Here is a 144,100-nt window from a genome sequence, read left to right on the forward strand (position 1 = left end):
GGATTTTGAAGGTATAGTTTGAAGGAGATGTAATTTACCTCTTCCTTCATGAATATATGAAGCATAGTTTGTCATTAGTGCTAAAGTGCTGCTCAGGGAAGATAATGTAAGAAATAAAGCTCAGCCTTTGATAGCCTAATTACTTCTCAACTGTGGTGGTTACAGATGAGATTTTTCAGAAGGTAAACTAACACACAAGAAAATAATTTTTTTAATGATTTGTCAATCATATATATATATATATATATATATATATATTTGGACTAAGTGTATTGCCAGCCATTTATTTAGGAATATATTTGACTATATTTTTAATGGCTTTCTGCAACACATTTCCACTCTAAATATATTAAACTGTGAATGTGGGAACACTTTTTAGAAAGATCAAGAGGTTATAGTTAATATGGAAAAATATTGGTAGAAAAATCACAAACTTTTATCATTTTAACTGGAGATTTTTTCCCCTCCTAGAAGACTTTGAAATTGCTTCCTTTTAAAAAAAATTTTGAAAGCAGGGATTTGAGAACTTTAAAATAGCTCAAACAAGAAAGCAATGGTGAACAATTTCTCCCAAGCTGAGGCTGTGGAGCTGTGTTACAAGAACGTGAACAGATCCTGCATTAAAACTCCTTACTCGCCAGGTCCTCGAGCTATCCTCTATGCTGTCCTTGGTTTTGGGGCTGTGCTGTCAGTGTTTGGAAACTTACTGGTCATGATTGCTATCCTTCACTTCAAACAACTGCACACACCTACAAACTTTCTGATCATGTCGCTGGCCTGTGCTGACTTCTTGGTGGGAGTCACTGTGATGCCCTTCAGCACAGTGAGGTCTGTGTAGAACTGTTGGTACTTTGGGGACAGTTACTGTAAATTCCATACATGTTTTGACACATCCTTCTGTTTTGCTTCTTTATTTCATTTATGCCGTATCTCTGTTGATAGATACATTGCTGTTACTGATCCTCTGACCTATCCAACCAAGTTTACTGTGTCAATTTCAGGAATATGCATTGTTCTTTCCTGGTTCTTTTCTGTCACATACAGCTTTTCGATCTTTTACACGGGAGCCAACGAAGAAGGAATTGAGGAATTAGTAGTTGCTCTAACCTGTGTAGGAGGCTGCCAGGCTCCACTGAATCAAAACTGGGTCCTACTTTGTTTTCTTCTATTCTTTATACCCACTGTCGCCATGGTGTTTATATACAGTAAGATATTTTTGGTGGCCAAGCATCAGGCTAGGAAGATAGAAAGTACAGCCAGCCAAGCTCAGTCCTCCTCAGAGAGTTACAAGGAAAGAGTAGCAAAAAGAGAGAGAAAGGCTGCCAAAACCTTGGGAATTGCTATGGCAGCATTTCTTGTCTCTTGGTTACCATACATCGTTGATGCAGTGATTGATGCTTACATGAATTTTATAACTCCTCCTTATGTTTATGAGATTTTAGTTTGGTGTGTTTATTATAATTCAGCTATGAACCCCTTGATTTATGCTTTCTTTTACCCATGGTTTCGGAAGGCAATAAAACTTATTTGTAAGCAGCAAGGTCTTAAGGAGTGATTCATCAACAACTAATTTATTTTCTGAAGAAGTAGAGAAAGATTAAAAACATTACTGTAGAGACCTCAAAACTAACTTGAAATTAAGGTCAAGTGCAAAAATAAACACTTGGACATAGAGAGGCAAGCATGATCGTATGCCAAGTTGGAGGACAATACATTCAACAGTTGTTCTAAAGCATTTGTTGTCTTCATGTATTTTGACATATTTTAGATTTAGTGATAAGTGAATAAGATTTGCTGATTCTTTTCCATTTAGCATTCTTTTATGGTTTTCTGGTTCCCTACTTTCTTCTCTGAGATTCCTACTCATATCTTCAAATATTTTCAAGTTTTGTAGTTTCTCCCACACTCATGATCAGTGTTCAGCTGTCCAAAATACACAAAGGGGAAAGTAAAGCTCCTGCTTTACTTATAAGTTAGATTCTCTGAGGACAAAAATCTTTGATGTATATCTTGCTTGAGAAGTAGACACAGGATTATAAATTCTTGAAACTTTATTTTAATGTAAAAAGACTTTATAGAGAGCTGGAATGCAGAAATTTCTAGTGCTCAGAGATCATCTGAAAAACGCTTGAGCACTTTTATTTTCTGAACCCTGGCAGTTCTTCCTGCTTATTTTACAAAGACTGTGTTAGCAAAGAAAATGTTTAATGATTATGTGAATACACACTACATCTTACTTTTGGAGAATATAATTTATTATTGTGGAATAAGCATGTGAACAAAACGATGGTTTCTGTAGTTATTTTTTTAGTAATTTTAAATAAAATAAGAATTTTTAAAAGCCAATTCAAATGAGCAGTTTTTCACTTTTGAGGTCTTACTTTGAACCAGATATTGTATTTGGCATTGAAATTGTATAAAGCTGAGTAATCCAAATATAACAAAGGATTGTTTCAAAATAGCAAATATCCAAATTGGTATTATACACTGTAGGAACAGCTTCAGTTTTCCCATCTGATTATACATTTCTCAATCAATATAAATTTTAATTCTTTTTAATTACAAGTATACATTAAGTGTTTCCAGCTACAGTCAAAATTTGAAAAGACAAATAATAAAATGGTTTCCCTTCTCAAATCCCTGAATCACTGCCTGAAATCTTTGTTTAGGTAGCTGATTTTCCCAGACAATTCTGTAATAGGTTTGTTTTATAAAATGAAAAGAAAAAGTAACTGAGTAAATGGAGCTACACAAACATTACATGTCATACATTTTATAGATGAACCAGTTTGGAAATACTTTACACAAGATTAAGCTGTTTCCTATTTGTGTGTTAATACCTTTCAAAAAGATCAGAGACTATTTAGGAGGAAAATAATTTAAGGTAAAAGAGGACAAAAGGAAGATGCAAGTCTTCATAGCAGGGTACCTATTTGTGGTTCAGATAATACTGCCAAGGAACAGCTTTATTGATCAACTTTCAAATGCTCACAGTTAAGGTCCGTATTCTCCCTCTTTAAAAAGGAGCTCAAGAACTTGGGAGTCAGGTAATGTCTTTATAGAAATGTGAGTTCCTTCCTTCAATTCCAAGTGTGAACTTACATATTAACACATAAAAAAAAGGAAAACAATTTGGGGGGACTTTAAAAATATATACCATTCCATTTACTTGTACTATGTAGAGTGTAATCTTTAGATGAACTGATTGCAGAAATAAATACTGTATAGTGATATTTCCAAGATCTATTCACATCATAGTGGAGAATACACTTCCAATCTACTCTTTCTTGTTTATTTTCTTTTCCTCTTCTCATAGTGCTTAAAAAGGAAGTCTTTTGATCAAAAATTTATTTTCCCCAAAACTAACTACACTGTTAATGCAACACCACTCCTCTCTTCTCTACACATCATTTATTTATACAAATAAGCTATAAACTTCTTCACCAGCTGCATACCAAGTTGCTGCAGGGCTGTGGATATATTTGGAACAAGACACACTGAGGGTGGTAGTAGGCTTCACTCTGCAAGACTATCTGCAAGTAAAATCTGACTTTGGAACATACTGCTGAGCTTGGTCTCAATCCTGGAGCACTGTGGTTCCAAATTGTCTGCTTCAGCCAGTGTGAGGTTGCAGAACTATTGCAAAAAGGTAATTAATCCACTTATGTCCCAAGTGGAGGCTGTATAAATACTATGTCTTTTATGTGTATATACTATTATAAATAATACATGTTTATTTAACAGCATTGCTCAATTTATAGTAACTTTTGTTCACATGTATTTTTCTCAATTATCTGATACTAAAAGGACAGCTACTACGTTATGTGAAGCTCTTTGTGCTTTTTAAAAATATTAAAACAGAGAGTTCAGACATAGAAAGTTATAGAATAATTGCTGTAGTTTGCTCCTGTTAGAGAAACTTTATCAATTATTTAGTGGCAGGGCTGTGAATAGTCCATCAATAATTCATTATAATAGACCATCACGATCACCTAGCTCTTCTCAGAGAGCTGTCAGTATAACTGGCTATTACTGCAAGAGTTTCTTCATTTATTACTGATGTAATTGATGATTAGCTGGATTTCCTGAACTTCTCATGTGTTTGCAACCTTTTAAGATGTTATATTTATTTTTCTTCAGCTATCATGCCCTCGACTTATGTTTTCACTATTCATTTTTGATACATTGCAACCTAATTAAAGGTCAGTCTTAAAGAATGACATTTCAGAATTGCATTTGAAGAAAGCAGAAATACACTAGTGATATTAATTTGAAAATCAAATTATTTTGAAGTGAGCCTTAAAAGCAACAGATATTCCCTTTGACACACAAAATGTATTCTGTTTACTATACCTAAATACTAAGTCTGTTACAGTACATCAGCAATAGTTTTTAGATTATTTTCTGTCTGTAGACAGATATATTCCTATACTTTATGAATCAAGTAATTTGATGTTTACTGACTATATTAATTTGTTATGTACTTTTCATTGGCTGGTAAGTCTTTGTTCACATTATTTCAATACCTAGCACAGTGCCTTGCACTTATTAAGTTCCTAAAGATATTTTTTAAGCAAGAACACTCAATTCTTTTATATTTCTACCCATCAAATAATGATCGATTAATCTTTTATATTTAAAATCTTGGCCATTCTCTCCTTTATTTGGTTTGCTAAAATAGAAAATGCTTAATAATCAATGTTTAGGAAAAGTCCAACTTTAGTCTATTGAAAAGGTTTGTTTATCCCAATCACTAAAAGGTAATTTTTTATTTAATAAGAAAAAGTGCTAAAGCATGTAAACTTGCAATACAGAGTTTCCTTACCTTACCTAACCTAAAGTGGAGATTCATGAAGTATATGATATCTCAGAGATTTACTGTGAGGATTGTAAATGTTAAGCTTTTTGAAAACATACGCCTTCTTTTTCCTGCAAAGACTGCATACCATGCAGTATAAAGGTTCAGATTGAGGTTGTAAAGCCACATTACCTGGGTTTAAATCTCATCTCCATCATCTGCAATCTTGGATAAGTCATTTACCCTTTGTAGATCATAGTTGCTTACCTATAAAATGGATATGATTATAGAACTTTCTTATTGAGGTTTTATGTATTAATGACCATTATGTAAAACACATCTGCAGATTTTGGAGACCAAAGAGCCAATAAGGAAACCACTATCACATAAAAATTTTGTTTTATGTTTTGTAAATGTTTTAACAGAAAGAAATTTATAAGGATTTTTTGAAATAGTTTCAAAACATATATTTTTAAGATTGATTTTCTGAAATCATATAATCAAGACTGTTAACCAAAAGAGCAATGTTGGAAAAGCATTTTTTATTAGAAATTAGAGCTCAGGAAGAGCTCCAGAGTTCTGTTGAAAGAGCCACTTAACCAATTTGAACTCACAACATGAGCTCAAAAGTAAATTTTTCATAGAGAAGAAATTACTGTAAACTTTCCTAAGAGTTAGAGATAGTGAAAATCCAAATAAACAGTTTAAAGATTACATACACCTACACAAATAAAAGGATATTTTTATAAACAGCTTGCATTGCCTTCGTATTTTGTGTGTTTTTAGAATTAGCATTTTGATTTTCTTTTGTTATTATTAATATTAATTATAGGAACTATTAATGAAGAAAAAAAGCTCCAGAGAGATTATATGCTGTAAATGCTGGAGCTGGGATATTTAGATCCATGTCTGTCTATCATCAAAGCCAATGCTTTGCAAATACTATCATTGTGAATCAGTTGGAAAAAGCAACGACATTTCTTGGAAATGAAAAATTATAGACTATCTTCCCAGGTGTAACATAAGAGCTGACATTTATATTTTATTCTGATTTTATTCTGTTCAAACACACACACACACACACACACACGTCTAATGCCAAAGGGCAAGTTTCATTATTTCCTAAGGGCAATACTAAGCTAAGCATCACAGATCACTTCAAAGATGAGAATATATAAGGTCCCTGTACTAATTCATCCTTGTTAAATTTATAAAACAGGCAAAATTCCCTGGGGAGTCCCCCAGCTACCCTGTCTCTACTTTCTCCCCTTACCTAGGAACACTCTGACATTTCAGGCTGTGTTCAAGCTGTTTGTGTTGAGTCCTTTCCCATCAGTAATATGAGCTGTTAAACAATAACTACTTGCCAAATGAATTAAATTCTTCATATGGGAGCATTAACAATAAAACATATTGAATAAAACATTCTCAGAGGGGTTCCCTTTTGGGTTGGTAGTGGATAAAAGTACAAGAGAAATTTTAAGAGATGTTCAAAGAGTAACAGTTTGTAAAAAGAAGAAAGTAACAAGGGTGAAGTTTTAGGAAGGGAGGAGTTATTTGAATGGGACAACTTTCTGGTGTTGCTCAATTAAGACCAATTAGGCAAAACTAAAGCTTCGTCTATTAGGAAGTTTGTTTTCCTCTCTTCTGTCATCTAAGGCTAAGGGAGTTTATAATGCATCTGCTGTCCGTTTTTGGCTTCCACCCACATACTGAGACAGCCCATCTGTAAACCAAGCTTGTGTTTTTCTCCTCTTTAGTTTCCTGAAGTGTGAAATGGAGGGGGTACTGCTGCAAAGGTGGTAGGTAATGGGCTCTGGGCTCATGTTGCTCACATGTTCCCTCTGGCCTTGCTTGTGTTTGGTCCTACATGTATCATTTCCATTGGAGGATCCAACAAGACCTAACTCATAATAGGCAGTTACAGACACATGATAGCTTGATGTCACATGGTCAAGCATTCCATCACTTCCTGGGCTCAGTAGCTCACCAAGAGCTATCTTTCAAAAGGTGTTTATCTTCCTTACTCTAGACTCCCAGAGGACTGCACTGTATTTCTCTCAGTGGAGCCTCCGATAAAAAATACACTGCCTCTTTTTCCACTACTAATACCTTCAGCACTGCAAGGTAATCAAATTGTGACAGTTATTCTATAGCTTAGACCCACTGTAGAGCCATCTTCTGCTCCAGGCCCCACCAAGAGCTGGAAGAATTTAGTATTATCCAGTGTATGCACCAGAGTGGTATTCCTAAGCATGGAATATATTTTCTCAAGATCCTAAAGTGGTAAACCAAGCATTGTGCTTCCTTTTTCAGCTGTAGAGAGTACTGGATGTAATCATTTGTCTTTAACTTTGGATGGGACATCTCTGACCACTATAATGAAGTAGAGAGCCCCTCAATCTGCATAGAGGCTATCTCCAAACTTCTAAGAAGCATGTATCTTTCCAAGGCCTCTAGTGTGCTATTTATGAATTGCTTATCCTGCATGATCAGCATAATGTTATCAATGTAATAAATCAATGGTATCTAAAATAGGATGCCCAAGTGGTCCAGACTCCTTGCTTGAAGAGGGATCTAAACAGTGTCACTCTCTGGGTCTGCCATAAAGACACACTACGTTATGAGAACATCATTTGAGATATCATATCAAGATAGACAACAGGTTTTGGTTAATAACACATGAAACTTACTGAAAATGTTGGTCCAAATCTGATGGACATCATGCTATTACCTAAATCAGAGTTTCTGAACCAATGCCATAATGATGTGTTGCAAATGGATTACATGAAGTCCTGGAGAAACTAATCCACTCAGTACTCAGGACAATCAGACTGGGCCCAGGATGGTCAGTGCTCTTGGGCTAGTACACTCTGGCTACCGAGTCTCTTCTGATGGTTGCCCACATTGAGCAAGGTCTGACAGTGTGATGCTTTTTCCGTAGGTGCCAGATGGAATGAGAAACCTCCATCATTTGCTGTTTTTCCACATCATGCTAAGAAAGGGATATTTCTTAACACTTTTTGTAGTTGAGTTAATTTTTGAATTATTCATTTCTCCCTGTAATCACACCCTTTGTTATATTACTTTGCAGTTCTGCCCATGTGAGGCAGAGTGAGAGCAGAAGAGACAGTGTGCAAATTCTGAGCCTAGGCCTTATGATATCCTATTTCCGTTTGCTCTCTTGAACCTCTGCCATTGCTATGAGAACATGCTCAGGTAACCAGCAGATTCAAGGAGGATGAGAGATACATAAGCCTTGCTACAGCATTAACCAGAGCCAAGTCCTCCCTGTCCCCAGTTGCCATAGCCTGAAGTAGAGTCAACTCAGCTCAAACGCAGATGTGTGAGAAATAAATGTTTAATGTCATATATGAGTGAGAATTTGTGGTTGTTTGTTATATGCAATAGTCAACCGATAAACGCTATACTATATTTTTACTATTTCAAAGCAAAAAATTGCACCAGACAAAGTTAAAGACAAGGAAGACTTTACTGCAGACAATTGCAACAGGGGAGAAAGGCCAGAACTCAACTCATTTGAGCTCAACTTCACTGAAACAAAGGGCTGAAAAGTTTTTGAAAGTTAAGGGAGAGGAGGTTGTAGGCCACTTGTGTTTGCTAATGGGCCCCACCAAAAGGGAAAGTGAACTTTCTTATATCTTCATGACAGGAGGTAGTTTTCCAGCTTGGAGCAAGGCATCCCTTGAAGTTAAGACTTCTACCTTCCTACAGGAACTGGGAAATAAGGATGTTATCATCTTTCTTGATAATTACATTTCAAAGGGATGGCTCCCAGGACCTTGGGAAAGACATTCCTGGGTTATAAAACTAGCAAGAAGCTTTTAAAAAGACTTACCTCTCAAAAGCACAGAGAAATAATTCATAAATACTAATTTTCTAAAGTAAATGCTCTAAGAAAGGGTGGTCAGGAGCCTCAAGTCAGGAAGAAGCCTGTCTTAAATTTAGTTAAGCTGAGGGGAACATTAAGGTTGACTGTCTTAGTCAGTTACATTAACTATATTATATAAAGCAAATGTATGACTTTCATAAGATGTCTTATGTTGATACCCCAAATTCCCTCTGGTTTACCCTATTGTAAGGTACATATAATAAAGTGAAAAAGATTGGGGAGCATAGACTCAAACCTACCTGTGAATAAATTATTTTCCAGAAGGAGGCAGGCTCTGGGTATGGAGACGTCCACACATTCCATGGTGACTTGAAGGTCTACCTGTCCATTATCAGCAAGGCTGGGAGTAAAGTTTATGTTGCTCCCGCAATCAATAGCTGCCATTTTCTCACTGAGCTTCTCATTAGAGCAAACCTCTTCTTCCTTTACGTGTTGACTCTTTTCTGACCATCATTTATATCAGGAAATAGAGGAAAAAATGAGAAGTGGTGCTAGAAGGTATACTTCCTTAGAAGGAAGATAGTATGCCATATTGAAAAGGCAAATAAAGTGAAAGATCATGTACTAGATTCTCACTCAATAAATGTTTATTTATGGACTACTATGGATTTTGCATTGAATTGAATATTCTAATAGCAAATACAAAAGAAATAAAATAATACTTCCCATAATCTCATCTGTGGTTGGTGAATCACCTGCAGGTGCTTCTTAAAAACATAGCTCTCAGGCTTCCATCGAAGGCCTCCTAAACACTATCTCCTAAGGAATCTACATTTGAGCCAAATGTTAGAATAGAAATATCACCAAATAAGTTGTACTTGTCTTTGTCAAACTACTCTATAAAATACATTTCTTCTGGAATGTTTCATGTTTTGGTTGTTGATTTTCTTTCTTATTTTCATTCAAATGAGCGGGTTTGTTTAGTTTTAGTTTTTATTTTTCATCTATTCTCCCCTCACCCAAAGCACACATTTAGTGCCTGGTAGTTTAGTTTAGTTTTGTTTTGTTTTGATACAGAGTCTTGCTCTGTTGCCTAGGCTGGAGTGCAGTGGTGCATTCTCAACTCACTGCAACTTCTGCCTCCTGGGTTGAAACAATTCTCCTGCCTCAGCCTCCCAAGTACCTGGGAGTATAGGCATCTGCCACCACGCCTGCTAATTTTTTTAGTTTTTAGTAGAGACAGGGTTTCATCATGTTTACCAGGCTGGTCTCGAACTCCTGACCTCAGGTGATCCACCTGCCTCGGCCTCCCAAAGTGCTGGGATTACAGGTGTGAGCCACCGCGCCCGGTGCTGGTAGTTTTGAAGTTGTCTTGATCTAGCCCTGAAGTTTCCCCAAATACGACCCTGCTCTACAATGGTACTTTCAGTTCCCGTTCTGCTGTCACACAGGATAAGTCCCTGATCCAGGGAGTCAGCCAGTGCGTAGCTCAGCCCAGTGCCTAGTTGTGAATCTGTGTCTGTGTCCTTATATCTCCCTAGACTAAGATCTTTCTAAAAGCCGAAGTCCTGGGTGGAATTGGGGCAAAATCACCTGGCTTCAGCATCCTTTCACGTGTGCTGCAAGGTTATAAGCCTCGCTCCAGCCCCTGACTTTAAGCAATGAGCATGTACTATTTCCTTTCTGCACAGAGAACTTTTATTAGACCTCTTTAAAGGAGCCAAGATCCTGGGTTCCTTTACTGGTTCCGAAACTGCAAAACTCATAGGTCCTCATTTTCAGCTCTGCTCACATGTTGTGTTTGTATCTTTTCTTGCACACAGAGAAGATGGTCTGATTTATGAACTTTGCTGTACTTTCTTCTTTTTTATATGCCTGCTCTTTCCATATTTTCATCTGGAGCACAGGGGTAGATGAATGAAATAACTGACCATCTTGACTGAAAGTCCTAAAGAAATCTTCATCTTGTCTGGGAAGAAAATGTGGAAAAGGAAAAACCTGTTTTATCTGAGCGTGTATATTTTCTAATCTTAACTTTTTTACTTCAACTAGTTCTTTGGTCTCAAAAGGCAAGAACTTGATAGTTTTGTTTTCTAGCTTCTCTCCTGACAAATAATGCTCATCCTTCTTACTTTTCTGACTTCTGACTTCTATGCCTGAGGGGATCAAAAAACCTGGAGACAGGCATCTCACAGAGGTGACAGGAGTAGCGGGACACCGTCGTCCATGGACCACATTTCTTGCCAGCAACAGAAGCAGGTGATGCCTGTGGTAGGCAGAAAAATGCATACCCCATCCCATCCCCACCGTGATGTTCATATTCGAATCCCTAGAACCTGTGAATGTGTTATCTTACATGACTTTGAAGATGTGATTAAATTAAGGATCTTGAGATGAGGAGATTATACAGGATTAGCCAAGTGGGCCTAATGTAATCACAAGTCATTAGAAATGTAACAGGGAGGAAGGGGAGTCAGTGTCAGGGTCAGAGAAAAACTTCAAGATGCTATGCTGCTGGTTTTATGAATGGAGGAAGGGACAACAACCTGAGGAATGCTAAGAAGCTTAAAAAGACAGGACCCCTAGATCCTCTGAAAGGAATGTGCACCTCTGGCAACTTGATTTTAGTTCACTGAGACCCATTTCAAATTTCTAAAATCTAGAACTCCAGTCATGTAAGACAACATGACAAAAAATTTGTGCTGTGATTAACCACTAAATTTGGGTTAATTTATTACAGCAGCAATGGGAAGCGAATACAATGCCATAATCCCAAGGCGGATGCCCCATATATGGCTACAGATACCTCCAGTGGTTCTGGTGCTTACCTAACCAATGAGCCCAGATATCAGCAGCCAATCAGAAACATTCAGAGACTTCACTTTTCTAATACAGGACAGAGACAGTTCATGGCCCTCTGGCTTTAAGTAACTGCGCTATTTCTACTCCCCTGAATCCAGTCTCCCAGAGCTTAGATCTGTGCTTGGTTCCCTGCTTGGCAGTAAAACTCCCAGTTGGAACTCAGTCTCTGGTCTCATATTTTCCACTAGTTTTTCTTTAACACCCCAGAATAAAATAACAAATAATAAAACCAAATCCAAACACAAATAACAACATGAATGTTCTCTGAACCCATGTCTCTTGCTATCTATTATATAGGTCTCTTCCTTTTCACAGCTGAGCAGTATCAGTCATTGTTTATTATTTCACTTGCCTTCCCTCTCCATTCTCATTCATTCTCAATCCACTGCCATCTAGATTCTGTCTAACATTCCATCAGAAGTCCAGTCATGCTCATCATTAATCTGGTTGTTAATGACAACAAACAATTCTCAGTCTTCATTTAACTTGACACACCTACAGCATTGGACACTCCTGGCTATGCCTCCCTTACCTGAACCTCTTTCATTCCACGACATCTATGGGACCACTTTTTCCTGTTTTTCTATCTGTATTTCTGGCTACTCTTTCTTTTTGCAGGCATAACTTTGAACTTGGTGCTCCTCTGTTCCTTCTATTTTCACTGTGCACACTCTAATCCAGTCAACAAATACTGAGTAGCATCCTACAACTCTATAAAACACATTTCTTCTGGAATGTTTCATGTTTTGGTTGTTGATTTTATTTATTTATTATTTTCGTTCAAATGAGTGGGTGTGTTTAGTTTTAGTTTTTACTTTTCTTCTATTCTCCCCTCACCCAAAACACACATTTAGTGCCTGGTAGGTTTTTTATTTTTATTTATTTTTATTTTTTTCATTTAACTGGACACATTTACAGCATTGGACATCCTGGCTATGGGCACCAGGCAATCACATTTCTTTCTATGGTTTCAAAACAGCAGAATGTGAGCAACCCCAAATGACTGTTTCTGGCACAGTTTATTTCCTGAGCTGAAAACTCATAGGCTAAATTCCCTACTGAAGGACTCCAGTGTTATGTCCCTCTGACCAGTCCAAACCTAACCCATCATCTTTCTTTTCTAGACTCACTCTTTCTCCTGCTTACTGTGTCCTGCCTATTGGCAAGTTGAAAACCTGGGAATCATCCTTGACTCTTACCTGCATCGTGCAGCTCTGAACCCTGCATCCTTTTGGTCTTTAAATTGCATATATCACATTTCAGAATATAGAGAAGCAAGGTTACTGAGTAAGAGTAGGGTGAGATCAAGTTAGGTTTGAGAATTAAAGGGAAGGTAAAATAGCATTGCCAAAAACAATTTGGTAGATGATCAACTGAATGATTGTTTTTATGTCACACCTTTAATACATGTATTAATTTATTCCTATATATTTTAGTACCTTTATCCTAACTGGCATATCATATTTGTATTTTCAAGTCCTATATATACTGTTGTGGAGGAAAAAGGTCTTTATCATTTCCTACTTAAAAAATAGGTGCCATATAGGATCAAAATTAGCTATTTATTTTCCCCCAGGCCTGAAATTCTTTTTATGGAGCTTCATTCCTTAGTCTCCCTTCTTAATCCCCTAAATTACTGTTAGTATTATGGGAACAAGCCTGTATGTCAAGAAAGGCTGTTATTTTCAGAACTGCCTGGACCTCAGCTTCTACACCCTCTTGTCTGGAAATTTCACAGTTACCTCCACCTGGGGTATTCTTTGCCTCATGATTGAGCTGCCATTACAAAGAGATAATTTAATATCTGAAATGAAATAGGCAGTTATTCCATGGGCATATGACTGGGGCAGCAGTGCAGAGACCAACTATTAGGGTTTCATGCTCATACTTGCTGTCTTGAATTTCTGTCTTTGAAGTGTGTGTGTTGTTAAGTGAAGGGACAATGGAGCATGTGCTGAGTGCTTGGAACTTCAGACCACTAGTAGTCTTGCATTACACCTTCTTCCTTCTTCCCTGGGAGGGGTATTCAGCCTCATGTTCCCCTGCCCCCTGGCACCTTGGGCTCCATCCAGTCTCCTCCTACCCACTCTGACCAGGGACCACTGCCACCCTCTTTTCACCCCTGCAGAGGACTGGATGCATCACAGGGAGAGTTGCAGCCAGGCACATCCTCCACAGTCTCAGGGCTAGGCATAGACTGTTGCCTCCATCTCTCGCTGGCAGGACCACAGCACGTTTGATGAGCTGCTCAGCAGGGCCAAGCCCCTCATCAACCCCAATCCAGGTATCAAGTGCTTTCTGCTGTGCAGGTTGTAATCCCTTGGGGGTCATCGGTCTGCCTTTTGTTGAGGTAGCAGGCCTGTGAGAAGGGCAGATGCCTGGCTCAGGTTCTCACCCCCATCCTGACTATGGCATATTAGTTCAGCAGCTGGTAGGAGGGGGAATCTGGCAGTGGGTGGACCATGTGCAAGCTGAGTTGCAAGGCAGGGAATGCAGACACCTGTAAGAGTCCTCACTTTCCCTGCAAATACCTCTTTGTCCAAGGGCATTCCATAGCAAATATCGAACACTATGACAGGCCAAGAAAGACCATAAAAGAAAGGTAAAAGCTTTCTATTTCAGTACCTTTAATGACACTTTTTGTCCATACTTTTGAACAAGGGTCTCTGCATTTTATTTTGTGCTGGATGCTGCAAATTATATAGATAGTCTTGTAAATAAGGAATAGATAATATTATTGTCAAATCTTGGGTTAGGCTATTTCAGGACAGTTGAACTTAAAGAAATCTCATGGTTATGAAAATCATAAGTGTTTCTACCAAGTTGCAGAGCACAGAGAAACAGTTCTCCTATTGTAGGCGAACTTATTAATTATAATTATCAAAAGTGGGATTCATTTCATGATTCACACCTTACACTATGGGGATTCCTTGTGAAGAATTTATAATGGGTACAATGGATTGGCTGGCTTCCTAAAATGTCCTAGGAGATGGAAGCTTATTAAAAGGTGACTTCTCAAATATGTAATTATATTATACATGATCGTCCTTTGAAAAGAAGGATTCACATGTATATAAAACCAGGTATTTAAATTACATTTCTTCAATTACTTGGTTAATGTGATTACTCAGCTGATGAAAATTCATAGTAGATTTGCTTGGGGTTAACGACGAGGTTTAGACATAGTGACAGAAATAATTATGAGATTAAAGACAGAATTATCTTTTATGTTTTTGAATTTAATTTCTCTTTACAATTAAAATTGAAAAAGAATATAATATGAAACAATATTTGTAAGTACTCACATATGCAGTTTGTCTGTTTTTGTTTTAATTTTCAGAATTCAAAATTATAATTCCCTATCACAAGGAAGGACAGAAATAGCAAACAACAAACAGCAGAACCATGACCAGCAATTTTTCCCAACCTGTTGTGCAGCTTTGCTATGAGGATGTGAATGGATCTTGTATTGAAACTCCCTATTCTCCTGGGTCCCGGGTGATTCTGTACACGGCGTTTAGCTTTGGGTCTTTGCTGGCTGTATTTGGAAATCTCTTAGTAATGACTTCTGTTCTTCATTTTAAGCAGCTGCACTCTCCAACCAATTTTCTCATTGCCTCTCTGGCCTGTGCTGACTTCTTGGTAGGTGTGACTGTGATGCCCTTCAGCATAGTCAGGACGGTGGAGAGCTGCTGGTATTTTGGAGCCAAATTTTGTACTCTTCACAGTTGCTGTGATGTGGCATTTTGTTACTCTTCTGCCCTCCACTTGTGCTTCATCTGCTTCGACAGGTACATTGCGGTTACTGACCCCCTGGTCTATCCTACCAAGTTCACCGTGTCCGTGTCGAGAATTTGCATCAGCGTGTCCTGGATTCTGCCTCTCACGTGCAGCAGTGCTGTGTTCTACACAGGTGTCAATGATGATGAGCTGGAGGAATTAGTAAGTGCTCTCAACTGTGTAGGTGGCTGTCAAATTGTTGTAAGTCAAGGCTGGGTGTTGATAGATTTTCTGTTATTCTTCATACCTACCCTTGTTATGATAATTCTTTACAGTAAGATTTTTCTTATAGCTAAACAACAAGCTATAAAAATTGAAACTACTAGTAGCAAAGTAGAATCATCCTCAGAGAGTTATAAAATCAGAGTGGCCAAGAGAGAGAGGAAAGCAGCTAAAACCCTGGGGGTCACGGTACTAGCATTTGTTATTTCATGGTTACCGTATACAGTTGATATATTAATTGATGCCTTTATGGGCTTCCTGACCCCTGCCTATATCTATGAAATTTGCTGTTGGAGTGCTTATTATAACTCAGCCATGAATCCTTTGATTTGTGCTCTATTTTATCCTTGGTTTAGGAAAGCCATAAAACTTATTTTAAGTGGAGATGTTTTAAAGGCTAGTTCATCAACCATTAGTTTATTTTTAGAATAAGTTTAAGCACTAAGTTGAGAAAATTAAGAATATTTTTAAAATTATGAATTTATAAGGAAATTAAATATAAGAAACAAATAAAACTTTTCAAAATTGGAGAAATATATCACTTTTCAAATTAACCAGGAAAAAGGTCACAGGAAGATTAAACTATTAAACTATTGTAAAGATATTGACTACATTAAATAATAAATGATAAAGTGGTTCACACATGTCACTTGTCTCTATGTTTTGTACACATCCTTGCCACATGCACTTGTTTTTTCCGATTTACTGAATTCTGAATCGCATTTTTGGATGTGAAATTTTGAATCATCTTTTTTTTTAATGCTCAACTTTCATTTATTTTCAAGTGGACTTTTTTTCTTTTCTTTTCTTTTCTTTTTTTTTTTTTGAGATGGAGTTTTGCTCTTGTTGCCCAGGCTGGAGTGCAGTGGCGTGATCTCGGCTCACTGCAACCTCCGCCTCCCAGGTTCAAGCGATTCTCCTGCCTCAGCCTCCTGAGTAGCTGGGATTACAGGCACATGCCACCATGTCTGGCTACTTTTTGTATTTTTTAGTACAGATGGAGTTTCACCATGTTGGCCAGGCTGGTCTCGAACTCCTGACCTCAGGTGATCTGCCCACCTCAGCCTCCCAAAGTGTTGGAATTACAAGTGGCCATTCTTTAAGTGTCTTTTGCAACACTGTATTAGGTGGCTAGAGCTGCATTCTTTAAGTGGTTTTTGTATTATTTGGCTAGGGGTGCAATAAGGAAGTATCACAGACTGGATGACTTAAACAACAAAAGTGTATTTTCCCATGATTCTACTGTCTGGAAGTCCAAGGTCTAGGTGTCAGCAGGGTGAATTTCTTTTGAGGGCTTCTTTCCTTGACTTGCAGATGGCTGTCTTCTTTTAGTGTCCTCACCTGGTCTTTCTCTGTGTGCGTGTGTCCTAAACTCCTCTTCTCATAAAGATAAGCAGTCATATTGGATTATGGCCCACCCTAATCACTTCATTTTGACTTAATTATCTAGACTTGAGTACTAGGGGTTAGAGCTTCAACATATGAATTTGGGGTAACAATTCAGTTCATAACAGACACAGTCCATGTGGGATGATACTACCAAAGGGTCTGTTTATTTGCTGCTCTTCTGTGACTATTCCTCCCTGTTTCTTTAATGATTGTGCCTTCCAGGAGTTTGGGAGGCAGCAGGTAAGCCTCTCCTGCTTAATGGCTGGGCAGAATCTTAGCATGCTCACCCATAATATGGTGGAACCCATAATTCAGCCTTGGGATCAGGAAGTAACTATAGACATTGCCCAGAAATGTTTCATGTGAAAAAATCTACCACAAAAAGGTTGGCACAAAGATTATTAGCAAATGGAAATTGTGCAAGAATAACCAATGATCACCAGTAGTTGTCATTTCTATGTCAACTTTTATCTCCTGAAAATAATGTATAACTTGCTTCCACAACTTTTCTTAATAGTTTTTCTCACACTAAAAATAATGTGCATTTCACTATCTGAGTGTTGCAGAGTCAAAATTCTATGCTAATACTGTAAAAAAAAAGTGTATTAAAATAGTATAAACAATGTGTGCTATAACTTTACATTTTACTCTCTGGAAAAGTTTATACTTGGTTCAATAGAAGTCATTTTGGAATTCATATCTAGAGTATTCTGTATAATGCTTTTGTTGGTACAATGTGATAACCTTTTTGGGCATAGATGGCTGAATTAGAGTTGGACAGGTGATTTTAGGAAAACTCTTCAATAGGCTTGGTTAAGTCCATCACATCATCACTCAAAAGAGTAAGAACTGAAACACCAAATCCGTTAATACTGAACTTTAGAATGAAGGCTGCTGTATCTTGCCTAAGTTTTATTTCTCTGAGTTTTAAGTGGTCATTGTTTCTTTTATTACTGTGACAAAAACCATACTTATCACCAAAACATATTTAGCACATACTTAGAGATGAAACATTTGAAGTGTATCTTTTAGGCTCCAGCTAAAGACAAGGTGGTCCAATATTTTCACATTGCTAGTTAACACACCTAGATGAGAGAAAAATCAATATAGAAATTCAAAAATAGGAATTTAAACTATTATTTGCAGGTAATATGACTGAAAATAAATTTTCCTAAGTCTGCCTTATTACCATTGAGAACTAGTCCCAGACATCAACAACTCTTACCCTGATGTAGAAATAGATTACAAGAAATACATTTTTCTGTAATTATTTAGTTTACTTAAGATGCAAATGTACTCAGTGACCTTGAATTATAAAATATATATCACCAAAGAAAATTTTCTTACTACATTTATTTTAAAAAATTCCTATGTGGGACATCTTCTTCCGGTAATGGTAGACTAGGTTACTTATTCCATTCTCCTAGTGAGAAGATTCAGGAAATCTGGAAAAAGTGTTTTAAAAATCTTTAAAATATCAGAAAGATATAAAGGCAGTCAATAATTATTTAAGATCCAGGGAAAAAGGAAATTCAGAGAGGTGAATGTAAACTATAGGGCCAATACCAAAAGGGGCATCTGAGAAGATGAAGAGTGAAGCAGAGCTTTTAAAAATTATTATTATTTCAATAGTTCTGTGGGTACTGGTGGTTTTGTTTACATGGATAAGTTCTTTAGTGGTGATTTCTGAGATTTTAATGCACTCATCACCTGAGCAGTGTACATTGTACCCAGTATATATTCACCCCCCCAACCTTCTCCCCTGAGTCCCCAAAGTCCATTATATCACTCTTAAGCCTTTGCATTCTCATAGCTTAGCTCCCATTTAAGTGAGAACATACAATATTTGGTGTTCCATTCCTGAGTCACTTCAGTTAGAATAATGGCCTCCAGCTCCATCCAAGTTGCTGGAAAAGACATTATTTTATTCCTTTTTATGGCTGAGTTGTATTTCATGGTGTATATGTACCACATTTTCTTTAACCACTTGTTAGTCAGTGGGCACTTAGATTGGTTCCATATCTTTGCAATTGCAAATTGTGATGCTATAAACATGAGTGTGCATGTGTCTTTTTCATAAACTGACTTCTTTTCTTTTGGGTAGATACCCAGTAACGGGATTGCTGGATCGAATGGTAGTTCTATGTTTAGTTCTTTAAGAAATCTTCATACTGTTTTCCATAGTGATTGTACTAATTTACATTTCCACCAGCAGTGTAAAAGTGTTCCCTTTCACCACATCCATGCCAACATCTATTGTTTTTGACTTTTTAGTTGTGGCCATTCTTGCAGAAGTAAGGTGGTATCTCATTGTGGTTTTAATTTCCCCGATGATTAGTGATGTTAAACAATTTTTCATATGTTTGTTAGCTGTTTGTACATCTTCTTTTGATAAATGTCTATTCATGTCCTTGAAGCAGAGCTTTTGACAACCTGATAGGGTTAGTGGGAAATGATTAGATTTTAGAGTCTAACAAGAAAAATGAGCCCAGGCAGCACCGACCACTAATGGTTTTTGTTACAGTCTGGAAGACTACTATTCTCTAAACATCAGGGTAAGACTTCACTTCAAATAGTCTCAATGTCTATAATAGAGAAAAGGATTATCCCAGATTGTTGTTTTTTCTAGCCACACACCACAAGTAAAGGCACATTTTCTCTGGAGAAGCATAATATCTCAGTTCTCAAGTTATTACATCAACTTTTCATATAGAATGTCTCAACTCAATTTAAACAGGAAAAAGGAGAAAAGATAATATCATGAAAATCAACAGAAATGGTGGAAAAAAGTTTAAAAACCAATGGGAAATTCATATTATGCTTTACAGTAACTAACTTGATTACCTTTAACAGTTTTTAATATAACAAAGCTTACCACATTCAAGGAAATAATCATGTTTGGAAACTGTAAACCATTTTTAAAAATCAAAGTTCTAGATCTGAAAATTACTGCTCTCTGCTTCTCAAGCCACAAAGAATCCAGACATTGGTTATGTAGAGGTCTACAAATGGGTTATACAAAAATAGTATCTATGTGCTGTCTGTCTCCTGCCTCCTATCTCTCACAGGTCAAAATTCATGCCACAGAAAGTTTGTCCCCTGAAACTGTAGGGTATCTTCATTTGGCCACTTCAATAACCTTTGCAAAAGTGAATTCCCACACCACTTGAGTCTTGAAGTGATGGGAGAAACTAGTCTCTGGGCATTGGCCACAAACCATGGACCCTCATGCCACTAATGGGTTTGGTGTCCTTAGGGGTGTCTTAGAGTAAGCAGTAAAGTGTTAATCAGAGAATACGAAGATGCACAAATACGATGGTCTGATACAAATGCCCATGGGACAAGGAAGAAATCAAACTGAAAATTAGAAAATATTATTAATTGGATGATAAAATAAGACAAATAAAATAAAATAAAATAGCAAATAACAAAAATTGTAGAATGCAAGGGAGAAATTTCTGATTTGGACTGTGATGACACAGCTTGATCAAACCATCTCTCCCACTTAGGACAATTATAAAAGCTCATCTGAACACATAGAACAACTGTTTAAAGTATTGGATAGCAACTATGACAGCCTAGAATTGTTGGACAAAATTCTAGAGAGGAAGGAAGCACATTGAAGTGAGCTGGGCCTTCTGCAAAAATTCTTATATTCACAACAGCATCTATTCTTGCTGTGACACGTACAGGCTAAGCAGAAAATGGTGTCCTAAACCAGTCAATAGTCTCCAATTGCTGTATGGAAAAAATTTGTAGTTTAGGGACCAAAGAAGCCAGTGTTTAAGAAACCAACACTCAGGAGAAGGGAGAACAGCAGAGAAGTGAGGGCAGCATCCTGTGTTGCTTTTGCCCTTGGACATTTTTCTGAATTCTGAAATTCTCTGCGGCTAAGAACCCAAGAAACAAAGAAAAATGCAATTGCTAAGAAGCTAAGCACGACTTTGGCAGTCTCTTGTAACTGGAGAGGCAAAAATTGGAGTTCAGGGGCTGCTGCAGAGAAAAGACAAAGGCAAACACCCCAGGATTTCAATTGAGACATCTTGCGGGAAGGTATCAAAGTGGTAGCACTTTTTTTTTTTTTTTTTTTTTAACGGAGTCTCGCTCTGTCGCTCAGGCTGGAGTGCAGTGGCATGACCTTGGCTTACTGCAACCTCCGCCTCCTGGGTTCAAGTGATTCTCCTGCCTCAGTAGTGCGCCACCACGCCTGGATAATTTTTGTATTTTTAGTAGAGATGGGTTTCACCATGTTGGTCAGGCTGGTCTCGAACTCCTGACCTCATGATCCACCCGCCTTGGCCTCCCAAGTGCTGGGATTACAGGCGTGAACCACCGTGCCCGGCTTAAAGTGGTAGCATTTTAAACCTCATGGTTACTGTATATGATGATTGATTCATTCGTTGGTTCTCTTTGGGGTTTTATCATACCTTCCTATGTTTATGAGATATTTTCCTAGTTTGGTTACTCTAACTGTGTTCCAAATACTTTGATTTATGCTTTATTTTACCCTTGGCTTAGGGGTGCAATAAAACTTATTATAACTGGACAATATTAAAAGACAGTTTATCAACCATAAACTTATTCTCTAAATCAGCCTAAATTTGAAATTAAGGAATTTGTGATATAACGAGAATTTTCCAGCAATAATGATATGAAAAACAGTGTGTGAATATAATACATTATTTGGAAAGAGGAATGGTACTTCAATTTTAATTGCATAAGCTTTATACTTTTATTGTTTTGTTGAAGTGAACATTTTCAAGCATTTGATAGAAACATATTTACTAAATGATGGTTAATACAAGGTTCGTATTTCCAGTTTCTGCAAATCTGCCAATTCCCTACTTTGTCAGTTGTTAGTTATTTTCCTCCTCCAGACCTTCATTTCATACTTAACTTCTGCCACTTTCAAACGTTTCCTGGTTCCTTAGTCCCTGCATAAGTCTTGCCCTCTATGTCTTTCTCTAGATTGGATTTGCTTTGCTTTCATTTTCAGAAGCTTATTTCTTGGGGTCCAGTTTTTCTGCAGCTTCTAACAGGCCTCTGAGCTTTATACACCAGCCATTACAGGCCCAGGACAGAACTCATATTTTATATTTTGGACATGTTTCACAAATGTGGAAATAACCTTGGTTCAATTTCTGCAATGGTGATTTTTATGGGATAGTTTTTCTCATCGCATACGGGTTGTTATTTTATGTTTCAGTCATAATATAAGGCATTTTGCTGTCTTTTTTTTCTATAAACACTATCCAAAGTTTGCACATTGTTGATGATAAAAATAATAATGTATTTTAAATTATAGGAAAAGAATAGTTTATTCAGGAAATGATGATTGGACATATGGTTTTTTGGAAAAATATTGCTAAGCATCTTGTCTCATGTCATTCACAAAATCAAAGCTGATTTCTTCCAGAGGTTACAAAATTAGAAGAAAATATTGCTTTCACAATTTTCTATTGTCAGAATCATAACAGAAAACCCTAATTGTCATGCGCTCAATTTAAATATCTTAAACTTCGAGACAAAAATTAGGGAAAAAAAGAGAACTTTTGAAAAGCTATGGATAGCATGCTTAATGGAACAAGAATACACCATGGAATACTATGCAGCCATAAAAAAGAACAAGATCATGTCCTCTGCAGGAACATGGATGGAGCTGGAAGCCATTATCCTTAGCAAACTAATGTGGGAACAGAAAACCGAATACAGCATGTTCTCACTTATAAGTGGGAGCTAAATGATAAGAACACACAGACACAAAGAGGGGAACAACAGACACTGGGGCCTATTTGAGGGCGGAGGGTGGAAGGAGGAGGAGGATCAGGAAAAATATCTATCCAGTACTATGCTTAGTACCTGGGTGACAAAATAGTCTGCATATTAAACCCCCGTGACACAAGTTTACCTCTATCACAAACCTGCACACGTGCCCCTGAACCTAAAATAAAAGTTAAAAAAATAAAAAGAAAGAAAAGGCCGGTGTGATAGCTGACGCCTGTAATCCCAGCTCTTTGGGAGGCTGAGGCAGATGAACCACACTTGAGCCCAGGAGTTCAAGACCAGCCTGGGCAACTTGGTGAAACCCTGTCTCTGTAAAAAATTTTAAAAAAATAGGCCGGGCACGGTGGCTCATGCCTGTAATCCTAGCGCTTTGGGAGGCCGAGGCAGGCAGATTGCCTGAGCTCAGGAGTTCGAGACCAGCCTTGGCAACACAGTGAAACCCCATCTCTACTAAAATATAAAAAATTAGCCCGGCGTGGCAGCATGCACCTGTAGTTGCAGCTACTTGGGAGGCTGAGGCAGGAGAATTGCTTGAACCTGGGAGGCAGAGGTTGCAGTGGGCCGAGATTGTGCCACTGCACTCTAGCCTGGGCAACAGAGTGAGACTTCATCTCAAAAAACAAAAACAAAAACAAAAACAAAAGCAAATAAAAACAAAAAACAAAACTTGAAACACACAATTTGCTTGATTCTGCAGTTCTATTTCTAGCAATTAATCCTAGGAAAAGAGCCTGGCAAGTAAGCACACATTACAAGCATATTTGTTGCATAACTCTTAACTATTAATTGGGAAAAACCTACATCAATATGGAATAAATTAAATAAATTGTACTTTATGTATGTAACGGAATGTTACGAAGTCCTTAAAAAGTGCTAAGAGTTCCTGTACAAACTTACATGTGAAGACAATCACAATACTTTTTTTTACTAAAGACAAAACAAAAAAACTCTAATATAGCTTACAAAACAGTATATATAATACAGCCCCTATATATGTAATGTATGTTCTTATATGCATTCTTACAAAGTCTCATCTTATGTATTACAGGCAGTGTGTATGTGGGTGGAGGAGGGAATAATTACTTTGTAAATTATCTCGTTTGTGATAAAATAATATGTTAAAATTGATAAAGCCATTTCACATATCTCAGTTCTGATCTGAGCATTGAAATTAGGGTTATCTGTTTGTTTTCATTCAAGGAGAATATCTTTTGAGTATGTATCTGTGGCATATAGCTTTTTAACATATGAAATGAAATAATAGCTGCATTGGTATATTTCAGAAACTACATTTTAAAGGCATTAATGTATCTTAGGAATTACATCTTAATTTATTAATGTATTATAAGTGTTATTTTGCAGCAGGTCTATCAGATCTTCCAACTCTTTCTTCTAAAAGTTAATTATGTGCTATATTCAGGAGTTACAGAAGCTACCAGGAGTCATTCCCAAATCCATTTCCTCCATGAACATGTGGCTAGTTACACAGTAAGAATTAATTCAAGAATTTTGTTAATATGGTAAAATAAAGGCCAAATAGCTCTAGGAACAGAATAGTGAATAGGTAAGGTTTTCTGTAGAAGGTAGAATATCTTATAGTGTCCCAATTCCCATTAGCACAGCGACTTGAGTTGTATCCTGAGAGTCATCCTGACTAGATGTGGGATCCCATTTGGAGTTTTCTCAGATGTCTCATACTGTGAATGTCTGATTGAAAACCCAGGGCATAGAGTTAGGACTGTGACCCTGTAACAATACTGATTGAAGTGTTAAAATGGCACCTCAGTAGTCATACCTGATTTCAGAAATATCAGAGTACTATGAAAGAGTGTGTTTAGAAGAGTTTTACACAAGGTTTGTAATTACATGGATAGATACAGGGTGATTGGCATAGGAAATGAAAACCAACCAAACAAAAGCAAAGTTGGGCTTTTAAAGTCACTGACTGTCAGGAAAGGACTTAGAGCAAAAGCATGGAGGGCAATATTTTTTAATAGCCCCCATCTTAGACTTGACATTTCTTTAAAAACTTAATGACTTCCTAGCAATAAAAAGAAGGCTAAGCCAGCCCATCAGCACTAGCCACAGGATTCAGAGACCTGTGGCTGAGACATATGCATTGGAAGAGGAAGACTTCACAACGAGGCTGGAAGGAAAACTTGCCTTCTCGGACGTAAAATGCTGCTAAGTGTGCTCCTTAAAGTTAGGGAAAAGCATTCCTCAAGACAGACCACAAAGAGTACCCACCGATAATAATGTGGAGGTCAAGTCCACTGGAACTTGGATGCCATCCTGGGGAAAAGGAGTAAACCCTAAATGTACTGAGATTTATTTATTGTACCCAAAGGAATGCAAGCATATAAGCAAATTTAAGTGAATTGCAGAAAAGTAAATTACATTCATAGCATACCTGAGTGTGTGATACCAAAGATTTGTACCTATCATCAAGTATATTTTTGTCCTCTCTCCTCCCACACACTGACCTTTGCATAAATCCAAACTGCTTGGAAATTGAACGCAGGTGTGATCAGTTTTAATCTTGTGCACGTTTCTCCTTTATTCCATGCTGCTGCCTAAACAATGCCTGTGTTACAACAACACAAGCCTTCTTGTCAATCCTGACAATGCATGACACCTCTTCTCCAAGACTTGACACACACACTCTTCTCTCTTTCTTGGTTAAGTTTTCCGTGTTTTTACCTTCAATTTGTCTCCTCAGCCAACTAGACCCAACTTTAAGTTCACCTCATTGTTATATTTTCTCCATACATTCTTGGAGAAAGTGTGTATTGCTCCATTATTTTGTTATTCCACTGTAGAACATGTCTAGGATGCTGGACTCCCCTCATAAGTTTATTTCATACAGTTGTGGTGAAGGTCATATTTTCTGGTCCCTCCTGCACTGGATGAGCATATCTTAGATGATAAATTCTCTCAAGCATTCAAGTTTTCCTAAGTATTTGGATGCCTTTCTTGACAGCAAAGAAAATTTCTGACCTTTCATCTTCTGTTGGTATTACATTTGGATCCATATTTCAATCATCTGACCAAGCAATCTGTTGGAGCTCTTCCTAGCTCCTTGAACTAAAATATTTAATATAGACTGTCTGCGTAGTGGGTTCATATCAATATATTCAGCTCAATCCAACTTTACATTCTTTCCATATTGGTATTATACGGTTTAGATTCAGTCCCATAGATAGTTTTCAGGTTTCTGCTAGTATATATTGTCAAAATCATCCAACTTTTTTGGTTTGCGTTGTACCTCCTGATGGGTCACACTATGTACCTCTCCTATTTGGGCCGGAGACTGATTGTAAGTCAGTCTAAAAGCAAGAAAAGGTATTAAGAGTAGGTTCTGAAGAAGATCAGCAGTACATTGTAAGGCAACTACCTCAGAAGAGGACATTATAGATTCTTTACCTGAGAGGAGACTGACCTCCTCAGACAGGGCTGAAAAGGCTGCCTCGACTGGCAGAAGAGGCTCGACCCAATTTAGGAGTTCGAGGTTCCCAGTTTTATAAACATCTGTCTATATGTCACCATTCTAATTTTCAGAACCCCTTTCCTTCTAAATCCATTCCAGGATTTTAATAAAAGAGACCCTGGGAGTCTGGAAACTGAGTTTACTTTGTAATTCAACCACCTACAAAATTAGACTTTGGGTTTAATATTCAGAAACATATCCCTGTGGCAATAAGAGATAGGAGATTCTTTCAGTGCATTCATAGAAGCTTTCATGTCCTCCTAGCCTATAAAACTTACCCTTTTCTTTCCCCAAGTTCTCCAGAGCAGTTAAAAGTAACTAACCAACCCATTATACTCCTCATTTTTGTTAATATGTTGTATGACAGCAAACCCATGGTCCCCCAGAGCCTTTTCTGTAAGCATTTGACTATAAGTGTCTACAGACGATAATTTGAGTAAATGTTTTGCCGCTGTATGCCACAGAATACCAGTTCCCTATCTATCACTGGAAACAGAGTCAGTAATACCTTTAAATATGCTTATACCAGATAATCGATTCCAGAAAACCAGAACCTATTCAGAGATTTCCTCTTAACATTCAGTTCCTGTGGAACATTGTTCTTTTATCATTATATAATGTCCCTCTTTATTTATTAAAGTACTATTTGTGTAAATTTTACGTTGTCTGCTATTTATATAACCACACCTGCTTTTTAAATGCTTATTATTATAGTATATCTCTCTCAATTCTTTTTTTTAAACTTTCTGTATTTAAAATGTATCTCCTGTAGGTAGTATATAGTTAGGTATTGCTTTTTTAATGCACTCTGAAAATCTCAGCTTATTAATATATATACTTATTTATATATTTATACTTAGTATATTTATATATAAATATATATTAATAAGTATATATTTATACTTATTAAAATAACATATATTTATATATACATATATAAATATACTTATTAATCTATATTATATTTTATATATAAAATACTACAATTAAATATATATAACATGTATTTCTGATGTAAGTAATGTCATATATTTGGGTTGAATTCTATTTTCTTGCTATCTGTTTTTCATTTGTGCCTTTCGTATTTTAATTCTGTTTCTCCTTTCTTGTCTAATTTGGGCTACTTTTAGTTTCCATTGCTTTTCTTCTATTGGCTTCTTAACTATGGAGAGATACAACGTGGTTATAGATTAGTAGACTCAATACTTAAGATGCCCAATTCTTCAGTGTTATCAGGAAAACGTAGCAATCCTGAATATGCATGCACCTAATTGCAGAGCATCTAACTTTATAAATCATAAATGACAGAACTAAAAGGATAAATGAACAAATTTACCTTAATCAGATATTTTAGCACCTCTCACTCCATAATTCATTTATAGACTCAATTTTATACCAACAAAAATTCCACAGGTTTTTTTGAGCAGAAATTGGCATGGTGATTTTAAAATTTATATGAAATCTCAAAAGAAATGGAATGGACTAAATAATTTTGATAAAGGATAGCAAAGTGGAAGCCTTATATTAATACAACCTGACTTTAAGACTTACTAGAGGCCGGGAGCAGTGGCTGACGCCTGTAATCCCAGCACTTTGGGAGGCTGAGGCGGGTGGATCACGAGGTCAGGAGATCGAGACCAGCCTGGCAAACATGGTGAAACCCCGTCTCTACTAACAATAAAAAAATTAGCTGGGTGTGGTGACACATGCCTATAGTCCCAGCTACTCGGAAAGAATAGCCTTTTAAAGAAATGCTGCTGGAATTGCTGAATATTCGTATACTACTACTATGGCTACTACTAAACCCCAAACCCTTCCTCACAACACATTCAAAATTAATATGAAATTAGATCTAAACATAAGAACTAAAACTGTAAAAATTCTAGAGGGAGCATAGAAGAAAAAGTTGGGATAATCGGGATAGGCAAAGATTTCTTAGAAAATAAACAAAGTCAATAACCATACAAATTAGTTAAATTTTTTGAAAATTAAAACCTTCTACTTTTCAAAAACACTGACAAGGGACTGAAAAGTAGACATTTACAGCATATATTTGGAAATAAGATATATCCAGTCAACTCAATAATAAAAAATAAAATTCAGTGAAAAATGAGCAAACGTTTTTACAGATGGTTCACTAAAATGAATACATTAGCAGCTAATAATAACATGAAAGGATGCTCAACATCATTATTCACCAGTTTAAAAATGTGAGATACTGCTACACCGTGTAGAATGGATACAACAAAAAGAAATGGCAGTACCAAGTGTTGAAGAGGGCTTAGAGCGATTGGAACATTCAGGTTGCTGGTGGGAGCATGAAATGGTGCAATTATTTTAGAAGATAGTTTTTAGCTTCTTACACAGTTAAGCATAAGTTTCCCATAAAATCCATCAATTCTGCATCTAGATATTTACCCAAAAATATAAAAGCATGTGTTTATGCAAATAATTGTATATGAATATGTACAGCACTGCTATAGCAGCCCCAACAGAAACACTGTCCAAACGTCTATCAACAGGATATATTAATAAATCAGGTGTGGTATATTCATGCCATGCAATCCTACTTAGTAATAATAAGAAATGAACAACGAATATACCCAATAACATGAATGAATCTCCCAGATAGAACTGAGTGAAAGAGCTGGTCACAGAGGAGTACATGCTGTGTGGTTCTCTTCATATGTGATTTTGAGAACGGGCAAAAATAATCTATAGTGATAGAAAGGAGATCAGTGCTTGCCCATGGCAGGAGAAAGGAAGTGGGGGTAAGATTGGCTGCAAAGGGCAATTAATGTGTTTAATCGCATCGTCTTACACAGATAAAATTTGACATTGTAGTTTCTACAAAATCCTAATTAGCCTGCTTACCATAATTATAACATAATTGACATAGTTGTCAATTTGAGTTTGATAAATGAATAAAACTGATTCTTATACTTTGATCCACAGCACTCGACAATTACTTTTGTATACAAAGTTTCAGAGACTGTATTGTGTAATTTGTAAACCAGGAAATATTTAACTAAAGACATATGCATAAAATTTATTTTAATATTTCAAAATACAAAGTAATATGGCTTTTAGGATTGTAGTTAGTGATAATTCATATTCGTAAAAAAGATAAGTTTTGTTAGAATTATAATGGATAATAAGATATTCACGAATTTAAAATTATATAGATAAAATGTCCTAGAGATTTATGGTTGTTTTAGTATAATATTACATCAATGTATCACAATAAACTGGGTTTTGAAAATAAATAAATTAATTCAAAAACAAAAACAGTAGAATCCTTGGAATCAAGGATTCCAGTGCATGATTCATTTTCCAGTGGATCTAAGTGTCAGTGTGTTTTACAAATTTGTTTTGACAAAACACTTACCTAGAATTCTTTACTTTAATTACACTTGTATAAATTGATATAGCAAATAAATGAAAAAATGAAGAAAAATGACTGGACAAGTATGAGTTCTACCCGAGATATAAAACTAAGGGATTAAAAAAGGAAGATTTGCTAGAGCTCATTTGGAGGCTGTGATTGAAAAAAAAGTACTTTCATACTGTTTCTCACCCTACTCAAAGTATTCCACAAGCAGTTAATCTATATTTCTAAGAAATACTTGTCAAACACAAATGGATTATGGAATGAATCAACCTGAGCACTGACTCAGCTATCCACTAACTTGAAGAATTACTTAGACCATAACTTAGATAAATTGATTGCATATAATCAATGCCCACTGCTCTTCATTTACAGTTGAACACTTTGACCCTGCTTTGTGTTTGGTTGCTTTTAGCCTCTAATCCAAAGAGACAAGAGTACAAAACATTTGTCTCCCCTTTCTCTTATTAACAAACTTCTGAGTTTGGGTACTGCAACAACAGGGCCTCATTATCACATCTTTCTCCCACTTTAGTCATAATGAAGAATGTTTCACACTCTGGGTCACTGGGGAGATGGTTTACTTAGTGGACTTTTATTTTAGAAATGTCTTTAAGGAGTTCACAACCTGCAAACTAAAGAGCAAGTGTAGAAGTGAGACTGAAAACTTTAGCTGATGCAAGACACTCAAAAGTTTGCCTCCAAATTCTTCCCTGGGTGTTAGAATCATAAAACTCTGGGAAAGAGGACTTCTGCTTACTCTGGATCTTATCTGATCCAAATCCATTTATGATGATGGTTTTAGGAGCAAGATTGAAAGAGTTGTATATGTGCAATAATTTTAGAGGCCTTGAAAACACCTTCCAATTGACATCCCATGTCAGCACTGGACTAGGGCTCTTTATTCACTAATCCAGAACATTAAAGTATAAATTAAAACAGAATCCTCTAGTACGTTTAAATGGTACAATAAAAAAATTGAATATCTAAAATTCTATAAATATTAAAGTAGAATTTTTGTTTTCTCATGTTTTTAGGGACCGCTTTGTCTCATCTGCCTGTCATTGTGCTTACTGTAGATGCTATTGTCTTTCATCTGTGTAGTACTAATCACAATTTGAAATTGTAAATCTGTCTTTCTATTTCATTAAGTTTTGTTTTCCTCTTAAGATTATAAGCTTCATGAGTATAGTGGTCATAACAGTTTTGTTCATTACTTTAATACACAGCTACTGGAATTCAATAAATATGTGTTGAATAGATGAATTAATAAATGAATATCAGAATGATGAAGGGATATAAAGTTATTTTTCTATTTGAAATCGAGGCATCACTTGACACTTTTTTATTGCCTAAGACAATTGTCTTAATGGAGGAAGGGGGTTGATTTTGTCCCTTGAGGAATTTGGCAATGTCTGGAGACATTTTTGGTATCTCAACTAGAAGGATTTTACTGACATCTCGTAGCAGGGATGCTGCTAAAAGCCATGTGATTAACAGAATAATTTATCATATCAAAGAGTTATCTGAATTCAAAAGTCCATTGTGCTCAAGTTGAGAAAGCCCCGCACGGGGTTTTGTCTATATAAGAAATTGACACCATTTCACAAAATCAGACATTCAGAAAATATTAAGAAGAATCTGAAAATTACTTGGTTAAGAGTGTTAATTTTATTGAGTAGGAATCAGATAGCGAGATTGATTAATAATAATACTTATCACTCTTTATAACTTGAAAAGCAAGTTCACAAATGTCTCTAAAGTCACAGCCCTGTACTGGAAAGAGAGTTGAACCCTTCTTCAGGAAGACAATAATATAATAATAACAATATTTTCTTCACTCTGCAGTGTCTTTACATTCCAGGGTTGGGAACATTACTGAGGATTCTCTTCCCATTTTCCAGTTTCCTGTTCATTATTCTTATTTTTTTGACTACTTTTAGCATCGGGAGCACAAAGGCCAGTCACCAGGAATTGCAAACAAATGTGTAGTCAGAGAGAGAGGGCTCACTGCCCATTTGTCATGTGGATGCAGACACATTGCAGATGTGTTCCCAGTAACAATGTCTTGAGAAGAGGACTGGTCTTTCCACCAGCATCTCAGAAATGCCGGTGTGTCTAAACAGCATGTCGTTCTTTAATGCTTTCATGCAATATATTTTATCAATCTCAAGCTCCCCTCACTATGCATTATAATAATTTCTGCTTTTTGGTAACCAATGCAAATGGAAAATTGATTCTTAACAGAAGAGAAAGTGCCAAGTATTGATGCTTACTATTTACACCCTATTGCATCTTTGTAACAAAAACCCGGGTAGCTAAGTTATGATTGGGAACAAGGGAATGGTTCAAGTCTATGCACTAAGGAAAAACAAATCTTTGGCCTAAAACAATAATGATAATAGAATTTAATATAGAGTAGAGACCTGTTTTGTAGAATAACTTTCCTAGTAATCACTGTTGAAAATAATCATACTAGTTCACACCTCGCACTACAGGGATTCCATCGAGGGATTTTCCCATTGAAGGCATTTATTTAGCTAAAAGGACTTCATCTTTAAGGCAGTAATGCAGGACAGATAGCAGAGATAAAGGTAACAGGAAGTGATCTTTCAGCTCCATAATTACATTCCATATCAGCGACTGTTGCACAGAGAAACTCAAAAGGTAAAAATAAAATATGAAAGGATATTTATAACCAAAAGGAATTTTATCAAATTAAGAGCATGAGACATTTATCAGTTGAAACAATCTCCAATAATCTTGTGCAATATAATTTTTGTCAAATTTTATTTTGTCATAAACATTTGTGATTTATAATAAAAATGGAAACTTGAAAAATTATATTAGAGATAATATCTGATCATTTCCCCTGGCATCCTGGTGAATATGTGTTTTTTTTTCCGCAGGAGCACTGAAAATCAGGAACAATCCTGTATTTTTTGTGATAATCAACAAGGACAAAACTTCTCCATATGTAAATAACAGCGTTATGAGCAGCAACTCATCCCTGCTGGTGGCTGTGCAGCTGTGCTACGCGAACGTGAATGGGTCCTGTGTGGAAACCCTCTACTCGCCTGGATCCCGGGTGATTCTGTACATAGTGTTTGGCTTTGGGGCTGTGTTGGCTGTGTTTGGAAACCTCCTGGTGATGATTTCAATCCTCCATTTCAAGCAGCTGCACTCTCCGACCAATTTGCTCGTTGCCTCTCTGGCCTGCGCTGATTTCTTAGTGGGTGTGACTGTGATGCCCTTCAGCATGGTCAGGACCGTGGAGAGCTGCTGGTATTTTGGGAGAAGTTTTTGTACTTTCCACACCTGCTGTGATGTGGCATTTTGTTACTCTTCTCTCTTTCACTTGTGCTTCATCTCCATCGACAGGTACATTGCGGTTACTGACCCCCTGGTCTATCCTACCAAGTTCACCGTATCTGTGTCAGGAATTTGCATCAGCGTGTCCTGGATCCTGCCCCTCATGTACAGCGGTGCTGTGTTCTACACAGGTGTCTATGACGATGGGCTGGAGGAATTATCTGATGCCCTAAACTGTATAGGAGGTTGTCAGACCGTTGTAAATCAAAGCTGGGTGTTGATAGATTTTCTATCCTTCTTTATACCTACCTTTATTATGATAATTCTGTATGGTAACATATTTCTTGTGGCTAGACGACAGGCGAAAAAGATGGAAAATACTGGTAGCAAGACAGAATCATCCTCAGAGAGTTACAAAGCCAGAGTGGCCAGGAGAGAGAGAAAAGCAGCTAAAACCCTGGGGGTCACAGTGGTAGCATTTATGATTTCATGGTTACCATATAGCATTGATTCATTAATTGATGCCTTTATGGGCTTTATAACCCCTGCCTATATTTATGAGATTTGCTGTTGGTGTGCTTATTATAACTCAGCCATGAATCCTTTGATTTATGCTTTATTTTACCCATGATTTAGGAAAGCAATAAAAGTTATTGTAACTGGTCAGGTTTTAAAGAACAGTTCAGCAACCATGAATTTGTTTTCTGAACATATATAAGCAGTTGGATAGACGAAGTTCAGGATACCTTTAAAATTACCAAGCGAAATGAGTTTTTAAAAATCAAGTAAGACTATGAATGAATAGCAAATAAATTGCTCTTCTAATGAAAAACAAATCAATGTTTTTCAGTCTTGTTAAGATGTGCACTTTCCTGTCCCTTCTGCAAAAGTATTTACTTGGCTAACAAATGTTAAATTCCTATTTGTTAACTGCTTTAGAGCTCAGCATATCCCACTCCCTGCAGACACTTTTCGTCTTTTAATCCATTGACTCTTCCCTCTGCTCTGGTATTTTTCCTAAAAATATTTCTGTTTTTTTTTATTTATTTATTCCCTTTCTTCTTTTCTTTACAAAGCTTTCTACTCTTTCCCAGCCTGCCAAAAATTTCATTTGTGAATAGCCTTTATCAAATTATTGGTTTCTTTTGCTTTGGTTATTTTACCACAGGAGTCCTTTTAGGTATTAATTTAATTTATTCAATCTTGGGAGAGATCTCTGGGTGTATGGGGCAATTTGCAAATGAAGACATCATCTTGACCAGGCTGTTGTAATTGTCAAACCAGTTACTGTCATTCTTGTAATTATTTCCTCCCCCAAAGTGGGAAGCAGAAACCACTGTACTTCCCAGAATGATGTTAGGATGATTATTTGGCTGCTGTTCTTGCTATTGCACAAAACTGTTTAAAGAGTTGATATGAATAGAGCCCTATGTTACATTATTCAGTTCATACACATTGAACATTACTTGTTCCTTTAGGGAGGATATCTTTCAAGTGCAGTCTCTAGCTTTCTTTTCTTTTTTTTTTTTCTATAGTAAAACTTAATTACAGCAAGGAATTTGCAAGATTTAGAAGCCATGTGGAATATACATCAATGAGAAGCATTCAGGTATTCATCCATGTTTTTTCCATTTACCAAACATGAAACCTGTGCCTATATTGTATTGAAATCAGTGCTAGATGCCTTAGACACAGGCATAACATCCCATTTTTGTCTTTAATAAGCTGTGACTCTGGCAAGAAGCAATGTTGGTCACTGAAAATTTTAAAAAGGGCGAACACTAGCTCAATCAGGTAATTAAGGTTCAATATCAGTAGTAGTAAGGCATGTGGCTATTATGGCTTTTACCTCTATGTCCTTTCTTCCCCAAATCCATAACCCCCATGTAGTCATGAGAAAAATGTCAGACAAAACTTTATCGAGGAATATTCTGCATAATATTTGATCAGTATTTCTCAAAACTGTCAGTCATCTAAAATAAAGTATGAGAAACGGTCATGATCTACAGGAAACTAAGAAGACATGACAACTAAACGTAGTATGGCATCCTAAATGGAAAGCTAGAAAGAAAAGGGACATTAGGGGAAGTGAGGAAATCCGAATAATGAATGGAAATTTTATTGCTATATTGATAACAATATTGGATCATTAATTATCACAAATGTACTATACGAGTTTAAGATGTTAATGAGAAACTACTTGCAAGGTATATAGGAATTCTCATTACTATCTTTGTAATTTTTCAGTAATTCTACAACTATTCTGAAATTAAAAGTTTATTCAAAAAATATAGAGTACACAATTCCTGCTTGATAAAGTTTCTGGCCTGTCTATGTGAAGACAGCAAAGCACTTATCCTTACAGTCATTCTTCAATTATTCATTCTGAATATATCTTTGAAGACTGAGTGTGTACTAGACTCTTGGTTCAGTGTGATCAGGAATAGAAAACCAGGAACTTAGAATATTTTGTGGCAAAACCCAAAATACCAGTAATTAAGACTTGGAATGCATGGGAGTTTAAGCTATAAAAGGATGGGTTTAAGGAACACAGGAGAAAGGAGAATTCAGACCTGGATGGAAAATGAAGGAGATGTATTAAAGAAGTGGCATTTAAGTAGGGCCTTAAATTTTAAGAAGGATTTTTGTAGGAGGGAAAGGATGGGAAGGGATTTTCAGGCGTGAGCAAAGAAACTGAGAAAGTGCAAAGTGTTCAGGGAATATGAAAATAAAACAACTAGGCTGGGCGTGGTGGGTCACGCCTGTAATCCCAGCACTTTGGGAGGCCAAGGTGGGTGGATCACAAGGTCAAAAGATCGAGAACAGCCTGGCTAACAGGGTGAAACCCCGTCTCTACTAAAAATACAAAAACTATCTGGGCGTGGTGGCACGTGCCTGTAGTCCCAGCTTCTCGGGAGGCTGAGGCAGGAGAATCTCTTGAACCTGGGAGGTGGAGGTTGCAGTGAGCCGAGATCATGCCACTGTACTCCAGCCTGGGTGACAGAGTGAAACTCTATCAAAAAAAAAAAAAAAAGAAAGAAAGAAAGAAAATAAAACAACTAAACAACCACCAAGAAGCAAGAAGTAGTCACGCTTTTAAACCCTCCCAAGGTTGGCATCCAAACCCTGCACCTCTACTTCTCCTGGGCATCCTCCATTGTGGTTTGGAGACATTCTCCCCTCTCTGCTCAAGTTTCAACTCCCATAATTTTCATTGTTTTCTAAGAAACATTTCTCAAATGAGGCTTTACAAAACAGTCATCACATAAAATGCTCCAAGGAAAAAGATTTCTGATTCAACAATGTTTTGGAACTGTTGCATACTGTTTTCTGTTCTTGGAGAACACTGTATATTGGCATATTAAAGACTCTGAGAAGTCCTGTTTTAGCAAAAACCTGTCCAATTTTGTTTAAATGTGCATTCTAAACATTTATTAAACCATGGGGACTCTTTTGATATGAGGAGCTCAATAACAGAGCTATTGTCCAAGGAAAATATTTAAGGAACACCATCTCTATCGTTGATTTGGTTCTTACCAAATGTATTATTAACCTTGTATTGGTCTTTTGGTCTTTTACATACAATATACTTCATTCAATTTATATTTCTAAAAGGTAGAGGTGGTTTTCCAACCCATAGTATAATAATGAGTAAACACTCATAACATGGTTTTTTTTTTGTCAACTATGATGTATAAGATAAATTGTACAGTATGTAAAATGGGATAAATTATGTGACTTTGAAGGAGGGACTGGATGCTGCAGACTGAAAAATCTCAGAAGGTTCCATGGAGAACTTAGAATATAATACCAGCTAAGCAGTGGAGGGTTGGTTTAAATAGAAAAAAAAAATAGTAGAAAAGGAATTTCTAGGCAGAATAAAAATCTCATGAAAGGTATAAATTTAGTGGTGCATCAAATGCAATTAAGCATACAAAAAAGGATAGCCAATAAGATCAGTCGGCCTAAAGCACACCATTTGGGTAAGAGAGTCACAATCAATCTATCCATCAATCAACATACTATTTTAAGCCCTATATCTGCACTGTCCAGTATGGTAGCCATGAGCAACATGTGGTTATTGAGGACTTGAAATGTGGCTAGTCTGAGCTGAGATATTCTATAGGTAGAATTTATATATCAGATTTCAAAGACAAACAAAAGAATGTAAGATGTCTCTTTTTAAAATATTGATTACATGTTGAAATTATCAATTTTAGGTTGTATTGGGTTAAATTAAAATATATTATTTAGATTAATTTCTCTTTTCTCTTTTTACTTTTTAAAATGTGGCTACTAGAAAAATGTAAAATTATGTATGTAGCTTAAATTATATTTCTATTGGACAGCACTACTCTAGAGAAAACAAAAATGAGCCATAGGACAATTCTAGCCCTCCAGGACTTAAAAATCAAGATGGGGAGACAATGCATAAACATAAACAATGAAGTAAATATATATGAACTATGGTAAAAGTTAAATAATATTTATTTAGCAATTGATGTTTAAAAACAGAGGTACAAAACTCATATTAATCTTATATTCTGGTCATTTTATAAATGAGGAAATTGGGACTCAGAGAGAAACAAATTAACTTGCATGAAATTATACAGCTAGTAGGCTAGGTGCAGTTGCTCAAGCCTGTAATCCCAGCATTTTGGGAAGCTGAGGTGGGAGGATCACTTGAGTTCAGGTGTTTGATACCAGCCTGGGCAACATAGTGAGACCTTGTCTGTACTAAAAATGAAAAAGTTAGCCAGGCGTGGTGGTGAATGCCTGTAGTCCCAGCTACTCAGGAGGCTCAGGTGGGAGGATCACTTGAACCCAGGAGTTTGAGGCTGCAGTGAGCAGTGATTGCATCTAGAAACAAAGTGAGATTCTGTCTCAAAAAAAAAAAAGTTATACAGTTAGCAAAAAATCTTTGCGATACTTTGAACCCAAATTATTTAAATTCTAAGCTCAATTTTTTTTCTCAACATGGAAATGAGAGTTTAGGACAAGCAATAAGGGATATTACAAAGAAGTACAGTTAAATAAATGCTATCCACAAGAAGATATTTAGCATTTAGAGTTTCTCTCATAAGTCAGTGGTTCTTGATAATTTTTAGATCATAGTTACATTGAAATATGCTGAAATCTATGTATTCTCTCTCAAGAAAAATGCACACAATCACATACACACAATATTTAGTGTACTATTCTGGGGGTTCCATACCTTTGGGGCCAATTATAGGTCATGGATACACTGTTCCTAAGTTGGGCATAGACTAGAATTGGCTGAAGTGAAAACGACCTCAACTAAATCTGTGGCTTAACACAACAAAGGTTTATGTCCTGCTCATGTGAAGTCCACTATGAGTCTGAGGAGATATCAGGGCAATTGTCCTCAACATAGTGCAGGCTGCTTTGATTTTATGGCTCCATCTTTTCAACAAGAGACTTCTATACTTCAGCCTGAAAGAACACATGAACACTTAAATCTATTAGCCAGAACCAAGCAGACAGTCCACCTAATGGCTTGAAAAAAGCAGGACGATAAGCACAATGTTTGCTGCACACAAAGGCCTCTTCCAAACACTGTTTTACTGAATGGGACATCACACTGTGTGAATGATGTATCTCTCAGGGTTTGAATTTGGCAGAAAATGTTTTAAACTCATTAGTGTTTATTTTAATCAATATTAAGTCTAAGTGAGATAGTTGCTGGCTTTGGCTGGCTGACTCAAGTATGTTAGTCAAAGATGCTGTACAGATTTTCCTGATGCTTGTCTAATGGTTCCAAAGTGACTACAGGAGTTCCAGCCAAATCACACATGTTCCTGGAAATAGGGAGGAGGAAGGCCTAGGAAGAGGGGCTCTCTGAAGCCCTACTTGACAACTTCAGTTTCCTCAAGGGAGAGAAGATTCTGATGCTATGGAGGAAATTAACCCATTGGTTGTTAGGTGAGAAATAAGCATTTCTGCCACATGAAGTAATCTGGAAAATGAAATCCAACAAGTGAAAATAAAACTTCTTACCAAATTCTCTCACAAGTATTTGCTGTATAAATCCATAAGAAAGTGAACTGAGAAAAAGAGAATGGAAAAAATAACAGGTTGTCTCAAAGACCTCTATACCATCTTTTTCTTAAACTTCTCCTTTTGTATTATTTAGTATTAATTTTTCAGCCAATGAACATACTATATATGTGTTACATAGTAAATGCCCTGTTGACAATGCGGAAGTGATGAGAATGAATGAGACTCAATCGCTTTAGTAGAGTTTTCAATATTTCCCAAAAGGTAGTGGTTACAAGCAGAGCCAGACAGCCAGTCCTATTATGGGACAAAGATATCTTGCTAGAGATCACACAGTGGGTCAGCACCAGGGACAGAGTCCCCAGAATTTGCAATAGCCTGGTTGTTATTGTCTTGGAGCAATCAGTAGAAACATGTAAAGGCATATTTTTTAATTTTACATTTCAAGGTACATGTGCAGGATGTGCAGGTTTGTTACATAGGTAAACATGTGCCGTAGTGGTTTGTTGCACCTATCAACCCATCACCTAGGTATTAAGCCTGGCATGCATTAGCTATTTTCCCTAAGGCTCTCTGCCCCCAACTTACCCTCTTTCAACAGGCCCCAGTGTGTGATGCTCCCCTCCCTGTGTCCACGATTTCTTATTGTTCAGCTCCTACTGAAGAATCAATATCATGGAAATGGCCATATTGCCCAAAGCAATTTATAGATTCAATGCTATTCCCATTAAACTACTGTTGACATTCTTCACAGAATTAGAAAAAATGATTTTAAAATTCATATGGAACTAAAAAAAAGCTCGTATAGCCAGGCCAATCCTAAGCAAAAAGAACAAAACAAAAGAGGCATCAAGCGACCCAACTTCAAACTATACTACAGGGCTACAGTAACCAAAACAGCATGGTACTGGTACAAAACCGGTACATAGACCAATGGAACAGAATAGAGAACTCAGAAATAAAACCATACATCTACAATCATCTGGTCTTCAACAAACTTGACAAAAAAACAAGCTATTGGGAAAGTATTCCCCATTTAATAAATGGTGCTGGAAGAACTGGCTAGCCATATGCAAAAAAATTGAAACTGGGCCCCTTCCTTACATCCTATACAAGAATTAACTCAAGACAGATTAAAGACTTAAATGCAAGAACAATTAATATTTCACTAGTAGGGCTGCCCTCTACCAGATGGCTAATGGAGTCACAATGCAGAGCTATGAGATGGAGGGCAGGGGATGCTATGGCTAATTTTAACCACAGCAGCAAACACAGAAAAACCCACTAGGTCCTATAGACCCCTGACCAGCCCCAGCATCAGATCTTGGTCTCTGTGGGCTACGGTGAATTCATAATTCAAAACCCAAAGCCTAATTTCTGTTGTGTTTGGAATAAAATTCTAACTCTGTGATTCTGATCTATGAGGCTTTGCATAGTCTTAGCCCTGCACAACTCTCTACCCACTACCTATTCTGTTCTCCCCTTACTTGTTATGCTCCAGATATATTTGTCCAATCCCAGCCCCTTGGCTACCCCCCACAGGATGCCTCAGGAGCTGTGCACTGGCTATCCCATCTATTGTACTAGGTCGCTCAGGAGATTCGCACAGGGTTTTTCATCTGCTGGATCACTCAGTCCTCAGATCTTCACAGAGCTGGTTCCTTACACAGGTCTCATCTTTAACATCACTCCCTCAGAAAAATCAAGATCTCGGCTAATGTTGTTATCTATTTTTTATTCTTTTACTCACCTTGTTTTTATATCATTTCCTTAATTGTACATATCAGAATGTGTTACAATCTTATTCATCTGTTTATTTTCTTGTGTTTTAACTGTCTGTCTCCTAATGACATGTAAGCTGTAGGAGGTCAGATACTTGCTGAAGTATCACTATGAGTAAATCAGACAGTTTGTACTGGTGTTTTATTTCTTTGCTCCCTTGTTGTTGTTTTACTTTGGTCAGTTGAGTAAATAAATGAGTGAATAAATAAAATAGAAGTAGATTCCCCAGCATTGGGAGGATACATTAAATGTATTCTTTTTTTTTATAAAGTTCTGGGGTACATGTGCTGGATGTGCAGTTTTCTTACATAGGTAAATGTGTGCCATGGTGGTTTGCTGCACCTATCAACTCATTACCTAGTTATTAAGCCTGGAAAAATGCATTCTTTTTATAAGCTTTTTTGGGGTGGGGTAGGGTCTTGCTGTGACCTAGGCTGGGGTACAGTGGCATGATCATAGCTCAATGCAGTCTCAAACTCCTGGGCTCAGGTGACACTCCCACGTAGCTGGGGCTACAGGTGTGTGCTGCCACGCCTGGCTAATTTTTTAAAAAATTTATTTTTGTAGAAAAGGGATCTCGTTTTGTTGCCCAGGTTGGTCTCAAACACGACTTCAAGTAATACTCCCATTTTGGCCTCCTGAAGTGCTGGGACTACAGATTTGAGCCACTGTGCCCAGCCTTAGATGCATTTTTAAAAGAATAAAATAGCTAGGTCGGCCTTATCTGAAGACTCGTTGAATGTGCCACTAAATCTCTTAACATCTAGTGTTCAGCAAGCCTTTTCATTCTTAGAACTTAATCAATAAAACTCAATCATAGAAAACTATTTCAAAAGACTCACTCTCTGAAATAAAAAAAAATCTTCCTAAAGAGTTTATTGGGGCTGGGCGTGGTGGCTCACACCTGTAAAATCCCAGCACTTTGGGAGGCTAAGGCAGATGGATCACTTGAGGCCAGGAGTTAGAGATCAGCCTGGCCAATAATAGTTAAACCCCATCTCTACTAAAAATACAAAAAAATTAGCCTGGCATGGTGGTGCACACCTGTAATCCTAGCTACTTGGGAAGCTGAGGCACAAGAGTCCTTTGAACCCTGAAGGCTGAGGTTGCGGTGAGCTGCAATCACGCCACTGCACTCCAGCCTGGGTCACAAAGCAAGACTGTCTCAAAAAAAAAAAAAGTTTATTGGAAAATATTTGAGACCTGAGATCTGAACCATTCATGAGTTTCATGTTACTATTAAACATACCTTTGCTTGCTAGTCATTTTCAGAGAAACCTCTAAGCTATTTTCCAGCTTGCACTCTTTCTGAAGCCTACACATTTCAAGCAACATGGCCCAGAGCAGTGTTGGTAAGAGGCAGACTGGGATTTGGAGCCAGCTCTGTTAACTATAAAGGTCCTACTTTCACCTACTGTGTAATCCTCCTTCAAAGCAAGATTGAGGTGACGGAAATTGTTCTGGCCAAACATTAGGTTTCTGGGTTTTAGGTCCTGTCTCTGCCAATCAAGGTTTGTGGGACTTCAGACAAGTCAGTTTATCTTATTGGACCTTAATGTGAAATAATGTAACTCCAATCCATGGCCACTAAAGTTCCTTCCAGTCCTAGAAATTCTAATACAAGCACATGTGAGTAACATAGCAGGGCTTTCTCTGTGTACCCACAGTGGAGTTTGGTGTGCTAAGGCTAGCTCTCAGAAGCCGATTTTGATGATAACCCAAGTTACTTGAGAGATGGTCAAGCCAACACTGGGACTGGAATTCACAGATTTGATCATGCGGTTAGATGGAAACCATCAAAAACAACAAAAAGAGAAAAGATTACCCCAAGCACTGTGAGGGGCAGCAGTATTGGAAAATGAGCTCCCAGCAGGCAAGGAATTCACCTGAAAGCATGAATGAAAGACAGGTCTGGAATGTACCAAATGACTAGGATCAGGAGTGTCTGTAAGTGTCAGAATGTAGCAGAGAGTGGCATTGTACAGAGTTCTACCCCGAGACTTTCATACACAAACTTTCAAATGCCATGCTACATTTACCATCAAAGACCATCAGTTAGGAAGCAGATGATCTAAGTTTGCCTGACTGAGTTGCCACATATTGCAGGAGAGTCACCTGGAGTACAAAGTGGAGCAGTTTGAAAACTTGGGGAGAGAAAAAGAGTAGTGACGACTGTGGTGGAACTCAGTGTCAGAGGCCAGGGTAACCAGCACCACGGTAGCAGCAGAACATGAACTACCTGGGACTCACAGAAAAAAGTAGTGCTGAGACCTGGGGAGTTTTTTTTCTCCTAATGTCTTTTTCCTGAAATAAAAGAACACACAGAAATAGGGCTTGGATTGAGTTGTGGAAGCAACAGGTCAATGAAATAAATTCTCCTTTCCCATCGCTTAACTACATGAGGACTTGAGTCAAACCCATCTAAGCTACTGATTGTTCCTCAGGATGGTTGGTGTTATCTAGAAAGCTGCCCTTAACACACCCAAGCACTGAAATGTCTCCCTGCTTGAAGTTGTGCTTTCTTTAGTGTCATTTAGTAGCTGTGCTGTTCTTTCAGGCTAAAGCCACATTTTTTCAAGCTAGAATTGAATTAGCGTGTGTAACTGGAAGTCAAGAGAATTCAGTCAATTTTTAAGTCAGGAGCATGTGGGAATGTGTGGCTTTGATAGTACAGCACTCAAAGTAATTGATAGTGAAGATATAAGGTCTTGGATTAAATAGAAGGGAAGAACACCCTAGGGGCCTGTGGTAGGCAGCACCATCCCCCCTCCCCCAAACATGCCCATATCCTAATTCCCAGAACCTGTTAATATGTTACCTTGCTTGGTCAAAGCACCTTTGTTGGTGTAATTTAATTAAAGATTTTGAGATGTTAAGATTACCCTGGATTATCAATATGGACTCTATATAATACAAGAGTTCTTATGAGGGAAAGAGGGAGGCAAGAGGGCCTGGGTCAGATGAGATGCAATAATGGAAACAGAGGTCAGAGTGTTGCAGCCACAAGCCAAGGAACGCAGGCAGCCCCTAGAAGCCAGAAAAGATGTGGAACAGAGTCTCCTCTGGAGCCTCTGGAAGGAACACAGCCCTGCTGACATCTTAATTTTAGCCCTATAAAGCCCAGTTCAGATTTCTGACCTCCAGAACTATATAATAATTTTTTTTGTTGTTTTAAACCACTATATTTGTGGTGATTTGTTACTGCAGCAATGGGAAACTAGCACAGCACCTTTGCTACAATTCATCTTTTAGCAAGGACGGTGTTCAGGTCTGTCCCATTTCCATCCCTGCCATGCTGACATACATGGAATCCTTAATTCAGTCTATCACTATGACCCTCTCCTGGAAATCAGAAAATGAATATCAGCCTCACAAATTATCACAAACCCGCAGAAAAATAAATATAGAGAAATACAATCAATGAACTGTATTTCAAAGCAGCATGCTTTGAGTGGAAGGACTAGAACATATAAAACATTGACAGCAGTTTTCTCTAGAAAGTGGGAGTTAGGAAAAAATTCTTTTCTTCTCTGTGCTTTTGGGCATTTCCTAAATTACGTACATATGCAATGAGTTATAATGTTTATAAACCAAAGAACTTATTTTAAAAAGAAAATTTAAAAAAATATCATCTGTATTTTCTTAAATATATTAAATTATTCAACTCTGTCAACCTTAACCATGTCCAGCAAGACTCAACCCAGCTAAGTCCTTTAAATTTTGCTCCTGGAAAAGAGGAAGAGTGGTGTTCCAGAAATCACACAGACACTTCAAGAGAGCACAGACGGTTTAAGTCTCAGCTCTTTTCCTTGCTGACTGTATGAATTTCGAACAACCATCTTAACCTACCTGAACTTAGCCCCTTTGCAGATTTTTTGAATAAGCACTCAAGTTTAGTAAAGGCGGTTTTAAGTAGCTATTAGTTTGTATACCGCTCTTTTGGTTTAACTTCAAAGTATATTTTTCTACCTTTTATACCCATTGGGAAGCGACCTATCTTTAAAACCCAGTCCAAATTCCACTTCTTTTTAAATTAAGTCTTTGTGATTGTGACAATTTATGGAACACTTACTGTGTGCCAAGTACTTCAACAGTTGGTTTATTCACATGATTATCTCACCTCATTTTCACAACACAATGAGGTAGGTGTTACTATCTTCATTTTTCAGATGAGAAACCTGAGGCTAAGGAGAGGCAACTCACCCAAGACACAGGAAATGGAAAGGGTTAAATCTGAAATTGTCCAGGCCTGTCTGACTCCTTAGCTCTTGCTTTTGAATACTGGCCCCTCTAGAAATAAGCCACAACTCCCTCCTGTGATCACTGTAGCTCTTTCTTCTACCTTTGTTGAGAACTGATTTTACACTGCTTTGTTTGCTCTTACTTATAGTTATTTCTATTCCTTTGGACTGAAAGCTTTTTGGGTGCAGTGTTGACATTTCTGGAATTTTGGATTCAACAGATTTTAGCATCACATTCTGCACATAGCAGGTTTTCAATAAACATAGAGAGGCTGACAAAAATCACATTTGAAGTATCTGAAGTAATATTGCACTTCTTCAAACCTAAGCCCCGGGAGAAGTAATTCAAGGCCATGCACTCCGGACCTCCAGCCACATATGCAAGGCTTTCAGAGCTCCTGGGCTTTCTGTTCAGGACCCAGGTCCACAGTGGATGTCCAAGCCCTCTCGAGGAGGGAAGAATTGAATAGGCAGGCAGGAAAATTGCCTGCCCTGTGAATTGAAACTATTCCAGGATCACTGGTATTGCCCCTTACAATACACTTAGGTGAGGTCAAGGTGTGGAAATTGAGAAAGGTCACTCTTCACACTGGCAGGTACTTTCAATGTTAGCAGGACAGAAACAGAATAGGCAGAGGCAGCATGGGACAGACACAGGGATTTTGCCTATAATTAGTCAACTTTCCAGCCCAACAAACAGACTTTCAGTGGTTTATGACAATAAACATTTATTTTTGCTTACATTCCATCAGGGCTGCAGGATGGCTACAGCTCTGCTCCAGCTGCGGGTTAATTGTGGGTCTGCTCTTCTCATCTTCTTACTCTAGGACCCAGGCTAAAGGAGCAGCTCTGACTGAGACAATCTGTTCTCAGGGCAGAACGAAGAAGTGCAAAAGTTGGACTGAGCCATGCAATTATATTTAAAGCTTCTGTTTGAATATAACAAGTGCCACATCAGTCTGTGTTGATTGATCGAGGCAAGTCACATAACCAAGCCCAAAATCAGTGGGTCTGAGACATTTGCTCCTTCCAAGAAAGTAAAGAGTGAGGGAAACTACAGTGGGAAAAGAGCATGAAATAGAGGTGGAAAGTGTAGAAAACAAACCTCTTAGTGGCAACATACGATAGGTGCCCAGGGCCAGCTCTGAGGATGGTGAATCCCTTCTCTTTGGTGGTCAGAGGTTTCCTCTACATTTCCAACGTTACAGCCATCAGAGTTCCAGAGACAAGATATGCAACCTATAAAGCTCTGCATAGGAGAAGGGGCCTCATTCTCTCTCTCACTTTGTAGGCTGCTGTTAGTGTGACCTCTTGATTCTCGATGCTCTCTACAGAACTAACTTTATAAAACAGAGTGAATCAGAAGCGATACAGAGGGGAACTTGCTAGGGAAATTGCCTTCCTCAGAACCTTTGTCCATCTATATGGCATATAGGTCATATATTTCTACGCATACACACAACATTTACTCATACACATACACAGCTATTTCTACTCATACACACATACACTCAAGTGTATTACATACTTACACACGCTGCCAGCTGGGATGAGTTATAATGTGGTTTGACTAAGTTGTAGGAAAACAATATAATTAAGTTGAGAGGTCTTTGTAGAAAAATATAATGATCAGGTTTATATAAAACAAGAAAGACCTATCATGAAATTTACAACCATGCTGATACATTTAATGAAGCAGGATTTTTTTTTAAATACCAAAAAATTCTAAGCAAGCACAAAAGCACCAAGAAATGATTGTGCTTGTCAAGTAATCTTCCAGTTGAATGCTCTTGATAAAGATGATTTTTTATGAGGCTTCAGCCTTTCAGCAGTTAATGGTGAAGTGTGACTGTCACCGCCTTCTGTTCACATATGATCACAAAGCTTTCATGCTCAGAAGAATGTCCCAGTGTTCACATTTAAAGGAAATTCTTAAATCAGGAGGTCCCTAAACTTACATAGGAAAAAATTTTATCTTTATATTTACTAACCTCCATCTGAAATTTTATCACCTCCTTCCATTTTAAATATAGGCAAAACCACAGTGGTATTAGCACTACCTCTCCTGTTTGTCACCAATAGAAATTAATAGTTTCATATCTCAATATAGTTGTTGCAGATATTATAAAATTTCATTTATGCTCATCACGACTCTGAAATTACAGTAGTTTTATTGTACCTGTCAGCAGATCTTGTTATCTGATGCTTTCAAAAAGAAGCACATGTATGATTATATTACAAATTTGACTATTTCTAAGATAGTTACATAATTATATTTTAACAATTGTTTTTCTTTATAATTCCATGTTTTTTAAAAAAACTTTATTCCCTCAAAAGTTTTCATCATGAGTAGGGGTCTGTGGTCTTTACTAGAGTGTCAAAAACGTCCATGGCACAAAAAATCGATAACACTTGCCTTACATGTGGTTAACTCTCACTCAACTAGGGAGAATGAGTAAGGGTTATTATCACCACAGACATTCTACTAAGATCTCAAGAGAATGTCATTGAGTATATGCTTTCATTTGTCCAAGGGCCTAACCCAATTTTCTGGGTGCAACAGATTTGCTTCTTACATTCTGTTCTCCTACCGAAGAGGATGAAAGAGCTGGGCTTCAAATCCTGGGGTCGGGTGCTTCCCCTCTCCAACTATCAGCTCACGCTTCCGTTTGTGGTGTCCACTGAAGGTGCGATTCTTTTTCTCATTCTCCCCTGGTTCTTTGGTGATGCAAACATTGTATCATGACACGCATGTCCTTGTGTTTCTGTGATTCACTGGAAACTGGAGTCTCCTATCTGCTTTTCAGTGTTAGTCCTATTCACAGATTTATTAGCTGTCCAGATTTCCCTAATATTTCAGAGAAATAGTAGACAGGTTAACAGCTTTCAAGTAAGAAGATAGATTAAGAATTTTCAAGTAAGGATGCCAAGGTAGATTACCAGATCTTTGCGTGCCTCATCTGTGTGCCCTGTAAGGGTAATAATATCCACCTCACAGGTTTATAGGCATTAAGTGAGATGCAGAACATCATAGGTTCTCAGTAACTGTTAGTTGCTTCCCTTCTCTTCATTGAGGGCCTATCTGGCTAAGGCAGCCTTCTCCACCTAACAGGAAACAATAATATGTGCAAGAAGCAGAATCATTTCTTGCTTCTGTTGAAGTGACTAGTTCAGAGCTCCACCTTGTGAAGCAGCTGGATCTTTTACTTCCAATATGGAGACTGCTATGCCCAGTTGATTGGGAATGGGGTGGCTTATTTCTAGAAAGGCAAGAGAAAAATATGCTTTTTAAAGTAATGACTCACTTATAGGTTGCAAATTATATTTATTGTTATACAAAAGGCATAGTATTTCTAGCTTCTTAATAACTCAAAACTATATATACTAGGATAAGTTTTAGTTTATAATTCATCTGTAATTTAATTATTTAATAATGCCTAAGAGTTAACAAAAAATAAACTATAATTAATTCCAAAGAAAAATGAAGCACTAAAGAATACGTGGAAAAATATTTTTACAACAATTATTTTTAAATAAGGAGGAAAGTTTGGGGTTAATAGCACTTCTCTCTCTCTCCATATATCTATATATAAATAAACAGAATAAACCCATTTTAGCTAACTTCATTGACAAAATAAGATATTTACTCCTTCAATTATTATTATTATTATTACCATTATTATTATTATTATCACTTTGAGACAGTTTCACTCTTTTTGCCCAGGCTGGAGTGCAATGGCACAATCTTGGCTCACCACAACCTCTGCCTCCCGGGTTCAAGCGGTTCTCCTGCCTCAGCCTCCCGAGTAGCTGGGATTACAGGCATGTGCCACCACGCCCAGCGAATTTTGTATTTTTAGTAGAGACAGGGTTTCTCCATGTTGATCAGGCTGGTCTTGAACTCCTGACCTCAGGTGATCCGTCCGCCTTGGCCTCCCAAAGTGCTGGGATTAAAGGCGTGAGCCACCGCGCCCGGCCACTCCTTTAGTGATTATTATTGACATGTGAATGATTGTTTTAAGTATTTGTTTAACGTCTACTTATCTGACTATTGACATATGAATTGCTCTTGAAACACATTCCCTCCTTCATTGTCTAAGTTTACCTATTGAGATTGATACACCTGTATCTGCATCTATAGCTACAGCTATCTGTGCATCTGTAGTGGAGAGGCTTTGAGGCTTTGAACTAATTTATAAAGAAGTTTTTCAAGTAAGCAATTATTAATTTGAAAAAATCTCAATAATAAATATAAAGGAATGGTGATTAGAGGCTTTAGGAAAATATTCAGGAGAAGACAGGCAGGCTGTACATAAAGGTGCTAGTGCCCTTACTAGTAATTGCTGCTGAGAAACATTTGGTTCAATTCCGAGCAAGCACGTGGCATGGGGACTTGTTTTTATAAAAAGCAAAAACAAAAACAAAAACATGTACTGGTGTTCCTGGAAAGATAGCCAGTCTAACTTGTGTGAGAAAAATTTAAAGAAAGAAATAATAAAACGGAAAGATGTGGATAATTATCACTTAACAAAATATTCCAACTATGTTCAGGTTTAAATTATTCAAAAAGATAAGAAAAAACATTCCTTCAAGAATATGATGCTTTTACTCAGTGATTATCACAATGGACAAACCTGGCTGACAAATCTGCTTAGTGCTTGGGTTTTTAGGAGACGAGGTTTCTAAAATGAACATTTTGAGGAAGAGACATTCTAAACAATTGATTATGATTATGAAATATGAAGCGAAATTATGATTCAAACTAGGTTTCCTGAAGTTAGATTATGCCATATTTTCACTTAAGAACACAGTAGAAAGGAAATATTACAAACACCTTATTTTAGATGAGGAAACTCCCATCTGTGGTGGGAGGAGGGAGGATTCAAAGATTGCTGAAATCTCTCTTGGCTGCTCTGTGTGGCAGAACCAGTGTGAGATCTCAGAAAGCGAGACCTCAGGGCTCTGTTCCTTCTGTTGTTGCATCCTAGTTGTTTCAAGGAAGCAATGAATGAGGAACCAAATATGTGCACAGTGTTCTGGCTTATCCAGTGGATATTAAGATGATTTCTTGCTCTCCTTTTCCTCCAACGTACTATAAAAAATAACACTTTTACACTGTTGGTGGGACTGTAAACTAGTTCAACCATTGTGGAAGTCAGTGTGGCGATTCCTCAGGGATCTAGAACTAGAAATACCATTTGACCCAGCCATCCCATTACTGGGTATATACCCAAAGGAATATAAATCATGCTGCTACAAAGACACATGCACACGTATGTTTATTGCAGCACTATTCACAAGAGCAAAGACTTGGAACCAACCCAAATGTCCAACAATGACAGACTGGATTAAGAAAATGTGGCACATATACACCATGGAATACTATGCAGCCATAAAAAAGGATGAGATCATGTCCTTTGTAGGGACATGGATGAAGCTGGAAACCATCATTCTCAGCAAACTATCGCAAGGACAAAAAAACCAAACACTGCATGTTCTTACTCATAGGTGGGTATTGAACAATGAGAACACTTGGACACAGGAAGGGGAACATCACACACCGCAGCCTGTTGTGGGGTGGGGGGAGGGGGGAGGGATAGCATTAGGAGATATACCTAATGTAAATGACGTTAATGGGTGCAGTGCACCAACATGGCACATGCATACGTATGTAACAAACCTGCACGTTGTGCACATGTACCCTAGAACTTAAAGTATAATAAATATATATACGTATATATATACGTGTATATATATATATATATATATATATATATATATATATAAAACATTGAATGTGGGGAGTGCTTTATCCCTTTCCAAGTTAAGGAGCTTGTCTTTCTCTTCTACTTAACCCATGCTGTCCTGGAAGCATGCCCACAAACTCAATACCACACAGCCCACGGTCACAGTGCCACTTATCTTTCCTGTGAGGTCCTACTCCTTGCCTGCATTTAGTAGAAGGAATCATTCTTGGTACAAATCAACAGTGCGTGTCTGCGGTGAGAAGACCTTCTGGCTCAGCGTCAGTTTCAGTGCCTTCCGAAACCACTGGTAGGAAAAGACATAGATGATGGGATTGCAGGCTGAGTTGAAGTAAGCAAACCAGATAAAGATGTCAAAGACAAGTGGGGGTGTGATAAAGTGAAGGAGGCTGTCGACCATCGTGTCTATGGTGAAGGGCAGCCAGCACAAGAGGTATATGCCCACAGCAATGCCCAGGGTCTTGGCAGCTTTTCTGTCATGCTTGGCAGCCCCAGCCAGGTTTTTGCTCAATGTGGTAATCTGCTGAGCCTGTCTGGTAGCAACCACAAAGATCTTCACATACAAGCTGATCATAATGAGGCAGGGGACAAAGAACAAAGGGAAGTTTAACCAGCCCCAAAATTTATTGAGCAGCAGCTGGCAACTGCCCACACAAGGCATCTCTTCCAGCCACAGGCTGAGCCTTGTCTCTACCACATCTGTGTAGAGGAATAAGGAAGTGTATGCTGCGGGCACCCCCCATCCTGCCAGGATGTACCTGAGAGCCACCCTCACTGTGAACTTGGAGGGATAGAGCAGGGGGTCACAGATGGCACAGTGGCGGTCAATGGAAATGAAACAGAGATGGAAGATGGAGGTGAGGCAGAAGAGGGTGTCCAGGTAGGTGTGCAGGCGGCAGAGGAAGTCCCCGAAGAACCAGCAGCTCTCCACTGAGCGAATGGTGCTGAGGGGCAGCACCAGCAGACCCAGAAACATGTCAGCCAGGGCCAGGGAGAGCAGCAAGAAGTTGGTGGGCGTGTGAAGCGCTTTGAAGTAGGACACAGCAAATGCCACAAATAAATTCCCTAGCACGATAATCAGCATGCCTGCTGCACAGGCCAGGTAGATGACCAACTGGATGCCCAGAGTATGTACTGTCCTGGGGCAAGACCCATTCACCTGGTAGCAGAATGCCGCAGGGTGCTCTTCAGCACCTTGGATGAAGACAGCTCTCATTTATGATTTCTACTCTTCCTCTGTCTGAGAACTGGCCACCTTCTCCACTGGAGGGCAAAAAAAAAAAAAAAAAAAAAAAAAAAAAAAAATCTGTCTGCTAAATAATCACAGAGTGAAACGAAGAGGAAGAAACTAAAGTACAGTTTGGAACCTAGTACAGTGCCCCTGGGTACTGAATCAAATGTGCCCTGAAAATCAAATGCAGCATAGTATTCAAGGTTTCATGAGAGTTACTTCTGCTAGCCCTAGTTTATATGACTAGGCACTTTAAAACTAGTGTAGATAGTATTCTTAAAGAAAGAAAAGAAGGATGTAAGCTGAATGTTTCCTCAAAGAAAGCTTCATTATATCCATAGGTAGTATTAAATAATAGAGAATGTCTCTTACATTTTGATAAGGTATTTTTTGTCAAGTGTGAAGTGAAATTTAAAGCAAAGATCTGAACCAAGTGACCAATTAATTCTTGTTAATAAATTATTCCTTGGAAAAAGTGTAACTTTTAGCTTCTCTCTTTAAGAATTACATACATTGACAATAAAGTTAGCAGATTAAGATTTTTAGCTACATGTCAACTCTTCCCAAGAGAAGAATTCAGCATGCAAATATTAATAATTAAAAGAGTAGAAAATTGCTCTATTTTAGCTTTAAATGCTGCACATTTTATGATGATAACACAAAGTGTTTACACATCTTGGTATAACTATTTGATAGGCAAAATGATTTTATCTATTTAACATCTTAACATAAGTCTGTGAACTATTAACCAAGTCCTAATATATTGAATTCAGGGTTTCTAAGTTACTTACACAGGTAGGAATCAGAATCCCTTCCTGGGAAAAAATGTTTCTTGGAGCAGGTGGACACAGGGAATGTCAGCGTACTCTTCTGTTGGCCACAATGACAGATGTGCAATTAGTTAACGATTTTATACTCTCAATAGAAACTACTCCTCCATGTGCTATGATACAAATAAGCTGTGAAGAGGCACCATGGGACCTAGTCTGCACTATTTGCAAGTCTCAGTTGTTTAAGGTTCCTCCTCAATACAGAATCACTTACCCTGACAATTAATTAGAGATAAAATTTAAAGATGGTAGATGTATATACTCTTTTTTAATTTTTCAGTTCTGGGATGTTTTGAAGGTATTCTTGCCTGCTAATGGCTGCTATATATTTTCTAATTTCATTTTTAGTGAGTTTCTTATTTCTCTTCTGCTTTAGGATTATTTGTGTATATTTCTCTCAACATGAGAAATAGTTGAGAATAATTGATCGTGAGTTTTTTGGTTCATGAAGGGGTGGTTTGTGACTTCCACACAGGATTCATCATTATGTGTTTTTTGAGCACTATATTTTGTGATCGTGAAAGAAAGCATGGTAGATGAAGCAGTTCACCTGGAGGAAGAATAGTTAAATTCCTGTTTCATCCTTTCCTGTGCCATCACCTAACCTCTCCCTCTGCTTCCCCATTGGTAAGAGTAGGTACAATTATACCTGTGTAACTTGATTTCACAGGGATATTATCAAGGTAAATAACATGTTGAATCGTATTCTGCTCTCTGCCTCTTGATATCTTAGAAGCTGGTATGCCTCTTTATGGTTACAGAGAAACCATTTCACAGTATCAGTCAAACTAAAGTTGTAAAAATGACAGAATTCTAGAGGTGACACCAAATTACATCTGCCAGAGGGGCCTGGAAGAGGAGGTGGGGCAGGTCAAAAAGAAGGAAGGAGGTTGGTATGCACCTCTCCTTTCTCTACAAATCCATGGCTAAACCCAGTGTTTTCCAAGGCAAAGCTCCCTATAGCCTGGCGACCGCTGGAATCTTGCCTTATGCCAGCTTCATATGTGTGGAAATACATATCTGGCTCCAGAACTTAATCGGACACAAGGAAGGATATTGCATTACTAGGTACCTTGAAACCCCTTTAGCTTAAAAGTCATAATCCACATATAATTGGCTAAGGAGTCCTATGGCTTTATATTTAATTTGACCAAGAACTTGTGAAAAATACAAACAAATGTCCTGTAGCTGGAATAAGGCTGAAGAAGAAACAGGGAAAGGTTTTCTGTTCTGGGATAGATTACATCAGACCTACTAAAATGTCATATGTACCACAATTGTATGATCTCTATGTCTCAGATTACTTAACACCACTGTGTCCAGTTTTCTCATCTATTAATTGAATATAATACATGATCTGTGTCACAATCTTGTTGTGAATATTAATGAGTTAAAATTCATAAAGTGCAGTCTCTGGCATGTAGAAAGTTGAGTTGGGCAGACAAGAGTTCGAGTGGATATCTAGTGCAGATAACTGTTAACCTTCCCAAGTTAGGGCTCTTATCCCTTCTTCCACTGACTTTTAGAAATACATTCCATTACATAACAATCACAGGCAAAAGTAGAATTGGATTCTGGATCTACTAAGGTTTCCTGCTTACCTTGGGGATTCATTAATGTTGCAGCAAGCTGCTAAAGGTCTTGAATAAAGGAACATTTTTATTTCTTTTAAATCTCCCCGCTGCATCATGTGTAGCCTCCTCTCCACTTTACTTCCTAGAAACCAAATTTGTTTTCAAATTACCGCCAACTTTAACAAAATCGATTATAATGAGGCTGTGCTAATTATGATAACCTGAAATTATGAAGCCAGATGGAAGTGTTCTTAGTACAAGCTCAAACTGGCAGACTTCACTCAGGTTCAGAGATTCTCTTTCTATAGCCTGTTGTCTATGGACAGTCTTTGCCTGCCTTTGAGAGCACATAGGACAGAATAATTCTTGATTCCTCAAAATCTGTCTGATATGATTTGGGTCTGTGTCCCCGTGTAAATCTCATGTCAAATTGTAATCCTCAGTGTTGGAGGTGGGGCCTGGTGGGAGGTGTTTGGATCGTGGGGGTAGATTTCCCCTTTGGTGCTGTTCTTTTGATAGTGAATGAGTTATCACGAGATCTAGTTGTTTACAAGTGTGTAGCACCTCCCTTCTGCCTCTTCCTCCTGCTTCAGCCATGTAAGATGTGCCTGCTTTCCCTTTGCCTTCTGCCATAATTGTAAATTCCCTGAGGCCTCCCCAGCCATTCTTCCTGTACAGCCTGCAGAACCATAAGCCAGTTAAACTTCTTATTTATAAGTTCTTATTTATAAGTTACACTTGGCCTAGCTCTACTCTGCACCCGACTCTTCTTCCTCTCTGCTGACATTGCTAAGCAACAGTGGTCCCAGATCTACCACTGAATTCCTGGGTAAGGACCACAGAACAGTAGCTACCCAGAGGCAACAGCTTACCACAGACTTTGCCACATGCCCTGTCTTTGCAATTTCACTTCAGTGGGTGAAAGTACTTGCTCAAACTTGCTTCCTCATGCTGATCTTCAGGAAGTTGGCTTAGTGACCCCTTCTCTGATGCTCTAACTCCACTTCCCCAGCTTTCCCTTGACTCTAATAGAGGCTCTGGTTCCCTTACAAAACCTGATGCTACAGTCCTTTGGTCAAAAATGCAGGCAGTCTCTCCACAACCCCATGTCAGGCTAAATTTTCCTCTGCCATGCTCTCATGGCTTGTTGTGCCTGGCTCTGTCACAACACATATTACCCTGTAGTGTAACTGAGTGGCTATGGTCTCTCCTATGAAGTCAAAATTCCCTTGAGGCCAGGGTTTGAGTTTTATTTATCTCTGAACCACAATCAGAGCAACACTTGGCACTTAGTAGGTGCTCAATAAATGTTGGTTGAACCAAGTGACTTTTAATACAGACAGCAAGTATCATGGAAATTACCATTCCCCCTGAGATAACGGTTACTCTGCTCAACTTAGATGAGTCCTGGGAAGAGGAGATTTGGTTTAGGAATGAAAATGGCTGCTTCACTCTCCTTGGCCTAGCCTAGGAAGAGCATTTGGAGCTGTTTTGAGAAACTATTGAGCTAATGTTTGTGGACACCCTTGTAAAGTTCAGTCTGGGAGGATAATGAATATATGTACACACATGAAAGACATGGACGCATCCCCACTATGTGTACACACAGGCTGCATACATACATGGATCTAAAGTGTATATTGGGAGAAAGAAAGCATATTTTCCCAAACTATTTATTCATTTTTCTCATTTAGTAAGACAGTCCAATTTTAACAAATATTGCAAATCTCACATCAGTTCTTTCTGAAAAGGGGTTTAAGCCAAAATCATTACAATTGGAAGTAACTACAACTGTCTGTGTCTTTCTCCCTTTCCGCATCACTAGCATGCTCCATAACTCAGACTTCCTGTATGCCCAGGCTCTCTCCCACTCCCCTAACAAGCAACAACAATCTCAAGAAAGATTTAGATAAACTCAGATATACATGGCTGTCAATGATTGTGGAAACCAACTTTGCTTTTGCATCTGATGTTTTCAAGTTAAAGTAAGAAAATCTCTATATGATTTAAGCCAAAAGACTAAAATTCTAGATCCCTAATTTGGAATCTCAGGAGTCAGCAAGACTTGGGAGAGATTCTTTTTATTGGAGTTGTCTTTCCCCAAAGCCCAGAAATGGACCGCTTTGGTAGCTTTAGTATACCTGGAAGGCTCATCTATGACTCCTACCTAGATGTTCACTACGCCAACTGGAAGGATCTCCTTATCTGGTCAATTCATGCCCCTACTTGTGTGGAGAAAGGGCATCCAAGATTCCCCACCAGAAAAGAGTCCTATTGAATGATGAACACAGCCTAAGCATGGGCAGAAAACAGGCTTAGGGTGGAAGAGTCAGGGTGGAAGATCATGCCTATGACAATCATCCTCAATGCCTTGCGAAACCAAGGATAAAACATGCCATATAAAATGGGATTGAAAGCAGAGTTGAAATAGCCTAGCCAGAGGAAGACATTGTACAGATCTTCAGGGGTTGTAAAATTAATGAAAGGATCTGTGATCGTCAAGACAAAGAAGGGCAGCCAGCACAACACAAACACTCCCATGACTATGCCTAAGGTCCTGGTGGCCTTGCTTTCTGTTTTAGAGGATGCCTTTTATTTTGCTTTTTGACCCAGCCTGTTTAGTCCTAGAACCTGTGCCAATTTGCATGGCATGCTTCCTGGCTACTGTAAAAATATGTATGTAAATTCCCACCATGGTTGTCCCGGGGAGAAAGAAAGCTATAAAGGAGGCCAGTACCCCCCCAGAGCTTATTAAATATTAACACACACAAACCTGTGCAATCAATGGCTGCAACAAACTATTCTGCACCAATTATGTTTAGTTTTGAGAATACCAGGCCAAAGGCAAAAAGGATGGGAATGGACCAACTGATGAGTAGAAAGAGTTCTATGACAGGGATGGTAATTCTGGTGACATATTGCAATGGGTCACAAACAGCATAGTAACGGTCAACTGAGATGAAGCAGAGGTGAAAAATGGAGGTGGTGCAGAGCATGATGTCACAGCAGCTGTGGACTTTGCAAAAGAGGTCTCCAAAATACCAGCAGGACTCGATGGATCTGATCACACTGAAGGGCATGACCACACAGCTCAGCAAAAAGTCAGTGATGGCCATGGAGAGGATCAAGAAGTTGGTCGGGGAGTGGAGCTGCTTGAAGTGAGCGATGGAAATCATTACGATCATGTTGCCCAGCATTGTCATCACTATAGACCCGATCATGACCAGGTACATGGCCCAGACACTCAGCACCGGCCTCACATTTCTAGGGCATGAATTGTTAACTGAACTAAAGCAAAATTGTACTGTTGGGGGGTTCTGAGGGTCAGGCAAATTCATCATCTTTGTCTCATGGGTACTATGAATCTTGTTCAAAAGTGCTGTGTTCCTCTCAGTTCTGTGTGAGAAAGACACAGTACAACAATACAAATCACCAGCAGCACAGCTTTTTTCAGAGGCCAAACTAAGCCTGCATGTACAATCCAAATATGAATTCCCTACTGACCAGGAGCACTGCCTCCTAAAGCTTTGCATGCATACAAGTCACCTAGGGATCTTTTTAAAACACAGATTCTGATTCTAGGGGAGGGCTGAGAGTCTGCATGCAGGTGAACGCATGTTCCAGTTGCCCTAATATTAACCTTACTCAGGATTCCAAATCCGTAGGCAGATTGAGTTTTTCCTGTCTCGCTTATATTGGACAGGTTTTAAACAATAAAAGCTCCTCAAGGATTATGAAGAACTGTGGAACTATTATTTAATGTTTAGCTTAAATAATAATTATGATCTGAATATTATGCTGATGCTTCCTTTTTAACTTTATGTGTGAGCATTTGCCAATGCTTTCCATCCTGCCACTTATGACATACTATTCGATTAAGGAAACATTTATCTCTCCAGTATGGAGAACAACATAGTTTTTAGAGTTTTGACCTATATTATGGCAAATTAAAAATATACTGAGGATCACAAAGTTATAGGTGAATAATCAAAAATATAAAGGAAAAACCCACAAATAACAGATTCTATAAATCTGTGGCTTATCTCCTTTCATTTAGCAGCTGTATTCATGAATTCAAGTTCAAGTTGAGGTCCTTTCCCCCTGTTTTCGTCTTATATTAGTAACAAATGTGATACGTGTGAGTGCTCATTGTTTAATCTATCATTTTGTATAATTAATGCCATTGCCCTTGTAATGTGAAAATAATGGGACTGACTCATCCAGAGTATGACATGGTTTGATTTGTTTTTTCCAGTGCTGGAGCTGGATGTGTAATTCTGGTGACGAATGCGATCTAAGGCCAATTGAAATGGACTTTGGCCTGAGAATAGGCTAAAACTGAATGGTCCTTTGGGAAAATGAACCCACAAGCACGTCCTCACCAGATTTAATTGAAAAAGACATTAATAAAAATACAAGCACCTTTAAAAATACTATTTTCACTATTTGCTACAATAGCTTACCAACGATCTCCAATATTGTATATTATTTTAAATGTTAACATTATGACATGTTTTATTTGCTCTGGATATAGTAACTTGATTTTTTAAAATTTTTTAGGGTTTTTTTTAAAATACCAATCACATACTAAACAATTAAGTTGTACTTGAAACACCAAGCCATAGGGAAATAAAATGTAAGAAGAACAAAGATGTGTTCAGCTCCTTTATAAAGTGCAGACTAGCAATCAGAATACACAGAATAAATTGTTTACTAGTCAGTTTGGTTCCAAAGTTCTAAAAGGCTGCAAATAATCAAATCTTAATAGCTAATATTTTATTTAATAAGTTAAATTTAGCCTGCTCTTTATCTCCCCTGCATTTGTAATTTAAAAACCTTTCCTCAATTCTTTTTAAATTCTTTTAAAAATCAATCTTTAAGAAAGCTAACAATTACAAAGTCATTTCAGCATTTGCTACTATATATTCATAAATAAAGCATTCCCCATACAAAATTTTACATTTCATTATACAGTTTTAGAGTTTTAACTTCCACGTTTGAAAATCTAATCACTGAAAGAATATAATTTAACCTCCTCAGTTTGTAAAGTGAATTTATTTATTTATTTATTTATTTGAAAAACATGGCATGAAACAACTTATAGAAATTAACAGTATTCTCTCATATATTACAGTTACATATAATAAGGAAATGGTTAAACATTTAAGTGTTAGATTAAGACAAGAAGATAGAGTAAGACACACACATATATGTTTAAAATTATTACATGGGTGAATTGTTAAGGTAATGTCAAAGATAAGAATAATTTCAAACTCCTATCTTAAGCTCTTGGTGAAAAGTTACGAAAACAAGTAACCACATGAAAATATGACTGCTGGCTTGCTCGTTTGCTAAAGGGAACTGAGTATAAAATTAAATCAAGTTGGAGTTTTGTTTATTATTTAAAACTTAACAGAATAAAGATTCCTTTTATTTGGAGATTCGCCTTCAGAAAAGATAGATACAGCATTTTTTTAAAAACAAAATAAAATAAAGTTAAGCCTTTTATGGCATCTCACTTTTTTCATGGGATATTATTGTGCCTTTTTCTCTTTTTTAGCAATAACACTTCCCCCAAGCATCAGCAACAAAGGGCTAAATTGATTACAGCATTGCAAACAACCACCCATGGAAATTATTAGTTATTTCTTCTAGGAGGCAGAAAGAAACATCCGTTGACAATTCTGGAGATAAGAGCAAGAATTGCATAGCTTTTTCGTTCAAATGTAATTCTTTAAGGGAGAAGACGATAGACTAATGAAACATAAACAAGAACTCTGAAATAATAATTTTGAAAATGTAAACAATTATTGGAATTTCAAGGAAAAGGGGATTTATGCAATACTTTTTTTCTCCAGTACTAGAACCCTGAAATATGTTAGTGTACACATATTTCCATCAAATAAGAAGGGGGAAATATAGCTCAACTAGTTCAGCAATGCATTGTAAATAAATGGAAAAAATTAGGGGAGGACATATCATACCTGCTTTATCAGGCATGATTTTTCTCTTACTGGTTACATAGCCCAAACAATCTACTTCTGCCCCCATTTTCACAGAAATAATAATTTTATCTTACTTTGATATATCTCATCCTTACAATAGTGGCATAGGTAAGGGAAATTATTGGTAAATTAGATTTAAGAAAGATTTGCTGTGGGTCTTCCCATCATTGTTTCTTTCAAATCTCAGTGATTTAAGAAAATGACCCAGATTTATTTTTATGGGTCAGTATTTTAAGAGGGGTACCTTTCAACATGCAAAAATAGCAAACAAAGAAAATAAACCTATCTAATTTTTTCTGTCCTAATATATTCTCCTTTGGCTTGCCAAAATTTGGATAATTAGGCTGGTGAAATTAATATAATTGAAAGGTGAGTTATCTGTTACACTACGGTTTCTTACCAAGCAAATTTGCACTGTGTTCTCTTGTTGTCTGCCCTGCTCACATCCTAGGAACTTGGGGCCACACTATTGTAGGTAGGCTCCTAGCAGGCTGTGCTGCTGCCTGTATTTATGCCTAAAATATGCCTCTAGGGGCAGTGTCCTATGTCCTGCTTTTGACCCGTGTGTCTTTTCGCAACCTTCGGTGTGCTGCCAGCAAGAGATTATAGTAAGTCACCAGAGAAATGGCTCTGGGAGGGAGCTTCACTTCTGTGCAAACATTGCTATGACCTCAGAGGGACAACAAGGACTAGCCTCGCACAAGGCCAAAGGTAGGAAGAATGAAAAAGAGGGAAGGAAGGGAGGAAGAGAGGAAGAGAAGAAGGATAGGAGAGAGGAAGAAGAAAATGTAGCTGAAATACAACCCATGCTCCGTCCACTTATTACCAAATGCTTGATAATGCATTGATTCCATGAATTCTTTAATCTCTAGTGAAAGTTTGACTCATTTATATCTTTTTCCTGCCATGCAAAAGTCAGTGATATTCCTTCATACTGCAGTTCTTTTAAGTTCATAATTTTTCAAATAAAGGTCTTAGCCCAAGCTAAACGCAAAAAGAACAAGGCTTCAACACAATTGGATGAAAAGGGGACTCTTCATCACCACCACGGTATTTTCACGATCACTGGGGAAGACATTTCCATTAGTGTGCCATAATTCCAGACACTAAGCTTCAAGGAGTTTCCATTGATAATTTTATTATTCATCAACACCACACAGTTGTTTTACTTAAATACACAACACTTTGGAGAACAGCAAAGCTTTTCTTTTCTTTTCTTTTCTTTTTTTTGACGGAGTCCCGCTCTGTCACCCAGGCTGGAATGCAGTGGTGGATCTTGGCTCGCTGCAACCTCCACCTCCTGGGTTCAAGTGATTCTCTTGCCTCAGCCTCCAGAGTAGCTGGGATTACAGGCACCTGACACCATGCCTGGCTAATTTTTGTATTTTTAGTAGAGATGGGGTGTCACCATGTTGGCCAGGCTGGTCTCGAACTCCTAACCTCAGGTGATCCACCTGCATCTGCCTCCCAAAGGGCTGGGATTACAGGCATGAGCCACCGCTCCCAGCCCAAAGCTTGCTTTTGTAGAAATAGAAACAAATTATTCATATTTAAATCAACTGGTAAGGACTAACTTTATTATGTCCTCTGTGGATATTCTTCATGAAATTAAAAGCCTTCGTGAATGGGGATGGCTGGAAATGTTGGATTTCCTCTATATGCTCATCTGGGTTTATAAAACTTCTCTTTCCAAATTTCTGTCTTATACTTAATGGTATATTTTTATAAATTTTGATTGCTTCAGTCAGGGTCCAGTCAGGAGAATAGAATGGAAAATTTTTATTTCAATAGAAAGAAGTTAATTTAGAAAATTAGTTTAAAATACATTTGAAAACTTAAATAGCAAAAAGCATTTGTAAACAAACAAAAAATAAACCAAAAAAACCCTGATGAGGTTACTACTAATAGTAACTGTAGGAGGCATCTACCTCCCTAGATTGGGGAAAGAAGTAGTGGTTGAATTATCAGAACCTAGAAGCACAGAACAGGGGCCCCTCAGAATGTGTTCTCAGACTCCTGAGGGAAGGATGCTACCCAGCTACAGCTGGTTCCTCGAGAGTTTGGAAAAAGTCCCTTTATAGAGGCAAATTATTAGTAGTAGTAGTATTGTTTAACTTCTTTTACCTAAAGAGCTGGTTCATTATTGTTTACAGTTTGACAATAATGTAAACATTTACATGCCTTCTTTGAGGGAGAAGATCTGTTAATGGCTTTAGGTATTTGGCCAGGTCCAGGTCCAGGAAAGAACTCAAATGTTTCAATGGTATTTGGCTAAATAAGATGATTTGGCATGAAGATGACTTCTCAATGCTCTCCCAACCTGACAGCTTAATGCACAGGCTCTGAACTCCCCAATCGGCCATGAGGAGGAACTGCTCTGACAGCAATGCTGGAGCTCCATGGAGAATAAAATGACTCCTGGAATTGCAGGATTTAATGATTTCTAAAAGTAGGAACAACAAAGGTTAATTGTAAAAGGAAAAACAATTACATGCTTTGGACATTAAAAAGACATGATCTTTCCTTGAGATTACCATACCAGTAAACCACTCTTAACTGCTCATCCCCAAAGAAGAAAAAAACTAATATACAATAAAGATAAAAGGACAAAGTAAACAAAAAGAAAAAGAAAGAAAAAGGAAAGAAGGAAGGAAGGAGGGAAGGAGGGAAGGAGGGGAGGAAGGAAGGAGGGAAGGAAGGAGGGAAGAAGGGAAGGAGGGAAGGAGGGAAAGAAGGAAGGAAGGAGGGAAGGAGGAAAGGAGGGAAAGAAGGAAGGAAGGAAGGAGGGAAGGAGGGAAAGAAAGAAGGAGGGAAGGAGGGAAGGAGGGAAAGAAGGAAGGAAGGAAGGAGGGAAGGAGGGAAAGAAGGAAGGAGGGAAGGAGGGAAGGAGGGAAAGAGGGAAGGAGGGAAAGAAGGAAGGAGGGAAGGAGGGAAAGAAGGAAGGAGGGAAGGAGGAAAAGAAGGAAGGAAGGAGGGAAGGAAGGAAGGAGGGAGGGAAGGAGGGAAGAAGGGAAGGAGGGAAGGAGGGAAAGAAGGAAGGAGGGAAGAAGGGAAGGAGGGAAGGAGGGAAAGAAGGAAGGAGGGAAGGAGGGAAAGAAGGAAGGAAGGAAGGAGGGAAAGAAGGAAGGAAGGAAGGAGGGAAAGAGGGAAAGAAGGAAGGAAGGAGGGAAGGAGGGAAGGAAGGAAGGAGGGAAGGAGGGAAAGAAGGAAGGAGGGAAGGAGGGAAAGAAGGAAGGAAGGAGGGAAGGAAGGAAGGAGGGAAGGAGGGAAAGAAGGAAGGAGGGAAGGAGGGAAAGAAGGAAGGAAGGAGGGAAGGAGGGAAGGAAGGAAGGAGGGAAGGAGGGAAAGAAGGAAGGAGGGAAGGAGGGAAAGAAGGAAGGAAGGAGGGAAGGAAAGAAGGAAGAGACAAAGAAAGAAAAAACACACCAGACCAACAGGTACTCATAAACTGAAATCTTGAATTTTTAATAGAATTTTTTCTCATACACTAACTAACAAATAAATCTGAATTAAATACAAAATTCAAATGATTCAAATCAGATTTCTTTTACTTTATTGGACAAAAGCCTTGCAAAGTATATATTCATCTGTCCACATGTTTTATTTTCTCCCACCAGAATGCAGATAGCTAGAGGACAGGGTTTAATTCTAGCTTACCATTGTGTTCTGTGCTATATGCCCCTTGGTGGGCAGCAAGAAATATGTACTTTACTCAACCACAGACAAAGCAGTGATATAATACAATCATTGACATGCAGTAAAATACATTTCAAAAAATCAAACAACCACGGTATTTACTGATGCATTCTCATAAAGAAATACGTTTGTGGATATTTATTGTAACATTATTTGTTGTAGCAAAAGACCAGAAACAGTAGGGATCTAGTTAAATAAATTAGGATATTTCCAAATAATAGAATATTCTGTAGACTTTACAAAAAATCTGGCAGGTCTATGTTTACTGACATAAAATGAAACTCTAATATGTGACAGTATGTAAAACAACCAAGATTAAAATTAGCATGTGTAATATTTTGCCATTTTTTAAAAGTGTGTGGGAGCAATGTGTACATACAAGATTGTTTACACATAGGCCTGTGTTTCTTACGTATCTTAAAGAAGTGTCTACCTCTGAGAGGATGTCTGAAAGACCAGAGAACAGAGATTAAGGAGAGACTTATTTTTTAGTGTGTAGACTTTGACTCTTTTTGAATTTTTTGAATTCAAAATATTTTTTGAATGAATGTGCTGAATTTTTTAAATTATGATTTTTAAAATAAGATTTTCTTTATTTTTATTTTTATCAAATTCTATTTAATTTAACTTAATTTAATTAAAACTTTATTTTAGCTGTAGTCTAAAGCAGCCATCCCCAACCTTTTTGGCACCAGGGACTGGTTTCTTGGAAGACAATATTTCCACAAATGAGGTGGGGGAAGATGGTTTTGGGATGACTCAAGCACATTATATTTATTGTGCACTTTATTTCTATTATTACATTGTAAATATATAATGAAATAATTATACAACTCACCATAATATAGAATCAGTGGGGGCCCTGAGCTTGTTTTTCTACAATTAGATGGCTCCATCCAGGGGTGATGGGAGACAGTGACAGATCCTCAGGCATTAGGTTATCATAAGGAGGGTGCAAGCTACATCCCTTGCATGCGCAGCTCACAATAGGGTTCATGCTCCTGTGAGAATCTAATGCTGCCACTGATCTGACAGGCAGTGAGCTCAGGCCGTAATGCGAGCAATGGGGAGCTGCTGTAAATGCAGTACAGATGAAGCTTTGCTTGCTTGCCTGCCCCTCATCTCCTGCTATGTAGCTCAGTTCCTAACAGTCCAAGGACTATTACCCATCTGTGGTCTGGAGGTTGAGGACCCCTGGTCTAAAGGACCCTTATCTTTAAGTTTGTGAAGGCTTGGAATTAGGTATAGAAAATGACAATGTACAAGTAAAAACACTTTAAGAACATTCTGGAGCTCTAAGACCTTTAGAAGTCAAAAAAAAAAAAAAAAAAAAAAAAAGAAGACAATACCAAAAAAATAAATACTGATCAGAAAGGATTAGGGCTATGGATTTAAAAAAAAAAGTTTTGTTTTATTTTCATAAGAGTTTGCAGCAGGTTGTACATGAACTAAAGAGCTCATAAAACTGCAAGCAGTTAACCTCAACCTCATTGAGATGTTTCAGATAACATTGCAATAAGAAACATGGCCTTGCTGCAGTTCAGCGACAAAGGGAGTTAAGAAAATTGTCGGCCAGGCACAGTGGCTCAAGCCTGTAATCACTTTGGGAGGCCGAAGTGGGTAAATTGCTTGAGCCCAGGAGTTTGAGACCAGCCTGAGTAAGATGGTGAGACCCCATCTTGACTAAAAGTAAAAAAATTGGCCTGGTGTGGCAGTATGTGTCTGTGGTTTCAGCTACTTAGGAGGCTGAGGTGGTAGGACAGCTTGAGCCCAGGGAGGTTAAGGCTGTAGTGAGCCGTGATTGTGCCACTGCATTCTAGCCTGTGTGACAGAGTAAGACCCTATCTCAAAAAAAAAAAAAAAAAAAAAGAAAGAAAGAAAATTGTCAGCCATTATTTGGGACAAATCTAATGATGCAAAATTAGTATTCTTATTTAGTACAAACAATATATGGTCATTCAAAACCAGTTTTTCCCATTGTAAATCTTGGGATATGTGCATTTGCAGGAATGTATTATATGCATATGATTAACACATTTTCTCTCAAAAAAAAAAAAAGAAATGACAAGGGAAATCAATATCGCTTGTATTCATTTTGGAAATGATCTTTATATATTTGTCATTTATAATATTGGTAATGTTTAAGAGAATTTAGCATGTTAAAAGACTTAAAATAACTTTGTGTTACCACTTAGAATATATTATTAAATAGTTGATCTAGACATAATTTTTAAGTTGAAAGGCACAAGAGAAGTTTAAAATGTTTATAAAAGGTACTATAATTTCAGGAATCTTCAAATTCACTGTATTTGTAAGTAAGTCATTAAGTTTACAATTTAAGTATTATGGAAGTTTTTATGTGTCTGATAATTAAATCATCAGTAAGAGAACTTAAGCATTTTAATGTAATAAATTCAAATAAAATATTAAGGGAATTCAATTCACTAGTCTGTAATTGTCACTTGAAAGGTGTTAAAAGTTGCTAAATGTATATACAGAATAACTTCTGCTTATAAGTTATAATCATAAGTTAAAGTTTATAAATTATAAGTTAAATAAAAGTTACATGTTAAGTGAAATTTTAAGGAAGAGCTAGGTTTTTCAATATTAGTTTATAAATGAAATATTGGTTATAAAAGCCAAAATAAAAACCAAAATTATTTTAACATATTTTTTCTTTTCTTTTTTTCTTTTCTTTTTTTTTTTTTTTTTTTGAGACAGAGTCTCTCTCGGCCGCCAGGCTAGAGTACAGTGGCAAGATCTAGGCTCACTGCAACTTCTGCCTCCTGGGTTCAAGCAATTCTCCTGCCTCAGCCTCCTGCGTAGCTGTACTACATGAGTGTGCCACCATGCACAGATAATTTCTGTATTTTTAGTAGAGACGGGGTTTCACCATTTTGGCCAAGACGGTCTTGATCTCTTGACCTCAGGTGATCCGTCTGTCTCAGCCTCCCAAAATGCTGCGATTACAGGCATGAGTCACTGTGCCAGGCTGACGTATCTTTTCTAAAAGCAAAAAGAACACAGAAAACTCAAACTGACAAACTGATATTAAAAATTAAAAAAGAAATTAGCCAAATGGAAGAGGATGGTGAATAGTCCCCCACATAGGGCAAACGGGGTGAATGACTAACTGAGGAGGCAATGATTCCTTCAGAGGAGTGTGCAGCTGAGAGGAGAGATTCGATGTGCAAGGACAAAGAAGACCAAATTGAGTACGTGCAAAACTTGATGTCTTCGGGAAGAATTTCAAAACTTTATCTCAGAGCAATGAAAAGCTATCTTTATCAGGTCCAACAGGAAACAGATGGCACAGTCAACCTGGGTGACTGAGGAGAGTTTAATAAAGGACCATTTACTAGGGTGTGGTGTGGGTAGTGTTTAAGGAAACCAGGAAAAATCAGTCTCATAGCCAGGGGCAGCAATAGCAGGGAACCACCACCTCAACTAGACCAAAAGTGTCAGGGGAAGGAAGCAATTATGGGAATTTTGAGAGGATGACTGCATGGAGAGGGACTCCAGATGGCCTTTCCTAGAGGAACACAACCAGCCCCAGGGCAATGTGGAAGAAAAGTTGCCTGGGATAAGTACTCGATTTCACCCTCCTTCCACCAGCTGATCTCCTGCAGGTGCTTCCCAATGGTAAACTGTCATCTGAAACCCTGAGCAGGAGAACTCCTTAATCCAGTTTGTACAGGCCAGCCCCATGCCCAGACTGGGTGGAGAAGGCTTGGGGCCTATAAAAGGATCTAGCATAGAAATTGTTTAAAATACTTAAGAGAAAAGTGTCAATGCCAGATAAGTGCAGAATCGATTGGAAAGCTGTGAAACGGGAGAGAAGAAGACAGGGGTGGAAGGGAAGGCATGTTACAGATGAATTTCCAAATGAATATTTATATTCTTTAATGAGTACTCAATGTCTATCTTAATGAATATACACAGATTCCATATAACCTTACAGCTATAGGTTTCATTCAGCTAGTTAGCTAAGTCTATCCAAATAGATTACTGCACGCCTATCTAGGTATATCTATATCTACAGACAGTTCTCTTTCTAACAGACATGTGCCAATGTCCCAACTGAAGCCAGCTGTCCCTGTACTGCTCCCTCCCCTCTTTAAATCCTCTAATCCTGCTTCCAGAGTAATACATGGGTACACACACATGCACACACACATACACACACACACACAAACATACATACTGTGAAGTTTTTAGAGTAAAGAAGTAGACACTACCTGGGTAATGGGATTATTTATATCCCAAACCTCAGCATCACACAATATACCTATGTAACAAACCTGCACATGTACCCCCTGAATCTTAGATAAACATCGAAGTTATTTTTGAAAGAGACTCATGCATCTGTATGTTCATCTCAGCACTATTCACAATAGCAAAGACATGGAATCAACCCAGGTGCCCAAAAACAGTTGATTGGATAAAGAAAATGTGGTATATATACACCATGGAAGACTATACAGCCATCAAAAGAATGGAATAGCATCCTTTGCAGCAACATGTATGTAGCTGGAAACAATTATCCTAAGCCAACTAATGCAGTAACAGAAAACCAAATACCGCCTATTCTCACTTATAAGTGGGAGCTAAACATTGGGTATACATGGTCATAAAAATGGTAAAAGTAGACCCTGGGGAATACAAGAGAGGACAAAGAGGGAAGTAAGCATTGAATAAAACTACCTGGAGTTTACTATACTCACTACCTTGATGACGGATTCATCCATACTCCAAACATCAGCATCGCGTGATATACCTAGGTAACAAACCTGATCATGCATTTCCTGATTCTAAAATTAAAGTTTAAATAAATATCCCTCCAAATTAAATAAATAAATAAGTAGGGAAACAAATAAGAATTTTTAAAACAGGAACTGAAAAGAAGCCAAAAGTAGAAGGACCACCGGGTATAAACGATCTATCACTACAGAAGTGGAGAAAGTTAATTTTAATGTCCTCAGCTGTGAAGGGAGAGGCATGAGTGGGTGATGTCTACTGTCCTATGAGACTATCAGGAAGAAGGCACTTGGCAGTTCTTCTCACCTTAATGTCCCTTCCTAGATAGAGCCAAAATTGTTCAAATGGAGGTCAGCCCTTAGACTGGATTATCCTTTGGTAATTATGCAAAGGTAAATATCCTTTGGTAAAAATGAGAATATTTTACTGCTATCAATTATGCATTTATTAGGCACATTTACTTTTTGCCTAACAAGTAGAGGGAATAAAAACTGTAACGATGGTGACAGGGAGGTAGCCCTTACTGAATTATAATGCCCTTCGAGACGGAAGTTGAGCCTGGATAATTTTCCATGATTGGATCTAGGACAAAGAGTATCTGGGTATTGGGAGAGAAGAACTTAGAAAAGAGACAGGAAAAAGACAAAATTAAAATTTCCTGTTTCAAAGCTTCACCTAAGGCTGACCTTGGTCAGGAGAAGGGGAACATTTGGCTGGGTGCACTGGGGGTGGATCATGCCTGTAATCCCAGCACTTTGGGAGGCTGAGGAGGGCAGATTGCTTGAGCCTATGAGTTCAAGACCAGCCTGGACAACATGATGAAACCCTGTCTCTACTAAACTACAAAAGGTAGACGGGTGTGATGGCACACACTTGTAATCTCAGCTACTTGGGAGACTGAGGTGGGAGGATTGCTTGATCTTAGGAGGCAGAGGTTGCAGTGAGCCGAGATTGTGCCACTGGACTCCAGCCCGGGTGACAGAGTGAGACCCTGTCTCAAAAACAAACATACAAAAAAACTTTAAAATTAGAAAAAAGGAAGAAAAGGGAACATTCTACTCTCCTTCTCCTTCTCTTCTTCTCCCTCCTACAACATAATCCCAGGTATGAGGGGTTGTGGACATGACTGACATGTGTGCTCATGTATTTCCCAATTCATGAAGGTTCTATTGACCTCTTAATACTTCACAGAAAAATCACTGAAAAAATGTTCACCAAAGTTAATGATCTGATTTAGATCATAGGTATTATGGTGTCATGAAATTTGTTTGGGGGTACCCTAAGGAAGACTTTTGGAGAAAGTGGTTGAAACAAGCACAAGGAGAGACCTTGTGATTGCTGGCCAATCATGGAGACATGCCAAGCAGATTAAGATTCTAGAGAAGCAGGAACCAGAAAGTCACTTCAAATGTAAACCACAAAGTAAATAATCGCAAAGGCAAAAGCTCAAATTGCATATGGTGATTCATAATCAACCTGCCTCACCTATGGCAGTAGTGAGCCTAAAGGTATCAGAAAATAACTGAATAATTTGTAAAAATGATGGTTAATGATTCTCCCAAAACATATGCTAAGGCAGGCCACTAGTTGTTAATAAAGGTCAACCTTAAGGCACACTTCCTTCATGGACCCACAGGCCGCAATGATCTTCCTTTTCCTGAATTCCTAGAATGGTATCAGATAGGAACCAAAGCCAACACTTTTTTAAAAATTCTTATATTGCTTTTTAATTATCTCATGTATGTAAATCTAGGCCAACCTAGTCTGAACTATGTTTTATATTTCTTTTGTACATTTTCCCTACCAGTCAGAGGTGAGTGTGGATTGGAAGTGAGTTAACAATTAACAAATAATTGAGTAATTGATTTACTAGTCAAAGATAGTGAATGTACCTCTTGTGTAGGTGATAGAACACTTAACGTTGATTACTGAAATTTAATAGTATCATGTTTGCAGTGATCTGGGGATGTAAGGTATGTGCTGCAAGTCAAAATAATAACAATCTCATTTGCAATATTCTATTCACTTTTGCAACAGCTTTTTATTAATGTGCTTCAGGAAACAAATTTGCAGTTTCTGAATGGGAGCTAAATATTTTTCCTGACACTATGTACTTGAGTGCTTTCTGAAACCATGGATAAAAAAAGCCATGAATAAGAGGGTTGCAAGTAGAGTTGAAGTACCCGAGCCACACTAAAAGATCCAATATTAGTATGGGAGTGGAGTAGTCTAGGTATGGGTCAATCAGAACAGCAAGAAAACAAGGCAACCAGCAAGCCAGAAACACCCCCATTACTATACCCAGTGTCTTCGCTGCTTTCCTGTCCTTTTTCTTGGATAGGTGTTTTTTCACTGCCCCCTTTGTGTTTTCAGGCACATGGCTGATGACTCGAGCATGCTGTTTGGAAACGATAAAGATTTTGCCATAAATACCAACCATGATGGAGCCAGGGGTAAAGAAACATGTAGTGAACAATATTGTCCCCCAGAATTTGTTGAAAGTAAGGGCACAGTAATTGAAGCAAGCAACAAGTATCTTATAGCTCTGCATACCGGAAACATTGGCCTCGGATAGAACTAAACCAAAAGAAAAAAGAGCAGGAACTGACCAGCAAAATGCCAGCAGTTGCTTTATGGTGGAGTTTGTCGTTCTGGTTGTGTAATGTAAAGGGTAACACACGGCATAAAATCGGTCAATAGCAATGGAACAGAGGTGGAAAATGGAGGTCAGGCTGAGCATCATGTCTAAGCTTGTGTGGAATTTACAAAAGCCATCCCCAAAGTACCAGCAACTCTCCACTGATCGCATTATGTTGTATGGCATAATGACAAAACCCAGCAGAAAGTCCGTGGTGGCCATGGAGAGGATCAGAAAGTTTGTGGGAGAGTGAAGCTGTTTGAAATGCGATATGGAAACCATTATAACCAAGTTTCCGAATAGGGATAATCATGGCTCCAGTCATAACCGAATACATTATCACCCGGACATGAAAAGAGCGGTTGGTGGGAGGACAGGATTTATTTACAAATTTTGGACAACTGGATAGGTCTTCGGGAATATAAGTTAGATCCATGGTGCTTTATCACTTGAAATTTCTTTCCAGGAGGATGAGTCACTGTTTCTTCTCTTCTTAAAATGATTCCAGTAAATTTCAGCTCCTAATAGTACAAGATTGTTCAAAGTTATCTATTATTAATTCACTTCAATTGTAATTTATTTAAATATTTTAAATTATATCAACTGTGTTTGCTTTCTGAGTTACTTGGTACGTTAGAAAAATGACAATTTTCAGCTGTGTATTCTTTTCTGTGTTATTCTATTTAACTCCATTTCATCCATCTATCCATCCTTCTATCCAACATAGGTTTATCTATTGACTGCTTTATTCCTGGTAAGGAATTGTGAGATTTTCAAGAATATTTGGGCAACTTTCACTTTGAACAGATACATTCCTATAAACTGTTTTGAATGTGGCTGCTAATATCTCTTGCATCATAAAAATTACTCAATGCACAAAAACCAAGTGAAATACCAAAGTTTTTCTTTAGGCATTCTTTTGACAATTTGAAATCTTCATTTGTAAACAGTATGCAAATGTTTTAAGAGTTATAAATGGCATATTGCTGCCGAAACATGCAGTACCATGAAACATGGCTGTTGAAAGCCATGTACCTATGGGTTAAAACATGCACCTGGGTCAATGCTTCTTAGCTTCTCTGTTTGCTACTCTCTTCCTGTCCTTCCCTCTGCCTCTCCTGTCCTCTACTCTTCATGCTCCTTCCCTGCATTTCTTAAGTCTTATAGCTTCTCTGAGATTCCAACTAGTGAAGCCATGTCATATGTTCCATCCCTGAGAGACCAATAAAAATTACAAATTCCACACTCACAGACCCAGTTACTCAAATCTCACATGACTCCTTTTGGTCACAGTGGGCTGAATAAAGGAGGGTGGACAAATGGCATAAATAAAAACTTCCGATAAATTGTCACACTTGCTTTGCTATTTGCTTCGGAATACACATCACCCTGAAAAGCCACTCCCTAGCAGCCTCAAGAGAAGCTTGACACTGTGCCTATAACAAAGCACAGAGCCTGCTTAGTGGGCCACAGAAAAGCAGGCCCAATCTTGAGTGAATCAGACAGAGGAGACACCCTGGGCCTATGTTGAATTCTCCCAAGCTATATAAAGACTCAACTGCAGTGTACATTTAACAAGTTCATCTATTTAGGCAGATTCAGTTTAGTTTTTGCTTTAGAATCCTAAGAAAGAGCACAGAAATAACCCCTAAGAAGGAGCAAAAACTGGCCCCTTCCTCATCTCAAGATGCTAGAAGTTCCCTTCCTTTTTTTTGATTCTGTCATTCTTCCTGACCGACGGGGAAGAAAAGTCACCTTGTTGTGATAAAAGAACCTGAATTTTGCTGGTTAGAGACACTTCTTACTACCAAGTCACAGGAAGGTGTCTCCTTGCAAAGTCTTAGGAGGACCTTTTATAGAGCTGACTGTTCCATGTGACTCCCTTGTTTCTCTAGGTTAAAGGTTTACATCACTGACTTCCAAAGAGGAGGTAGCAAAAGAGCCTTGCGTTGAGAGTTCTCCTAGTCCAGCTTCTGCCATCAGCCAGCTGTGAGCCCTTGGTGATGGGAGGTGTGCTGGGCTAGATGAGCCTTGCAGGCTTTCCAGCTCTGAAAGTCTGTGAATCATTCGTAACAGAGAGGTGGTTCATTTTAGATCATCTTCTTGTAAACAAATAGGAACCAGAAGAGCAGAGAAACAAGATGAAAGAAAGATAGGAAATAAAGTTTGGGACTCAATGCGGAGATTGTATGAATGGTACTTGCAGTCCTGGGACATGCCTGATCAATATTAGTTATCATTTAGCCGTAAAAAAGAATGAAATCTTGTCATCTGCAACAGCATGAGTGGAACTGGAGGACAATATGTTAGTTGTAATAGCCAGGCATAGAAAGACAAATGTCTCATGTTCTCACTTATTTAGGGAGCTAAAAAAAAGAAAAACAAAAAAGCATTGAACTCATGGAGATAGGCAGCAGCATGATGGTTATCAGAGGCTGGAAAGGATAGTGGGGAGAGGGGGATAAGGAGGGAATAGTTAATAGGTACAAAAATACAGTTAGATAGAATGAATATGATCTAGTATTAAGTAGCACATTATGGTGATTATAGTTGATAACAACTTATTGTATATTTTAAAATGACTAAAAGAGTAGAATTGGAATATTCCTAATGCAAAAAAATAATAAATGCTTGAGATGATGGATACTCCAGTTACTCTGGTTTGACCATTACACATTGTATGCCTGTATCAAAACATCACATGTACCCTATTAATATGTACAACTATTATGTATCCATAGTAATTTTAAAAATTTTTAAAGGAAAAGTTGATCGGGCTCAGGATAGGGTACCCCAAAATATGGCACCTTGGCATTTGAGGAAATAGCGGAAGCAAGTTTACTCTGGCCTTCTCCCACTTTTTCCCTGAAGCAGACCCTAAAAGAATGATCTGGTCTTCTCCTAAAATAGGTATAAGACTCTCTTGTGTCCTATACTCAGGGGAAAAGAATGTCACACAGAAACATCAAGAAGAATTTGAACAAACAGGCCTTGTTAAGTTAGCCCCCAGTTTATTACTACTGTATCATATCCTTTTGTCATACTTTTGCATGACTGTTCAGAAAAATACACAGTTTTTAGAGTTTTGAGGCAGTATTCATTTTCGAAGTCTCCTGTGTCATGTAAAATTTATATTAAATAAATGTGTGTGCTTTTCTCTTGTTAAAAATTATATTGAGGATATGTTTCTCTCCACTATAGGTAGTCCTCCACTCATTGCCTCTCTTTATTCTTTGGTTTTCACCAAGGAAATGTTGTGAACATCTAGCCTGGGCCCCATATGAGCACATTAGTGATAGCCTTAAGAAATAATTGTTGAATTTATATCTGTGTTAAAAAATGTATGAACTCACCACCATGAGACAAGTAACTTGTCTATCCATCACCACTGGATTCTCAGTATCTAAGTTAAGGCTTTTAGTATACACTAGAGATATATGTTTGAATGAATAAACATACACATAAATTGTAAATCATTACTGCTTTAAAAATATCTGCATTGTTGCAATGAAAGCAACTAATTCAATGGCTTAAAATGTCCCTATAAATGAATGGACTTGTTTCAGGAGCACACTTCATGAAAATTTCTTCTGGTATTGAATTGTTGATGGTATTCTCATAAAATAACCCCTCCCAAAGTAGCATTTAGACAGGAGGAGCTGAGAGATTTTGTGTAGACATAATTTACTGATCCTATAGCATGAGAAAACCAGAGATTCTGAGTCTGGGCAGAGATAGACAGTGTTAGTAGAAGAAAACAAAAGTGGAAGTATTTCAGCTAAATGCAGTTGGGAGGTGCTGCTGCTAGTGGCATGACACCCCTCAGTGTCCCATTGAGGTGTGAAGATGGGGTTGTCTTGGCTCTTTTCAGTCCCATATGTAATGTTTGCACCTTATCTACCACTTAGAGGAGTTGGGGATTTTCTTCCAGTTAAAACTCACATACTCTCAAAGATAAAAGGAAATTTTCTGTTGCAGAATACAGACTTGCAGTTAAACTCATACAGTATTTAAGTCCATGAATACATACGCAGTTAATGTTTATGATTACACAGGGGACTCTGCCACACCCTAGTTGCCCCTATGCCCTTATTGATCACAGTCACGACATTTAAGCAACCTCACATAGGTCTTACGTATAAGTAACTGTTCCATGTTTTAAGTATTGGGATGATTCTATAAGATGTTTCAACATGCGATCAAATCTTTCACTATGTGCAACTTCCTATACACATAAGGGAAAATTCATATACTTTCAGAACTGGAGAAGTCCATAAACGAAATATTTACAAAGATATATTATGTGATGCAGTTTCTAGCCTCATCGTTATCTTAACATTCCACAGTGGGGCATCTGTCTAGTAAGAACACAATGAGGCTCACAATAACCAGCTCTAACAAACTAACAATGTTCTTTTGGAAAACTGTATTCTAATTTCCAGATAACTGATTTGCAAATAAACTTTTACTGTTTCATAACCTGTTTATACGTTCGAAGTTGACATGCAGATCTTTGCGGCCATTAACATTGTTCCTGCCTTCCTCCCTGCTTTTCCTCATAAAAATTATGCTAGCTCCTTTAATTTTTTTATGGAGGACAACAAAATTTTTATGTTATCTATTATGTTGAATCACATAGCCTCTATGGAATTCTCATTTTTTAAAGTTACAAATGTTCAAATATTAATAATTACAAATAATTTCCCACTGGGACCTTTTCCTTTTCCTCTTCAAGTTTTAGTTTTAAGCACTGACTAAGGTTGGCATATCTCCAGCCACATACATTTGGAAAAAGTCAGATTTGCAATGCAATATATCACGGAGTTAATGCTTGTTGAAGAGAATCTTTGATTGTCTGGACACATTCATTTTAGTAGGAGGCAGAGATGACTTAATAGCAACACCAAGTTAGGAATCTAATTTTCACAGCCTTCCAGGATGAATACCATATAACTTGTAGTAGACTACAATCTGGTTCTGACCATAGAGGCAAGCATTTGTACATGTGCTCTACATGGCACCAAATAAAAGTGCCACTACTGCCATAAAATATGTTCTCCTCTTCTAGGATCCACCTATTTGGGCAAAGAACTTAACAATTGCCATTGCCACCTATGTATGTATGTACAAGCATATAAATAAATGTAAATTATAATTTCCTTTCAGTTTTCTTTGTTGGAAAAACAGATAAGAAAGATCAGCAAAGGCAGATATGAGCTATTAGTGTTCCACTTCTTCAATATATTAACTCGAATTACATGTACAAAGAAGCAGATTTTTAAAGGTTTCTCATTTGAACACAAATTTGGATAATGTCATAAATAATTCTCCTTTAAATTCTAACAGCCTGAGGGCTCTTGGAATTTAAGACTGAAATCTAAAATTATTGATACATAATGCCAAAGAGGAAACTGCATTTTAGCATTGTTGAAATACCTAACTACATTTACTGAATCATGTCTCGCATAGTTCTTGTACTTTGCAAAAGTATTTTATATGCCACTATATAAAAATTTACCAACCTTGTCAACTGAATTTTGATGGAAAATTTAAGACCTTTCACCAGAAAATTATAATGATTATTTTTTAGTTAAAAACTATCTTCTCAATTGCAACCCATTTCAACAATTTCTGATTCTTTATAAAATACAACTATCACTATTCGATTATTTTGAAGAAGAGAATAAATCAGCAATAATTTAAAAAGAATAGAACATTTCCAATTCTTTTTATTGACCCAGTACCTTCCCTTTCCTGAAAAGTTAGTTGTGAATCAATGACCGTCTTCTTGTGGCTTTGCAGGTGCGACATCAGGAAATTCCAGAAAGTTTAGTGTAGAGGATTAAGGTATCTGATTCATATATAAGTTTGCTTCTGCTCTCAGGAGAATTGGAGTACAGAACTCAGATCCAGGAGCTTCCAGATAGGCACTAACTGTGAAGCCCCAGTGGGACTGCTCTTTTAACTTTCTCAAGGGATATTGAAATACCCTGGGTTTTTTGTTCGGTTGTTTGTTTTGGTTTGGATTTGGATTTGGTTTTGGTTTTGGTTTTCTTTGAGACAGAGTCTCACTCTGTCGCCAGGCTGGAATTCAGTGGTGCGATCTCAGCTCACTGCAACCTCTGCCTCCTGGGTTCAAGTGATTCTCCTGCCTCAGCCTCCCAAGTAGCTGGGACTACAGGCACACGCCACCATGCCCAGTTAATTTTTGTATTTTTAGTAGAGACAGGGTTTCACTATGTTGGCCAGGACGGTCTCCATCTCTTGACCTCATGATCCACCTACCTGGGCCTCCCAAAGTGCTGGGATTACAGGCATCCCTGTGTGTTTTTAATGACCCAGTTTGTTTTATCTTTTTTCCAAATGAAAGGCAATTTTATATCTGATTTCATGGTCATTCTGGAAAGATTAAGTACAGAAGTTTCCATATATTGAAAATACACAGGTTTGTGGGCTCAATTAAATGCTGGCTAATATCCAAGGGAGGAATAATTGTCTGAATCATAAAATGTTTCTGTTTACACTTTGATTCCTGAATGTAACAAGAAAGTATTGGGATGTGAGAGAATTTTTATTTTTACTTCAGTGATTTGTACAAATTTGAATTTTGAAAATCTTTATTTAAAAAAAAAGCCAGTTAAAATGTCACAAATCTGAAAAAAATAAAAAAGTTCAGTAAACAAAGAACACAGAATAAGAAGTGAAGAGAGCTGGGCTCTAGTCCTGCACTTACAACTATTTGTATAATCCAGGGTAAACCACTAAATCCCCCAGGCTCAGTTTTCACATCTGTAACTTACTATAAAATTCTCGGTGTTGAGGAACATGATTTTACTAATCCTGGGAAATGAAGACAGAGTGAATGGTAGAAGGAAGCCAGTATACAGGACACTGGATCACTCTGTCATCCTCACTAGAACACAGCAGGGTGATTACGTTTTGAAACATAAAAGGACATTGAAAAGGTACTGACAGATTTACTTTCATAACCACACCTGGATATAACTACTCTCTTCTTGAAAACTCACAATTTTCATTGCTATAATGGAAATGAAGAAATTAAACAAGGAATATTTCAGTGAAACACAGTTCACTACCATGTATAAACACACACACACACACACACACACGAGATATAACTGAAAATAAAACTTCATGAGGCTATACTTAGCCTCGGTGCAAGTGATATATTTTGATATTATCTATTTTCTTCTATTCTAATTTGCTTTTCATTAAAAATATTGTTCACAGCCAGTGGTATGCTGGAACCACCCATGATTATTTTCAAGAGAAGTTTTTTAACTTTTCAGGACATTACATTTATAGGTTAAAATCACTCATAAGGAAAGATTTTTTAAATGTATATACCATGGAAATCATCAAACTCTACAAATTAGGACTGTTCTTTTTAGAGCCCAGTGTTGAACTTAAACCAACACATCACTGGTCACAGCCCATCAGTTATTAATGAGTCTCAACCTAAAGTTAACAATTTTCTTCTTTATTTCTTCCTCTCATTCCTCTGTTATTAAAAAATACATGTATAAATATCAAGCAAAAAGGAATGATGGATTGAAAACAAAACTTTAGTAGATATTTCACATTTATTAAAACACCAGAACACCAAATAGCAATACAAAATGTGGATGAGCCTACGGAGGAAAGGAAGACACTGGACAGAGTTCTACTGCATGTAACATGGGAACTAACTAGCTGCTGTGATTAGGATGGCTCCTGAATGAAAACCTGCCTGGAGTCTGTCGCCCCAGTTACTCAGTTTGCTATTTCTTCTTTTAGTTAAGAAACATTTGTTCTCACAACAGCAGAATCTAGTAAAGGCTTAACTCTCAGCTAACACATAACTGACTCCTGGAAGAATATGAGTTTTCGAAATTGTTATTTCCATATTTACTTACCTATCATTTTTAGTTGCTGATGCTTCAAAGTACATCTGGTAAGATACTGAGGAACAAAAATGAAATGGGAATATCACACAAAGTGTCTGTGGTGGGGAGGGGGACAAGCAGTTCCCAAGCTCAGCCTATGTTTTGACCCCTTTTGAACAGTATAAAAGCTTTTGTGTGTCCTCTTTGTTCCATCTCTGGCTTTCCCCCATGTTCTCTTTACTTTTCTAATTTTCTTTCTTTTCTCTCTACCAGGAAGTAGTGGGAGTGTAAAGAATTCTGAAAACTATTGGAGGGATTCTTGGCTCAAAGAGAAGCTTCCTTTTTTTATTCTCGTCTTAGAAACCAACAGCTTTCTATGGTAGCTAAAATAATACACACATGCACAAAAACACACATTTTAGACAACTTCATTCTTCTAAATTCTAGTTTTTTGCTTCAATTTATTCATGCAGAAAAAGTCTACTCACTCTCTTTTTGCATACACAAATTAGTAGTATGGAAACGTGAGCTGAAAATTTTACCTAGCAAAATGTACTTCAGTGCTCTGCGAAACCAGGGATAGAAGAAACCATATATTAACGGATTACATGTGGAGTTAAAATAGCCAAACCATGTCAAGGCATCAAACAAAACTACAGGAGTAGAGAAGTTCAAAAGGGATCCAATAAAATTGTGAAGAAAGAAGGAAACCAACATAATAAGAAAACTCCTATCACTATTCCTAAAGTTTTGGCAGCTTTTTTGTCTTTCTTCACTTGATTATTTTGATTTTCTCGCAAGTTATTGATGGCATGAGCATGTTTTCTGGATACTGCAAAAATTTTGCCATAAATCCCCACCATCATAGACCCAGGAGTGAAGAAAAATGCCATAAACAAGGTGGTCCCCCATAGCTTGTTGAACATCACTGGGCAGGAACTGGAACAAGCAACCAAGATGTCATAGCCCTCTATTCCATCTGCATAGGCCTCTGAGAAGACCACCCCGAAGGCAAATGCTCCAGGGACCGACCAACATAGAAGTAGCAATCTTTTAATGACTGGAATAGTTATTTTGGTGGAATAACGTAATGGGTAACAGACAGCATAAAATCTATCAATGGCCACTGAGCAAAGATGAAAAATGGATGTTATGCTAAGCATCAGATCAAAACTATAATGAATCTTGCAAAATGTAAGCCCAAAATACCAGCAGTTCTCCACTGATCTGATCATACTATATGGCATGATGGTGAATCCCAGGAGGAAATCAGTGATGGCCATGGAGAGGATGAGGAAGTTGGTTGGTGTGTGAAGCTGCTTGAAGTAGGAAATGGAAATTATCATGGCAAGATTGCCAAATATTGTGATGAATATGGATCCTGCCATAAATGAATACATAGCCACTCAGACACCCAGAGATCTTTCATTTTCTGGGCAAGATCTATTTCCATATTCAGAGCAATTGAATGTTTCCTTCAAAAAACAAGAACAGATAGAATTTTGTCAGAATATAAATATTCTATGTTTTATATACGCTTTCATAGAAAAACTCAAGAAAGGCAGAGAAGAATCAAGGAAGATAATTTATGCTGCAATATTACTCATATTTCCCATTTACTTATTTTAATCTTTATTTGTAATTTTGTAGAATTGTAACCTAATTGGCTTAAAATATCATTATTGGCCAGGTGCGGTGGCTCACGCCTGTAATCCCAGCACTTTAGGAGGTCGAGGCGGGGGAGCACCGAAGGTCAGGAGTTTGAGACCAGCCTGGCCAACATGGTGAAACCCCATCTCTACTAAAAATACAAAAATTAGCCAGGCGTGGTGGCATGTGCCTGTAATCCCAGCTACTCGGGAGGCTGAGGCAGCAGAATCGCTGGAACCCAGGAGGCAGAGGTTGCAGTGAGCCGAGATTGTGCCACTGCACTCCAGCTTGGGAGACAGAGACTCCATCTCGAAAAAAAAAAAGAAAAATCATTATTTACTTCATGCTTTCCTCTATACTACCAACATTTAGGAAGCTCTTACTTTATGCCAGGCTTTGAAATTTAAAAGAAGAAAAAACAAATTATTGAGCTGTCTCTTATGTGTGTAGGAAGAATAGATATCTATTAGACAATACATGTACTTCTTCCTCTAAGGAGTCAGAAATATATAATTGGACTTGATTTGATTGTGATCTATTACCTGTGGGATCAGGAGGTTATTATTTGAAAACAATTTCATTCTTGTGTTCTATTATTTTCACTGTGCTGTGTTTTGTTTTATTCATACCAATGTTGTTTTAAGGGGGAAGAATCATCTAATGACCTCTAATTATCTGGTAGAGTCAATCTATAAGGCAAATCCTGAAGTCTTAACAAGCATCGCGTCAGCCAAAGCAGCTAAGTCAGAGGTGGGCAGAGACCAAAGCTGGACCACCCTCAGTTATTTGTGAAGAGAAAGTGTAACTCAGAGCCCTATGCAATGACAGCTTGACAAGTTGCCATGCGTAGGCCACACACAAGGCTATAAGCAGAGGGCTAGAGAGCTTTTAGAAAGCAAGCCATCTCTGCTACAAGAAAATTAAGCCCATGCCCTCCTTGTGTTGGGCCAGAATGCTCATTTTACATATTAAAATCTGCATGTTATTTTTTCCATATATATTTGAAATGTAACACGTTCATGAGTTAGAATGATTTCTTTTTAAAAAGTACATTAGGAAAAAAAGAGCTGCCTATATGCAAAGCATAACTCTTAATATTGAAGAAATGCCTTTGGCCTTCAGTGACCTCACACATATCAGACCTTACCAGTTACCATGAGATAAACAAATAAATTACCAGCCTCTGTGATATAAGAGTGTATCACAAAGAGAGTAAGACATTTTTCTTGAATGTCCACAATATGAAAGATACAAGGAAAGGAAGAAGAAAGCATGAAGGTCAACCCTGCAGCAGAGGTTCTACAATACAGCTGAAGAGACAAAGCACATCAACACTTAAAACCTACATGATTCTGCACCTCAGATGAAAGCAACAGCGGCGATCACCTGACCAAAAAGAGATCCAGGCAAAACATACAATCCAAGATCAAAAATGGACAAGATCTTTTCAGGCTGGACTGCACAGGAATGTTCCAGCAAGGATATGACTTTTGATCTGGGTCTCAATGGGTGAGTAGGATTTGAACAGAAGAGAAAAAGCCTGTTCTACACAGAAGGTATGATGAAGAAAAGACACAAGGCTGTATGTGTTCCGAGACCTTCTAAAAGGAATTCTCAGGGACCCCTAAAACACCGCAGAGAAAATACAAGGTGGAGGGGAGTATAGAGGGAGAGAAGAAAGTGCTTCTAGTTTCATTGTTGTTCCTCAAGCCAGTGTTCTTAGCCAGCATTAGTCAAAAGAGATTTCCCATTTTGTTCTTAAATTTGGGTAATGATTTTTTTAAATTACAGTAATTAAGTTAGTTACAAGAGAGTGAGTACAGATTTGAAATTAAAAGCTTCCTCCAACTGATGCCAAGTGGTGACTCCAAGGCAGTTTTCTCCTCGTTATTCTTCCTCCTCAGGGGCCTCGTCCCCACTTGCAGAGAACTAATGGCCTGGTGTATGATGGGACGTATTTGAGCAATAGAACTAAAGATCTTTATATCTGCCACCTGGGTGATTGCATACCACAAAATAGAAACACTACCAAACTGCATTTGAGGTCTCTGCCGACACCCTAAATGATGTTTACAGAAACAGCTGACTTATTCATGAAAGAGTTTCATCAGAACAGTTTTATCTAGATCTGTCTAAAATGTGTACAACCAATTCTTAAACTATATTCATTTTTAACAGCTGAAATGGGGGTTTCTAACCAAATACTGCATGCTCTCACTTATAAGTGGAAGCTAAACGATGAGAACTTATGAACACAAAGAAGGAAACGACAGACACTGGGGTCTACTTGGGGCCGGAGCGGGGAGGAGGACGGGAGGAGGGAGAAGAGCAGAAAAGATAACTATTGGGTACTGGGCTCAATACAGGGGTGATGAAATAATCTGTACAAGAAACCCTCGTGACACGAGTTTGCGTATGAAACAAACCTTCACATGTACCCCCTGAACCTAAAATAAAAGTTAAAAAACATAAAAATAAAAATTAAAAAACAGACACATTAAAAAGTAGGGGTTTCTAATATGTGCATATAGCATTTTGCTATTCCTAACATTGTCACAAAAAAAAAAAAAAAAGACAGAAAGGAAAAAAAAAAAGAGAAATGAGAGATTTTCCTCCCTCTTGGTACTAAGGTTTTTAGCTACTTGTCATTTCTTGTTAGCCACCTACTGACCAGTTAGGCATCACCAGAGAAGAAAATACTGAGAGAAAATGCAGTATTATCAAAAAGAAAAAAGGATTTCTGACCATCTTCAGTATGCTCATTAAAAAGCGTAGGAAATCCAAAGCAAATTTTGTTGGTTTATTTTTAAATCACTTTACTTCTTAGAAAGTAAAGCTAAAAAAAAAAACACAACAAATAACGAACGTCCTTTTAAAACACATACAACATTCTTGTAATAAAGGCAATTCAACAACAACAGTACTTTTTTTTCTTTTTCTTTTACTTTAAGTTCTGGGATACATGTACAGAACGTGCAGGTTTATTACATAGGTATACATGTGCCATGGTGGTTTGCTGCAGCTATCAACCCCCCTTCTAGGTTTTAAGACCCGCATGCGTTAGGTATTTCTTCCTAATGCTCTCCCTCTCCTTGCCCCCCACCCCCTGACAAGCCCTGGTGTGTGATGTTCCCCTCCCTGTGTCCATGTGTACTCTTGTTAAGCTCCCACTTATGAGTGAGAACATGTGGTGTCTGGTTTTCTGTTCCAACAACAGTATATTTTAAGATTTAATTGCCTGCAAACTTCTTTGTGTTCCTGGCTTAATCACTTTGATATTATTAATCATCTTGCACCCCACTTTTGTTAAAATCATGCAGAATCTTTCTAATTCTAAAATCATAGGCTACAGGGCTTGACTAATTTTCCCTTTAACTGTCAGAAACTTTAATTAGATAATTAGTTCTAAGTACTAACATTCTTGAAACACACAATATGATGTCTACATTGACACTTGAATTCCTCATACACATACCACAAAGTATGGAGGGGTGTATCAGATGATTATTTGATGAATTCATCAAATAATAATTTTAATCCCATTTAAATATCACATCCCCCATAATTTATTTGACATAGTTCTTTCATGTGACATCTATCATCAGTTTGAACCTTTCAAAAACCGTATCTTTCATATCTTTCGTATTTGTTGTCTAAGGAAAGCTAAATGTAAAAGCAGTATTTTAAAGGCTATAGCTTTCAAGGGTCATTTTTTCTATTTTTAAACTTGTTAACATAAGCATCTATAGATACATGGATTGCCATAGAGTTAAATGGAATGTCAGATCTTTTCGCCATTACTGTTATGTTTCTAAAAGAAGCTCAGACACAAAAAAATAAAGATTTGTAACATAATGAATTGTTTGCCCATTCTGCTTGTGAATAAATAAATTTTATTCTACTAAATTATTAAAATAAAAGTGTTTTCTATATTCCCTGAGAAAGTGATCAAACTACAGAACCATGACCACAATGATAAAGAATTTTCTATTTTTTCTATTTATTATTTATTATTATTTTTTCTTTTTTTAAGGGGTAGGGAGGAGGAAGCAGAATTTTCTGATTTTTCTTTGTGATGTCTTTTCTTTTTGCCTAGTCTTTATATTTGATGATTAATGCTTCATTGGTAAATAAATATTCCTCTGCTTTAGTAACCACTTTTTTTTTTTTTTCCTTTGAGGCAGAGTCTCCCTCTGTAGCCCAGGCTGGAGTGCAATGGCGCAATCTCGGCTCACTGCAACCTCCATTTCCCAGGTTCGAGTGATTCTCCTGCCTCAGCTTCCCGAGTAGCTGGGACTACAGGCACGTGCCACCACGCCTGGCTAATTTTTGTATTTTTAGTAGAGACAGGGTTTCACTGTGTTAGCCAGGATGGTCTCCATTTCCTGACCTCATGATTCGCCCACCTTGGCCTCCCAAAGCTCTGGAATTACAGGCGTGAGCCACCACGCCCTGCCTAGTAACCACTTTTAAGACTTAATGGATTTCACTATGTCTTTCTGCCAGCTAATCATTGTTTCTCATTTCCTTGAATTATTTTGCCCTTACCCAAGCTGTTGATTTCTTTTGATTGTTCAATTTCTATCAAATATTTAAAGTTAATGAATCTTAACATATTAAATGGATGGTATAATATATAATATGAATAGGCTTAGCATAATGCCTGATATATAGCACACTATCAAAAGAAAGCTACTTTCTTTCCCTCCCTCCTTCCTTCCTTTTTTCCTTCCTTCGTTGTTGTAAATAATTAGCACGTTCAAGTACACATTTGACCAGAAAAGATTTCTCCTAAGAAAGAGAGGAAATGGGATTGTAAGGAAAAAGGCCAGGTAACTGTCAATACTTAAGACAGTTATAAATACTTAATAGTTAAGACAGTGATAGATCATTTGCTCAGCCACTTATAAGGAGGTAACCTTTTCCAGGATTCTAAATATTCTTCCCAGGAAACTTGTTACACTGCCAGAAGGCAGCATGTTATTTCGTTCATATGTTAAAATGACTGCCTTTTATTACAAATTCATATTAAGTCCTGCACCTTCCACAATCTTCCACATGCCTACACATTCTCTCTGCACAGGACCAAAATTCAAAAAGGAAGACCTAATGCAACAGCAATCGACAGCATTATCAGGATGGCAATTTACTTCTTAAGAAAACCTCAAGGAAGAGAAAACACAGATCTTTGTTTCATAATCCCTCATCTTCCACATACCTGTCGCACTGCAGAAGATTCCATTGTTAACTCCTTACTGAAGGAACTTTTTTCTTTGTTTCTTCTCTAACTACTGTTAATGTTTATATGGAACCAGAAGACCTAAACTGTGTGAGTTGTGCTGATTTATAACTTAACAATTCGTCTTAAGGGGATTAAATCTGAAAGTGACAAAAAAAAAAAAAAAAGAAAACAAAATCCTTGTCATTCAAAAGTTTAACAGCTTGATGAGCTTAAACCACTCCTCCATCCTCCCAGGAGTCTCTGCTTACCTAAGATTTTATCACCTACAGAATTTAAGGCTCTAAGTCTGCTATTACATAAAGGCTGTGAAAACAAATCTGAGCCCTTGAGTTATGGGGGGACCTAAGGAGCCTGATCTCAACCACACATGGATGGGACCTCTGGTTCAAGCAGAAGAATGCACATGTGTCCTCCATCATTTCAGAAAGATCTGACAGTCACAGTCCATATTTTGTCTCACATGCTAGTCACTGAGGCTTTACCCATTGTCTTCCTCATTTTTTCTTTGATAAATGTGATTAAAAGAACACATTTCATCAACCCTTTTAGATCTGGAGGAATTGAGCATAATTATTATCTTTGTAAATAATTCACATGTTTATGCCAAAATCTTCTCAGATGCTACTGGTTTAAACTTAGTCATATGTTTAAGGGCCTACCTTTTTTGTCTGTGTTCTTTTGAAATGTGAAAGTTCATGTTGCTCTGATGAGACAGCCATGGGAGGCAAGATACCCCAGATGTAGATGAAATATAACCCTGGTCATTAGAAGAAACTGGGGTCCTGCATGAATAAAAATTACAGTGCTCTGTGTGATCTCCGTTGGCTCTGCCTACGGCCACTGCTTGGGCGTGCAGATTGTGCCGTCATAAAGGGAGCTGAGCTTTGAAGAAGTGACGCTTAATGCTTTGATGCGTCTCTTGAAATTCTTAATAACTTTCTAATAAGGGGCTCTACATTTTCATTTTGTACTGGACCTTGTGAAAATACATAGCTAGTCCCGGCTGAACCTCCCTTAGTAGTTCTTTCTTTTCTTTTTTAGAGACGAAGCCTTGTTCTTACACCCAAGCTGCAATGCACAGGCATGATCACAGCTCACTACAGCCTTGAACTTCTGAGCTCAAGTGATCCTCCAACCTCAGCCTCCCAAGTAGCTGGGACTATAGGTGCATGCCCCACCACGCCTGGCTAGTAGTTCTTCTTGAAGAAGTGAAAGAGGAGCAGCAACAAAAAAACTCTTTTCATCTCAATGCATATTCACAGTTATACTATGAATGAGATGAGATAAAATAATGATTTATATTATGAATGAGATAAGATGAGATCATGTATATGAAAATATTTTAAAAGAAATCTTTATACCTATTAGCCAAAAGGGTAGAAATAGCAAAGCACATTGCTACTCAAAAGTTGCCAGCAACTTCTATTTCTTCTGGGAGAGACCAAAAATCATTTTGGACAAACTTTCTGGTTTCTGTAAAGAATTACTTAAGTGTTCTCTTTTAATTATGTAGATGGGAGACGAGTAGCAGGGGAAGGTTAGAACTTAATGTGTATTTTTAACACGCAAAGGAACTTATGTGGAGCAAAGGGAATGAGACTTGTCAAACCCAGGAGTTCAAAACCAGCCTGGGCAACATAGTGAGACCTCATCTCTACAAAAAATTTTAAAAAATTAGCTCAGGACAGACCATGACAGATGGCAGGAGGAGAACCAGGGATGAAAAGTTAAAATCAAAGCCTGGAGACAAACAATATACAGCTGAGCCTAAGAAAAGTCTTCAGAACCAGTGTCTCCAATCCTGAACACAAGATTTAAGAATGACAGCTCTGTAGTGATGCAAATGTAATGAGTACCAGCTCATTCCTCTTGGCTTTTTCTAAGCCCTTAGAAACCACAGCTTCCCCCCATAACCTGGTGTCTCCATGTCATGGCAGTCGGAATGGCATCAACAGAAAGGGGGACCACCTATTCTCAACAGTGACACCTGCTAGCAGCCTGGGAAAACAGTCTTTGGATTCAGTCCCCAGAGAATATAACCAAAAGACAAGACCCTAAGGGAAATGGGAAAAATGCAGATTAATTTGAATATTACAAAGAGATATGATCTTATTTTGTACCTTAAGCTGAAGAAAAGGGGTATGTCACGAACATAAGTTCACATTTTTTAATGAAATCCAGGTACAAAGAATTTGAATTAATTACAATAATTATGTCAAGTATGTCTTGCTTGCCTTATTTGTTTGTTTCTAACAAAATGAACATACATGACTGAGAACTAGATTAACAATAGCTTACATACATCTCGATGGTATTTTCTGCCTATCACCTCAGGTAGCTACTCTCTTAAATTTTGTGCTTATCATTTTTGCTATTCATTTAATAGTTGTGCCATGTGTATTTATATAAGTAAATCAAAACATTGTTTGGCTTGTTTTTAGAACTCTTTATAAAATGGATAGCATGTTGTCTTTTGGAAAATGTTTTACTGTCTTTTGGAATTTGTTTTGCTCTTATTTTTTCATTTAACTTTATATGCATAGATCTAAAACTTTAAGCATAGATCTAAAACATAAGAATAAAGAAAATTTGGAAGTAAAAAGATTAAAAAAGCATATATCAGAAAAAGCATAAACCAAAGAAAGCATCCATACTCATACTAATATCAGAAAACAAATATGTTAAGGCCAAAAACATCACAAGTTAAAAGGATACATAGTAAAAAAGAGTTTCATTTACCAAGAAGATATATTTCTAGATTTAATAATAAAGTTTCCAAGTATTAGGGAAAAGTGACATCTACGAGAGAAAACAGACAAAACCTACAATCCTTGTGGGAGATGTTTTAATATACATCGAGCAAAATTAATAGAATAAATAGATTAGATATTAGTAAGATTTTTTTATTATTATACTTTAAGTTCTGGGATACATGTGCAGAATGTGCAGGTTTGTTACATAAGTACACACCTGCCATGGTGGTTTGCTGCACTCATCAACCCATCATCTACATTAGGTATTTCTCCTAATGCTATCCCTCCCCTTGGCCACACCCCCACACAGGCTCTGGTGTGTGACATTCCCCTCCGTGTATCCATGTGTTCTCATTGTTCAACTCCCACTTCTGAGTGAAAATGTGCAGTGTTTGTTTTTCTGTTTCTGTATTAGTTTGCTGAGAATGATCATTTCCAGTTTCATCCATGCCCCTGCAAGGGACATGAACTCATTCTTTTTTATGGCTGCATAGTATTCCATGGTGTATATTTGCCACATTTTCTTTATCCAGTCTATCATTGATGGGCATTTGGGTTGGTTCCAGGTCTTTGCTATTGTGAATAGTGCTGCAATAAACATATGTGTGTATGTGTCTTTAGAGTAGAATGATTTATAATCCTTTGTGTATATATCCAGCAATGGAATTGCTGGGTCAAATGGTATTTCTAGTTCTAGATCCTTGAGGAATCGCCACAGTGTCTTCCACAATGGTTGAACTAATTTACACTCCCACCAACAGTGTAAAAGCATTCCTATTTCTCTACATCCTCTCCAGCATCTGATGTTTCCTGACTTTTTAATGATTGTCATTCTAGCTGGCCTGAGATGGTATCTCATTGTGGTTTTGATTTGCACTTCTCTAATGACCAGTGATAATGAACTTTATTTCATATGTTTGTTGGCCATATAAATGTCTGCTTTTGAGAAGTGTTTGTTCATAGTCTTTGCACACTTTTTGATGGGGTTGTTTGTTTTTTTCTTGTAAATTTGTTTAAGTTCCTCATAGACTCTGAATATTAGCCCTTTGTCAGATGGATAGATTGCAAAATTTTTCTCCCATTCTGTAGGTTGCCTGTTCACTCTGATGATAGTTTCTTTTGCTGTGCAGAAGCTCCTTAGTTTAATTAGATCCCATTTGTCAATATTGGCTTTTGTTGCCATTGCTTTTGGTGTTTTAGTCATGAAGTCTTTGCTCATGTCTATGTCCTGAATGGTATTGCCCAGATTTTCTTCTAGGGTTTTATGGTTTTACATTTTATTTTTAAGTATTTAATCCATCTTGAGTTACTTTATGTATAAGATGTAAGGAAGGGGTCCAGTTTCAGTTTTCTGCATATGGCTAGCCAGTTATCCCAATACTGCTTACTAAATAGGGAATCCTTTCCCCATTGCTTGTTTTTGTTAGGTTTGTCAAAGATCAGATTATTGTAGATGTGTGGTGTTATTTCTGAGGACTCTGTTCTGTTCCATTAGTCTATGTATCTGTTTTGGTACCAGTACCATGCTGTTTGGGTTACTGTAGCCTTGGAGTATAGTTTGAAGTCAGGTAGCATGATGCCTTCAGCTTTGTTCCTTTTGCTTAAGATTGTCATGACTATACAGGCTCTTTTTTGGTTCCATATGAAATTTAAAATAGTTTTTTTCTAATTCTGTAAAGAAAGTCAATGTTAGCTTGATGGGAATAGCACTGAATCTATAAATTACTTTGGGAATATGGCCAATTTGACAATATTGATTCTTCCTATCCATGAGCATGGAATGTTTTTCCATTTGCTTGTGTCTTCTTTTATTTCCTTGAGGAGTGGTTTGTAGTTCTCCTTGAAGAGGTCTTTCACATCCCTTGTAAGTTGTTTTCCTAGGTACTTTATTCTCTTTGTAGCAATTGTGAATGGGAGCTCACTCATGATTTGGCTCTCTGTTTGTCTGTTATTGGTGTATAGGAATGCTTGTGATTTTTGCACATTGATTTTGTATCCTGAGACTTTGCTGAAGTTGCTTACCAGCTTAAGGAGTTTTTGGGCTAAGACTATGGGGTTTTCTAAATGTACAATCATGTCATCTGCAGACAGAGACAATTTGACTTCCTTTCTTCCTATTTGAATACCTTTATTTCTTTCTCTTGCCTGATTGCCCTGGCCCAAACTTCCAATACTATGTTGACTAGGAGTGGTGAGAAAGGGCATCCTTGTCTTGTGCTGGTTTTCAAAGGAAATGCTTCCAGTTTTTGCCCATTCAGTATGATACCAGCTGTGGGTTTGTCATAAATAGCTCTTATTATTTTGAGATATGTTCCATCAATACCTAGTTTCTTGAGTGTTCTTAGCATGAAGTGGTGTTGAATTTTATCAAAGTCCTTTTCTGCATCTATTGAGATAATCATGTGATTTTTGTCATAGGTTCTGTTTATGTGATGGATTAAGTTTATTAATTTGCATATGTTGAACCATCCTTGCATCCCAGGGATGAAGCCGACCTGATTGTAGTGGATAAGCTTTTTGATGGGCTGCTGGATTCGGTTTGCCAGTATTTTATTAAGGATTTTCATATCAATGTTCATCAGAGATATTGGCCTGAAATTTTCTTTTTTTGTTGTTTCTCTGCCATGTTTCAATATCAGGATGATGCTGGCCTCATAAAATGAGTTAGGGAGGAGTCCTTCTTTTTTTATTGACTCATAAGGAATCGTACCAGCTCCTCTTTCTACCTCTGTTAGAATTCAGCTGTGAATCTGTCTGGACCTGGGCTTTTTTGGCTGGTAGGCTATTAATTACTGCCTCAATTTCAGAACTTGTTATTGGTCTACTCAGGGATTCAACTTCTTCCTGGTTTAGTTTTGGGAGGGTGTATGTGTCCAGGAATCTATTCATTTCTTCTAGATTTTCTAGTTTATTTGCATAGAGGTGTTTATAGTATTCTCTGATGGTAGTTTGTATTTCTGTGGGATCACTGGTGATATCCCCTTTATCATTTTTTATTGTTTCTATTTGATTCCTCTCTCTTTTCTTCTTTATTAGTCTGGCTAGCAGTCTATCTATTTTATTAATCTTTTCAAAAAACCACCTCCTGGATTCACTGATTTTTTGAAGGGCTCTTCATGTTTCTATCTCCTTCAGTTCTACTCTGATCTTAGTTATTTCTTGCTTTCTGCTAGCTTTTGAATTTGTTTTCTCTTGCTTCTCAAGTTCTTTTAATCGTGATGTTAGGGTGTTGATTTTAGATCTTAGAATGAACTAGAGGGGTGAAGACTTGAGGAATAAAAACCACTTTGGGAATTAATCCAGAGTCCATAGAAGGGAAAGTTAAGACTTGCATGAAGATGCATTGCCCATCCTTGACTGGTGGATGAGGAGTAAGGAGAAGGAGGAGTCAAGGATTACCCCCAGGTTTTCAGCTTGAGCAATTGCAAGGAGAGCGATTCAATAGAGAACATGGGAAGAGAAGGGTGAGTAGTGAGATGATTTGGTTTAGTTCAGCACATGTAGAATGTTGGGCACGTACTGCAAAGGAGAAGACCAATTGATGGGCAATCACCAGTATATTTTATGTGAGTTGGACAGACAAAGAAGGAAACTAGATGTCAATCAGAATATGATCACAACAGTAAGCTTCAGAGTTTCCTACAATATATCATATAATGATATAGGATGATGTATCTTGTGATCTGGGCTCAGAATTGGCAGTTAGGGATATAGGTTTTAATTCTATTTCTGTGCCTATGAACCAGGTACAATGGCGAAGTGAATTGTAAATAATAATTATAAATCAAATTTATTAATCATGTGCTATGAACTATATGCTGTACATTATTCAAATACATGACAAGTATCTCATTTCATTTAGCAAAGGTTATCATATGTGACTGAAAAAATAAGTGATAAAAATAATTTCTGTTTTTGGGAAAGAAAACTTCATTTAATTCCCATGGAAATTCCAGAGGGTTGGAGAACATAGTGGTCTTGTTCACATCTGAATCCTTAGCATCTAGCTAACACACCTATAGGCATATAATACATGCACAATAAATACTTGTTATAGGAATGAGTAAATAATTTAATTAATGAATACCTCTTCACAAGAACCCTGAAAGTTATGTATTATTTGAACCTTGAAAGTTATGTATTAAATGTGAATGTAAATATTATTCATATTTCTCTAGAAGTGAGAAAACTGATATTTAAAGAGCTTTAGTAAAATACTTTCTGTTGTGAAACATTGCTAGGCAGCCAGTCATCACAAGTGTTTGAAAACAAACTCAGGCCAATGTATTTCCAGGTATATCATAAGTAATGATTCTGGCTTCCTTTGTTTGTTGGTGGTAATAGGAGTGATGAAGAAAACAATTCAAATGATTTAATTACCCAGGTAATGATTGCCATTTTGCATTTCTTTTTTCTTTTTGACGTAGAGCTAATCTGTGATCTGGCTGCACACGTTCTAATGTAGCATTCTGGTAACTCCACCTCTAGTCTAATACGGTTGTAAAACACATTGTACTGTGGTGTTTCATTGTGTTTTGTTGTGTGTTTTATTTTATTGTTCCTAGTAATACAAACCATGGAAGGAAGACCAGGTGATGATCTGTGTGTTTTTCCTTAATCTCAAAACTTTCTGTAATGTCCTACACTTAGCAGAAGACACAGACAAGATGAAAACTTTAAGCCATTTGGGCTTAGAGTTATCAACACCTTTCAAACATATAAGATTGAGATCACTGTTTACAAACTCTCTGGTTGTTAAAAGGAGTCTTGAGAGGATTGCTTATAGAAGTAATTAAATGTGTTGATTGGCTATCTACCAATGCCTACCTCAATTCATTTACAGTTTGACACTTTGAAGCTGTGATTTGGTAAACTTGAGTCCCCAGTCCAAAGAGACTCCTATAAACAGCATCTCTCTCACATTACTCTTATTTGCCAAACTTCAGAGTAAATAGAGACCAGAGGGCATCGTTAACACATCTGCTCTTTGGCTTTGATGATGATGGGAAATAACTTCACACTAGAATTCACTGGGGAAGTAGGTGTACTTAGTGGAGAGAGGAAAACATTTATCACCAAACTTTATATGAGGAAACAAATACCTGGGGAATTCTCAGACTATTAAGCAAAGGTCAAATGTAAACATGAGAAAGAAAACTTTAGCTGATGCAAGATAAGCAAGACAGTGACCTGTGCCTTAGTCTATCTACTTATTTGATATAAATGTTTATAGATTTGGCACATGAGCAAAGAGCAAGGAGTTTCTTATCTGGAAGATAACAGAAGTCTCAGGAAAACCATTCAACTAACATCACGCCTCAGCCCTGGTTGGCTGATACAGGAAACCCTTAATTAAATACTCATTTGGTTTGTCCCTTAATAAGTAATTTCAAATATTAAAATTGTAGATATACTGCATATATTGAATAAGGTAAGCTCCTCTGCCAAAAGAGGGAATAATACAGAATAAGGCCAACTTTTTTCTTAATAGCAAGAATTTGCCTGTGTTTGGCTGTTGCTTTTATCACCAGTCTCTAGTGGATTGTGACTGTGGGTTGTTAGGAGTCCCTGTGCTTTTACTTTCCTTGATGGTTGGCACTGACCATAGTCTCCCTGGTCTTTCTCAAGCCCACTATAAGATCTTGTTGCCCCAAACACCTTTCTTGCCACTAGGGCAATTGAAAAGCTGAAATAGTGCATTCTGATATTTCATTAATAAACATTTTTAAAAAAAATTTGGGGGGACAAATGTAGGTTTATTCAATACTTTCTATTATCACTATGTTTTCATAAATGAAAAGAGCATATTAATCTTGGAAATTCAGGAAGGACATAATCTTAGACAACAAACAGTCTATTAAATTGAATAAGTTTTCCGATATGAAAAGCTCACCACATTGTTTTGATTTTCTCACTTTACAATTACCTATAAAAAGTTTGTCACAACTAACACCAATCTTCATACTGAGAGGATTTGGGAATCCCTGACTTAGACGATCAAGGTACCATTAGTTTGAGAAAATATTAAAACACTGAAATCTCAAGAACTAACTTCAGAAATAAAGTTTTTCCTTGCTGGTTTAAAATTGTTGCATTCTAGTCAATATGTCTTTTTTCTCTCCCTTCCTTGACAAATGTTCATCAAGCAGCAACCCTGTACCAGGCTCTGTGGCAGGGACGGGGTATGAATGAGACTGCCTACAGGAGCTCATAGCCGAGGCCTCTGAGTGAAGTGTTAAACATTGTAGTCTTCATAATTCCTCTAAAATTTTAACCTACTATATATACTGAAAAGCTTAGAATTCCTTTTTATTAAAGATCTAAATCAATGGTTCTTAGAACTGCATTCATTTCAAAGAAACCAAGTCACGTATTAAAATTGCAGATTTCTGAGTCTCAATCCCATCCTCCCAAATAATTTCAATGCAGTTAGGGCTTCCAACACAGGCCCAGGTAAAAGGCCATAAGTCAAATCTAGTTAATGGTTTCAGAATATATGTTTTAATAACTTTGCTTTTAAAATTGTATTATATTAATAAAGAATACACTTTTTTGCCAAAATTAAACCCACATAGGCACATTCTCTTAAATTTAATTGGGGATAAAATTATGAATCCCTACAGTATTCTCACAGTTGACCCTACTTCCTGAGACAGGAAAGTGGGTAGAGTTTGTAGCCTGATATGGTTAGGTTTGTGTCCCCATGCAAATCTCATCTTAAATTGTTATTCCCCATAATTCCCATGTGTCAAGGGAAAGAATGGGTAGTAGGTGATTGGATCATGGTGGCTGTGTTCCCCATGCTGTTCTCGTGATGGTGAGTGAGTTCTCTCAAGATCTGGTGGTTTTATAAGTGTCTGATAGTTCCTTCTACATACGCTCTTTCTCTTCTGCCACCTTGTGAAGAATGTGTTTGCTTCCCCTTCCGCCATGATTATAACTTTCCCAAGCCTCCCCAACCATGTGGAATTGTGAGTCAATTATACCTCTTTTCTTTATGAATTACCCAGTCTTGGGTAGTTCTTTTCAGCCATGTGAAAATGGACTAATACATAGCCTGACAGACTTGGGCTCAAATCTTACCTCTAACATTTATTAATTGTGTCCCCTTGGACACCTTATTATTTATTATTTATCCAGCTAAAAAACATACAATGAGTGACTTTCTCTGTGCCAAACATGATGCTAAGTACAGCAGTACTTAATAAATCACTGTCCCTAGCTTCTGCAATTCACTGTCCAGTGAGGGCAGAGGGCACCACAATCAATACATGCACTGACAGGGATGGGCGTGGGATATTTTGAGAGTTCAGAGACACTTACCTGGCCTGAGGGGATAACAGAATGCTTCCTGGAGAGTAATCCTCAAGATGAGCCTTTTCAGTTGAGTAGATGTCAGCCAGTTACAGCGAGGGATCTGGGGGAGGCATTTCAGGCATATAGGGCTGCAGGAGCAAAAACAGAAAGGTGGGAAAGCATGGGAGTGACAAAGAGAACCGGAATTTTAACTCTGGCTGACGTGGTTCCAAAGCCTGAGCTTGTCTCCATATGCCAGGGTGATTCAGAGTGCTCTACACTAGTGTGCTTCAGAGATTACACAGAGTTTTCATGAAGCTTAATTACATTGGTGGATAATAGGTGTTTTGCAGATTGATATCAAAATATAAATTACTTTTATAGCTTTACAATTTACATATTTATAGATTATGTGCTATACAATTATATATACATATACCAATAATTTCTTATATAAATTTTCTTATGTGTATATATACATGCTATATAAAATTTTTTCAAAATAAAATCCCCCCCGTTTCTCAAATAACTGACATATCACAGATTATGCACAAATGTGCCACCAGGTTACTTCCTTTTGCATAAAGCTTGAAATAGATCTTCTTCTGCTATCCTTTTTTGCATAATTATAATTGTAAAATTTGTTAGGAAGGAGGATACTGGGATTCCACACTAGTTTTTTTTTTTTTAAAGAACTGACATGTAATGTCTGTGTATGTTAACATCTCTGTGTGCAGTACCATAGCATATGCTGAGTAAACACCACTATAGCATACACCAGTAAAATGACAGAGAATACCACTAATAATATATGTTCACCAAGGGATTTTACATGTAAGATCCATGCTAGGCGATAACTTCTCATCTAGTAATCAACAATCTACTGAAGGAGGTGAGATCATTGCCCTCACTTTATAGCTGAGTAAACGAAGGTTTTGCATTTTTAAATAACTTTGTCCAAATAATAGCTGATAAATATTGGAGTCAGAAATGCAGACCCATGGCGTCTGGCTCCCAAGCCTGCCCTTCTCACCATAGATCATCTTCAATAATGAGGGCTTGAATATTCTCATTAATTAAAATCTCCCTAGGAGCAGCCTGGCTTGAAAAATACTACTTTACCACATCACATTGTTAAAACATTGATCAAAAAACAAATTTTAGAGTTTGGCATCTCTGTGATTTCTTATCTGACTTGCACATTTATTAAGAGGGATACCGGGGGATTCCTGGACAAGGTGGCCAAATAGGAACAGCTCCAGTCTGAAGCTCCCAGTGAGACAAATGCAGAAGGCTGATGATTTCTGCATTTCCAACTGAGGTACCTGGTTCATCTCACTGGGAATGGTTAGAGAGTGGGTGCAGCCCACGGGGTGAGCAGAAGCAGTGTGGGGGCATTGCCTCACCCGAGAAGTGCAAGGGGTTAGGGAACTCCCTCCCCTAGCCAAGGAAAGTCTTGAGGGAATGTGCCGTGAGGGACAGAGCTATCCAACTCAGATACTACACTTTTTTCACAGTCTTCACAACCCACAGACCAGGAGATTCCCTTGGGTACCTACACCACAAGGTCCCAGGGTTTCAAGCACAAAACTGGGTGGCCATTTGGGCAGACACCGAGCTAGCTGCAGAAGTTTTTTTCATACCCCAGTGGCACCTGGAATGCCAGCAAGACAGAACCATTCACTCCCATGGAAAAGGGGATAAAGCCAGGGAGTCAAGTGGTCTTGCTCAGTGGGTCCCACTCCCATGGAGCCCAGCAAGCTAAGATCCACTGGCTTGAAATTCTCGCTGGCAGCACAGCAGTCTGCAGTCAACCTGGGACACTCGAGCTTGGTGTTGGGAGGGGCGTCCACCGTTACTGAGGCTTGAGTAGGCTGTTTTCCCCTCACAGAGTAAACAATGCCTCCTGGAAGTTTGGACTGAGCAGAGCCCACTGCAGCACAGAAAAGTCGCTGTAGCCAGACTGCCTCTCTAGATTCCTCCTCTATGGGCAGGACATCTCTGAAAGAAAGGCAGCAGCCTCAGTCAGGGCCTTATAGATAAAACTCCCATCTCCCTGGGACAGAGCACCCGGGGGAAGGGGCAGCTGTGGGAGCAGCTTCAGCAGACTTAAATGTTCCTGCCTGCCATCTCTGAAGAGAGCAGCTTATCTCCAAGCACAGTGCTCAAGCTCTGCTAAGGGACAGACGGCCTCCTCAAGTGGGTCCCTGGCCCCCATGCCCCCTGTCTGGGAGACACCTCCCAGAAGGAGTTGAGAGACACGTCATACAGGAGAGCTCCAGCTGACATCTGGCAAGTGCCCCTGTGAGACAAACCTTCCAGAGGAAGGAGCAGGCAGCAATTTTTGCTGTTCTGCAGCCTTGGCTGGTGATACCCAGGCAAACAGGGTCTGGAGCGGACCCCCAGCAAACTCCAGCAGATCAGCAGTAGAGGTGCCTGACTCTTCGAATGAAAAACAGAAAGCAATAGCGTCAACATCAACAAAAAGGATGACCATGCAAAAACTCCATCCAAAGGTCACCAACAGCAAAGACCAAAGGTAAATAAATCCATGAAGATGAGGAAAAGCCGGTGCAAAAAGGCTGAACATTTCAAAAACCAGAATGCTCTTCTCTTCCAAAGGATCACAACTCCTTACCAGCAAGGGAACATAACTGGACAAAGAATGAGTTTGACGAACTGACAGAAGTAGGCTTCAGAAGGTGGGTAATAACAAACTCCTCTGAGCTAAAGGAGCATGTTTTAACCCAATGCAAGGAAGCTAAGAGCCTTGATAAAAGGTTAGAGGAATTGCTAACTAGAATAACCAATTTAGAGAAGAACATAAATAACCTGATGGAGCTGAAAAGCACAGCATGAGAACTTCGTGAAGCATACACAAGTATCAATAGCCGAATCGATCAAGCAGAAGAAAGGATATCAGAGATTGAAGATCAACTTAATGATATAAAGTGTGAAAACAAGATTAGAGAAAAAGAATGAAAAGGAATGAATAAAGCTTCCAAGAAATATGGGACTATGTGAAAAAAACAAACCTACATTTGATTGGTGTACCTGAAAGTGACAGGGAGAATGGAACCAAGTTGGAAAACACACTTCAGGATATTATGCAGGAGAACTTCCCCAACCTAGCAAGACAGGCCAACATTCAAATTCAGGAAATACAGAGAACACCACAAAGGTTCTCCTCGAGAAGAGCAACCCCAAGTCACATACTCGTCAGATTCACCAAGATTGAAATGAAGGAAAAAATGTTAAGGGCAGGCAGAGAGAAAGCTTGGGTTACCCCCAAAAGGAAGCCTGTCAGACTAACAATGGATCTCTCTGAGAAAACCTATAAGCCAGAAGAGAGTGGGGTCAATATTCAACATTCTTAAAGAAAAGAATTTTCAACCCAGAATTTCATATCCAGCCAAAGTAAGCTTCATAAGTGAAGGAGAAATAAAATCCTTTACAGACAAGCAAATACTGAGGGATTTTGTCCCATCAGGCCTTCCTTACAAGAGCTCCTGAAGGAAGAACTAAATATGGAAAGGAAAAATGGGTACCAGCCACTGCAAAAACAAACCAAAATGTAAAGACCATTGACATTATGAGGAAACTCCATCAACTAATGTGCAAAATAACCAGCTAGCAACATAATGACAGGATGAAATTCAAACATAACAATATTAACCTTAAATGTAAATGGGCTAAATGCCCCAATTAAAAGGCACAGAGTGACTAACTGGATAAAGAGTCAAGACCCATCGGTATGCTGTATTCAGGAGACCCATCTCACATGCAAAGACACACATAGGCTCAAAATAAAGTCATTGAAGAAGACTTACCAAGCAAATGGAAAGCAAAAAAAGGTAGGAATTGCAATTCTAGTCTCTGATGAAACAGACTTTAAATGAACAAAGATCAAAAGAGACAAAGAAGGGCATTACCTTATGGTAAAGGAGTCAATACGAGAAGAGCTACCTATCCTAAATATATGTGCACCCAATACAGGAGCATCCAGATTCAAAAAGCAAGTTCTTAGAGACCTACAAAGAAACTTAGACTCCCACACAATAATAGTGGGACACTTTAACACCCCACTGTCAATATTAGACACATCAACAAGACAGAAAATTACCAAGGATATTCAGGACTTGAACTCAGCTCTGGACCAAGCAGACCTAATAGACATCTACAGAACTCTCCACCCCAAATCAACAGAATATACATTCTTCTCAGCACCACATAGCACTTATTCTAAAATCAACCACATAATTTGAAGTAAAACACTCCTCAGCAAATGCAAAGGAATGGAAATCAAAACAAACAGTCTCTCAGACCACAGTGCAATGAAATTAGAACTCAGGATTAAGAAACTCACTCAAAACCACACAACTACATGGAAACTGAACAACCTTCTCCTGAAAGACTACTGGGTAAATAACAAAATTAAGGCAGAAATAAATAAGTTATTTGAAACCAATGAGAACAAAGACACAACGTACTAGAATCTCTGGGACACAACTAAAGCAGTGTTTAGAGGGAAATTTATAGCACTAAATGCCCACAAGAGAAAGCAAGAAAGATCTAAAATCGACACCCTAACATCACAATTAAAAGAACTAGAGAAGCAAGAGTAAACAAATTCAAAAGCTAGCAGAAGAGGAGAAATAACTAAGATTAGAACAGAAGTGAAGGAGATAGAGACAAAAATCCTTCAAAAAATCAATGCACCCAGGAGTTGGTTTTTTGAAAAGATTAACAAAATAGACCACTAGCCAGACTAATAAAGAAGAAAAGAGAAAATAATCAAATAGACACAATAAAAAATGATAAGGGGGATATCACCACTGATCCCACAGAAATACAAGCTACCATCAGAGAATACTATAAACAACCCTACACACACACACACACACACACACACACACACACACACACAAATCTAGAAAATCTAGAAGAAATGGATAAATTCCTGGACATATACACTCTCCCAAGAGTAAACCGGGAAGAAGTTGAATCCCTGAATAGACTAATAACAAGTTCTGAAACTGAAGGAGTAATTAATAGCCTACCAACCAAAACAAACAAACAAACAAAAAGCCCAGGACCAGATGAATTCACAGCCGAATTTTACCAGAGGTACAAAGAGTGGCTGGTATGATTCCTTCTGAAACTATTCCAAATAATAGAAAAAGATGGATTCCTCTCTAACTCATTTTATGAAGCCAGCATCATCCTGATACCAAAACATGCCAGAGACGCAACAAGAAAAAGAAAATTTCAGGCCAATATCCCTGATGAACACTGATGCAAAAATCCTCAACAAAATACTGCCAAACCAAATCCAGCAGCATATCAAAAAGCTTATCCACCACAATCAAGTCAGCTTCGTCCCTTGGGTACAAGGCTATTTCAACATACACAAATCAATAAATGTAATCCATCACATAAACAGAAACAATGACAGAAACCACATGATTATCTCAATAGATGCAGAAAAGGCCTTCAATAAAATTAAACACCCTTCATGCTAAAAACACTCAATAAACTAAGTATTGATGGAACATATCTCAAAATAATAAGAGCTATTTACGACAAACCCACAACCAATATCATACTGAATGGACAAAAGCTGGAAGCATTCCCTTTGAAAACCGGCACAAGACAAGGATGCACTCTCTCAACTCTCCTATTCTACGTAGTATAGGAAGTTCTGACCAGGGCAATTAGGCAAGACAAAGAGATAAAGGTATTCAAATAGGAAGACAGGAAGTCAGATTGTCTCTGTTTGCAGATGACATGAATGTATATTTAGAAAACCACATCGTCTCAGCCCAAAAACTCCTTAAGCTGATAAGCAACTTCAGCAGTCTCAGGATACAAAATCAATGTGCAAAAATCACAAGCATTCCTATACAACAATAATAGACAGAGACCCAAATCATGAGTGAACTCCCATTCACAATTGCTACAAAGAGAATAAAATACCTAGGAATACAGCTTACAGGGGATGTGAAAGACCTCTTCAAGAACTACAAACCACTGCTCAATGAAATAAGAGAGGACACAAACAAATGGAAAAACATTCCATGCTCATGGAAAGGAAGAATCAATATCATGAAAACGGCCATACTGCCCAAAGTAATATACAGATTTAATGCTATTCCTGTCAAGCTATCATTGACTTTCTTTACAGAATTAGAAAAAAACTACTTTAAATTTCATGTGGAACCAAAAAAGAGTGTCTATAGCCAAGACAATCCTAAGCAAAAAGAACAAAGCTGGAGGCATCACGCTACCTGACTTTGAACATGCTGCAAGGCTACAGAAACCAAAACAGCATGGTACTGGTACCAAAACAGGTATATAGACCAGTAGAACAGAACAGAGAACTCAGAATTAACACCACACATCTATAACCATCTGATCTTTGACAAATCAAACAAAAGCAAGCAATGGGGAAAGGATTCCCTATTTAATAAATGGTGTTAGAAAACTGGCTAGCCATATATAGAGAACTAAAACTGGACCTCTTCCTTACACCTTATACAAAAATTAACTCAGAGTGTGATATTCCCCTTCCTGTGTCCATGTGATCTCATTGTTCAATTCCCACCTATGAGTGAGAATATGCGGTGTTTGGTTTTTTGTTCTTGCGATAGTTTACTGAGAATGATGGTTTCCAGTTTCATCCATGGGGACTGTGGTGGGGAGGGGGGAGGGGGGAGGGATAGCATTGGGAGATATACCTAATGCTAGATGACGAGTTAGTGGGTGCAGCACACCAGCATGGCACATGTATACATATGTAACTAACCTGCACAATGTGCACATGTACCCTAAAACTTAAAGTATAATTTAAAAAAAAGAAAAAATTAACTCAAGATGGATTAAAGATTTAAATGTAAGATCTAAAACCATAAAAACCCTAGAAGAAAACCTAGGCAATACCATTCAGGACATAGGCATGGACAAAGACTTTATGACTAAAACACCAAAAGCAATGGCAACAAAAGCCAACATTGACAAATGGGATCTAATCAAACTAAAGAGCTTCTGCAGAGCAAAAGAAACTATCATCAGAGTGAACAGGCAACCTACAGAATGGGAGAAAAATTTTGCAGTCTATCCATCTGACAAAGGACTAATATCCAGAATCTACAAGGAACTTACAACAAATTTACAAGAAAAAAAAAACCCCATCAAAAAGTGGGCAAAGGATATGAACAGACACTTCTGAAAAGAAGACATTTATGCAGCCAACCAACATATGAAAAAAAGCTCATCATCACTGGTCGTCAGAGAAATGCAAATCAAAACCACAATGAGATACCATCTCACACCAGTTAGAATGGCAATCATTAATAAGTCAGGAAACAACAGATGCTGGAGAGGATGTGGAGTAATAGGAATGCTTTTACACTGTTGGTGAGAGTGTAAATTAGTTCAACCATTGTGGAAGACAGTGTGGCGATTCCTCAAGGATCCAGAACTAGAAATACCATTTGACCCAGCAATCCCATTACTGGTTATATACCCAAAGGATTATAAGTCATGCTACTATAAAGTCACTTGCACATGTATGTTTATTGCAGCACTATTCACAATAGCAAAGACTTGGAACCAACCCAAATGCCCATCAATGTTAGACTGGATAAAGAAAACATGGCACATATACACCATGGAATACTGTGCAGCCATAAAAAAGAATGATTTCATGTCTTTTGCAGGGACATGGATGAAGCTGGAAGCCATGATTCTCAGCAAACTAATACAGGAACAGAAAACCAAACAGCGCATGTTCTCATTCATAAGTGTGAGTTGAACAATGAGAACATATGGGCACAGGGAGGGGGAACATCACACACCGAGGCCTGTCAGTGGGTAGGGGGCAAGAAGAGGGATAGCATTAGGAGAAATACCTAATGTAGATGATGGGTTGATGGGTGTGGCAAACCACTATGGCCCATGTATACCTACGTAACAAACCTTCACGTTCTGTACATGTATCCTGGAACTAAAAGTATAATTAAAAAAAGAGGGATACCTGCCATTGATAAATCATTGTGGGTGGCCTAATTTTAAGCTCCTACATCACTTTAATTTATAAATATGTTGAGAACATTTTAATTTGTGTGAGTCAATAATGTCTTCCCACTGTAAAAAATGAAAGAAACAAAGGAAATGCTGAAGCTAATGTGAATCACAACAGAACCAGCCTCAATGGAATGAATGTTAGAGCAGCCTAAGTTCACTGGGAGCTTAAAGGCTTGAGGCAGGAGGTTTAGGAGGAAGAGAGATGTGCAGAAGAAGGTGAGGATCTGTCAAGTTTACTTCCAATATTTTTAATATCTGGCCATGTACTCAGTGAATTATATTAAAGCACTTTGGAAAATGCATACGTACTTTATCTTTTTAAAAAAGCAAAAGACAAAAAAACAAAACTCTCAATCTGATTCTTACATCATCTACATTTTGAGTGCATATCTCAACTACTAAATAATAATTTTGTCAGTACACTTTATCATCTACTAAATTTAGAACCATAAATCATTCTGAATGTTTCTTTACACCTTTAATATTCAAGTTCTTCTTGGAAGACACTGTGGCTCATCAGAATGGACAATGAATTGGAGTTCATCTGGTTTGCACTACTTTTTTGGCAAATATTTATGAGTCTCTAAAGATTGGATTATTGACTTCAAGAACTGACTTCAAAATCAAGATGGACTCCAGTTCACTGATCTCTTAAGACGGCATTATTATTATTGCTAATAAATCAGTTCCAACAAACTTCCTTGCTAACACTTCTTTTACTGATCTGGAGTGGAAATTTATATGAATATTCCTCTTTGAGAAGAGGGTGGAGGTTGAGACCGTTTTGATTGCAAGTTATCTTGACCTGGGGAAGGAGTGTCATTGAAATTGCTTTCTTGGTATTTGCTATAATCTTTTATGTCAACTTAAGGTTCTTTCTGTGGATGCAACCAAAAGCTATTCTCAAGAGGAATTAATTAGCAGGCTATCTGGGATTCGTGGAATCCATGCTGGATAACTGAATTTGGAAATGAACAGACAGGTGGGTAGTTCCGGAGTCTGGGAAGAAAGAAACCTTGATATTAACATGAGCAGTCTGCTCATGATCTTACCGCTTGGATAAAATGGACACCCACATGATTTCATTGTTTTCTGCTAATTATTCTGCTAAGAATCACTGTTTCTATCCCTTTGTTAGAGATTCAAATTCTAGAGAAAATTCTGAAAATATCAGTAATTTACTCATCTGTTTAGTTAAAGGGAGAGGCAGGGGGTCAATCTTTTTATTATAGTTCCAATGAACTATAACTAGTTGGAACAAAAAACACCTCAAAAGTGAATTGGATTCCAGTTGTTATATAGACTCCGGAAAATCAAAAGACAAAAACACCTCTCATGAGGAAAGAAGAGAAGCTACAGCAAAGCTGGGAATATGGAAAGACGAAGCAAACCTTTCTTTCTGTTTTGCTGAGAGGGGCAGTTATTACTTATTATGAATATTAAAAACAGAACCTACAATAAAAATAGACTGTAAGAGCTTTAGTACCAAGTGAAAAATGTAAAATTATTTGAGTCATGAACTTGTCCCAAGATAAATGTGGAATCAATGCTAAAACCTGTATAGTACTTTAAAGTAAATGTAAGACAAAGATGATTGTTATCACCATTATCAATACTGATTTAGAAATTCTAACTAATGAAGTACAGTAAGGAATATAAATCAGAATCATAATTATTGGAAAGAAGATAAAACTTAGCCTTGTTTGAGGATAACATGATTTGTATAATGAAAACCCAAACGAGTCAACTGAAAAGCTCATATAAACTTTATTATATAACCAGCAGTAATGATTACATAGAAAACATAATGGCTTTAGAAAAAAATTCAGAATAGGCAAAACATACATAGAGAAAAGCACAAAACACTTCAGAGTAATCTTAAGAAGAATTATGGGAGCAAATGAAGAAAAGCACATAAAATTACTGTAAAGTATAGAAAACTCACTAAATGCTTGTTTCCTTTTTAAAATTTGACAGACTGGTCTCACAGGTGAAAAAAGTCAAACTGGTCTCACAGGTGAAAAAAACTCTTTTGAAACTGAGAGTGATTAGGGACACTACTTATTTAGTCTTGCGTGTACTAAATTAAAAACATAAAAGATAATGTTTTTAAAAGTACTAGAGCAAAAATTGATACAGATCATTGAAACAAAATATATACTCCAGAAACAGACTATAATTTCTGGAAGGATTTCACATATCCTCCGGAGATCCTCAGATTTGTAAACAGAAATTTATACGCAGCAGTGTGCATTTAGTTACGTTTAAAATCATTTGCCTTACCCTAACTTATTCATGAGCAGAAGGTAAATCCAAATCCCCGGTGATACTCAATCTGAAACAGACCATGTGAAGTTTGTATTCATCAGCTCAATTGCTGATGAATGCTTGTAATTTAGAATGTTTGCCCACTTCCTTTAGAGAATCTTATTTGAAACCATTATTTTTTCCTCTTTTGTATTTTTATATATGCCATCTAAATAGCCATGGTACATCTAGTCTGATTATACTTCTTGTTGGCCCTCATGTTTAGCTACTTTGATGGATGACTGCTTCTCCTTCTGTGTATTGTGGAGCCCAGCAAAGTGAATTTGTTTAATACCAGGTAGCCTGTGTTTTGAACCCTATCATGTCAGATATGACCTTAAGACATGGTAAAATCCTTCTAGACATTTTCATGACTTCAGTGGCAGGTAAAAAGCAGGAATTTCATTTAATTTATATTATTTTTAGAAAAGTTAGAAACAACTGGAATTGTTAACAGTAGGGAATGGTTAAAAATATATTTGTACATCTGTGCAAAGTCACGTTATACAGCCACATAAAGGGATTACTCATAGCCCAAACCTCAGCATCATGCATTATATTTAGTTAATATGTGCACATATGCCCCGAATCCAAAATAAAAGTTGAAAAAGAGAAATATTAATATAAAATAAAGAATTTTAGATGATATAATCCTTACCAGGAAGTATACTATGAATAACATTTTTTAATTTCATTTGGTTTGTATATATTTTATTTTTATATTTTCCTTTATTTTTCAAATTTCTTAGAAGCATGAGAATCAGAAAAACATAATTTAAAAATGTGAAGATCAAGATATTTAAGGATTGGAATATATATTAACAATACAAATAAATTATGTGTCAACAATTATTTAGCGGTAACATTTAATGTGTGTACTTTTAGTTGATTTTACTAAAAGACTTATACACATATGTGACAAGGACATGTATACGTATATGACAAAATCATTCTGATTTGCATCCTCAAATTCAGCCCTATAGTTTCCACCACTGAACAGCTGACTAAGGTATCACAGTAAACTCATGGCAGTTCTTCTAAGGGCAGGAAAAGTTATATAAAATGTAGGCCTTTAAATACTGGATTTTCAAAGTTCCATTATGTGTGGTAAGAATGGAAAAGCTTATACCTACTATGTCCCAAATAGGAAATTACCTATAAGCATCATAATTTAACTCACCATACATACTTTGACTCAAGTAACTGATTTAAAAAAAAATCCATGTGGTTGGTGCATGTGGTTCGTTATGTTGTGTTCATAAATATGATCATCAACCGATTTGCAAAACAGTGAAATATAATAATTCTATGAACTCAATTCCAAAAATAATTTACACCTGGATGAATCTTTTTGGAAAATTTTACCAAACAGCATCATCTTCAGTGCTTTTCTAAACCAAGGATAGAAAAATGCATAAACCATTGGATTAAATGTAGAGTTCAAGTAGCCAAACCAAATCAATACATCATTCAAAGTAGGTGGAATAATGTAGTGAAGAAAAGGGTCCATGACTGTACAGATAAAGAAAGGGCACCAGCATATTAGGAAAACTCCCATCACAATCCCCAATGTCTTCACAGCTTTCCTTTCTTTGCTTTGTGAAATTCCATTTTTCATTTCCAATCCAATTTGGAGCTTCTGATTGGCATCATTAATTAATCTTGCCTGCTCTTTAGCGATAAGATATATTCTGTAATAGACACATAACATAATAGATCCAGGTATATAAAAAGAAGTCATAAAGGTCAGTACCCCAGATATTTTGCTAAAGAAGACAGAGCAACCTCCTCTGCAGTGAACATGTTTGTAATATATCTCTTCAGCGCCTTTGAAGTTTAGCTCCAGAAAGATCATTCCAAATGCAAAAACAGCGGGGACACTCCAACTAATGAAGATCATCACACAAATAACCAAGATATTGATCTTGGCTTTATATCTCAGTGGATCACACACAGCATAGTAGCGGTCAATGGAGATGAAAGACAAATGGAAAATGGAGGCTGAGCTCAGCATAATGTCGGTGCTTGTGTGAATTTTACAGAAGACTTCTCCAAAATACCAACAATGCTCAGCAGATCTCACCATACTGTAAGGCATGACCAGACACCCCAGAAGAAAGTCCACAGTGGCCATGGAATGAATGAGCCAATTTGTCGGGGTATGAAGTTGTTTGAAGTGTGATATAGAAACAATAACTATCAGATTGCCAACGAGTGTGGTCAGAATTATGAGCACCATTAAACTGTACAGGGAAGCACGGACATCATTTGACCAGTTGTTTTTCACACAGGAAATATTAATTATATTGTGGCAAAAGGGCATCATTCCTGAGGGCTGTCAATGAGTTTACTTTTCCCTTTGTGTGTTGATTTATCTTTTTCCCAAATCCATAATCAGGTTACAGTTCCTTCTCGTGTTTATTTTTTATTTGCACATACTTATCCCAGAAACCTAGGAGGAAAAATAAAAGAGTAAATCATTGGCAACTTGAATCCTCTCACTTCTAAAACATTTACCTATTACTCCCTGTTGAAGAATAGTTATTTTGGAAGGAACTTTATTTCCAAGTTCCATTCAATAGTTCAGTACAGCAATTTTAAAAAACCTTTTACCTGGAGCTGGACATTCTTCTAGAAATATGAAGCTAAATTATTAGGTTGAACTATATGAAACTGCCACATTTGTAGGTCAGAGAAGATCAAATGATGATTATGATCACACATCTTAATCTATGGAAACAATCTGTGTCCATAGGAAGCCAGTCTAGTGGGGGAGACTTACATTCTAAAGGGTAGAAAGAAATTGCCAGAAAATTTGCAATTAAAATATGTTTATGAAAAAGACAAGAAGTCTTTTAAATGTGCCTCTTGTGCAGAATTAATACGCACTAGTGCCCACTTCTGCACTTGGTCATACGTAAGTTATATATTTCTTATTTTATAATTAATTGTAATAAGAAGAAGCTTACATATATTTATTTGCAGCTTGCAAAGTACTTCTACATATATTCCATGCATTATTTCAGTTACAGTTTTATTTGACATTTTTAAGACCAACATCATTCTTTGTAAGGAAGACATGACATGCTTCATTAACCTCATTTTACTGGCAAGAAATTGAAGTTTAATTTACAAATCATTAAAGCTTGAATATGAGCTGTGGTCTCAATTACTGGTTCAGTTTCTTTGATATCAGTCCAGTCTTTCTCTCTATTGCAGAAAGAACCAACTTGAGGTCAATTTTTAAAAATTAAGCTTTAAATTTTCATATAAGAATTTATGATGTCTTAAATAATGGCACCTACTAGTGAAGAATGATATTGTGGTCCCACTTATTAAGGATTTTTGATATACAGACTAAAGTCTATGGTAAGAAGTGAAGTGGCATGGTGCAAAGAGCACTGAGGTGAGAGCCCAGGGAAGCTGAGTTTCCATGTGGGCTGTGGGCAAGGCACACAACCTTTTTAGTTTTTAAGTTCTGAAATCCAATAAATCTCACTTTATAAAACAGGTAAAAAAAATTATTATGAGTAGGCATCTTCTACTAGGCCTCCTCTTCTTGTACTTCACTGAAGAACCTCAAAGTTCCAGGGGACTCAGTTTGAAACTGTCCCTTTTGTTTCTATATGACCCTGTAATTCTGAGCTAAATTCTAGAACTTGGACTTACACACACACATATGCATGCACACACACACACACACACACATATATATAACACATACACAGACATGTACATATATATAAAGAGAAGAGGGGAGAGAGAGAGAAAGGAAGAAAGAAAGGAGAGAGAAAGAAAGGAAGAAGGAAGAAAGGAAGGGAGGGAGGGAGGAAGGGAGAGGAGGAGGGAAGGAAGGAAGAAAGAAAAAAGAAAGAAAGGAAGGAAGGAGAAAGGAAAGAAAGAGAAAGAAAAAAGAAAGAAAGAAAAAGAAAGAAAGAAAAAGAAAGAAGAAAGAAAGGAAGGAAGGAAAGAAGGAAGGAAGGAGAAAGAGCTTGGGGAAGAGTACAAATTTCTGGCAATGAAGTCCTATAGTCTATCACTTTGGTAGGAAAATGCTAGAAAACAGCAACAATTCCTAGAATTCCAGGAGTCTGCCTTCCTTTTTATCTTTTTCCCTTCCCTCTGGGCTGATGGTTTAGAATGAGAGAAATGCAATATCTAGGTATGAAAATGTATATTTTAATAAATTTGAAACATTTTTCCCCTAATCTCCTTTGGTCTTCTATTCCCAGAAGGAAACATATTTATACCAAATATATCTGTAAGATTTATTTAAAAAGACACACAGGCTCATTCCATGATAGAAGCTAAACAGCAAACAAAAACTGTTATTTAAACTAAGCAATATTTGAATTATGATTATGATTTCATTAAAACAATGATGGATTTCTTACTATGAAATTTAAGTTTGCATTTAACTAAACTCAATCAGTTAAGTTATATATTTTCTAGTTAGACTTTTCCTCCACTATTTCCCTCTCTTTTCCTTCTTTCTTTTACTTATTTGTTGACTTACTAAAGGAACCACACAACACTCAAAATCACTGTTCAGAAGTGTTTATTTATTCCTGACTCTTAAAAACATTTCTTCCTGATGTCATATTGAGTAGGGACTCTCAGTAGGAACTAGGGTTCAAAAAGAAGTAAGGGAAGGTGGAAATAAAGCAAAATACAAATTTCACTTTTAGAAGAGGAAATTCACAGAAGATGAAAACGCCATCTGGCAACTTCATAGGCCTTGTTTTTTGTGGCTCTGACCAAAATGACTCAGAGGTTACCTCAAGCTCATATTTGCACATACTGGTTTAAGAGACATCAAGCCTTAGGCACAGTATCTTAGAAATTGTTGATAGTATGAATGCCACATCTGTAGAATAATTTGTCTGCCCAACTTAAAGAATATTAAACATCATTGTATGAGTGCTTTTTGAAGTGTTATAAATTGTTTTTGAATAGATTTATTTGTTTAAGTGCTCTATGACAACATTGTGAGTTGAAAGCTTATCTAAGGACCTGGCAAAATAGTGTTTTTGTTTCTTTTCTTTCAGCTTTAAGAATTTACAAGCTAGAGATAATTATTATCTGTATATACAAAGTTTTCAGGTTGAATATACAATAGCAATATGGGAAGTTAACAAATTGCTGTTTGATTACCTAACTAAGTAAACAGTTCTGTGTAAATGATCTAATCATCTAATGTTTGAAAATGACATATGAATTAAAAATATGTTGATAGAACTTATAGTTTAAAATAGATCTGTCTAGCAAGGCAGGAACTCCCGGGCAGAGTGCCTCAACTTTCCAACAGAAGGTCATGAACACTAACCCTATCATAAGCTTTGTCCCGGATTCCATTAACCACCCATCCCTAATTGCTCAGAATTTCATCTCTATACTACTCTACTCATTTCCTAATCCAAACCAATTTCCCATTGTGGTATTACTCACAAAACCCTTCCAAGAGTGCCCTTGGGGACTCATGGTCTTTATTCCATTTCCTAAAATTCTTTTTTTAAATCTGCTTCCCACTCTTTGTTCTAACTAAAACTCTCTCTCCTCAGGATACCTTCTCCCCTGCAACCTTGTCAATGGCGGCTGTTTTCTTTCCTACATTCCTTGTACCTCTTCATATTATATGATCTGGAGGAAGAGTAAGTGTCCACTTACACTCATTGCCATTGAAGATCTTTCCACCCTAACCTCTAACCCCTTGCAAGCTTTGAAGTTCATGTCTTCATGCTATACCTCTGTATTAGTCCATTCTCACACTCCTACAAAGAACTGCCTGAGACTGGGTAATTTATAACGGAAAGAGGTTTAATTGACTCACAGTTCCGCAGGGCTGGGAAGGCCTCAGGAAACTTACAGTCATGGTAGAAGGGGAAGTAAACACATTCCTCTTCACATGGTGGCAGCAAGGAGAAGTGCAGAGTGAAGTGGGGTAAAAGCCCCTTAGAAAACCATCAGATCTCATGAGAACTCACTCACTATCATGAGAACAGCATGGAGGTAGCTTCCCCCATCATTCAATTACCTCCTACCAGGTCCCTTCCATGACACATGGGGATTATGAGAACTACAATTCAAGATGAGATTTGAGTGGGGACACAAACCACACCAACTTCCTCCTATTGCAGGCATGTACAGACTCCCAAGTCATCTCTCTGTACTTCTTGAAGATATGAGCTCCTGGCTTGCTGTCACTGTCTGTAATGCTACTCCTGCTAAAGTTCTTAGCAATTTTATTGTCCACCTAAATGATCCTTCCAATAATGGACTCTTAGTTCATTGACCTTATCTTTTAACAATCGTAGACTCGCCTCCATCTCATCTCACCTTCCATGGTCATATCCTGGGATGTCATTATCAATGACAAGAGTCATCCAAATGATTGGTTTCAAGCTTCACATCCTGTCCTCCCAGGCCATGTGCTTCCTTTCCAATAATTTTCCACTAGTGCTTCCTTTCCAACAATTTTTTCAACTCCCTTGAAGCCCTCAATTCATTTATTTTACACACCTTTCCACTGTCCTTAATTTACTCATGTCTACCTCTTTACTCAGTTTAGATTCCAGTATTTCCTGGCATTATCTTAAGCTCTCTCACATTAACATACTTTCCTGGCTAAACTTGAACACTGGTTAAATGCAGTTTTCCTCTCACTCCACTCCTGCACACTGAATGTGGCATAGAAAAACACACAATAGCCTTCTTTTAAATTCGTAACAAAAATGGACCATTACAATTGCTCAGGAATCCTACTCCATTTCCCTGTTACCTTCATTCCTCTCCTCTCTGAGATGACTATTTCATGCCTTCTTGAATCTCAAATACTTATTCACATCCTTACTCTCACCTAATGACTTTGCATTCTGTTTCGCTGAAAAAAGTGATGCAATCAGAAGAGAATGTCCACATCCCTCCAGCCTATACCTGTTTACATATTCAGCCCATTCCCTTATTGCTGCAAATTACTGTAAATGAATGGACTCTCTCCCATCACAGGCCATTCCTCAGATGTGCCCCATACCCATCTCTTTATGCCTATTCCAAGATATACCCTCCAACTCTCTCTCCCCTGCATCTTCAGTGGTTCTCTTCCAAATACCTTCACTCTCAAATATGCAGTAATACTTTCCACCTTAAAAGAATTATTGAAGCTCACATCTTCTTTCATTTATCGATTACCCTTTTATCAGAAAGGAACCCTTTGAGTCATTTATACTCCCTGTCTCTAATTCCTCTAATCCTATCTCTTAAAATTCACTGTAATGAGAATCTCATCATCAATACTCCACCAAAACAGTTCTTAACCAAGTTATTCTACATTACTAAACCCAGTGGTAAGTTATCAGGCCTCAAGTTCTTGCTTGGCCTTTCAATTCCCCCTTGAAACAATTTCTTCCCTCGGCTCCTGGGTCACCACCCCCTTGTGGTTCTGCTACCTCACAAGCTGCTCTTGTCAGTGGCTGTTACGGTTCTTCTTCATCTCACTGGCACTAAGTCTCAGTCCTCAGTTCCCTTTCCTATTCATAACCACTCCCTTGGTGATTTCATGCTGTATTATGGCATAGTCTACATGCTGATGAGTCTCAAATGAATACTTCCAGCTTTGACCTTCCCCCTGAACTCTGGACTAGTATTTCCTGCTGCTCACAGGATATCACCACTTAACTTGTCTAAAGCCAAGCCCTTGACCTCCCTCCTGTGCCTAGCTTCTCCTCCTGCTCTCTACATATCTAGAACATGACAACTCTATTATTGAATGTCCTCCATCCAAAACTTTGAGTTAATTCTTAGCTTCTGGCACTCAACAACATATCCAATTCATCAATAAATGATCTTGGCCCTTCATTAAAAAGTTATCTAGAATCAGACCATTTCTCATCATTTCTACTATCACCATCCTGGTCCAAGCCACCAACAATCTCCAGATTAATCTAATAACCTCCCAGCTGGTTCCCCTGCTTCTTCTCCTGTCTCTCCACAGAAAGCATCCCCAACAAGCAGCCAAAGTGATCACATAAGTACATACATTTTCACATAAATTCTTCCAGAATGGTAGAATATGAGTCTCAAATGTAAAAGAACAGGGGCATAAAAAATATGCCCAGAGCCAATACTGAGACATTGTCAGCCATGCGCCCCTATCAGGCCAAAGAAACCTGCATGGTGACATGCTGCATCTGTGCCTGCCTGATGTTAAGACCACACTTCTCACAATGTCTCCTAGAACTTGATGTAATCCTACAGTAGTGTGTGTATGTGAGGCTGCATTCTGCCCATCTATAACCTACTTAAATTCATCAAGTTCTGTATACTTTCAAGCATGAGTAACTATTTTAATATAAGTGAGTTATTACTGCTATTTTTATAGACAAGGCAGCAAAGAGAACTACAAATCTGGAGCTCTGTGACTGGTACAAGCTAGGTGATTTTTTTTTCCATTGGTGTTCAGAGGAGAGGTTATATGAAATACTTTTGGCCTTCAGGTGAAAAACTAAAAAAGAAGTGATTGAGATATGAATTTTTTTTTTGGTAAAAGTGTAAATAAAGCTTCTGACTTTCAGACATTCTGCTTTTTTTTTTTTTTTTTTTTTCTGAGATGGAGTCTTGCTCTGTCACCAGACTGGAGTGCAGTGGCAGGATCTCAGCTCACTGCAACCTCCTCCGACTCCCTGGTTCAAGCAATTCTCCTGCCTCAACCTCCCTGGTAGCTGGGATTACAGGCGCACACCACCATGCCTGGCTAATTTTTGTACTTTTAGTAGAGGCGGGGTTTCACCATGTTGGCCAGGATGGTCTTGATCTCCTGACCTCGTGATCCGCCTGCCTTGGCCTCCCAAAGTGCTGGGATTACAGGCGTGAGCCACTGCACCTGGCTCAGACATTATTCTTAAGGGAAGTCATCCTTACTGAACCAGAGACATACGAGATAAAAGAAAAGGACAGAAGCATCCCTGGCTTCCCTGAAGCTATATATTTCACAACCTGAACTTGCTTCTATTTTCTCCCCTTTCTTTGGTTTATTTTATATTATTGACTCAAGGACATAGCTTCTAAGCCAATAAGAAGTGATTGGTTTCCTCCTCACCACTCTTTTTTAACAGGTGAGGAGTAGGTAAGAACTCTATGGAAGGTGTGGAGAGTAGGTTCAATAGCTGATATTGAACAAAAGAGAAATTCACCATCAAATAAAAGAAAAGGAGGTCCCCAGAGTCCCCCAAAAGAGGCAATCATAGAGTCAGAGTAGTGGGTGGAGTGGGAGGGAGACAAGGCCTTTTGAAAATTAAGCTGCAAACAGTGGTGTCCTAATGAACAAAGCCTAGGGGAGGCAGCGGTTGTGCAGGTTTGGATGAAGAGGTTCTTAGCATGCCCAGTTCCTACAGGAGAAAATCACCTGAGCTCCAAAGCAGATTTAGGAAAAGATCAAGATCTTCTGCTCCTTCCCCCAAGGAAATTGGCATCCCAACAAGAAAATGACAGTGGATTGGCCTGTAGTTGCAACAGTGAAGAGCCTTCCACCAGGCATATATACTAGTGTGTCCTTACCCGAATGCACAAGCCAAATAGACATGCAAAAGCAGTCACCAAGAAGAAAAATGTGGAGCGGTTAAGTTTCTGGGCAATTCAAAGTAGGGGCCACTTCATACCTTAAAGGAAACTAAGAATAAACAAAATGTCTTTGACCCAGGCAGAAGCCACTATCTCAATGCCTGGTCGGCGTGTTTGGGTTTTTGTGTGTGTTATTGTTTGTGTGTGTCTGTTTAAGTGACACTGTTTTTCTTCTGTCTGGTAATTTTGCAGTTACCACATAATGCTAAATTGGAGACAGAGACATGGGACATTATAATCTATGCCAGAATGTGACTTTTTGCTCTAGAACTTTTGATGGCTATCTTGTGCTTGCTTTGATAATAAATAGTCTAAAATACATGATACCCTGATTGATTTGTGGGAGAGAATTTAAAAGCAATATGGACCTAAAATTGCAACTAAACTTTGTGTTAACCTAAATATACTGTTGTTTTACGATCTCTTATTGATCTTGGGTAACGTTATATAAAAGTTGTATGAACCCACAGAAACCATCACACTCAAACCTTTGGTAAACTTTTAATGTTTCATTTGGTTCTTGCCCAATTGGTGACCATCGGAGCATCATAAAGAAAACACTGTAGCCAATACAACCAGTTTGAGTTTATGAAAGGTCACAAGTCTATGATTTGCAAAGGAGATAAATCATTTAAAATGTTCTGGAAAAAAACATAAATGCTAGGTGAATCCCTTAAATAGTCCTCAAATATAGAAAATGTATTCTGGAGACACCTGGTCTGTAGCCTCTCTCTCTCTACAACTGGGATTGGAAACATGTTGACTTTGCATCTGGTTTCCGAACCAAGAAACCCTTAAGTTTTTAACCATTTCCTTAAATGGAAGAATAGTTGTTAGGATCAGATATTCTCAAAAGGTGTTTCAAAGCCCAGCTTTTAAAAGAGCAGTGCTTATAGCAAGAACACACTTTCAAATCTAGCAAGATTCTACCCTGGATGAGAGTGCTGTTGGCTGTCATGTGTCCGCATCAGTGTTTCTGGGGAAATAGACACTGCTGAAATTTTCTGGTCTCTCCTGCTCTATGTCATGTTCTTATTTAATTTAAGACAGCTGGTAGGTACTTGTATCTATAGCTAATAGTCTAGAATTTAACTTTATAGTAAGTGTAGTTTGGTCTCTTCCTACAAATCCATAGCCCTAAAATAATGTACCTTTACAGGAACAAATATAGGCTGAGCTTAAACTTCTCAGGAACACTGTATCTTTTAATTAAATGGGGCACTGTATACAGAACAATAAGAAAACGTTTGAAACCACAAAATGTTAAATATGGGAAATATGACTTTACGATATATTCAAGGGCTTATAGCACCCATGTATACTTTAAAAAGGAAACAAATTACTTGCAGAGAGGTGTAAGATTCTTATACCTAAAACCTCCTAATAATACTCTTAAGGTAATCCTTTGAGAAAGGTATAAGAATTAGGATCTCAAGAATTGGGAAACTGAGCCATGAAAGGACTAATAATGACCTCTGCACAAATTAAGCATCAAATTCACTTTAAAATAATTCTGGCAAATTTTGTTTTAAAATGGGAATATAGTTGATGAAAAGATACATTTTTAAAAAATCAAGAGTGAGGAAAGTCACGGCATTAAAGAATTGGAAGCAAGCATTGTAAATAGATCTGCAGGTGAGAGGAAAACTTCCTCCTGACATCCCCTGACAGCCCAGTCTTCATGACCGCCAAAAAAAATCCTACACCCCTGATATGAGCTAACAATGATAGTTCAGAAGCCATTTAACAAAATACAGTAGCAGCACAGGGAGAGGCCAAGTCAACTAGAAAAGGCAGCTACTATAGAAGCAGGAAAGTAAGAACTTTAAATAAAATTTAGTAGAAACACCTGAGATTAAAAATTAGAGTACAGATAAACATTTGAAACCAAAAGAAATGATACAGACATTTTGAAAACCCATGAAAGAATTAGAAAAGAGAATAATCACAACTAAAGACTGAATCACGGATCTGGTGGATAAAATAGAGGAGTCTCACATACATTAAGCCAAAAAACAAAGAAATACAAATTCATTCATTCTTTTTTTTTTTTTTTTTGAAACAAGGTCTTGCTGTGTCACCTAGCCTGGAGTGCAATGGTGCCATCATGGTTCACTGCAGCCTCAATCTCTGGGGCTCAAAAGATCCTCCTGCCTCAGCCCCCTAAATAGATGGAACCACAGATATGTACCATCAGGAGGTATTTCAAGTTGCCCAGACTGAAATACCCAGATTGCTTGGGGCTCCAAGCAATCCTCCTGGCTTGGCCTCCAAAAGCATTAGGAATACAGACATAAGCCCCCACACCCGATCTGATTTGACTTTTCTAACAGTATCACTCCGATTGCTGCCTTGACAACAGATGCAGAGGAGCAAAGACATAATAAGCAAGGAGATCAATTAGGGAGCGGCTGCAATGGAAGCTGTCACCTGGTGAGAGAAGATGGTGCTTTAGAGCACAGCAATGTTTGTCAGGGTGGAGAGGAGAGATCAAGTTTGGACATGTTTTGAAGAAACAGCCAGCAGGAATGGCAGATAGACTTGATTGTCGGTTTAGAGAAAGTCATAGAGGGAAGTAACAGGGCTTTGGCTTGAGCAGCTTGAAAAACAGAGGTACTAGTTAGAGAGATGGGGAAGATGGTGACTGCAGAGGGACAAGAAGCAGGGGAAATGGAACGCTTTGCCCTTGTGAGGTTGGATCTGTGTGAGGAAGAGCAGGCCTTTAGTGCTTAGCTGCTTTGGTTCAAGTCCTGGCTGGGCCATTCACTGGTCCTATGACCTTGAACATACTACCCAGCCTCCAGAGGCTGCAGTTTCCTCATGTGAAGAACAACCAAACAAAAAGAAAACAAAAACAAAAAAAACTATTTTCTGGAGCTCTTATGAAGCTGGAATGAGTTAATTTTTATAAAGTGCTTATAATAGCATCTTGTAAATAATGTTCATCAACTAAGTAAACATCCAAGTGTAATGCAAGGGAAATCAAGGTGCTGTGTCAAGAATACACATATATTTAAATTTAAATAGATGCACTCTAATGGATCACTATAGGCAGAAGGTAAGGAAAGGGAGAAACAGAGATAAATAGGGGGAGGGAGAGACAATAAGATGAAATATATATATAGAATTAGGATGTCAGAAGGGAATGGCATGTGTTTTATTCACTGCTGAAGCTCCAAGGCCTGAAAATATCTACAACATGTACAGAGCACAAAAGGGAATAAAGAATTGAATGAATGAACAAATGAACTGAGGAGTTCATTTTCATTTCTGTGCCTCATAGAACCTTAAAAAAAATTCATGCACATATACTTAGCCTGGTTCTGAATTCTGAGTATCAAGGAAAAAAATTGTATAAGCACCCAAATAGAAAGAACTGGTTATTTTAAAAGGAAAGAAGTTCAGGCTAGCATAGGACATCTCCTCTGTCATTTTGGAAGCCAGAAGGCAATAGAAAGAGGTTAGAAATTATGAGGGAAATAGGATGACAATTCAACAATCCTATATGCAGTCAAAAGGGTGATCATATAAGAGTAAAAGAATGACAGTAACAATGTATTTATGACCACCTGCTGAGAAATTCTAGGAAATACTCTAGCAATATAAAAATTAAATCAAAACAAAAATTTCTAAATAGCAAGAGATGAAAAATAAAAGCAACAACAATGATTAATATCTAAAGTAAGGTTTAGTTTAAATTGAAAGGGGTTATGTTAATATGACACAATACAATGCTTGTTAAAAGAACATTCAAAATGAAAAACAAATAAATTTCAAGGAAACACTTAATATTGGCCTGGAACTTAAATTCTAGCTATCTTAATAACACCTAGTTGTTATCAGGGGTGCTGAGGGGCTGGCAAGTTAAACTTCTTGACTGGATGGAAAGATGTGTAGTTATAATTAAATTTTGGACAGTTGGTCTAGCAGCATTTTTTAAAATTTAAAATGCTCACATTGTTTGAATCAGCTCCATTCAGTGCAATTGTTTTTGTAATAGCAACGAAAGAAAAAAGTAAAATAATATAAACTTTGATGTCAGACTTACATATATATATATATCAGTAGACATATGATATGTATTTAACAAGATGTTAAATAAAATGATCTGGTTCTTTCTATATAGAGACAGAAAGTTGTCAATAGTATATTTTTAAGTAAAGAAAAAACATTTACAGGTTATTTAAAAATATACAATTATGTATTCTAAAATATCATACATCAATATATTGTTAAGTAAAGAAAACATTTGCAGAGTATTTAAAAATATCATAAATAGGGATACACACTCACATGCATTTATGTAATTATGGGAAATAAGTATGGAATGGAATACTCCAATTCTCAATATTGTTTGCTCAGAGATAGTGAGATTGAAACTCAAAAAACACACAAAAAGATTAACAACAAAAAGAAAATAACACAAAATTTTAGCAACGTTTTTACCTGGGTCGTGAATTATGGGTGAATTTTATTTACTTTTCCATCTCTATGACATATTCTAAGTTTCTTTCTATGGGAATGTTTCACTTTCATAACTAGAAATTTTTAAAATAAAAGTAAATGTATTGTTTATAAATTGAGTTTCATTTTAAAAAACTATTGGTGAATAATTATCAATAAATTTGTATTATTTGTTTCTTTGACTTGTATAATTCTTTGCATGATTTATTTATCTATTTTACCTTTGTACTAAAATTATACTGTTGCTAAATTACTGAAGTGAACTCATTTCCTGTTTTTGTTCTATTATAAAATGTAAAATAGACAATAATAATTTTACTCCAAAACTATACTTGCAGCTCTGTAATTCCAGTATTTTTAATAAACATACTAAAATATGTTTGAAAAATACTTATTTCTAAAGGGGGAAAGAGACCAGGGTGAGGGGAAACAGCATTTTTAAATGTTTAAGTCATGGTTCTTGAGATGAAACATTGCTGGAAGTGAACCATTTCTGTTTCAAAGAAACAGGAAATGGGACGAAATTCATTTGTTTGCTCCTACATCAACACAAACCAACAAATAAGAGTAAAACAGTCACCAGCAATATTGTGATAAATGTACTATACATGAAAGTGTTTCTGCTATTTTGACATGCATAAAGTAATATGAATCAGATTTAGGTAATGTAACTAAAAGGTTCTTAAGTTAATTGATCTAATGTATGGCAGGTATACACACACACACACTGAATTTAGTTTAAGTTGAAAGGGATTATGTTAATATGACACAATACATTTGAAAATGTACTGGGATTTTTCCTACCAAATATATTTGTACAAATAATATTTGTGCAAATAAGATTATGGTTTTGCAGTTTAGTTTTGTATATAGTAACAATAAGACATATTGTAATTGTAAAACCTAAAAAAATCTATAAGGACTCCTTACATGATGTTAAAACTAGCCAATGTACACAGCATAGAATTTCTTTCTTCATTAACAAGAAAAGGAGATTTTTTAAAAGTTTCAACTTTTCAAATGTCCTAGCTTTCCATAAATGAATTTTTAATAAAAGAGAAACAACACTTTTTAAAAGACATGTAAAGCAAGCTATTTAAAAATATATAACCATTCTTTTAGCTTCTCTTACTAAAGGGGCTACTAAGCAACTAAATTACAGAAAACCCTTGTTAATCTTCGCACTAAATAATCCTAAATTTTAACAGATGGATAAGTACCAAGCCATTGATAAATCTCATTATCTTTAGCATTCTTCCTGTAAAATACTACTTTAGGCCTTTGGGTTAGTCTCTAGGATTTGGTTTGGCTGTTCAGCAAATTCAGACCCACCTGCTCAGGTAAGAGTGAACACAGTCAGTGGATGAGCAGACAGCAGGAACACTGCCTTTGGGACCAGTCTGCATCAATCTCCTGGATACCTGCTGCTGGCTAGAGCCCACTGCTGCTCTATGATAGGCCACAGTTCACATAGACAGAATGACGCAAATATTAAAATCCAAAACAAAAGCTGATAATAAATCTTTCTGAAACAAGCTAACAATATGTTATCAAGAAATATAACTGGGAGGAGCTTTTATTCTGAACCAGCATCAGGAAGCTAGCAGTGAGCAAGCTAAATAGAGAAGGTAAATATTACAACTACTTTAAAAATAATTCCAAGCGTGGGCCACCAAGAACCACAGCGATGCATTAACAGCCCATAAATGAAAACACATGTCCATTAAAACTGACTTAATTGCTGATTGATTTGAAAGAAAAGTACTTCTCTATTAGACACCTGTACAAAGAAAATAACCAGCATTTAAAAAACAACTTGCTTTCAAAAGAGATGACCTGTACCCAACAAATGAATATTTTTAAAAAATAGAATGTACTCAAATCCAATAACATATTATAGTTAGAAAATACTTTAAAGCAATGGCTTTCAAACTACTTTTGAACCACAACTATAGGAAGAAATACATTTTATATTCTTGTTCAGTACATATGTAGGTAGGCACCCATAACAAATGTGAAAGTTTTTGTTAAAAAATACCCTTACTTTGTTTAAGTCAGTCTGATATTTCCTATTTTATTCTATTTCTTCTTTTAATTACTGGAAATTACAACCCAGTAATGTTATTAACCACAATAGAAAAACACCATCTTAAATGTTATATGGTCACACACATTTATCCCATCAGTTTTCGTTTGTTTGTTTTTGAGATGGAGTTTCACTTTTGTAGCCCAGGCTGGAGTGCAATGGCGCAATCTCAGCTCACTGCAACCTCCACCTCCCTGGTTCAAGCGATTCTCCTGCCTCAGCTACCCAAGTAGCTGGGATTACAGGCACCTGCCACCACACCTAGCTAATTTTTGTGTTTTGTTAGTAGAGAAGGGGTTTCACCATGTTGACCAGGCTGGTCTCGAACTCCGGATCTCAGGTGATCCACCCACCTAGGCCTCCCAAAGTGCTGGGATTGCAGGCGTGAGCCACTGCGCCTGTCCTATTTTATCAGTTTTTACACTTAGACTTTTGAATACAATAAAAGTTGATTAAATAAAAATTATTTTAAAACAGAAAAGAGAGAAAAACGAAGATATATAAGAATAAAGCAAAGAATAAAGATAGGGAACGTAAGTAAATCAAAAATTAAATATAAAAAAGAAAAAGTGTTTATATATAAAACTTCCAAAATGACCCTCTCTACATGGAACCAGATCCTCCAATAGGGCAAAACGAAGAGCTGGACAAGGGCTGGTTCTCTTCCATTACTATCTGTTACTCTGCATGGGATTAAAGGATCATTATGACACATTGATTATCAGGCTCAGTTCTTCACCCTCCTCACATCCTTTGTCTTTCCTTCATTGGGGGTAGAAAATACATTTTTTGCCCTTTGAATTTGAACTTTGCCATTTGACATGTCTTGGCCAAAAGAATGTGAACAGAGATAAAAATGTTCCAGTTCCAAACCTAGTCTTTGGGAGGACATGTTTATGAATGCCCTTTATCCTATCACCAGGAATACAACATACCCGGCTAAGCCACTTGTCCAAGGAAGATGAGAGACATGTGGAACAGACAGGGGCATGAAGACCTGCAGCACCTGCTAGTCACCCTAGCTGACCCCATGGATTCATGAGCATAAGTTGCTATTATTTTAAGCTATGGAGTTTTGGTGTCATTTGTTACACAGCATGATCAAAGCAATATTAACTGTGTCAATTGTATTTCTGAAGGAAACCGTGGAGATCTGCTGCCCCATTCTCCTGCCTTGGGATCACTAGTGAAACACTGCACCCCATAATGGGTCAGCTGTGACCTAAATAGCCATTATTAAAAGCAGTGATAGAACAAGCAAAAGGGCTTACAGTGAAATTACCCTTTACTAAGTGAATGTAACTGCTGCTTCAGAAGTCTCCAGATATTAAAGGTTGGTTCAAGAAATAATATCCAAGTTCAGTTCTTGTTAATAGTACATAGAAAATGTCATTCACTTTTCTCAATATGAGTTTAATGTTGCCTGAATCATACATATTCCTGTCTTACCAGGAATCAGTCTTCTTTGCAGGCAAGCACAATACCTCATGTATAAGAGTTTATTAAGCTCTAGGAAATCAAGGTTCTCGTCTGCTTTGTTCATTAGTCTCTCGCCATGGCTTTAAACAGTGCTTGACAGGCCGGGCCCTGTGGCTCACGCCTGTAATCCCAGCACTTTGGGAAGCCGAGGCGGGCGGATCACGAGGTCAGGAGATCAAGACCATCTTGGCTAACACGGTGAAACCCCATCTCTACTAAAAATACAAAAAATTAGCCAGGCGTGGTGGGGGGCGCCTGTACTCCCAGCTACTCGGGAGGCTGAGGCAGGAGAATGGCGTGAACCCGGGAGGTGGAGCTTGCAGTGAGCTGAGATCAAGCCACCGCACTCCAGCCTGGGTGACAGAGCCAGACTCCGTCTAAAAATAAAAAAATAAAATTAAAAAAATTAAAAAAAAACAGTGCTTGACAAACCGTAGATGCTTAATAAATATTGGCTGAGTAACATTGAATTACTGGATAAATTAATTATTCATTTTTAAAAGCCTTTAAATAAAAGGATTACATTGATATGGAATTCTCTTAGTTTCACTGTGTTAATTACAAAACTGCACGGGCAGTAAATCTTCTCTTCATCTCCTGCTCTTTCTTTTAACTAGAAAACTTATTCAATTGGATAATGATTTTTTCTTCTAGGAATGTATAGTTAATAGTGAGATCGACATACAAATAAATATTTATTGCACAATAGAGGGATTGCTAAATGGAAATATAAAGGCTGTGTTATGAGAGAGCAGAAGAAGGATTTGGAAACCCCTCATGGCAGCCAGGACAGGCTTCATGCATGAGGCCACATATAAGCTGAATCTGCAAAGACAATCCTCGGAGACTTCACAAACCACCTAAATTTAGAATAGGAAAATACACACAAAAACTCTTGTTTAATGTTAATAAACTAGTTTCATAGTGGACAATTAAAGTCCTTTAGTTAGTAACAATCCTGTTTTTAAATGTTATTCTTATTTCAGCATCTTTTTTAATCAACAAAAGTGTCTTGAATGTTTACTGTGGGCATTCGAAATAAAGCTTCTTTTTCGTTTCTGTTAAGCACACACACACACACACACACACACACACACACACACACACACCTAAAAAAATAATAAAACCTAAAAATATCTTAATTCCCACTCTCTGAACCCACTGAATTTCAAGCTAATTATCAGCTCCATCACCAAATGGGTCTTAGTGACGGCATGATTTACATCCTCGGACATGCATGCCTACTGTCTACTGCTTTGACGATTGAATAGGACATTCCTGTAGATATTGTGAAGTCCATGAAGGCAGAGATTTGGTGTCTGTTGTTTCGTTTTTGAGACAGGGTCTCCCTCTGTTGCCCAGGCTGGAGTGCAGTGGTGCAATCATGGCTCACTGTAGCCTTAACCTCCCGGGATTCTCCCACCTCAACCCCCTGAGTAGCTGGGACTAAAGGCGTGCACCACCACACACACCCAGCTAGTTTGTGTTTTCTTTTTCTTTCTTTCTTTCTTTCTTTTTTTTTTTTTGTATAGGAGAGGTTTTGCCACGTTACCCAGGCTGGTCTTGAACTCCTGGGATTAAGGGATATACCTGCCTTGGCTTCCCAAAGTGCTGAGATTACAGGCATGAGCCACCGCACCTGCCTGAAGACAGAGACTTTGTATGCTTTGTTCACTGCTATAACCCCAGGGCCTAGCATATAGCAGGTGATCCCTAACTACTGGTTGGTTGACTGACAGATTTCTACCAGATTAGCTGCATGTTCACATCTCTAGCACAAAGGAGAAATCTCAGAGCTTGCAGTATTGATTCAGAAGGCATTCACCTAGTGGTAATAGTTAAAGTTGTCTGTGGCAGGAGATAAGAGAAATCCCAGAAGGGGAAAGAAAGAGAGAGGAAGACAGAACTGTAAGAAATGTCAATATATAAGTAAAATACTTCCAGATATTTGGATGATAAAAAAAGAGACCAATAAAGTGAAGAGGGGAAGAAGAATTTTAATAAAGTTATGGTGTAAAATGTTACTGAGTGTTAGAGTAAGGATAGAGATCAAGCATATGGTCAGGGATTTAAAAAGGTGTCGTTAATGGTTTGGAAGCAATGTTAGTGGAGTATTGTGGACCATAGAGAAGATAGTGTATGTTAAGAAAATAAAGGCAGCCAGGGTAAATAAATTTTTTGAGACATATGACAATGAAAAGAAGGTGAGAAATGGAATAATAGTTTGAAGGAATGGGAAGTACAGGGAAATGTAGAGCAAATACAAATTAAAAACAAGAGGTTTCATTTTCCCTATAGAATATAAGAAAAGAGATTTTCCCTGCTTTCCCTTTTTCAAAGAGTCTTTATATTAGAAAACTTGTGCTTTAAGGTCTTTCTCTGTCTCTTTAAAATGTAGGTAAATTTTTTAATGCTAACTCAGCTTCTGGTCAGCATTATGATCCAGGAATGTCTTTCTCAAGGACTGGGAACCATCTCTTAGAAATGTAAACATTAAGGAAGATAGCACCCTATCTCCCAGATTCTGTGGGATGGCAGGAAACTAGCCTCAGCTTACTACTTGCTCCAAGTTGCAAAACTCACTCTAGTCATAAAGAGTAGTTGATTTTTACCTTGGTTAAAACCAGTTAGCAAACACAGATGGTTACCCCAACTACCATGTGGGTTTAGGATGAATTATGTGTAACAAATGGTGCTGTCAAGTCCTCTTACATAAGCACTAGTTATAGTATATTTGAAGAAAATGTGTGTATTCATCAGGGTTCTCCAGAGAAATGGAACAAATAGGATGTTTCTATGGTCTAAATGTTTGTGCCCCTCAAAATTCATTTGTTCAAACCTAATTCCTAATGGGATGTATTAGGAGGTGGAACTAATTAAAACCTTTGGGAGTGATTAAGTTATGAAGGTGGAGCCCCTATGAATGGAATTAGTTCCCTTATAAAGAGCTAGAGAGAATACAGTTCTCCCCTTCTACCATGTGAGGACACAGAGAGAAAGCACCATCTATGAACCAGAAAGCAGGCCCTTACCAGATACCAAATATACCAACACCTTGATCTTGGTTTTCCCACACTCCAGAACTGTGAGAAATAAAAGAAAGAGTTCTATTAAAAGGAATTGGTTCATGCATTATGGAGGCTGGCAAGTTCCAGGATGTTCAGGGTGAGTCGGCAAGCTGGAAACCCATTAGAGTTGATGATGTAGTTCCAGTCCTAAGACTAGCAGGCCTGAGACCCATGAATAGCCAATGTCTCAGTTTGAGTCTGAAGGTAAGAAAAAGCCAATGTCCTAGTTCAAAGCCAGTCACTCAGGAGGAATTCTCTCTTACTTGGGGGAGGGTCAACCTTTTTGCTCTATTCAGACTTTCAGCTGAATGGATGAGGCCCACTCATACTAGGAAGACAATCTGCATTACAATTTAAGTGCTAATCTTACCCCAAAACACCCTTACAGAAATACTCAGAATAATGTTTAACCAAATATCTGGGCACCCCGTGGCCCAATCAAGTTGACACACAAAATTAATCATCACAATATCTGGAATGGATTGCATCTGCTTGCCTATATAAAAGAATGAGGTGTCTTTTTGTCTTCACAATATCTTAGTGGATTGCCTATGATGTGCATCACATAATACAAATGTTTTCTTTCTCTTCTACCTTTGTGGAATGGTTTTCTGGGTTGGAAGGAGATTTTGTTTTAAATTATATTTTCCCAACAGAAGCATTTGTTAAGTTTGATTAGAATAAATGTGAAAGGGTTTGTCAGACAGCAGGATGAACCAGAAGGAAAGAAAGAGTGAAGATCAAATAAGATGTATTTGATGGAGCATGGGTTCAGGGTGATGGAAGAAGTGATTTTACAAGAAATACAGGAGGCTACAAGCCTTAAAAGGAAGAGAAACCCTTCCCTTTCTTGCTCTTCCTCCTCTTCCCAACTGTATTAGTTTTCTGGGGCTGCCATAATAAAATAACACAGAATGGCTTAAATAACAGAAATTTATTTTCTCATAGTTCTGGAGGCTGGAAGTCCAAGATCATGGTGTCACCAGGTTTGGTTTCTCCTGAGGCCTCTCTCCCTGGCTAACACATGGCTGCATTCTCACTGTGATTTCACATGGTCTTACTCATTTTTGGTGTTTTTTGTGTATCCAAATTTTCTCTTCTTCTGACTCCAGTGCGATTGCATTAAGACCCACCCTAGCAGTCTTATTTTAACTTAATCACCTCTTTAAAGGCCCCATCTTCCAATACAATCACATTTTGAGGTACTGGGGGTTAAAACTTCAATGTATGAAATTTGGGGGACACTATTCAACCCATAACACCAATGTATCCAACTCTACTCATCCTTCAAAACTCAATTCACTTGTTACTTTCACCTTACAATTAAAATCAGTTTCTCTCATGCTTTCACTTCCTTAGAACTTTATCTTTCTTTTTCATATGGCCTTGTAATACAGTTAATCATTTTTATTTCTTAGGAATGTATTTTTATATACCTCATAATGATGTACTACAAACATTTTCTTGCATATACTTATATGCAATATTAGCTGTATTAATGGTTTTGTGAATGGAACTGATATTTGATGATGTTAACTTTACTTGGACCTTGGAATTTTTATTCGCTTCAGTGCTCACTGTGTTTGCTCAAAATATTACCTCTCATTAGAAGATATATCTGGGCCTTAGAATCTTTACCTGTAAAGTTAGTAGATTGGCATAGATAATCTCCTCTGTTTCTTTTATCTCTTCTATTCCATCCATCTATTATTTCATTCATTCACTTATTCATCCATTCAGGAATTATCAAAGAAGTATCTTCTATTCCTAGATGGCAGACGCAGTGCTCAGTGTTTTGAATACCATGAACAAGACCAAGTTTCTACCTTCCAGGTCAAAGGGTTGACATTCTAATTTTGACCTGCAATCAAATTCAGATGACTTTTTCTTGCCCTTCTTGTTCCGCAGCATTCCACTTCATAAGGCCCATTTTGCAAAGTCATGCTGCAGGGACTCTTTTTTAGATTACCTTCCTCCCAGCTTATTTGTGATCAATCTCTTCAGTTTTTCCCACAGACTAAATATACTGCAGTCCTCACGCCTCTACATATCACTTCAATACAACTATACCACAATTAAACATTTAGAGAGATCATGTGATATAACTTGAATACCCCATGAACCTAAGATATCTACCCTAACTCATCTTGCCCAATAATAGGCAAGTGTACCCAAAGTTACCTCTTTAGAACAGCTTCTTTGGATTAAGGTATTTTTTCTGGAAGTTTTCTTTTAAAATGCAGGTATCACATCCCCTGTTGTGCTTTATTATAATAATTGATTGCAGCTGTATCCTTTATTTCACACTTCCCACAGTGTCTTCAATGTAAAGCAATAAATGAAGAAGAAATTCTCTGAGGACTACACCCACTAATATTAACAGATATTTTAGCTCAAGTTAGCTTATGACAACAGAGTTTATGGGTAACAAAGTATTAATATAAGAAGAAGAGTTTGGGAGCTTGGTGCACTTTTTATTTTTGAAATCAGTCTCAGGTGATTAAGGAGTTTGGTGCCCTATAAGTGAAGAGGTTGGTTCCATTACGGGGACTGAATATCAACGAAGGTGTACTTAAAATGCTCTGACTGTTAAAGAGGTACTGAAAGCAGGTGCACAGGCTGGTGTGTAACTGGCACAAATATTGACTGTTTTCCATCATAATAGAAGAAAAGTAGCAAAATCAGCCAGCACTATTAAAAAATCAAATCCTTTCAGGTGATGATAAATTGTGAAATGCATAACCAAGGAGTAAAATGTTTACTTTTATATTTATAGGGGTTTTGTTTATTACACAAACTAAGAATCAGCAATTTCTAGAAAATAAATATCTTAAGCTTTGTAGGCCACAGATCTGTGGCAGCTACTCAACTTTGCCATTGTAATATGAACGAAGTCATAGTCAATAGTAAATGAGTGAGTGCAGTTGTGTTCCAAAAAAACATTATGTACAACAAATAGTTTACTGACCCCTGATATAGACTATAGAAGAGATACTATGAGAACTTCCTACCATTAATCAAAGCAAGAAGATGGGAATTCAAAGCCATTTTCCTGGTAAGATTCTTCTGTCCATTCCACTAAAAATACAAAAGATAACTAAAGTAAAAATATAATTTGCAATATTAAAAAAATCAGTTGACTGAGGCAAAAATAAGGAAAAGGATATCAGTCTTTACAATTGCATTAGATGCTTACATTTAAGCTTAGCTATTTTCTGCTGGCATAAAAAGAAAACAGTCTTATCTCCACAAAACACTGTATATAAACTTCTTTATAAGCTTACCAGGGATGTAATTGGTTATTTCTTGGAAACTGTTCCAGAAGTGTTTCAGGCTTCAGGAGAATTCTCTGTTATGAGGGTCCTTCCTCTTTCCCGTTCATCCCTCAATTTTTTACAGTAAAGTTAGTGAAGATTTTCTCTGACCTCCTTCCACCTCCCCTTTCTTCAGATGCTCTCTTCTTTTCATTTGAGAGTCCATCTTTTCAGGAATACAGTTGTCAGGGGCCCCAACTTTTCAGCAGCAAAATGAATATGACCATGGCTAGAGATGTTCACCATTAAAAGTACACAGGCAAATCATAAGGTCTTCCATACATAAAGAAATGTCTCCACATGTGGAATTTGGGGCTGGCAGGAGAAAGGTCTTGATACAAAGAATGTGGCTTAAATCCCCTGAAATCACATTGGCATAGACCTGGCTTTGTCCAGAACTGAGTGCTTCCTGGCATGGGACGTGGGATATGGTCAGTTGCGCAGTTCTATTCCTATTGTGTATAAAGATGATCCAACAGAACTATCATGGCTTTCTAAAAAGTATTCTGTAAGCAGATAAATTCCCTTTACTCTGATTTTAAAATAATTTTTAGCAAGTAATTTATAAGTAATATTAGGTTTCCCAAGCAGTTTTATATCATGAAGGTACTGCTGTTCTGAAATAAGTATATCCGACTGGCTTAGTAGTAAAGCAATCAATCACTTACGCAGTGCTTACTGGATATCTGGTCCTGTATTGCATTTTCAAATTTAATCCTCTTGCCAATACCAAGAGTCTGGAAATATTAATCCCATTTTTGTTAAAGAGACTCATGCTCAAGGAAGCTAAGGAATTTGGTGATTATACACAGGCCTATCTCCAAAGTTCTATCTCCTTGTGCTGCTATTTTATTTCTCCCATGTGTGGAAATGACTAGACTCATTCTGGTTTAGAAATCATCTTTGGTGAGTTCTGCTAAAAGTGGCTCAGTCTCATGCCTGTAATCCCAGCACTTTGGGAGGCCGAGGCGGGCAGATCACGAGGTCAAGAGATCAAGACCATCCTGGCCAACATGGTGAAACCCCGTCTCTACTGAAAATACAAAAATTAGCTGGGTGTGGTGGTGCATGCCTGTAGTCCCAGCTACTCAGGGGGCTGAGGCAGGGAGAGTCGTTTGAACATGGGAGGCGGAGGTTGCAGTGAGCCGAGATCTCACCACTACATTCCAGCCTGGGTGACAGAGCAAGACTCTGCCTGAAAAAAAAAAAATGGCTCAGTTTCCAATAGTCTGATCATATCTGATGGAATTTAGAGAAATGATTTTCTGAACTTAAAGTATTGAGAACCAGAACCGAAATAGATTCCCTATGTAAGACAGCTTTATAACACTCTATTCCTGACTACAAAGGGTAGTAAATAATATATTTCCTTAAAGATTAAGCTACAATGCAGTTCAGCACTAATACTTATTATGATAACTAGAGAGTGTATAAGTGCAGAACATAACAATAATGTCTTCTACTAACATTGCAAAAGATATGAAGCCATTTCTGGGTTAGGAATCAAACAGCAACTGAATTGGTTCACTGTGTAGAGAACTTCATGTAGATCCCTACATTTTAGATAAAATATTATATTGGGGCGTGTCTATCTAAATATCTTAGCACATCAAGAGCATTTACATAAAAATATCTTAGATATTTGGAATATTTCTGTATAAAAGGTTTATCACAGCCCCTGGAACTCAGTAGAAGCTCAGTAATAATATTTGAGGAAGCTAATAATAATATGGAGGTTAAAAAGCAAAGTGGTCCTCCAAAAATTGTGTTCAGTTCAGAGCCCTGAGGACAGACCAATTGTTAGCAGGTCTCATTCATCTCCCAAAACTCCTTTCAGAAAACAAGTTGATTGATAAATAAACTCATCATGATACCACCTACTCTGAATTATTGCAGAGTGGAGCGTTAGAGGATTGTCTATATATCCATTCGTTGGCCACCAGAAATGGAGGAGCATGTCAACAATCCACTCAACTTATACATTTCAGGAAGAGTATTTTCTCATTCTGAACCATCCCTAAGAAACTACACCTTGAATGCTAATTTCTAATTGAACTTTGAATCTCTTACCCAGATATTATATTTACATGTACCTATAGAGGGCAGCCTTCTACAAATTTTTGTAAGATGTGGATTTTTATCCTTCCTCCTCCAGAAAGGAGTGACCCAGCATGAAACAAACTTTACCTTTGCTTGGGAGAAACTAGAACAATTTACAATAGCGGATTTTCCACCATGTGTCATTCAGACCCTTGTTGTGCATCTTGGGAACTCTTGACGGCAGAGCCTGAACACACTGGGTGTGCAGGTGCAGCCTAAGCTTGGCAATTGTCAGTAATAAGAAAGTAACAAGTAACAAAGAAGAAGAATAAGCAAAAGGAAGAGAAGGAAGAGGGGAGGAAGGAAGAGGAGGGGAAAAGGAGAGGAGGAGGAGGGAGAGGAAACATGGAAAGAGAATGAGGAAGAGGAAGAGAAGGAGAAAAAGAAGGAAGGAAGGGGAGGAGGAAGAGCTTTGACTAACCCTGTACTAGTCTCTAGGCTGAGGGAATTACATGAAATCCCACGTTTATTCTCATAGCACCTCTAAATAATAGACGTTGTTTTTAACCATTACTTTACCAAAAAAAAAAAAAAAGAGGAACTGAAAATTAAATCAGTTGCTACTAAGAAGCAGCTGTGGAATTTGATCCCAGATTTGTCTGAATCGGGTTCTAGCTCCTAACCACTACCAAGAATTTGCAAATAAAAATTAAATTAGGCTAGGTGCAGTGGCTTACACTTGTAATCCCTTCACTTTGGGAGGCCAAGTCCAGTGGATCGCTGGAGCCCAGGAGTTTGAGACCAGCCTAGGCAACATGGTGAAACCCCATCTCTACAAAAAAATACAAAAATTGGCTGTGTGTGGTGGTGTATGCCTATAGTCCCAGCTAGTTGGGAGGCTAAGGTGGGAGGATCACTTGAGCCCAAAAGGTCAAAGCTGCAGTGAGTCGTGTTCATACCACTGCACTCCAGCCTGGGTGACAGAGTCAGACCCTGTCTCAAAAAAAAAAAAAAAATTAATTTAAATTAAAGAGTTTCCCATCTCTTTAGCTGATTTCTCCCACAGACCCTTAAAATACCTGGAGAGGGAAACTACATGAGGCTACTACATGAATGAGAACTTTACTTAACACCTGTCTATGAATGAATGGGTAGACTATTATTAATTAAATGCTAGGCAGATGAAACAACACAGTCACATTAATTTCAAACCATTTTCAAAATGGTGTTTGTAATTGTCTTAATCTATAAAAATAGTATAACGTTTTATCAGCAGTTTCTGAAGATAACTTTCACTTATTTATTTCCAGTAAAATTAAATTACAGGTGTGTATTTTAGGAAGTTATTGTCAGGCTATCAGATTTTATTTTCTTACCACAGTGCTTTTGTAATTGATCTCCACAACAACTAGTTTCCCAGTACTAGCTAGGTACACATGACAGCAGGCTTTTCAATTAATTTTTACTCATATTGAGATAACAAACCCTCTGTTAGTTCTATTTAATGGAGCAAAACAAAATTTTACCAAAAACAGGAAGAAAAAAAGTCAACTGGTTCAAAACCAGTTTCATTAAATCAACATCATAATCTAATAAAACAGAATTTCTAATTCTAATATTTTTAATATCTCCAAAGTTTATCCAATCAACATGTCTAGAATGCATCTTGTCCAAATATTAACTATTTATCAGATAATCTACTACCATAGTGACACCTGGGCCCTATTTGCTTTGCCAGGAGTCCAAAGTTTCCAGAAAGTGTGGATGATTAAATAGCTTTTCATGCTGATAAGCACCTTTGCTGTATTTCTATAGCTGGACCACCAAACAGAACTAATTTCAAAATAGCGAGATTAAAAGAGCTCACTCTTCTGTTAACGTATTTTCATTGATCCCTTTAAATTTATTTTCCAAGCCAGAAAAATTCTCTTTCTTTATGTTGCCAGTCTTCTCCTAATGTCCCAAGAAAAATTCTTGTTCTCCACACCACATCAACAGATATGATTAATTATGATCATTGTTCCACATATATGTTTAAATATTAATTGTGTACTTTCACCTTAACCCTCACACTGCATTGTATCAAGGTCTGTGCTATTAAAGCTACAAGACTGACTTTGAGCAATGTGGCATATCTCTCTTAGAAAGGTAAGGATGCAATATAAATTTGGCTTTAATAATTGTTAAGCAACAAATCAATATCCAAAACTTAAATGGGCTTGACATTTAAGTCAAGCACATAAGAACATTGAGTTCTTAAAGAAGCACAGGGTAGCATTCAGGTAGTTGCTAGTAAGAAAATACTAGCAACATAAAATGGTAGAGAAAGCAGTAAGCATGAAGTTGAATGATTCTGGTTTAAGGATTTGATACACATAAGTTAGGAACTTTGAACGTGACACTCTGCTCTCTAATGTAGAATGGAGAAAAATGTGCCTACCTTGTGAAATATGTAAAACTCATGTTTAAAATGTCTTGTAAACTATAAAGCATTACGTACAAAATGTTAATAATGCCTTTCCATTCTCTGGACAAGAGGATAAAGGTAAAATTGCCTTCAGATCCATGGAAAGGATAGGAAATGTATAGACCTTATGTCAGCCTTGCCCTTGAAGGAACAGGTGGTATTGGCTTGCAATTAACAGGTAATAGGGCTGACAACAAAGTAATAGACCAGAAGACAAGTAGTGTAATGATATTATACGTTGGAGAATAAAAGAATGATAACATCAGCCCTGATGTGTCATGGCGGACATGCAGGGGATTACACTTCCTACTTCATTTAAATTTGGCATGGCCATATGACCTGCTTTAGCCGATAAAATATGACTGAAAATGACATGCATCACTCTGGATGAAAGCATTTAAGAGGCATGTGCAATTCCTCCATATTCTTTTCTCATGCTCCAGAAATTATGGAAGCACAGGTTGACAAGGAGGTGACACAAAATGAAAAAAGCCTGTGGTCCTGTGGGCATAGAGGCTAGCTGCCCTGGAGAGGACTCTGCGTAAGCAGGAAATAAGCTTTTGTTGTATTAAGCCATAAAATTTTTGGCGTTATTTTTTACTACAACACAACCTAGCCTATGCTGATTAATACAATTTTAAAGAGAAAGTATGGCATGGTTAAAAGGGATATACATTCTTGTTTGTTTTGAGATGGGATCTCACTCTGCATCCAGGCTTAAGTGCAGTGGTGCAAACTTGGCTCAGTGCAACCTCGGTCTCCCAGGCTCAAGTGATCTGCTCACCTCAGCCTCCTGAGTAGCTGGGACTAGGACTACAGAGCCATGTCCACGCCACCATGTCAAGCTAATCTTTTGTTTTTGTTTTTTTTGTAGAGAGGGGGTCACGCCATGTTGCCCAGGCTGGTCTCCAACTCCTCGGCTCAAGCGATCCCGCCTGGGCCTCCCAAAGTGCTGGGATTGCAGATGTGAGCCACTGTGCCCAGTCTAAAGGGGATGTATATTTGAGGTAGAAGGAACTAGGCCTTTTATTCCAGCTCAACAACTTATTGGCTAACCTTGAATATATTACAGATGCCTATATAACAGTTTATTGGACTATGTTCCAATAAACCCATAAGTTGAAAATATTATTAAGTCAAAAAAGTATTTAATACACATAACCTACCAAACATGAGAGCTTAGCCTAGCCTACCATAAATATGCTCAGAACACTTAACACTACCCTACAGTTGGGAAAGATAAACTAACACAAAGCCTATAATAAGGTGTTGAATTTCTCATGTAATGTACTGAATACACTGTGGAGTATGGTATCAGTGGTTTACTGTTGTGATCACGTGGCTGACTGAGAGCTGCGGCTTGGCTCGCTGCCACTGTCCGGCATCATGAGAGAATATCATACCACATATCGCTAGCCCAAGAAAATATCAAAATTCAAAATTCGAAGTACACTTTCTACTAAATGTGTATGGCTTTTGCATCATCGTAAGTTGAAAATTTGTAAGTCAAAATGTTATAAGTAGGGGACCATAATCCCTTACCTCTCTAAGTCTGAATGTCATCCTTTAGTTTTTATTATTTTGTAAACAGTTGCAACATTTTTTTTTTAGATTCAGAGGGTACATGTGCAGGGTTGTGACACAGGGTATATTGTGTGATGCTGAGGTTTCCGGTACAAACGATCCCATCACCCGAGTGGTGAGCGTAGTACCCAATAGTTAGTTCTTCAACCCTTGCCCCCTCCCTTCTCTTCCCTCCAGTAATCCCTAGTGTCTATGGTTCTCATCTTTATGTCCATGAGTAACCAATGTTTAGATCCTACTTATAAGTGAGAACATGTGGTATTTGGTTTTCTGTTCCTATTCGCTTAGGATAATGGCCTCCAGCTCCTTCCATGTTACTGCATAGGACATGATTTTGTTCTTTTTTATGGGTGTATAGTATTATATTGTGTATATGTATCAATCATTATCCTTTTAAAATGAAATAAATAATGCTTGCTTAACAGGATTGTTTTGTGTGAGAAAGTTCCTAGTTTTTGTAGGTACTTGAAAAGTGCGTATTATTATTATACCTCAGCAACACTAAAACACACTTCAAATATATTTAAAACAAACACAGTAACTCCTGTTAGGGCCACTACACATGTGTGGTAGAATGCACTGAGCAAGGTGCTGAGGGGCTGGTCCAGCGTGGGAAAAGACCAGCCATCCTTCGGAAGGTGTGAAAGGTGGAGCATGCTTTGCCTCCAGAATGTTAGGGTGAGGGGGTCATGGAATACCGTGGGGGCATTTTTGTACTTCACAATTGTTTGGTCTTTTTCTTTCCTTTTTGCAATATTGAATATTTTGCAGGACCGGGGGTTTAGGGCCAGTGAGAGCATCCTTCACTACACCAGCAGACTCCGGCAACTGGAACCCTCTCCAAGGACTGAGTGCTCTAGGAACCTCAAAGTTCTGTGTTGTTTTTATTTTTTTAAATTTTTATACAGATGTATTTGTAGAGATATAAGAGACTTTTCCTCTCCCTTGTTTTCTCCATTAACTTGAAAGTGAATACTTTCAGCAAAAGAAGGATGAAAACACCACAGCAATTTTTGGGGAGGTTTGGCATTTTTTAAGAGAAATAAACAAAAAAGAGTGAATTGAGATGGAGAAAATGTCCTGAGCTGATGCCCACATTATCTTCTTTCCCTCGCCTCTGCTGGCTCCCTAAGTCTCTGTTGGAAAATGCTTTGAAGCTCTCCTGTCATCACAAAGATGAATTTAGTAAAGAAAAAAGAAAAGGACCAAAAGCTGGATGAAGACAGTCAGTCTAACAGTACCCCACTGAGCAATCTCTGGTCCCACCTTCTGGGACAAAACCATTCCCCATGACAGTTAGCATTGTGTTATCATGATCATAGACCACATTCCTGTGCTCCCATCAGCTGCTCGGCTGGCCCTTCTATCCTGATCCTAGCACCTGGGCTCCACTCATCCCAGTGTCCTGTCTCAGAACTGCAAGAGAGCGTCATCAGTCCAGTGTACTCTTGTCTGCAAACCACCAAACACAGTGTCCTGTTTATCCTGCAATTATTGAAGTTTTAGTGGGGTACGAGCCAGAGCAGAGAAATCTTCCTCTCTCTAGCATCTGTGCCCCCAAAATGAATGACTCTAGTAAGCCCAAATTCTCTAAGTTTAAATTGAAACCACAGTCCAGGATTAGGAAAGCTCTAAAATCTTCATGCCTGGCTATGGAAATTTGACAAGTACAGTTGACTCTTGAATAATGTGGGTGTTAGGGGTGCCCCTGCCATACGGTGAAAAATCCAAATGTAATTTTTGACTCCTCCCAGATTTAACTACGAATAGCCTACTGTTGACCAGAAGCCTTACCAATAACATAAGTGATTAACACATATTGTATATGTATTATGTATCATTTGCTGTATTCTTACAATAAAGTAAGTTTTAAAAATGGTATTAAGAAACCCATAGAAAATAGAAAATACAATTGTCTGTCTGAAATAGGGGCACCTGCAGCTGTAGACCACAATCTATGGTCCATATCAGGCAATTCAACTTTTTCTTGTAATGTGACTTTTCTCTGCTTCTTGGAAGCATTTCCACCATCACTAGTGGCACTTCCTGTGGGTCCCATGGTGTTATTCAAGGTTTGTGGTATTGCACTAAACACAGTGAAAAATACACAAGAACCCCAAAATCACTTTTTGCTGCAATCCCCAATTTACTGAAGAGGAACTGCTCATGCAAAGACGATTAGTGTCACAGGGCATGAAGCAGAGTCTTGCAACACTTGAGTTCACCACAGTAGCAACAGGAAGGGGCAATGAAGTTATTACAGTAGTACAATATGTAATACTACAGTAGTACAATATGTAATACTACAGTACATTTTATGTGGTAATGATTTAATACTGCATCTTTACATATGTTTACATTTGTCTTCATTGCAAATGGGATTATGTGTGGTCTGTAAGTGCATGTGTATTATGATAAATTTTGACTTTATATAATAGAGTTGTATATATTTTATGGCAATCAATGATAAATTAGTTTCTACATATATTTTATGCATTCTTACTTATCTTTTTCTTAATTTTTTCAATATTTCTAAGCTATGTGGTTTGTCCGCAGGATTTTTCAAATTGTCACAAATCTCCAAAATATTTTTCAATATATTTATTGAAAAAATCTACATATAAGTGGATGTGTGCAGTTCGAACCTGCATTGCTCAAGTGTCAACTGTACTGAGCTATGAATAGAAAAAAAAGCTATAACAGACAGATACTCCTGAGATGCCTGGAGGCTGGAGGAGAATGAGATAATCACCTGGACATCACTGTTAAGCAGAAGTCAGCCCTCTACCACAAGCCAGTTGCTTTTCCCTGTAAGAGGGCATTTTTGAAGGCTGGCTTTTGAAGGAATATATGGTCTGTTTCCTGTGTAAATAGCACCACATCCAAACTTTTTTTTTTTTTTTTTTTTTAGACGGAGACTCCCTCCGCCTCCCGGGTTCACGCCATTCTCCTGCCTCAGCCTCTCGAGTAGATGGGACTACAGGCGCCCGCCACCACGCCCGGCTAATTTTTTTATATTTTTAGTAGAGACGGGGTTTCACCGTGTTAGCCAGGATGGTCTCGATTTCCTGACCTCGTGATCCGCCCGCCTCAGCCTCCCAAAGTGTTGGGATTACAGACGTGAGCCACTGCGCCCGGCCTCTGTCATAGCACTTTTCTAAAGTAGAAACACAGCTGACTCACGTTTTAGTCTGCAACTGTGTCCAAATGTGGGTCCCCAAATATGCTTTGGCCTGTGTGTGTGGCCGTCAGTACATGTATATCTGTGTGTGCACGTTACTCTGCCTTGCCAATTTAAGAAACTTCATATTCAGTTTTTGAAAGTGCCAGGTTTTTATTGTATTTTGGAGAACTCTCATTAGTTCTCCTCCCCTCCCTTTTCTTTACTCCTTCCCTCTCATCATTGTTTCACGTTAGATCTTGTTACTTTTCCATGACCTTCTCCTTGGGTTCACTAAGAACTCTGGATAAATAGTAGATCTCTGCTGGGCACGGTGGCTCACGCCTGTAATCCCAACACTTTGGGAGGCCAAGGCAGGCGGATCACAAGGTCAGGAGATCGAGACCATCCTGGCCAGCATGGTGAAACCCCGTCTCTACTAAAAATACAAAAAATTAGCCAGGTGTAGTGGCACATGCTTGTAGTCCCAGCTACTCGAGAGGCTGAGGCAGGAGTCTCACTTGAACCCAGGAGGTGGAGGTTGCAGTGAGCCAAGACCATGCCATTGCACTCCAGCCTCAGAGACAGAGCGAGACTCCGTCTCAAAAAAAAAAAAAAAAAAAGGAAGAAAAAAATAGATCTCAATTTTGAACGGTACAAGCTTTTGTTTATGTTTAATCTACAAGTTGCCATGATAAAAATGGTATACACAGTAACAGCACTATAATGCAGCACTATTAATTTATAGGTGCTTTCCTCATATTTTAAGATTGGTTTATCATTATCATCATATTTGAAGTGCTACAGATATTTAGATTTACTAGGTCCCATATTTACATAGCATTTTTATCTACTAGGTTTCATTTAAATTACATGAACCCCAAATAGGTAAGAATATTATTAGAACATAGATTTGTTTTTGCATTTTCTGTACTTAAAACAATAATTCCATTGCACCTAGAGCATGCTGCCTAAGTATTATTGTAAGTGTAGGATACTCTCCTCATCTAAGAATTTTACTGTCTTTTCAAAAACAAAAATTATGGTGAAAGGTAGGGGTCCAGTTTCATTCTTCTGCATATGGCTAGCCAGTTATCCCAGCACCATTTACTGAATGGAGAGTCCTTTCCCTATTGCTTATTTTTGTCTACTTGGTAAAAAATCATATGGTTGTAGGTGTGTGTATTACACTGTTCTTGCATTACTATAAAGAAATGCCAGAGACTGGGTAATTTATATGAAAAGAGGTTTTATTGGCTCATGGTTCTGCAGACTGTGCAGGAAGCACAGTGCCAGCATCTGCTTCTGGGGAGGCCTCAGGAAGCTTTTACTCATGGCAGAAGATGAAGAAAGAGCAGGTGCTTCACATGGCAAAAGCAGGAGCGAGGGAGAGTAGGGGGACTGTCACACACTTTTAAATGACCACGTCTTGTGAGAACTCATTATTGCCAAGCAGTACCAAGCTGTGAAAGCTGCATCCCCATGACCCAAATGCCTCCCACCAGACCCCCACCTCCAGCATCGGGTATCACAATTCAACATGAGATTTGGGTGGGGACAAATATACAAACTATATCAGTGTGAAGCTTTATTTCTGAGTTCTCTATTCTGTTCCATTGGTCTGTGTGTCTGTTTTTGTATCAGTACCATGATGTTTTGGTTACTGTGGACTTACTGTAGTTTGAAGTTGGATAATGTGATGCCGCTGCCTTTGTTTTTGTTTATTTGTTTGTTTGTTTTGTTTTTTGCTTATGATTGCTTTGGCTCTTGGGGTTCTTTTCTGGTTCATATGAATTTTAAAATAGTTTTTCTAATTCTGTGAAAAATGACTTTGGTAGCTTGGCAGGAATAGTGCTAATCTGTAGATTGTTTTGATAAGATGGATTAAAGATTTAAACATAAGACCTGGGAATTACAAGAATCTAGATGAAAATGTAGGAAATGTCATTCTAGGCATCAGCCTTAGGAAAGAATTTATGGCTAAGACCTCAAAAGCAATTGCAACAAAAAAGAAAACTGACAAGTGGAACCTAATTAAACTAATGAGCTTTTGCACAGCAAAAGAAACTATCAACAGAGTAAACAGACAACCTACAGAATGGGAAACAACACTTGCAAACTGCATCTGACCAAAGGTCTAATAAAGGCTAATATCCAAGATGTATAAGGAACTTGAATCAACAAGAAAAAAAAACTCCGTTAAAACTGGGCAAAGGACATGAACAGATACTTCTCAAAAGAAGACATCCAAGCAGCCAAGAAAGATATGAATAAATGCTCAACATCACTCATTATCAGAGAAATGCAAATCAAAACCACAATGAGATACAATCTCATACCAGTCAGAATAGCTATTATTTAAAAAGTCAAAAATAACAGCTGCTGGTGGGGCTGTGGAGAAAAGGGAACACTGTACAGTTGGTGTGGGAATGTAAATTAGTTCAGCCACTGTGGAAAGCAGTTTGGAGATTTCTCAAAGAACTCAAAACAGAACTACCATTTGACCCAGCAATCCCATTACTAAGTATATACCCAAAGGAGAAGAAATTGTTAAAAGACACATGCGCTCGTATGTTCATGATAGCACTATTCACAATAGCAAAGACATGGAATCAACACAGTTGCCCATCAGTGATGGGTTAGATAAAGAAAATATGGTACATATACACCATAGAATACCACACAGCCATAAAAAAGAACAAAATCATGTCTTTTGCAGCAACATGGATGCAGCTGGAGGCCATTATCCTAAGCAAGTTAAGGCAGGAACAGAAAACCAAATACTGCATATTCTTACTTTTAAATGGAAGCTAAACATTTGGTACACATAGATATAAAGATGGTAACAACAGACACTAGGGGCTACTACAGCTGGGAAACAGGGAGGGGGAAAGGGCTGAAAACTACCTTTTGGGTATTATGCTTATCACCTGGGTGACAGGATCATTTGTACCCCAAACCTCAGCATTACTGAATATACCCATGTAACAAACCTGCACATGTGCCTCCTGAATCTAAAATAACACTTGAAATTATTGAAATAAAAATAAAAGTGATACATTTGGAACATGCCCAGTACAACCACAGGACAGCGAAGCAGAGGAAATTCGAGGTATCGGCTTTCAGTATAAAATCAAAGTGATGTGTTTCAGAACAGATTTTGACGTTGACATGACTTTCTAGTTGACTTTTTTAGTATTCCTCTTGCTATTCAGAACATTGTGATTAAGAGTCAGTTTCTTTCACTTTTGTTATATACTTATATATTTATATATTTTTGATATATATTGTGTATAAAACAGATTATTAGCAAAAAAATCTTGGTTTCTTCAAAGAATCCAGTAAAGAGGGTGATGTTTTTAAGACCCTTTTTCCTAGTGGTTGCACTTCATGAATTAATAATTCTGGAACTTATGCTGTTTATTTTATGTTACCTTTTAATGTATGTTCCCCTACAAAGTAAGCTTCAGAAAAATGAATGCAAAAGTCCCACGGGCCGGGCATGGTGGCTCACACCTGTAATCCCAGCACTTTGGGAGGCCTAGACGGGTGGATCACCTGAGCTCGGGTTTTGAGACCAACCTGACCAACATGGAGAAACCCCGTCTCTACTAAAAATACAAAATTACGCAGGCATGGTGGCGCATGCCTGTAATCCCATCCTGTAATCCTAGCTACGTAGGAGGCTCTGGCAGGAGAATCGCTTAAACCCAGGAGACAGAGGTTGCAGTGAGCTGAGATCACACCATCGCATTCCAGCCTGGGCAATAAGAGCAAAACTCCATCTCAAAAAAAAAAAAAAAGTCTCTTGTGTATATTAAAAGGAGATGGTTTTGCCACAAACTGTAGTTAAGGCAAACAGTTAACTTAAATTTACTATGGACCAAAAGTAGAGATTATTAGATTATTTAATTTAATTATTCAATGTATAGAAAGTTTTTTAGTGTAGTGCTTTTCAGACGTAACTATTGGGAGTGTATTTTGAAATACATATCACATATAGCAAAAAGAAAAGGAAAACAATCCTATTTTTAAAATTACATTGCAATATATACAGATATAAATATAAATACATATATTCACTGTGATAGCATCCAAAATGGCCCCCATGAAGTCCCACCTCCTGATATTCTCAACTCTGTTTGATTCTGTCCACGTTGTGCCATTGTTGGTCCATGTGACCAACATCAT

The 144,100-nt window shown here is 37.7% G+C and overlaps 3 protein-coding genes and 5 pseudogenes across 3 annotated transcripts; 3 read left to right on the forward strand and 5 right to left on the reverse strand.

Moving 5' to 3' along the window:
• On the forward strand, window positions 454-1,701 carry TAAR9 (trace amine associated receptor 9; annotated as a pseudogene).
• TAAR8 (trace amine associated receptor 8) lies at window positions 14,816-16,047 on the forward strand (annotated as a pseudogene).
• TAAR6 (trace amine-associated receptor 6) lies at window positions 32,556-34,760 on the forward strand. Its single transcript, XM_003827739.6, has one exon. The coding sequence runs from the start codon at window positions 32,556-32,558 to the stop codon at window positions 33,504-33,506; it is 951 nt and encodes a 316-aa protein (XP_003827787.6). The 3' UTR covers window positions 33,507-34,760.
• Window positions 34,761-50,802: 16,042 nt separating this feature from the next.
• LOC100976647 (trace amine-associated receptor 5) lies at window positions 50,803-52,140 on the reverse strand. Its single transcript, XM_003827663.6, has one exon. It carries the CDS (start codon window positions 51,895-51,897, stop codon window positions 50,884-50,886), a length of 1,014 nt encoding a protein of 337 aa, XP_003827711.1. The 5' UTR covers window positions 51,898-52,140; the 3' UTR covers window positions 50,803-50,883.
• Window positions 56,609-57,657, reverse strand: TAAR4P (trace amine-associated receptor 4 pseudogene; annotated as a pseudogene).
• TAAR3P (trace amine-associated receptor 3 pseudogene) lies at window positions 70,720-71,949 on the reverse strand (annotated as a pseudogene).
• On the reverse strand, window positions 79,780-80,774 carry TAAR2 (trace amine associated receptor 2; annotated as a pseudogene).
• Window positions 106,263-122,096, reverse strand: LOC100977974 (trace amine-associated receptor 1). The gene is made up of 2 exons (XM_057302664.2): window positions 122,044-122,096; window positions 106,263-109,084 (listed from the first exon to the last, which is right to left on the reverse strand). The coding sequence occupies exon 2, from the start codon at window positions 108,956-108,958 to the stop codon at window positions 107,939-107,941; it is 1,020 nt and encodes a 339-aa protein (XP_057158647.1). The 5' UTR covers window positions 108,959-109,084; window positions 122,044-122,096; the 3' UTR covers window positions 106,263-107,938.
• Window positions 122,097-144,100: the final 22,004 nt, after the last annotated feature.

The sequence above is a fragment of the Pan paniscus genome, chromosome 5 (assembly GCF_029289425.2).
Source record: "Pan paniscus chromosome 5, NHGRI_mPanPan1-v2.0_pri, whole genome shotgun sequence".
Taxonomy (NCBI): Eukaryota; Metazoa; Chordata; class Mammalia; order Primates; family Hominidae; genus Pan; species Pan paniscus.

What these genes read in the sequence shown, in the direction of transcription:
- LOC100977974 (XM_057302664.2), bottom strand. Translation starts at nt 108,958, where the DNA reads ATGATGCCCTTTTGCCACAATATAATTAATATTTCCTGTGTGAAAAAC.
- TAAR6 (XM_003827739.6), top strand. Translation starts at nt 32,556, where the DNA reads ATGAGCAGCAACTCATCCCTGCTGGTGGCTGTGCAGCTGTGCTACGCG.
- LOC100976647 (XM_003827663.6), bottom strand. Translation starts at nt 51,897, where the DNA reads ATGAGAGCTGTCTTCATCCAAGGTGCTGAAGAGCACCCTGCGGCATTC.